This window comes from Fringilla coelebs, assembly GCF_963513975.1.
Source record: "Fringilla coelebs genome assembly, chromosome: 2".
NCBI lineage: Eukaryota > Metazoa > Chordata > Aves > Passeriformes > Fringillidae > Fringilla > Fringilla coelebs.
The window spans coordinates 7,208,847-7,353,025 of NC_140029.1; positions in this window are offsets into that span (position 1 = coordinate 7,208,847).

Genomic DNA, 144,179 nt, shown 5'->3' on the forward strand with positions numbered 1-144,179 from the left:
CATTGTCTTCAAACAAATATCTCAGAGGGTTTATAGAACTGATTACAGTCTGATTCTGTAAGGAAAGAAAGATAATTGTGCATGAGCTGATAAATGTTGCAGGGACAACTCTAAACAATCGTGCATGAATTATATCTCCAACAAATGTAATTACAAAACAATTCAGAAAATGTGAAAAAGCTGCTATATTTTTGTAGTTATATCCTTTCCTGGCCTGTGTTTTGGACAGCTTTCAAGCCTCCCTGATTAAATCTGGCCGGAAATCTTCTGGTGGAGCCAAGTCCCAGTGAGAAACGCCGATTCATCAGAATGAAACAGAGTGTGGGAACCTGTCCTCTTTGGTTCAGCACATGTTACGAGTAGAAAAGCTGTCCATTTTTTTTTAAGGTTGCAGAGTTAACAAAGTAAACCAATTGCTGCCAAGTTGGAGTTCTAACTATTTGTTGTTGATAATTTCATGTTGTAATCACCTGCTGTTAATAGTTTTTCTTTAATTACCTGTTGTTGATGGTTAGAAATCCCCCTTTGCTGAGTATCACCCTGCTACTTCCTGGAGGATGGCACCCGGGACTGTAAGGAGGAGATGGCATTGGGGCTGGTATGCAAATGAGGAAACCCCTCATCAAATCTAGCAGGAAAAACCCCTAAAACAAGGAGCCACCATGGAATGAAGAGATCCAAGTGATGTCAAGATGTGAGGAACGGAATCCAGTGTCTGCAAAGACCCTTTTTACCTTTCACCCTAACCTCAAAAGATGATGGCTAGAAAGAGCACCTCAAATGTCCAGCTGAAAAACTGGGAATCTCCTGGTGCTCTTGTGAGGATGGAAGCCCCAGCTCTGCCTGCAGACCAGCAGACACAGCTGCACTTTTCCTCTTCCTCCTTCTCCGTGCCATTCCTGGGAGCAGCAGCAGCGTGAGTGCGACCCGTCGACTCTCCCCACCTGAGCTGATTTTCAATAAAGGCATTAAAAAGTAGAAAGATCTCCTGCCCTATTTATTTCAGCTTCAAACCTGGCCTGCTGTGCAGATTGCTGGGAGAAAATTGTCAGATTTCCTCCTGTCCCATCTGCACCTCCCATGGTACCATACTGGGCAGACTGCTCAGAGGGGCCCACAGACTCCAGGCAGAGCTCTCTGCAGGCCCTCCAAGCATAAAAAAATCAGGAAGTATTGTATTTGTGGGGTTCCCAGACAAAGGAAGGAATGATGAATCTGACTCCATGTTCTCAGAAGGCTAATTTATTATTTTATGATACTATATTATATTAAAGAATGCTAAACTAAACTATAGTAAAGAATACAGAAAGGATACTTACAGAAGGCTGAAAGGATAATGATGAAAACTCGTGACTCTTTCCAGAGCCTCAACACAGCTGGACCTTGATTGGTCATTAAGGCAAAACTATTCACATGAAACCAATGAAACAATCACCTGTGGGTAAACAATCTCCAAATACATTCCAGAGCAACAAAGCACAGGAGAAGCAATGAGACAATATTGGTTTCCTTTTTCTCTTAGGCTTCTCAGCTTCCCAGGAGAAGAACCCTGGGCAAAGGGATTTTTCCAGAAAATATGATGGTGACAAGGGAGTAAAAGATAAGAGGCAAAAATCTTTATTCCTGAGGTAGTTGGAGGTAAAGTGGTCAGCTCACTTCCAGTTTCCCAACCTAAGCCCTGTATTCTTCAAGCAGACTGCAAAATCAGCATAGTATAACTTAGAAAGTGCTTGCAAGTGACCCAAAGAAAGATTAACCTTTGCTTACATCAATATGTCAGGAAATGTGTTATAAGCTCTTTAATGCAGGATATTTGATAGTGTTTTGGCCTATATTTCTGTTTGAGCATCCTGCCCTAATGCTGTGTTAATCACCAGTCTGTACTGGCACTCTTTCACTCTGAATGGAGGGACAGCAGAGCAGTGTGTGCAGCCACAGCCATTCTCCGACACTTTCTCCATGTTCACAGTGGCTGTCCTGGAGTGCTGCACATCCCAGACCTGCCTGGGACTCACCAAGAGCACTGTTCTGCCAACCTGCTGGACCTTGACTCTGGGCTGTGCCTGTGCCATGCCATCCTGCCCTCTGTAGACACCACCTAGAGCTCCCAGCTCACCTTCCCAGGGCCAGCCCAGGACACCGCAGCACCTGCCAGGGATGAGTGACAAAGTGTCCCTTGGCACAGTGCCTTGGATTCCTGCAGGAGGAGACAGGCCTTAGGGTCCTGCCAACACAAGCATCAGCCAGGAGGAGTTTCCTACCCACTGGCATGCAACAGGCACAGGAGAGGAAGGAAAAATCAGGTGAAGGGTTCCACTTAGCACTTTGCAGGGCTGGTACTGCCAGCAATGCTCCTTCCTGCAGCAAGATATTATTTCACTGCCTAAAGTGCCTTGTGTCCTGCTGAGGGCCTCCCATGTGCATCCCTGCAGGCTGCCTTCCCTCACTGCTGCTGGGGCAGCCTTGGCCCCTTCCCATGCTGCTGTTCTTGTGTGGCTTTTCTCTTGGCCATGCACCTAAAAACTCCAGTAACAAGAGAACTTCCCTTTTCCTGTCTCACATTTTGTAACCTTTGACTTTTAAAAGAGAATGAAATGAGTTTTAGCTGATTGCATGGAGCTGATAAGTATCACCCAGTAATACTACCTGCACTAGGCTTGGCTGCCCATCAGCCCACAACACTTGTACCTGATTAAAGCACTCTGCAATCAACAGTGAGAACACCAAAAGGGGAGAAAACAATAGAAACTCTGAGCTGTGAAAAACACAAAGTATTACTACATTTTTCTGGCTGACTAGGAGGAAGATGCAGTGGGGACAAAATCATCCTCATTGTTATGTTAATTTGCTGTATTGGAGGGACCAATCTCAGGAGATGCTTGTCTGGACACCCAGAAATTATTTTCTTTCCCATTTGATTCTTTTTCATTCTATACCTTGTCTTTACCAAAAGAAAACTGAGCTCTTTTTATGCCACCACCTATGGACACCAGGGGTAGAGCTTTGTGAACACAGTTTTGTCACAGATTGTCCATGTGGCAATGTTTGTAAGGACTCATCTGAGCTCATGTGAGTCCAGCAATGAACGTGCCAAATCTGCTGTCTGCTCTGAACTTTCAGCTATGTTGGGAAACACAATCTATTTTAAATTTTTTTTTTCAAGACAGTGTGCTGTTTTCTTGAGTCACAGGATGCATATCCAGGTGATCTATCTTTGAGATAAGCAGGTTTAGACAGAAGCATTTTCAGTTCGGTCCCATCGAAGATGGGATCTACAGGATGAGCTCAGATAGCTCCAAAGTAGCATTGAGCATCAAAACCCAACTTAGCTTACTTCTTAACCATGTAGGCTTGTACTTGTCCCCAGTCTGAGACTGCAGCTCACTCCTTTATCTTTGAAATCTGTAAACTCTTCCACTTGTGGTCTTAAACCTTTGTACAGATTGAAGCTCATTTGGGTGCTGATCATGTACAGCTTCATCAAAAGAAGTTAATAGTTAATTTAATTGGAAGCAGGACACATGACTTCTTTAGGATAGTAGAAACAGGCAAGGCATAATTTTTACTAATTTAGTTCATTTGTTAGAAAGCAGAAACACTGGAACTTGCAAGATACCATTAACCTCACAGTAACTAAAACATCTAACACTAGCTGGCAATCAAAATTTACATGGCTTTAAAGAGATTCACTTTCTTCTTCTGGGAGTTGATTTCAGCTGCTGGTTTCAGATTCAGAGCCATTGGAGTTAAGTGAAATTTTACTTTATTAGATCTACAGTCTGGTTCTGAATTTTGTTAGTTTCTGGACTGAAAAAAACCTTCCATGCCATGAGTCCTCCCATTGATGAAGACAGAAGCACCAGTGAGGAGGTTGATCATGTACTGTGCTCCTGCACAGACCATTTAGATTAGGACAAACAGGGACTTGGGCTATGGATAGAAGACAAATGAAACCAAGGGCTCCCCAAAAGAAGAAGAATGGAGAGAAAAGTGGGACCTGGAATGAAAAAGGTCTTTGCTAAAGATCCTGAGAGCAGGAGGAGTTCTTGGAGACCAGAGCAGAGTGAAGACAAAAGCAGTGTGATACTCAGAGACCTTGTCTGGTCATTCACTTGAGCAGCAGCAAAGCATGAATGGACATGGTTTTGACCAACCTTCCCAGACTGGGAGAGCCCAGCTGGAGAGGGAAATTGAGACATCATGAAGGTACAGCAGGGAGGGGAGTGACTGAGTGTGTTAAATAACAAGATAAGGTAAGAGCTGTTATCTTTCTGATTCTTCAGCAAAACCCAGCATCCAAATCCACTAGGAGTCACATCATGCTTTGTCTCGCTCATGAACAAGCAGAAAAGACAGGATTGACCCAATAAGGTGCTCATTATAAATGACCCCTTAAGGCTGAAATTCATCCAAATTTGGAGTTTATTGAGGCTGAAAGTCGCTCAAATGCAGGGAACAATGCAAACTCTGTGTATCGCTTCAAAACCACTGAAGTCACAGAGCTGGGAACAGAACAAGCTCTGCTCCTGTCTGGTGTAATGGCCTTGTGTTGATCTGCTGTTTGTTTGTTTCATTTTGGGTTTTTTTGCTTCGTTTTGAGTCTGGGTTTTTGTTTGTTTGTTTTTGTTCTGTTTAGTTTTGGTTTGGTTTTTTTGTTTTCCTCTAGTTATTTTGCTAAGCACCCTGAATATCCAAGTGGAAACACATTCGGGAGGCAGAAATGTTTTGGTTTTGTTTGTTTTCCTCTCGCTTGCTTGTCACATGGTTCTCCATACCACCATACATCTGCTTGCTGAAAGAGCGAGCTGTGCTCAGATCTTACCAGCAAAACAGCTTTAAACCAGCTCTTTGACCCTGTTGCTGACAATGCTTTCCCAGTATTGCTCAGAGATAACAGCTGCAATTCCAAAGATGCTGCAGTACAATCCCAGTCGCAGAGGCTGGGACTTTCTCTTAAGAAGATTGTTTTAAATTACTTGCAATACAATCAGCTCTTTTTCATAAAAAATGACATGCTGGGAAGTTGGGCTCTGTAGTCCATTGCTTAAACAGTGGCTCTTCTATATGCCAGAATTTTATGTGGTAATAAAGCCATCTCTGGACCCAGCAGGAATGGAATTTTAAAGTTTAGTGATTTTAACTGTGAGTTATGAGCAGGGAAAATAAATTACTTACAAGTTTACCTACCACAGTGTTTGGAGAAACATTTCTCCACCTGCTTCTGTGCCACTTCATCTCTTTCTGCAAGCATCATCTGGAGTGGTACCATGACATCTGATGGGAACTCAGGACAAAAAAGGTTGGTAATGCAATGTTTGCTGCAATCCTGGACATGCTTAAGCCAGTGTTTGTCACAAATTTGTTTTATTGAAGGTGATATTTCAACCTCCTGCTTGGCTGGGCAGGCTGCAGTTCTGTAGATTTTGGTGTAAGACCCCTTGCCATATTTCTAGACCAGGCTGAGGTGGCCTGTGGAGCCACTTGTATTGTGGGTGTTGAGACTATGAGTGGTGTTAGGTGTAATCCAGTGTGAAAAAAGCAAGTTTCATGTGTTTACAAAGCCAGAAAGGGAAATGTCAGTGCATGTGTTCCAAGCTATGGCTCTATATTAAAGTCATCTTTAGGTGATGCATTGCTAGATTGTCCTGAGTAGAGAGAGGAATAACCTGTGCTTAGCAAAATTGCTAAAAACTCATCTGCAGACAGGCTAACAGCATCTGCTTTCAGGTGTTGTGCATTTCAGCTGGGATATTCACCCAATGGTCTCAGGAGCAGCAGGGCTAATCCTGGGGGTATTTAAGGACAATTTGAAATGCTGAGACATTCAAGATTGATTCAAGCTGAAGAACTATTCACAGACTTGAAGGAAAAGAGGACCCTTTACTTTAAATACCCTTAAAAATCTCTTGCTTTAAAATAATTCTAGTTTTGTGAAAATAAGGCAAAATCCCATCAAGAATATGTACACAGGATTTTTAAATTATTTTGGCTATTGAACCACTGTAGCCCAAGAATGTTTAGCCTGCAGGACTTTGTACACCACAAAGAGTATATAACATTACCCTGTTAACACTAATAAACTCCAAATTGCACAACATAAACCACTTGACAGCAGTCCTGGAATTAGTTTGGCCTCTGTAAAGCAAAGTAACTCTCATAGGTATGAAGCTAAGAAATCCTGTGATGTAGAATTTACGACCTTTTTTACCCCCAATGCTACTCATAAACAAAGAGATCTTTGAAAAACCAGGCTGTAGGATTATGGTGTAATTTTAAAGGGCTCTAATATTTTTTCTTTATGCTAGTGAAGAAGGGAGATGAGGAGTGGAGAATGATATGAGACAGTCTACTACTTGGTGCTAAGGGAATCAGTTTATCCTGCATTCAGTAAAACCAGCAGGTGAGACAGACACACTTAATTCATGATTTCTTTGCCATTACACCCAACCTGTTAAGGTTCTGGCACCAACAAACACTCTGTGTCCCTTGGCCAAAAAAGAGCAGCCATAAGGAGCAAATTCTCACTCCTGTCTAATAAAAGGAAAATAACAGCTGAGAGCTTTGTAAATGTTTGCTTTAATTCTGAAACAGAATAAAATGTTAAATTCTACACACTACTTGGGCACTCCCATCCTGATCATCATCAGTGAAAATATACCTTCAGTGCAGCAGCTGTAGCTGCTCTAATAAGATATCTACATAGAGAAAATAGGCAATCAAATTTCTGCAAAGTATGAAATTTTCCATTAAATTGTCTCTTCCTTTTATATAACACAGCTGCAACAGTTCTCACTAGTTTTTCTATCTATCCCTCAGCAAACATAACTCTCACTTGCAGGACATTTTCCAAATGAGTAATTTGAGATTCAGAAGATTTCCTCTAAAGGCGTCTAGACCACGACCCCCAAAATTTTATCTTGGAACAAAAAATTGATCCTATCCAAAAAATTGATCCATCCATCTACAGACATAAGTTAGGAAATAGAGAGCATTGTAAATGAAGAACACATTCTGATAAATCTAATATTAAAGAGATGCAAAGAACATCTGTGCCATTTGCTTCTAAATGAATCTCTGGTAGTTTAGTCAATGTGTTAATCTTCAAAAGGCCTTTGATGTTGTGGTCTGTTTGGCTTTGTCTGCTGAACTTTATAGTTTTGCTTTAATAAGGCAGGGGTTTCTGTGTTTTTGAGTAACAAGTCATTACTGGTAAAGTGAATTGCTTGGAATTACTGTAAATTGCAGTGTTTGCCTGCTAATTGCTGCAGTGTCTGAAGTCCTGGATGGAAGGTGTTATTCTTCCCCAGTGTAAATGATCTATTGAGTCACGTCCTGTTGTGGTGGTTAGGATGCTGTTGCAATCTATGCCTGTAAGGCCATTTTGGTTTTTATTCAGAATTAGTCTTTGGTGGTTTAAACAACCAACATACATGTCTTAGAGAGATACAGTTGTTGAAGTAATCAAAATGCCAACCCATGCTTCCATGGGGCAGAAAATCCCTGCTGTGGAGTCTTTTTTTACCTCTCTTTGCACTGCCAGCCTGAGGAAGTAAATCTTGAGTTAGCTGGGGCACATTCAGTGCTATGGTTTAGTTGACAAGGGGTGGTCAGTCAAAGGCTGGGCTGGATGATCTTGGAGGTCTTTTCCAACCCTAATGATTCTGTGATTCTATGACATCTCAGCAGATCTATAGATCTCTGTGAGGGCCAGTAAAACACTTCTATTTCCTTTGAGGTCTACCTAACCTATGCCACAGTGATTTGGGGGATGTACTGGCTGAGAAGGGATCACTCAAAATTAATATACATTCTTGAAGAGTTTTATTTCTTGGAAATTATTTAATTTTTAAGGGTCTTGACATCTTCTGTCCAACCTGAAATAAGGTGTTCTGCTTTCTCTGGAAGTGGTGAAAACCCTTATGTCATTAGGTTAAAATAAGGAGAGTGTACACCAAAAAAAAAAAAAAAAAAGAAATATAGAAAAGGAGAAAATTGCAGAAAAGGATACAAATACTCTTCTGCCAAACCTTGTTTGCCAAGACTGCTCCTCAGCCAAACCTTGTGTCTGATGTCCTCAGGGCAGCTCCTCTTTTCAGAGAAAACACAAGCAGATTAATGAAGCTGGCCAAAAACTCCACACTTTTGGAGGTCTGGCAGTGAAACATCCAGGCCCATCTCAGCATTCCCACTTCCCTCCTCATTGCCCCCTTATTCCAATACTTACTTGTACCCATACCTGCCTATCCCTGTGCTATTGTACAGAGATATGCTTCACTCTGCACAAATTTTTCCAGAAGAAGAAGCAGCAGCTGCTCTTGGCAGGTGTGAATACTGTTTATCACATCCCCTTCTTCCCCCTCTCGAAGCACACACACAAGCACAGAGTGATATTCTTGCACATTAAATTACTGCTATTGAAATCAGATTCTGTCTTGCACGGTGCTGACAGTGCTGTGTTTTATTGCTAAATGCTACAAGTAATTCCTCACACTCTCAATGATTTATCATGTAGCTCATCTACTCAGGGATTTCCTCCATCATGTAATATCACTAGAATTTTGCCTGAGGAACAACTGCCAGGGAGGACCTGCTGTTATACCTTACTTCCTTCTTCTGGAACATATTAGCATAACATAAGTAAACGCCAAGGAGCAGTTTGACATATTGTGTAAGTACTGATTTTATGTTAAACTGATAATAGATGCTAGTTGGGAAGCTGTAAATTTTCAGAAACTGTCTTAGTCTGCTGATACATTTTAAAACAGAAAAATGTAAAAGCAGCTGGTGTGTCTGTATCCACTATAACCCATCCACATTTCTGTATCCTTGCCTCTCATTTAGCATGCACAGAAGTTCTGACTGCAGGGAGCAAGTTTTCCGTTTATACTGTTGTACTTCCAACATCTTTCCTTTGACAGCAGTGGGTCTGTAGTAGCATAAATAACATCAAACACACAGAGAACATAGTCACCCTTGCCTGCACAGCATCCATGTGTTAGAAATGCCCAGGAACAGCACACATGGCTTGCTGAATCAAGGACATATTCGTGCTCACTGGGACTGAAGTTGCTCCCAAAGGAGTGCACTAATGCTTAGTTTGTTAACATAAGAACAGAACAATGGCCAGCCTGGTCAGCCCAGGCCCAACCAGCCCCAAGACCTGTTTCCCAAAGTACCCAGCCAGAGACACATGGGAAGGTCATCATAAGCACAGGCTGATATTTAACCAAGCACTCTCTGGCAGTCAGTGCCTTGGAGAGTACCTGAGCTGAAGGTCATACAGAGACTGAGCTGTTTAATGAGCACCCATGGACCTGCCCTAATTCAGCTCATTCCTTCCAGAATACATTTGCATTTTTGCCTCTGCAGCTTCTCTCAGCAACAAATGCCTTCTCCAGTTATGAACTCTGTGAAAATACCTTCTCCGGTTTGTTTTGAATTTGCTGCTTGATGCCTCAGCATTGAAGTCCTGTTCATTTCTGTGTGATCAGCACCAGTCCTTCCTCATGCCCTTTCTCTAACCCTGTAATAACTTCATCCTTCAATAAAGCATCCTTCATGCTTTAGCATATGCCTTTCCCTCTTCCTCTTTCTGAAGCCAGTCATGGTCTGTTTGGCCTTTCCTCCTGTGCAGGCTGTTCTCTGATCAAACTTTCTCATGCCTCTTTCAACTCTGCTTTTTGTGAGATGAGGAAAGGACTAGCCCTGTGTGCAGTCTCCAGAATATGTCTGCTCCAGACACTTGTACAGATGGTTAAAAGTGTTTTCAGTCTGACTCTCAGTTCTTCTCCCTAATAATTCCTAGCAGCCTGCTTGCCCTTTTGACTGCTGCTGAGCACTGAGCTTACAGAAGCAACTCCAAGATTTACTTCTTGACTGGTAACAGCTAATTCAGAGCCAAGAACAGTATATGCATGGCTGAATTTCTTTTTTCCCCTCAGATTCACTGTACTGCACATATCAGTGCTGAATTCTGCCCAGTGTATACCAAGACTTCCTGCAGTCATTCACAGTCAGATCTACATTTGGCTATATTAAGTATTTTTGTGCCTTACCAACAAACTTTGCTACCTTGTCCCCTTTTCAAATTCCCTTCTGAGAAAATGATGACAACCCAGCATAGTTGGTATTTCCCTACTATGAAAAACTCAATCATTTGGCCTTCCTTATTTCCAATCCTCTAACCAGTTATTAATCCATATGACGCCAAATACAACTTCAAAATGACAGCAGCTCCAAATGACAACTTCATTTCTCTAAGAACCTTTGCAGATGAAACTTGCTGAAATATTCCTGGAAGCCCTCATAGACTATATCAACTGAATCACCTTTATTCATATACTTCCTTATATCTCCACAGAGTACTCATAGATCTGTAAGTCATGACTGGCCTGACTCAATCTGTGCTGACTATTCTTCAATAAATCACCTTTTTTTCCCCCTATGTCTGGTAACTCTACACTTTATATAAGTTTTTGTGAGTTTGCTTGGTAGGAAAAGCATGAGTTTGCTCACTGCAAAAGCCAGGCATAATGCCATTTATTTCTGACATGGCTCTTGTAGTCCTGGTTTAAAAAAAAAAAAAAGAGATAATTTTTCTGATATCTATAGTCTTAACTATGTTAATTCTCAGAAGAAACTAAAGCCTTTAACCTATTTACATTTCTTTGAAATTATTTTTATTTATTGATTTGTTCCACATGCTAGTCCACTGTTCTCTCCAGCTAAGACAGATGTTTTCTGGATAGGTACCCCCTAAAGAACAACAGTCTCATGTTTCTCCTTTACCTCTTTGTGGAGGACACAGGGACAAGGCAATCAGTTCTGCCTGTTGCAGGACAAGCAGAGGATTTGCTTCCCTCCAGAAGCAGCTGCTACTACTTTGTGCCCTCCTGTAGCAGAAGATGTGGTACCAGCTTTGCTGTAGCTGTTTACATTGGGATTCACCTTCCCCAACACTCACTCAGCTTTCCTGAAATGGCTTTGTCTTCCCTGTGTGATGCTTTTATTGCTTGTTCACCTCTGGATCTCCCCAAGTGTGGTAAATGTCTTACTTGTGATGCCTTTGAAGTTTTTGTTGCTGTGAAGTTTCACACATTTATCAAATTACTTCTCACAACCTTCCCTATTATGTTTCCTTGGACTGCCTCAACAGGGTTTTTCTCTTCATTGCTCAAGTTTTTGTTGCTGGTTATGGAATCATTATTCTTTTCTCTTTCTGGCTCTGGAATTGTTTAATTATTTATTATCTCACAGCACCAGCACACCCCACAGCTCAGGGACAGATTCTCCCCCTCGCTCCATGAGGATCCTGGCATCTGACCTGGCAGTGGATTCCTGCTCCTGGGAGCCCATCACCCAGAGTTAAATTTCTTCCATACTTCTCTAGCTCCATCCTTCAGGCTGTGTGTTTACATTATCCTTCTCACCAAGTGCTGACACATTACAATTACAGTACATCAGCACTAGTTAAGCTAAATACACAATCTTATGATCATGACAAAGTCAAGATTTGTCTTGTAATCTTCCTTTGTAGGGATTTGTAAGGAAATGTCCCTTTGGTGCTGCCTCCAGCATTAACATTGCAGACTGAATGCAGTCAGACAAGTCAGTTTGGTTTTTGTCCCCTTCTCTAAAACAAATGGTTTCTGAAGGATATTTGCTATGTCTATGTATTTGTTAGTGAAAATCCCCAACCCTCTGACAAATAATCAAAGTTTGCTGTTATCCTATTGAAGTGACTCTTACTGTTTTGGAACAGTGTGATTTAATATGTGAAACACAGAGGAAATTGCTTTTTCATGGGGTTTTGATGCTCTGAAATGCAGCCTTGCTGAAATTAAGCTAACAGATTAACCAAGTTAACTCAATCAACTGAATGAGTCTCACTCTCCCACAGGACTCAAAAGGAACTTAAACTTTTCTCCAATAAATCTGGCATAGCCCAAGGGATCTTTTAACAAGAGATTTGATTGAATCTTGAAGCAAATGTATTGTTATCTTCAGTTTACCATCAAAGTTGCTTAAAGATACCATCATTGTGGTCTTCTCAACAGCAGCAGCTCAACAGGTCTCTGAATTTGACAGTGTATGGTAATGAAGTGAAAAAAGAATTGAATTTTAATTGTCTGCAACTCAAAACCGATTTTCATAATGACTGTATTTATAGAGCATATTTGGGTCATCCTGTGGGGAAAGGAACAGATCAGAGTTTCTTCTGATGGAGTGCTAAGGTACCATCAAAGCCTGGCAATTGGAGGACTGGTAACAATAATGGATCCAGAGAGCCAGAATATCGTCACTCTGAATATTTATTGTGCTGTAAGTGGAAGGAAAATCGAACGAAATTCCATGAAAACAAATAAAATGAAAAAATGCTCAGCAAGGAGTTACTGTGACATTTTCAATAATGCTTGCCCTTAAGAGAGGCTTCCTAGCTGCTTCTCTCCTAGGGTGACCTGGAGTGACAATGAGATGCCACACAGGCTCTACAGCCACGCAGAAAAGCAAACTCTTCCCAAGCAGAGTCCAGACCTGCTCCCTTTGGATCTCCTCCCCAGAATGAGGAGTTTCTTGGAGCAAAGCAAGAGGAAGCGGCACCTACAGGGAACTCTCCCTCACTCCTGCCTTTTCCAGGGGCTCAGCCTTCCTGGCTGGACTCCACATTTGGGACAGTGGGTATTTTGGCAAGTCCTTTTCAATCCCTGGGTTCCTGGGTGAGTGAGGAGCAGGTCTTCTCTTTAGGCACATTTGTTGGGCAGGATGTTTTCCTCTTTCATCTGTGAATCTGATCTCTGTGGAGAAAGAAGCAAATCTCCATTTTCTCTACAGCCATGGCGACTTTAATTCCACATCTTCCTCAGGAGGCTCCAAGTCCCAGGGATGCACCTCCCTTCCCTCAAACCAGGCTCTCTCATCTGAGCCTTCAAAAGAGAGGAACCATCAGCAGAAACAGGCTGTGGTTGTGCCTATGATTCCTGTCCCCTCACAGTCACCAAAAATTACCCAGCCCCTCCTGCTGAAGTTATGGCATGGTATGATAAGAAAGAAAAGTACTTTAGGGATCAGAAAGTAAGCAAGGAACCAACAACCTAAGACTGTGGCCTCGGTATAAGACCACGAGGCCAGGCATGTGGGCTTTGGGGTTGTATTTTAGGATGTTTTCTAGGTTTGATCACAGAAATGGGAACAGAAACCAGCCCGTGGGCTTATTCTCTTCACTAATGAGGGCTCAAAATCAGTCTGGAAGGGGAGAGGGAGCAGGTGTCAGGACCTCCCTCTGGACTGGTACTCTTTATTTCTTGTAAAAATGGAAGTTGATTTTAGCCAGCAGGGAACAGGAAAACAGCATCTAAGAAATTGTTCAGTGTAAACACCAGCAAATTCATTATTCATAGTTGTTTAATGAAAGTTTTATGTTAACAAATCTTTTTTTCCCTGGATGGTTCATAAGCTATTTGCTGCCTTTTTCTCTTTTCTTTGTTTCTTCAATACATGAGGTCACATTCATTGCAGGTGAAGCTTTCAATAAACAAAAAACAAAGATCAGGAGTGAGACAGTAAATATGACTATTCTCTGGCTACAAGATGCCTTGTACTCCATCTGATTCAGCTCCATTATTCATTGCTTGAAATTTTTCAGCAGAAGTATGTTTAAAATGTCACTTACAATATGAAGATTTGTTTTAATACAATTTAGTCAGAACATTTATGGTGCTCACAGTGTTCCCATCTGTGCTTATGAAAGTTTTCCTTCCATAAATAGGTGCATTCTGTTCTTTGTCTTCAGTGAGAGTCTCACGACTTTTATTACGTCTGAGTTCCCAGAGGTCATTATGAATAACATCTTGTTGAAGCTGCAGGCAGAGATAAGAGGTTTATGCACAGCATCCCGAGGTAAGGACCAGCCATGGTGATTTTTAACAGTTTCAGGATTTTATTCTGTATTTTAAGTGAGCTGACTCTTTGTCAGAATGACTTCCCCAGGCCTGACATTGCTTAGTGTTGCTATTCGAGCAGAGTACACGCATCAACCAGGCTCGACAACCCAGGCTTCATCAACTTCCAGCTCCTTCTTTTCCCCCACAACATCATTAACAGCCTCTGCATTTTAAAGTTGGCTGAGTTGTTGATTTTCAAGACTTTGTGGACATTGAGGGATCCACCTGCTGGCTTGAAATTAACCCTAGGCAGAAGTGCTGGGGTCGTTAGCACTGCACTGGGCTGATTGGAGCTGTACACCCATGTGCCAATTAAGGGCTTCTCTCTTTTGAACACAGTAATAAAATCATTAAGAACCCATGACATGAGTGAAGAAAATTAGCTGTTTTCTTCCAAAAAGTGTAGTCCAACTGCTTTTCCCTTCCATTTAAAATAAAAATACATTCCTCTCCATGGCCTGTGTTGTATTTAATATACCTATGAAGCCCAGCATAACAAACCACTGAGATTAATAACCTTCAGCTGATAAAGAAACCCTGCTGCTGAAAGGAGGTGCTGTAATCACAGCTGGCCATGGCTCTGAAGCACTCTGCAGGCAGCCTGGAGGTCTGGAGGAACAGATCCAGGCTGAATCCCAGCTGGCAGCTCTGCCACACCAAAGAGAAGACAAGGAGGGATGAGGGACCCAGCAGGGTCTCTCCTGCCCTTCATCTGCTTCAATTTTCCCAATGCCCCACTGCTTATGTCAGATTTGCATACTTTTTTATCTAGCTAGCTAATTATTTTCATCATCAAAATTATATTCACAAAGCCAGCACACAGAGTGGGAAAAAAAGACAGTGACAGTGGGAGCACAAGGGGAGGAAGGGCTGAACCACTACAGAGCTTCTGCCAAAGCCTCAATTGCCTTCAGCTGCCTGCACAAAGAGGTTCAACCTCCACACGCCTTCACTGACACTTCAGACAGACCAGGATGGGCAAGTGAGAAAGGGTCACCCCTTTCTAGAGGGATCCCCCGGCTCTGTTGGGGGCAAGGATGGTCAGGGTTGGGCTGCTGCCACTTTCCTGTTACTGCCAAGCTTGACAGCTCCATCACTTGCCCCTTTTCAGGCTGCTGGACCAGAAGCCTGGTTTTGCCTCTCTGCAGCCAAAGTCTGATCTATTGATTTTAAATATGAGCAATAATTATTGCAGCAAACAGTGCAGAGATGCTGCTGTTCCCCCATTCAGAAAATTTCTTAACAGTCAGTAATATCTTTTTGTTCAAGCTTTTTGCAGCTCTTGTACTGGGTGCCTGCTTCCCTGTGGAGCTTTCAGGCTCAGTGAGGTCCCCTAAATAATGTGAAAGTTATAGTAAATGTTGTGACTGTCTCCAAGAAATAGCTGATTTGATAATGGCCCTCCTGCAGAACAGTTAGATAGAAAATTACCTTAGTAAAATAGAAACTTAAAGGCTTGAGCTGAGCCTGTCTGGCCACTCCCTGACCCTGTTGTCTCCTGTCTCTATTGCAACACTCTCTGTGCTTGGGGATGCTGAGACTGGACATGCAAAGCCTGGAGGCAACCTCACAGATGCATTTTGGGGTACTGAAGAAGAGCTGGTCACCACTGAATGGTGACCTCGAAATGGGCACTGTGCCTGTGCCCCTGCCATGGAGCACAGGCTAGACACGTTCACTGAGGTGCCAATACAAACCAGATTTTCAGCAGCTGCACATAGATATTTTTCTCACTCCACTGATGAGAGCTGCAGTGTAACACACCCTGAAGCTGGGTGATGAAGTTCAGCAAGAGAGGGGAAACACTGGTATTGTTCAGGAATTGATTGGTGTCTGTCAATATCCACCACCACTGGCCGGGGTTTGATGGAATAACTGAGAAAAGCTGTTGAAGATGTGACAGACAGGGAGTGTGTTCTTCCTGAGTGCTCAAACTGAGCAGAGCTTGCACAGATGGGGCACAAACCCTGACTGGCAGGAGCACTGCCCTGTGTCACTTTGCTAGGAGGGTTTTGTTATCCAAAATATGATTTTACAGTCATCAGGAGGCTCTTTGTGCTAAAGACCTGGATTTCTCCAGAGCTCTAAACCTGATTGTCTGCCTCATCAGCACAATGCCTGTGCATGCACTAAATCAACATCTCTTACCAATGGGAACGGGAGGAAATCAATGCTAACTCCCTGCAACCTCACTTAGTTGGTGCAGGAAAAGGCTCTTCAAAACTTTTCAAAATTAAAGAAACAAATGGGGTTTGGAAGGCAAGAGTGAATTCATGAATCACAGCAAGCTGCCTGAAGCCCAGGATTGAACTGGCTTCCTTCACAGGCATTACATTTTATCTGTGCCACATCAGTTTGTCTACAGGGGAAGGACTGCCTATCTGTCATGATGTTTAATGGTCTTTTGCTTGTGATAAAAGCAACACAAACTTTCTTTCTCTTAATAAGTGGGACCACTCTCCTTTAGAGCACTTAGGAGTTAAAAATAGGGTAATAAGTTAGTGGATCCATACTGCAATGTCATCAATTCTGGGCTTATATGGGTGAATTTTTGAAGAAATTATGGTAGAAAAGACAGCTATGGCCATTTAGTAATCCTCTTGCTGAATTTCCAATTGGAAATGTTTAAATTCCAAAGTACAGTTGGGCTTGTGAAGGAACTGCAGTTCATCCCTTCTGATGAAGGGCCAGGGCTGTCTTGAGCCAGGGCCAGGTGTAGGTGCAGCCCAGGCCTGGCTGCAGCTGTATTCCCAGAATAAATGTAATGTGGGAGAGATCTCCCTGCCCTGACACGAGCTAAAAAAGGAGCATTCTACCCTCATCCTGATGAAGTCATCTCTTCTGGAGTGCATAATTACCACTGAATTTTTAAACAGCTGTAACACATAACATTAATGCCTGAAGAGAACAGCAAAAGAGCATTTCCAGGGAAACAAACCACCACATTTTCCTGCTCCCTGCCACAATGGCCTGAGATAAAACTAAAGCTGCTTGAGAGCTAGCAGGGTTTAGAAACCACTCAAAACTGAGAAAAACAACATTTATGAATGGAGGAGATCATATGATGGAGTAAACCAGTAGAGAAAGTTTTAGCCTCTGTTCCTATCTCACAATCCCAGCACATCCCCACCACTTCATCACTCTAAATCTGGCATGTTGAACGAAGAAGTCAGAGCACAGTAGGCATGCAAGAATTGCCAGAGCTTTGCACACCAAAATGTGTGGTAGAAACAACCCTGGGAGTCCAGTTTTGCACACACACATCAGGGATGTTCAGGTTTAAACACTGAGCCATGTGGTGCTCCAATGGGGGCACCTCTACTTAGAATGGAAAGAATAGGAAGAAAAGGGCACCAGAGAGCAGAGACAGACCCAGCTCTGCCTCAGAGCTTTATTTATGAAGGCATTTGGAGCCCTGATGCAGAACAGATCCGCTCCCGGCACCTGTGGAGCAGTACAGGGTGATCCTGGGCAGAGGAAAAGGTTTGTGTCAAATGCTGGAGTGAGGGAATGGAGCAGCTGAGGTGCTGCACTGCCCTGCAGATCCCAAAGTCTCCAAGCCAAGGAGACCCTGCTAGAAATGTTAGTTTTTAACCAGTCCATCCTGCTGAGCCAGAAACCACAAATTCATTCTTTCCTTTGTTCAAGTCTGGCTCAGGATCAATGAAGACCTGAAAACCCCACAGTTCAAGTTCAGTTCAGTTCATGTGATGGAGGAATGCATCAGAGAGGAAGAATTTCAGACTGGTGCTTGGTTTGGTATAATTTTTGGTATAATTTTTTGAACAATTTTCTCTGAAATTCATATTGCAATAGCTCTGATGGGAAAAAGAAAAAAAAAAAGTTGGGGGAAAAACCCAAACAGAATCTGGATACTGCAACATAATGGCACACATTGCAGCTGGATGCATCCTGATCCAAGTGTGAGTGATTATAGCTGCAGTGGAGAACTTGGAGCAGGGTAGTTTGATAAACTACACAATAGGACAGTGGGTAAGGTGATGGAGCTGTTAGCAGCAAGAGATCATAAATCCTTTTTTTGAAATGGGAAGTGACTGGCAACTCTCTCTAGTGTATTACAGGTTATTTCAGCTGCTTCTCCCTACAGACATGACTGAGCAAAGAGCAAGTCAAGTAAATGAGTAAAAGTTAGCAGCTGCAAAGTGTGGCACTTCACTGCCTGGGAGCCAGGGCTGAATCTCACCCAGGCCATGGTGAGGGTGCTCCCTGCAGCACGTGGGATCAGTCACACAAGGATGGCATTTCATGGGGCTACAAAGCTTTGTGAAGCTCATTGTTCTGTTTCCAGCAGTGGCTGTAAAAGGCTGCCTAAGGAAAAACACAGGTCAGGCCCACAGAGTCCTTTGCCCTGGCAGTCTCCAGTACCAAAGCAGAGAAATATCCATTCCTCAGGAGCTCCAAACCCACAGCCTTGGCATTGCTGGTGTGTTGTTGTTCCAGCCTTCTATCTCAGGACCTGCGTGGGAAATCAGAGTCATTGCAACGAGGTCATAAGGGCTCAAGCACAGCTGTGTCCAAGTGACATCTTCTCAAAATCAGCTCAGTCAGCAGAGGTTGCATGCACAGCTTGCTGCATCTCAAATGTGCCCCCAGAATTGCAATTTCAGTAATTTGATGTGGTCTTGGGAGCAGAGATAAAGCTTTCTCCTCTACAGGTACATGCTCAAGTCATGGTATAGATCCAGACTCCTGAATGGCATTTCATCTCCTGCACCCTCAGAGGTCTGTCAGGATTTCAGGAAGGGAGAATAAACACATCTCAGTTTACTCCACACCTGAGAGATGTGCAGCATCGATCTAGGGACAGCTAATGTGCGAGGAGGACCTGAAACACATTCTTCCATTTCCTATATTGATCAGTCTAACCTGTAAAATACTGTATAAAGCAAAGACTGGGAAGTAACAACATTTTCCCACTTTCCATTTTGCAAAGAAACAGCCATAGTGGCTGTCTTTCTGAAGAACCATGGAATGGTTTGAGTTGGAAATGACCTTAAAAATCATCTTGTTCCCATCCCCTGCCATGGGCAGGGACACCTTCCACTGGAGCAGGTTGCTCAGGCTTTGTAGGAAGTCTGACAAGGGCAGCAGGTGCTGCAAGTGCCCCCACAGGGCACCACTGCCAGCAGGGCTCGGACACTGCAGTGGGCTGTTATCAGGCTTGGGCACAGAGAGGGTGTTCAAAGATTTGGTGCTGTCTGGGTCTGCTCTGGGTCACACAGAGCACCAAGTCCCAGGAACCTGAAGGTGCCTGTGCAAACTGTTCCTAGCATTTTAAGCCCACAGCTTAAGTGAGGGTTTTGGCATCTCAGTCAGGCAGCTCTGTCTTACCTCAGCCCCACTTCAGGCACCCTTAAGAGCCCTACCCTGCACTGAACTTTTTCTGTAAAAATGGCAAATGAAGAGAGAAATTGTTCACATTATGCATTTATGTAGCAGTTGTAAACAGGCTTCCATTTTGACCACAAAATATGTCCTTAATTAGACAGAAGACAGTTACTTTCCTTTTTTTTTTTTTTTTTTTTTTTGTGTGTGTGTGAGAAAACAAATTCACTACCTGCAGCAAATTCAAAGCCAGCCACAGAAGGGTAGCCTTTGTTTGAACTGCTCCATGACTGACTTGCCAATTATCTTTTTTCTGTGCTTTCTTGGAAAACATACATTTATTTTCCATACCTCCCCTTTGCACAAAGCAGCTGTGTACTTGAGGCTATGAGTTCTGGTAATGGTTTTATGAATCACAACTCACCTTTTAAGGCTGTGCCCAGCCCGCGGCTTAGGAGGGGAAGGCAGGAGATGGAGGCAGGCAGCATGGCCTTGTTAACCTGTTGTGACTGAAAGAGATGGGAAGAGTTACTGAGCTCTTACCTTTGACCCAGGGCTGCTTGAGCAGAGCTGACTTGTGCAGGCAGAGCAGAGGAGCCCTGCCTGCTCCCAGACTGGGGAGACACACTACAAAGCTGAGCTTTGAAAAGAAGGACTTAACAAAAATAGGAACTCAATGTAGTTGAAGGAAATGGAACTGAGTTTAATTGATGTCCAGAAAGGTCATTTCTGAAAGAGTCTCCTGGGGCTTCTGTGTGTGTCAGATGATTGTAGTCCCAAGTCTCTTTCAAAACTTTAAGAAACTTGGCTTATCTGAAACTGGGGGAGGGAGATTTGCTCAAGTGCCAAGATTCACAGGTTAAGAACTATGGCCTTTTGTGGAGGATGACATTTAAAAAACAATTAAGACAGGGATAGTATTTTTTTTCCCTGCTGTGCGTGGGATGGGGAAGCAAGGCATCCTCATGATATTCAAAGACCCCAGAAGTTTCACCTTTCCCTTTAAATACTAGACAAGAATCAAACTTGTTGCAAAGGTTTAGAGGAAGAGGAGAAACGTGGAAATCCATTCCTAAACAGTTGCAGTGCTGGAGACATTAACAACTCAAACATGGTAGATAAATGTGAGCAAAATGCACCAAGGAACATGGGGAGTAGAAAGCATTTACTATTATGTTTAAATGCTTGCAGAATGTCTCTTTGTTGTTCTATTTACAAGGGGCACTTTGCATACAGAACATCAATCTCTCGCAGAGCCAGCACATTACCGCGATAGAAATAGTAAATTAACAACAATACAGATCTGGCAGGGGGGCTGTCAGCAAAGGGGCTTTACCTTTATCACATAAAATGGAAGAGGAAAACCTATTTTATACCATTATGTCTTTGTCAGCCCACATGACAAGCAGGCAGTTCCCCCTGCTGCTCGATGCCTTTGACAGAGCTGTACAGAGGCAGAGCAGAGGCAGCTACCACGGTGCTTTAATAGCCTGAGTGCTGCATTTCAAAGGGGAGCTGCATTCATCTCCCCTGGCTGGCACCCCTACCCCAAAACCTCAGCAAGTGGAAGGGCTGGAGGGCAGGAAAGCTCCAGAGGTCACACTGACACTATTGTGGATCCAGGCAACAACACCTCTTTGGAAACTTTCAAACCACTGGGGCATGCTGTAGCTTGGATGACTCTGAAGGAGGATGGTGGAGCAGGTAGAAAATAAAGATCCTAGATCATGGAATCATAGAATGCCCTGGGTTTGGAAAGGACCTTAAAGCTCATCCAGTTCCAACCCCCCTGTCATGGGCAGGGACATCTTCCACCAGACCAGGTTGCTCAGAGCCACATCCAACCTGGCCTTGGTAGACAGGCAAGTCAGGGTTTTTTTCCATTTTTCAAGGGACAAAAATAAACTGTCCTAACTTTCACTGGAAATGTGGCAGGAGGTGAGGGTAACTCAGCTAAAGCTCAAGTCAGAGAGGCCAGGACACATCCAGGCTTGCCAGTCTGTGCCTCCAGTACATCTCCACGTTTGCACTGCCATGAAAACTTGTCTCATCTCCAGGCTGCAGACAAATATTGACATGTCAGCTTTGGGTGGGCTCCTGGGCTTGCAGATCTGACCTCCCACTGCTGTCCCACATGGGCTCATGACACATTGGTACCAGCCAACCTGGATGCCAGATTTGCTTTATTTTTATATCACTTAGGTTATGTATGTAGGTATTTCTGGGGTAGAAATAGTAGAAGAGCAAAGTGTGTGATCTAAATTAATCTCATATTTGATCTTTCTGAAATTGCCTCTAAGAGAGAATTTTGGTCAATAATGAAGTTTTCCTTTTCTTGTGACACAGCCTTCTTGTTTCACATAGTACAGGGTTTTTTTCCTAATTATGTTTGAGTATTTCAGATACTTAACTAAGATGTGGGAGTTCTTTTGCAGTTTCAATGTACTTCTGACAGGAGAAATTGTTACACAGCCCGTTAAATGTGATGGATTGTTAAAGTTTGTTGGAAACTGCAGACACAGTACATTGTATCCAAGTTATCCAGATGTTACTAATTTTTCCATTTCTATGGGGTTGCATTACTCCAGTTTATTTTACCAGAGGCTAGACAGTTAAAAAGAAACAAAAAAACAACTCACACACAGGTTTGAAATCCTACAGCAAGAACAGAACTAAATTTCTACTGCCTCACCAAGCTTACAGTTCACAGGTCACAAAGGGCTGCTAAGGAAGCAGAGATGAGGCTTTGTGGATAAGACAAAATGAGAATTTTCAGCTCTCACTCCTCAATTGTCTTGCTTGCCTGAAAAGAAGGAGTTGCTGCTGTAATGAGCCTTAAAAAATAATTAACTGTGCTTGGTTACTTTGAGTGCAGAGACAGTAATTAACTGTGTTTGTTCTTGGTTACTCGGAGTACAAAAAACAATGAGATGTGCTAATCCAGTACCAGTGCTTCAGAAACAGAACTGGGATGTATTCCATCTGTGACCATAGCCAGGATTCAGTGCTCCAGTGAGCAGCTCTGGAAGCCAGGCACTTACAGAGAGGGTGGGTGTAAGGGGTGGTCTTGTGCATCTGCTGATAGATGATGGCAAATTCCCCCCTCAGCATGGAGTCCTCAGGCCATGAATATTCCCTGGAAGTGGCACCAAACCCAGGGACAGTGTGTGAACAGTACCCTAAAGCTGGGATAAAATAGTCATCCATTGGAAACTCCAGGGTGGGTTTTATGCATCTCAGTAATATAAAGACCCTCCCTGCCCCACCAGACAAAATAAGCCCTACATCTGTTTTCTAAACTCATTTGTACCATTAAATGGTAAGGAATAAACATATACTTTTCCACTTCTACTGTTGAGGTTGGGACACTTTGGACATGGATTATTAAATTTATGTATGATCTGTGTCCAAGTCCAGGGCACACCATTACCACTGCCTAGAGGGCACTCATGAAATTCGTGACTTTTTTTGAAGAATGATGTGGGTTTTGAAAATAAAATTTTCCTGCTATATCTTCAAGGATATTCTCATCCATAAATTTAAATTTTGATGCTTAAAGCTCCCTGGTCATTGCTAATCAGAAAGACATTAGAACAGAAAACCTAATTTTTACAGTGAGAAAATGCACAATTGGACACGGTTTTGTTTTTCAAAGCATTCAGAGGTATTTTTGTTTATCACAGCATCAAACAAAAAATGTGAAGCTTAAAAGTAACTTCAAAATTCAGCATTGACCTTTAATATGTAACTCTACATGGCCTTTTTTTTTTTTTTTCGCCTTTCTGTAGATACAAAAATCCTCACAACAGCAAAGATTATAATGGTGAACAAAAAAAAAATCCATGAAAGTTTACTTTTTTTTCTTCTTTCTGGAAAAAAAAGTATTCATTTTGAGGTCAGGACCTCTCCATGACTGAGATAGGGGGAAAACACTATTAAGGAGCATTAAGAAAACTGTCCTACTTGACAGCCATAAAGCTGTCTCATAGCCCACTTGGGAAAGCTTTAATCTGAAGATTTCTGACTCATTAACATGCAGATTATTGATATTATAGCCTTGTTATAGCTCGCTGCAGGAGAATATCTGCTCCAGGATCCCTCTCTTGGCCAGACATTAAGTTCTCTTCTGTTCTGTCTGAGTTTTTCCAACAGACCCTTTGTGTCCAAGTGCCCTCCAGCAGCTCATTGCCAACACATCCTATACCTGCACAGTTTGTTCTCATGTCCAGGGAGGACATGTGGGTGCAGTGAAGTGTTCTGTGATGGTGGGACTCACTTGACATTTTTTAGAAAAAACCTTATAACCTTTGGTATGGTAGAGGAAAAAAAAAAAAGCAAACATTATATCATGATCTACCAAAAAACCCAGTCCACATTCTTTTGAATTGTGCAGAAAATTTTCACAGCTATTATTATTTTCCATTTCTCTTTTTTTCTTTCCTCGTACTTAAAAGAAACAGTCCTAAAGTGTGAGGTAATTTTTTGTTTAGTTGGGTTTTTTAAACACAGCTAAAACCTGTTGGGGGAAGAAACCTGGACTTCGTATTCTTATTTGCTCACAGTGCTCAGGAGAAACATTTGCAAGATAAAAAGCAGACTTCCTACCCAGAATAATATGGACAAGTGTGAAAAAGAAAGGTCATATAGCTAATTTTATATGAAAGATGGACAATCGTGGCTCTCTGTGTATAAAAGGCAATGTTTCCTTAGGATAATGGTCTTTCTTTTGTCCTCAGAATATGGGAACAAAGAGCAGCCAGGTTGTCATTCTGCTCCATTCCCAACTTTCTGTGTCCTTCCAGAGAGGACCACCAAGTGCTGGGGGAAGAATGAGCCAGGACCATGGAGCAAGGCAAGGAGCAGCAGAACAGAGGTCTGTTCATGTTTCCAGACTGTTCCAGAAATAAAACTTTTCAAGTTTGCTGCAAGTTTTCTCCTTTTTGTTTGGAGTCTGCCCTGCAGCTAAGCCCAAATGGTCGTGCTTACAAGACGGGCCTGAGCCTGCTGCTCTGCTGCATTTTTGGTTTTTAACTTTTATCAACTGTTCTGATCCTTTCCCAACTATGTTTTCTAGAGGCCTCATGTTGACTCTTAAGAGAAGCTGTTTTACTGACTTCCACAAAATGCATACACAAAATGCCAGTTAAATAGTTTCCTTCTACCTACTGGGAATAATATATTTTCAAAGAGTTGGAAATAACAAGTATTTGAACAAGTTGCATTTATTTTTCAGACTATCAGACACTGTTGAGACACAAATGCTCCCCTACTTGAAGACATCATTCCCTCCTTAAATAAGACTGGGTGCCACAGAAACAGGGTGTGTCATTAGCTCCTTGTATGTTCTCCTGCCATGAAGTGGGAGTGAGAGTTTACTGAAAGAAGTAAGTATTTGTATTTTAAATTCCCAGGAGGCAAAATATTGAACAGGAGGAATATGCAGTCAGTGAAAGGCAAAAGAAAAGATGAACAGGAGAAGATTAACTAAGAGGGAAAGTAGGAAGTCCTCAATCACATGGATTTGTTTTAGCACTCAGCACTAAATAGAGATACTGAAATCTTTATGAAACACCCTTAAAAGATGTTGAAAAGAACTCATATCATCATTGAAACATGAAGCCAGATTAATTCCTTCTGCACTCTCAAGATCTTTTCTTCCTTGTCTCTTCAGGTATCTCTCCTTCATGCTCTAGAAAACACTGTATTTGAAAAGATCACTGTTACCTGCAGCTGCTGAAAAATGGCTCCAACTCTTTCTCCAAAGTGAAAGTACTTGATTTACTTTCAAAGCAAAAGTAATTCAAACTCTGAAGAAATTCAATTCATCCTTACAAGTGCTCTGTGAAAAAATCCCATCTCCTTCTTGGGTAAGAGTGAAATGGGTAAAACATGAAGGAAGCTGCCTCAAGGATGGCCAGAGCCAAAGCAAACCAGGAGAAGTCCATGAAAGGCAGCCTGGCAGCTGAAGTGGAGGAATGCAAGGGCTGGCCCAGCACTGCCCCAAGGAGGCTCCTCCTGGGGTGTTGCCATGGCCATTTCCTGCAGCCTTCATCAATTCTCTGCACTCATCTCCTTCCACTGCCTAATTAAATTAATTACACAAGCCAGGCTGCCCCTGCTTGAGTGTGTCTGCAGCAACCTTGTGTCCTAGGCACATCTAATCTATGGCAAAGTGCCTGGGACAATTTTTGCTGTTTTTTTAAGATATGGGAGGAATCATTTGGTCAAATGAAAGCATCACTAAGGTGTGTGCTGAGGTTTCAACCACCCTTTCTAGTCTTTCTTAGTGGTTTTGGTGGGGAGAAATGTCCATGTCTCACATGAGAATTGTCTCAGACCAAATCAGATGTCTAAAACTGGCCAGAGGAATTGTTCCTTATAAAAATGACTGTTTCCCTTCCTGGCTTCTTGAGGCAGATCAGGGTGTCTGACTTCAGCAGACACCTCCACTGCAAAGGCTGAAATTTAGTTTGCACCGCCATTAGCAACCAAAACCATAAAATACCCACAAAGGGACACGAAAGACATGCAGAGGTTCAATAGAACACTAGGTGCACAATTATAATTTCAAGCACACTTAAGTAGTTGGATTTGGATTTAAAACCAAGGTTTCTGGTTGTTCACAGAACTTGGTGAGAAGTTATCAGTACTGACAGAGGCAGCTGGGCCAGCCCATAATGAGTTGCTCCCCCTCCAAAAATCAGCACTCAGTCATCCACCAAAGGCAGGCTGGCTCAGCAAGAAATGATGGAGCACCACTTTAAAGCTTGAACAAACTTGATAGGATGATCTTTGTCCTTCCCCTCACATCACCATGACAGATTTCTGTTGGTACAATTAAAAATTGATTGAAAGGGCCCCATCACTTTCTTCTTTCTTTATAATAGAGTGGAATTATTTACCCAGGCAGGTGTTTTTGTGATAGAGGTCATATCTCCAATCACTAGCTTTCCATGGCATAAAAATAATTACCATTCATGACATGGTGTGTCACAAGGATCTCTCTCCTGCCGATTCCAAGGGATAAAACAGTTTTGTAGCTTTACACTCTGATCATCTCTGTCATTCTAAGTTATTCTCACTGTGGATTGTGGTTTTATTGTTGGAAAGAAATAGCACCATAGGATAATAAGTTGTGATACTCATGCAGTAATTTTCCAGCTATTATCTCTCCAGTCCCCTTCAGTTTAAAGGGTTAATAAATTTGGTGGAAAAATTTTGCCATAATAAAACTTATCATAAAACCTGTGGAGTGAAATATCTGCACAAAAGAAATACGAAAACAGAGAGGTGGCTGGTTTGGGGACTGTTTTCCTCCCTTATTTGAATCAAACCCTTAATTTGAGTCAAAAGATTAATGGTTTAATACTTTCTGAATAAAGAATTGCTTCACCTGCTTAAGTAAATCTCAAGATACAAAGGAAAATTATACCTGCAAATATATTGGTTTTAGCTGTAACTAAACTGTAACTGTAACTGATTTGCATGTATATACATACATATATGTGCACATCTATATATATGTGCACATATATGTGCGTATATTTATATATAGATATGCATATATAGAGATATAGATTAATATAAATATATAATTATTATAATCCATCAGGAATTTAAAGCTTAAAATGGTTTATAATTTGAAAAATATTAATTTCTCAAAATTCATGCCAAACTCTTTTACTGGTTATACAGGTTACAGAGCTCCTGGAGTCCAGAGGAGTCATTACCAAATTGCTGAATAACATTAAAGGTCAACTTCAGGTTCTCAGCACTTCAAATATCACAGCCTTGTGTACACTGAGCGAAACCACATTTGCAGCAACTTTTTCTATGGATCACTGGATTGGAGTAAAACTGCTGCAAAGTTCATGCCCAGCTGCTTTTTTCTGTATCCATTTTCTCCCAGTGAGAATATGGTTTTAGCTTTCCAGACAGGTCAGCTTTTTTCTGATGGTGAACAATACTTATGGAGGTCTCTTATTGTTCCTCTATATTGGTTAAAAAACTTTAAAGAAAAAAAAATTACCAAGGAGTAGGCTGAGAAACTTCAGGTTTTTGAAATCCTTGAAGTACTTCTCTTTCCCCCAGTCTGTTTGCCTATTTAAATGAGATTTGCATTAGCTGCAGATAAGAATAACCATTCTAGTCTGTAGGATATCAGCCCTCTGATAGCACAGCTGGGTGTCAGTGGCAATGTGATGGTTTCGTGGGTAACTTGCTTGTAGATCACTCCAGGATTTCTGATTTTTCAGAGAAACCAGTTCTGCAAAACAGAAGGAAACATTAAAATTCAATTTTTCTGTCTCACACTGTCTCCTGTCCAACACACTTTCATTTGTTGCACAGTGCATGAGGCAGCATGAAACAAAAAGAAAGGATAAGGATATTTATTTTTCTAAAAGAACCGAATAGAGAACTCTTCACACCAAAAGCAAGAGAACATGGGTTCTGCTTCAGTGCCCTGTTATATGAGGGATAGAGAAAGTTATGTGATCACACTAGACCTTCAAGGTTAAAGTTTTTTGGGCTCCCTATGGTTTGTCACTGTGACCCAGGATGTTCCAACAGGTGCCTTGTCCAAAGCCCCTTTGATTCTTTCAGAAGGTCCCAGCAGACACAGCTCCATGAGATCCAAATGCTGACTGAGCCACTCTCTCCCCTTACATCTCCAAGCCATGGGAAGGACATTTCTGAGGTGGTCCTGTCTCCACAGATTGGGGCTTCACTCAGTTCCCATGAAATAAAAGATGTAAGGTAGGAAAGACTTAAGCACATCACTGATACAGAGTGAAATTCCATTATTTGGGTGGGATACCAGACACCTGGTTATTAGGGGCAGCTATTTCACTTCAGAATTGACATAAGGGCTGTCATGAAGAGCAACTGCCCATCCAGAAAGTTGAGGTAGCTGTTAAATCTTGGGAAATTCAGCAGCAGAGGTGGAACACACAGAGGTTTCTGGCCAGGGGCTGCTCTGAGACACCCTGGTGCACTGTCATTCATGTCAGTGCAGGATCTGTGGAAGAACAGGAGCAGAAGGTGAGCCTGAAGAGCTCTGAAGAACTGACTCTGCTCCTGAGATGGAGCTGGCTGATCTCTAATGTCAGCACAGTGTGAGGAAGGAAAGTGAGCAGGGAAGGAGAAGAAATAGCAAGAAGGAGTGAATGTGGAAGGAATACAAATAGATAAAAATCACAGATCACAGATCACCTCCATTTCCACAAGGTGGTAAAAAATGACTGTATGGACTGAGGGAGAACTCAGGGCTCCACTGAGACAGAGAATGTGTTTCTGAGGCTGAGCACAGAGCAAAGGGGGAGAGCCTTATTGTGCAGGTCTTGCTGTAATGTGCAGTCAGGGAGTGGAGCACTCAGTTTCCACTTTTCTGATTTTCTGTGTGTTTTGGAGAGCAGCAATGACAAGTGTCTATTAAAAGTCCTGCACTGCACCTCTCTCTTGAGCAAGTTTTCTGTGGGTTTTCCCAGAAAGGGGCTAATATCTCCTCTCAGGGACAACTCCCACCAGGATCTTCCTAACTCCATGCTGAAACATTACATTAGTCCAAAACAGGGGGAATCATTCACTGCTGAACCCACACCACTGCTCCCTGAATTATTCTGAATTCTCTAAAGAGGTTTCAGAGCCAAATATAAACTGGGCTCAGTTCAGCTTAGGCACTAAATCCAGGGAGGTCACAGCTTGGGGAAGGGTGACAGCTGGCTCCATGCTGAACCACACGTGCCGCTTGTCTCAGGGACGAATTATTGAGCATCTGCCGTGGTGTGACATCCAGGGGAAGGCACACATGGCTTTATCTGGGGGCTGGAATCCTCTCCTGCCTGCCAGGCTGCTCCAAGGCCTGAGGAGGAGCTCTGGCCAGCAAACCAAGCAGCAGCCCCTGTAGCTGATTGCAAACAAAGCTTTTATTTGCCACTTCTCTTGATGTCCTTAGCAGCAAGAACAGAGCTGGAGGTTTCAGTGATCTCTGTTCAGGGCCTAATTGGAGGAGCTGGTGGAGGATGCCAGATGAATGCACTGGGTTGCTCCTATTCCATAACTTGGGGGCCTCCATAATAACTCACCAGGCTCGAGCTCTGATGCTCTTCTGGAGATGTGGGAGCAGAAAAGGAGCCTCAGTGGCTCTTCTGTTTGTTAGGCAGGCAGCACACAGTAACTCTCAGGGAGCTTCCCACACCTTTCAACTTCAGGCTGAATTTTGTGATGCTTTTGTCAGTGTTTTCAAGGTGGAATGAAAGGTTTCAGCTATTGCATTTAAAATTCAGATAGGCATGTTTGTGTAGCCTCGGGCCAGGGACTGCAAATAATCTGTAAAGCAGTGAATAGGAGATAGGATCTGTGCTCTCTGGTAAAACAGCTCTGTTTTCTTCTTTCACTCTTTGTTTTTTATTTAACAAGGCATGAACATTGCCTCACACTGCAACTGCACACTAGAGAGCAGGGCTGCCGAGCTTTGAAACGTAAATGCTGTTTCTTCCTGCCCTCCCTGGAGTTCTCTCATTGCTATTTATTTTCATTAGTAGAAATGAAAACAAATTAAGGCGTGCAACACTCAACAGAGTAGGACTGCAGCAAGCACAACTGCTGGCACCTGGAGCATTTTATAACTCCAGTGGTGGCCCCACATTTGAACAAAGCTCTCAGAAATGTCAGAGACTGGAAATCCTTTTTTCCTCTGGTCACATTGTTGAATAAAGATCTTGATCTCACAGCTCAGTTCCTGTTTTACCCCCAAAGCCAATTCCCCTTCCAGCCCTCCCTAGAGATCTGTTTGCTTGAATGATCAGGGTTCAGCTTCTCAGCTGGTTCAGCTGGTTTGCTCCGTTGCCTTTAATTCCTTTGGGTTTGGTTTCACTCATTGCTAATACCCCCAGCTGTATTTGAGTAGTAATTCATATTATGAATTATGATAAGCACTTTGTTTCCCTCCTTTGTGTAACCTTCAAACTTACTGGTGCAAGTGAGTGCACATTCCTTAGTCTTGTTTTCCTACCAGGTTCAATTAGTCTTCCTGGCCAACCCAGTTCCATTTTTTATTTATTTAAGAGGTTCTGCAAACACAGGGCATGCTTTCTTTGGTTACACAAAAGGCCACGACTTCTCCACATGTCAGCCCAACTTTTACTGCTGTTTTGTTCCATTTTTGCTACAATATGCTGCTTCTATTTTTGTGAGTCTTCCTAATGGCCTGGAGAAGAAACTTAAAGCCCAGCAACAGCAAAGCCAAGTGTTCTGGATTTACACTTCCATCCTGAACCACGATGGCCACAGGAAAAATTAATAAGTGTGTTAGGGAAAACAAAAAAATCACAAAATTTCATTTCACAAAATGAAAGCAAGCATTAAAATATGGGCCTACAAAAATACTAAGGTTATTGGTAAATCATATTTCTTATTCTTCCTGTCAAGTAAGATGGCAAAATGTGTAGATGAATACCTGAGAAAAGGGAATAGAATGTAGGTGGTCAGGACAAAATGGGTCAATATTTTTTCTTTCAAATTGTTTTACTTCTCACCCCCCAAAAAACACAGCCTATTCTCAAAATTTAAAAAAAAAATGTTTTGAAAACTTCCAGCAATCTAGAAAGAAAATTTGGTTTTAAAACTGAGACTACAAATAACAATTATATTGTATCCTAACATTTCAGAGTGAAAAACAAAAAGCTATCTTTTGCAAATACCACTTTAAATATTGTTCAAAGCAATGCTTAAAATATTGTCCACTTTGAAAACAAAATAAAAAAGAAAGACTGAAGCAACTAATTTTTTATTACAGTAAAAGGCTCCTCAGCCAAGACTTTGAGCTGGTGTAACCCACAGCTTCTCTCAGCTGAAGTGCATTTTCTAGCAAGAAACTCAGCCCCACTCTGAAGCATTTAACACAGTAGTTTGTTTCACTGGGGTAAAACACCTGTAGCAGTTCTGCAAAGTTACAGGGTGAGACTGCAACCCCACCATTTCCCAGTGGTGGTAAACATTTTGAATATTTTTGAATATTTTGGCTGTGGCTGCCGGGTTGCTCAGGGAATTGAAGGGGTTTGTTTCCCTCTGCAGAGGGGTCCCTTGGCACAGCCCAGGTAATTTACCTACATTTTGCATCCTGCTAGCACAGGACCACACCTACAGCAGCACAGAAATGTTATCCTAGTGCCTCCACCCCCCGTGTAACTTCCTCCAGCCAGTATTTACTGATGGACCAGGCACCTGGGAGAATCCCTCCTGCCCTGTGCCAAGCTCAGGCACAGATGGTTTTCTGGAAGTAGAGGGAATTCTAAAGCATCCTGTGTAGTTCTGCATCTTTCCCCTTGCCACGCTGCCAGTTTTCATTCCTGGTTTTATTCTCTGTAGAACTTCTTCCCAATGCCTTTTCTTGTTAATTAGGATGGCACCAAGCCAAGTAAAAGGTTTTGGCTATTACTAGAGCTCCTGAGACAGCTTTTGTAGAGAGTTAATATAATTTCCTGTGCTCCCTGGGAATGCAAAGCCCTAAAATTGGATTGACTCTTCATATTCCTAAATTGATGAGGTCAGCATATTCCTCAGATTGTTTCCCTGCTTGTAAAACACACACGGGGTACCAGAGAGATTTACGTGCAGTGAAGGTGTGATTATGTGCTGACCTGACTCCTTCTGCTCCCAGACAAAAAGAAATTCCCACTCCTTGACCCATCTCTGCAAAGTGGTGAGCAGTTTTGGTGGTCTAACTTCAACAGCTCTTCCTTTACACTTCAGCTTAAATGTTACTATTTTACTGTTGCTTTCTTCTGGGATTAAAGATTGTGGCTCTGACAGGGCATTGTAGCAGTCTCCAGGTCAGTAAGGGGGCAGCCAGATGAGCATTCATGGATTCCACACGCCAACTTTGTAATAACAACACAGGATTTAGACACCAAACTATTTCTGTTTCAGACTAGGATATTTATTGATAGAAAAAGAGTATAGAATATAACCAGGTCTGCTTGCATCTTCTCAGGTGTCTTTAAGCTGTATATTTTGGTGGAGACCATTGCAGGTGAAGAACCATTTGCCAAATTTGTGACAAAAATGTAATCTGAGGCAAAAGGAGAGATGGAATGTATATTGGTTGGGTTCCCCTCTGCCCACACAGAATTTTACCATTTCTTCTATTTTGGAATTCAATTATGCAGAAAGGAAGAGAAAAAAAAGGCTACCACCTCAAGCAAAAAGCTTGAATTGATATTTCAGAGATATTTTGTTGATTTAAAACTTTTCAATCTAACTAGCAGACATTCTACAGACTACTAAAAAAAAAAAAGAAAAATAATGAAGCAAACTTATTTTGAAGCAGAAAAGTTGGAACATTCCATATTAAAGAATTGAATCAAATTGCCTGATTTCCTCAAAGTTTTCTCATTACTGTTCCAAGCAATTTTCTCTGAACTGACAAATCTCCATGAAGTGTGTTGGTTTTGACAAACCAGTAATTTTTGACAGAACCATTCAGCTGTGACATTTCCAGCCCTGTGAGTGTAATCTTGCCCTGAAATGCTGCTTCTGATAAGAAAAGCCAATACTGGTGACCAGTGGCTGGGCTCTCAGATGGCAGATAAGCCGTTTCCAGCACCCTGGCAGCAGCACTGCTGCAGCTCCTCCCTCCCCACCTGGTGCTGGGAGGCTCCTCTTCCCCCAGGCACAGCTCTGCCTTCTGCTCTTGGAAGCTGCCTCAGCTCTTCCTGGGATGCTCCTTACAAAGGGGCACACACCAGGTGGGTTCCTTTGGTCTAACTCAGCTCTGGGGTTTTTATCTGGTCCTGTGTTTGCCAGCTTAGCTCTTCCCCCTCTCCCCATGATCCCCGAGCAATTGTTAATGGGTTGTAACTGGTTTGTGTGTTCACTGCACAATTCCTACTTTTTGTTTTTCTAGGCCAGTGCTCACAGAAACACACCTTGTCCAGCTTCAGAGCTGGCCTTCTGACCTCTCAACATTCCCAAGATGTTTCAGGGATTCCTTAAGTCCCAGATTTGATAAAGCATCATTACTTCAGAAAGTCTCCCTAAAATTGGTGGCCACTTTGAGGAGGAGGTCATTGTAGCTGTGTATAGGCTCACATCCACCCAAAGAATATATACTTTATACCCAAAAGTACAAAAGGCTATTTAAAGAAGGATATTATCCAAGAGTTAAAAGTCTACCTTCATCTTGATTATGAATGGATGGGAAAAAAACTTATGACATCAGTCACAAAATTAAGTTTTCCATGACCATCCCCAAATTCACATTTTGTCTTAAAAGAGAATTTCATTCATGTTATTCCTCAACAGCTGCATGAAGCCCCACCTTCACCTCACAGCAGCGTTTTTCAAACTGTTCTGTGCAAGTGCCAGGGGGCAGATGCATGATCCCATGAAGGGATACAAAAGAAAATCCCAAAGTGATGGCTGCTGTGGGGGGGATAGAATGTAAGAAAATAAAGATAGTGCAGGAGGTAGTCTCACACCTGAGGAGTTGCAGCTGTACTAATCCCCAAAGATTAGGAACAAGCCTGCCCTTAACAGGCCACAGCTGTGTCCAATTAGATGAGTGCCACAAAAGAGTGGGTTAGCTGGGTGAGAAGGGACTTGGAGTTTGTTGGCTGTGCTGTGAGGAGCTGCCTATGAGAAATCACCAAGAATGTATGGAACTCTTGCAATAAGATGATGACAGGCCAACACATTTGCTATCGTTTCAGTGTTTTGCATCTTAACAATGAAGGCAGTAGGGTAGAATCTCCTTTCAAATTCTGTGAGTAAATTGCTTTCTTGTAATAGCTAGATTTTCCACTAACAGATGGCAGCTACAAGCTGTCAATCATTGTGAAAACCAAGGAGAGATGAAGCAGAGAAAATGTATTGTTATTGCCTGGTGGGCTGGAAGTGTGTCCAGGCTGGAGCACAGCTCCTTTGTGTTGTGCCGAGTCCATGGATTTCACAATTACAATATTTCTGCTGGGCACCCACTGGAATAAAGAAAAGGCCACATCCAATTTCTTATGGACTTCATCAGAAACACAAACATCATCACACCCAGATCCATCCAGAGGAAGATGAAGAGTCTGAGCCCACAACAAAAACAATGTTCCCTCCTGTGAAAACAGTTGTTTAAGCAGAAGGACCTTCAAAGCAAAACTTTTGTAGAAGGGACAAAAAAGAAAATTAAAATTATTCTTGCTTTGGGAAACTTCTCTGATGTCCAGGACCACAGCTACTGCCTTCCAGAGCACACAGGCCATCAGCCCTCACCACCTCCCTCCTCCCAGGGTCACAAATGCTGCTGCTGCCACTTGCTTGGACACATCACAGCTGCCCCAAGATGCTTCAGCTGTTCAGAGGAGCTGAACACAGAGCCACAAGGGCTCAGCCCCAGAAAAAAACCTGTTTAATGTTTCTTCATCCCCAGATACCTTGGAGTTTCACTGATTCATTTGCTTGTCCTGTGACAGGGTTATAAGTGCCTGCTTTTCCAACCTCCATATCATGATGTCTGGTTTAGCATAAATTATTCTGTTTCAGAATGTAGATGCAAATAAATATCTATTTGGACCTAATAATTTATCACTTCTAATCAACTCTTTTGCTCCTAAACAAGGGACTAGGTATTTTTGTCCTTTCTGGAGCTTCCTGGAAAGTGTTGTTTTTCTCCCTGAAGCATTTGGGAGCATTAATTTTTGTAATTAAGTGAGAAAAATAAGAATAGTCATCCTGAGAGCAGTATATCTGCAAGAGTGGAACAAGCAGGAGTTAGAAGCAGTGTAATTTAGGCTGAACTAACTCCAGTTAACAACAGCAGACCATACATGCTGTCCTGCTCTGGAAGCATGGGGCAGGGGACAGTGGGAGAGCATTAGAGAAGGACATGAAAACTGCATAGCATATGGAAATGTTGACTTGTCTCAGACAGGGTTGTGGTCCTGCTCTGGTAAATTTTTTTTAGCAATTCCTAATAGCTCTTTCTCCCTCTATCTTTTAAACAAACCTGGTTAGCTTCAAAGAAAAAGATGGGTTCTGTTTTATGAATAGAACTGAAAGCATTAAAAGTTCAAAATCACAGGTTTATAGTCAATTTCACAAAGCAAAAAAAAAAATTAAACTAAAATTTAATAAAATTATTGACATTTTGAGTTACAGACCTAGGAAAGCAAGGAAAGCAGTCCTTATGGCTGACAGAGTTACTACTGCTAAAGACCAGATAAACAAAATTGATAAAAATAGGGGGAATTGATATAATACCCTTCTCTACCCACGTCCTTCACAACAGTGGAAGTGTGGCAGAAAAATTCTCTTAATTGTGCATTGCTCTAGAAAAGATGATTACTGTTCTCTACAACTCCAGTGGATGGTGAAGCTGGTTAAGGCATTTTTAGTTGAGAACATTTTGTTGAGAAAACTTTGAGTTTGGCAACAGGGAGAAAAAATTCCTGATTCTGGTGACTTTAACAGACTGGGAAGCAGCAGGACAGAGGTTCAATGGCTCTCAGAGGGCAAAACCCAGCACAGCTCTTCAAGGTTCCCTTCTTTTCTCAAATGACACATCTGTCCCATCTTCTTGGCTGGAGGCAAATGTCCTGGCTTCAGCAGAGAGCCTGTGGTACATATCTTTTCTTTCCTAGAAGATCTCAGATGAAGATTTCATGACAGTTTTTAATACACAACATTGCTGTGTGAGTGGGTAAAGCCCACCAGGCTAAATGCTTGAAGACAAATGTGCCTGACTGCTCTGAATGTCACAAAAGTTTCCTGCAGTAATGACATGTGGTCAGCTGAGAGCATCAAAATGGAAATCATGCTCTACAGGAAAGAAGTGAGGCACCTGCTCTGAGAATATTTCCTGTGAAACATTTTATTTCTTTCCAATTTCCTTCTCTACCAGGTCCCTGAATCTGTCATTAGTCTGATGGGGACTTTGAACTACAGCCTGCATAAAAACTTCTGGTGGGCTTTGAATACAAGAAACCCTGTGTGGTATTTTCAGGGTTCCCCATCATGGGGAAGAAAGATGAATTTGACTTCGTGTTTTTAGAAAGCTAATTTATTATTTTATGATATTATGTTTAAGAATACTGTACTAAACTATACTAAAGAACTGAGAAAGGGTACTTACAGAAGGTTTAACATGATATTAATGGAAAACTCCTGACTCTCTCCAGAGCCTTGACACAGCTGGACCATGATTGGTCATTAAGTAAAAACAATTCACATGAAACCAATGAAACAATGACCAGCTGGTAAACCATGTCCAAACCACATTCCAAAGCAGCAAAACACAGGAGAAGCAAAGCAAATAATCATTGTTTTCATTTTTCTCTGAGATTTCTCAGCTTCCCAGGAGAAGAATTCCTGGCAAAGGGATTTTTCAGAAAATGTGACAGTGACAACCATGCATCTCAGTTTTATCAAACTACCTATTATTTTTTATTATTCCTTTCTCTACATCTTGTCTTTATGAGAGCAAATTCTCTGCCCTCTGGCAATTCAGCCCAAGAACCATCAGCCACTGAAAACAGCTTGCATCTGAAGGTTTTCCTCCCCCTTACTGAGACATGAGATGAAACAACAGGTACATCCATCACACTGATCAATAAAGATTTCTTTTATCATTATTTTCACTAAACACCAATGGAAATTTAAGCTTAGTAATTAGAGCAGACCCACACATCACTGCTGGAGCCACTTTCAATGCCAGTGATGATACTTGAAAGATATTTCTGGTTTGGGCCAATCCAGTCCTTTGGCTACTAAAGTGACCCAAAAAGGTCACTTTCAGGCTTTGACAGCAAGAGGCTCATGCAGCACTCACCCCTAATAAGGACACTAATAGAAGATGACAAAAGTAAATGGGCCCAAGTTTTTGCTTGATTGCTCCATTTCATTAGAATTCTCACAGTTTCATGCTGCTCAATGCCTTTCAGAATTAAATACCCAGCCTGCACAGAGGAGCAAGCAGTGCCCTTCCTGCATGACCCATTTTTGGAAGGGTTCTCTAAGCATATTGCAGTTCATGGGAAGGAAATTATGAGCAACAATGCAGACAAGGCACTGAATTCAAAGCAAGCCATGGAAGTCCCCCTCTACTACTGGAGCTCTGTTTTCTCACTTGCTGGACCAGTTCATCTGCAGTTTCACCCTCACCCTCAAAGTTCAGGTGCAGAGCTACAAGCAGGGCAAATGTGCTCTCCACCCTCTTGGGCAACAGTCTGACCACACAGAGGTAAACACACAAAAAAAGGATTTGTTCCATCATAGGAAAATTATCACAGGGCACAGCATTCAGGGTTTATTGAAATTCAGATAAGGCAAAATCTTTCCTTTTTGTATTTGCTGCTCTATGTGGAGAATGAAATGATTCTCTCCAGTGTTACAGATTTTTTTCCAGCCTCACTTGATCCTTATAAACCAGATGACCTTCCTGCAAGCACCAGCCAACCCCATGAATTTCCGGACTTCATTCATATTACATTCTTATAAGGCAACTGTTCTGTCACTTCTTTGTATTCTAAGATCCAAGAAACTGCCTTTTTTTGCCTTTTTTTTTTCTGTAGAGGGCTTTCTTCGTTTTTGAAATTACTGCACACTTTTAGGTAGTTTCCTAGTCAAAAGATTCTCCATATCATGAGGACATTGGATAGAATTCTGACTGCAGTGAAAAGGATGTAATTCAGGAATAAATGAAGGGAATACATAAAGTTGCACAAAAGAATTACCTGTATGAGATCAGAAACAGACCCGTAGCTGCTGCTAATTAAAGTGGCCTTTCATCACATTGTCTCCTCTTATAAGGGATGTAGTAGGCAAAGTGCCCAATTGTGCCTTTATTTGCCACAATTGCCTTCCAGGCTTTCCCCCAGTTCCTGTGGAAAGCATTAATTAAACACAAGGAAGGCAGAGTCTGCAAACAAAGGTCGGTTATGTTGATGATGTTTTGCCACTTCCATTTGAATTCAAGAATCTTTCCCATCAGTAACTCATATTGTAAATCAATTTGGCAAGCTATCAGCCTTTAAAATCAATTACACCGGATCAAGGGCCGTGTGTGCAGATAATGCATGAAGGGACACTCTTACACAGCAATGACCTTTTAAGCTGGCACAAGCCAGTTCCCACTACTTGGCAAAGTATCCTCCCACAATGCTAAGTCAATTATATTAAACCTATTTCAGTCTGTTATTGAGCAAATATAGGGAGAGGACTGCTGAGGGCAAATCTGCCTGTGATTCCCCAGAAAGGAAAACCACAACTGGCCTGGCAAAGCTCTCATTTATCCCAAATATTTGCTGAACACTTCCTCTTGAAGGAAGAGGAGCAGAAAAGAATCTGGAAATGGTATTCCAAAATATGTATCACCAGGATTTCCTTCGAGTTCTAATGTCATTAAAATCCAACTCTGCAGGTAAAAACAATGGCCCACTTTGTCATCACCAGCTGTGAACAGGAGGGGCCATTAGCAGGTGATACTTGGGACAGCAAAACCTCAGCATTGCTAAGAACTATAATCTGTACAGCCATTTGGAGCACCATTGGCTTGGTGAGAGATTATCTGATGATTCCTTGTTCTTTGCATGGCACACAGGGATTCACAGAGATCAGCAGCACCCCTAAGGAGCAGGATCTCCGTGCTGATGTGTGCAGCACAGCAAGCTCCAAGGGGAGAGGGGCAGCCAGGATGTTCAGAACCACAAAATATACAAAATACACCAAGATTGCAAGTCATGGTCTTTGCTCTGCTACGTGCAGACTGCTCAGCAATTTTACAGGGAGGTTTTCTGCTGCTCTTAAGAATTTGACATTCTCAGTGCTCGGGAAAATGGGTGTGGATGAAGGTCAGTGTTTTGTCACCACATCTGCAAGTGACCACCCCCAGAGCTGGCTGCAAGCCCCCTTGGCAAGCACCCATTTCTGAGTGCCCTGCACACATTTCTCTTGCTTGGCTCAGTGTAGGCTGCTGCACCAAGCATGCAGAGAAAAACCAAGATTTCATGGGTCAGAGATGGAGCAATAGGACAGCAAAGAAAACTGATCGAGAGAGCAGGACAGACTTACTGAAGATAGGCATGATCAATAAAGGGAATAAGAAAAGAAAGACTTCACAGCCCAGCCACTAAATCCTGCAGCTTTTTCTCTCAGCACTTTTCATTTACTTCTCAGTTTTTAGACAGAAGATCATGTTTATTTGTGTGGCTGGGATACTCCAAGCAAGAAATATGTTTGTCTGGCAACAGATTCATTGTGCACCCTGAAGACAAGGCAGGTGAATTAATAACTCCACCTTTGTCTAAAGCCATACATTCAAAGCAACTTTTTTGTGTGTTTCCACAGAGAGAAGTTAAGGAAATATTTTTTTGCTTGATATCAAACACTGTTTCTTTGCAAACTGTAGGATAAAATGCTCACAGTGCTGCTAATGCTAACAATGTTTTGGCTGTGAGAATTACTCTGTTTGGGAGGCACCTCAAAAGGGAAAAACTGAGACAAGAGTCAACGTTTGGTAGTGTACCAGGAAGCCTACATTAAAAACAAAAAACAAACAAAACCTCACCAAAAAACAGCCAACAAACCCCAAGGCAAAAACAAACCAACCAAACAAAAAAGCCCCCCAAAAAACACCACAAACCCCACCCCCACCAAAAACCCTGCATGCAATAGCCTTCAGTGCCACCAGTGAAACATTTAATGCTCTGGTGCCTCAGAAGTCCCCTTGATGGTGATGCCATTCTCAGACTCAGTCTTTTGGTCACCCCTGGGTGTCAGGAGCTCCATAAAGGTGAATTACTCAGCTGTTGCCTGGTTCATGAGTAAGCAGTAATGAACTTGAAGCATGAAATCTCATAGCAGGGCTTTAAATCCATGCAGAACACAGTGTGCTCCTAGAAAGAGTGGGTGAAAAAAATAGGCAAGAGGGGGCAGGAAGAAAAGAAGGGGGGGAGGAGGAATTTTTGAGGTTTTGTAGGCAATGTATGGTGGAAATCAACAAAAGGGATTCTAGGAAAACCTGTGAAATGGCAAGAAAAAAGAGCAAAAACCTTTTTATCGGTGACTCAACCAACTAATCATCATAGGACACAACCAGAGGTGTGTGTGAGATATCCAAAGCTGCATCCAACAATGAACATAATGCTGCAGATGTTGCTTCCAATGGAAAAGATGGAGATATCTGTCATCTCCTCACCACAGCCAAGGCCTTTCCAGCATTAGGATGGATCTGGGTCACCTTGGGGTGGGGACTTGCATTTGTTTAGTCATCCAAGGCTTCCTTTGCTTTGTGGGTTCCTGGAGCAGAGCTGAGGCATCACTGCAGTTCCTGTACCTGTCTCCCAGCCCTAAGTAGAGGAGACATTGTCAGAGGAAAGCAGACATGGCAGGGCATCCCTAGGACCAATTAATCTGAGTTCCTGACAACCTGAATTAGCACAGTTTAAGTGAGAATGTGACCAGTCTGGATTTGTAGAGCAGATCAAGCAGCAATTGTCCTGTGTAGTCAAAGTCAATGGAAGTGACAGATTAATAATTATTGCTCTAGTCCATGCTTCAGCCATAAAGCAACCCACTAAATCTTGCTAAATTATCTGATTATACAGAATATTGTGTCACAGTTCACCATATGCTTTCTTTTGTATTTTAATGATGGCAATGTGCCTAGCAGTATTCCCAGGTCTGCTGATTTTGCCCTTTCCCCTTACTGAAATCTCACTGTTCCTATTCCCCTTGTTTGATGCTTCCTTCCTTTTTTATTGTCTGAAGAAAAACACTTAAGGCTCACAACTGAATAGCCCACTGCACAGCTCCATTAGGAGTAGCACCTGACAGAAGAACTAAATATAACACACTGCTTCACGTGCTGCAGCCACTTAACTAAAAATTGAACAGGTTGGAAATTTTCTGTAAGAAAAAAGCCATTCCATCCAAACATACACATTCTGTAAATTGTCAAACTATGACAAAAACTGTGTATGGAAAGTAAACAACCAGCTTTCTTTAGTCTTCCAGTTTAAAAAATAATTTTCAGTTTGACTGTGAAAACAGGGGAGGAAGGTAGGATAAAATGGTTTTTATGCAAGTGACAATGCTTTGACAGGCCTGACTACTCATTACTTGGGGGTTTGGGTGTTTTCTTGGGATGGGTTTTTTGGTTTGATTTTTGTTGTTGTTGTTTGGTTGGTTGTTTGGTTTTGGTTTATGGGGGTGGTTTGGGTAGGAAAGGCTGGAAAGAAATAGATTATCTGCTGAGCTCTTCTCAAAGTGACTTACTTGTTCTGCTGGTGTGGTGTGTCACCTACATTTTGAGACTCTTCTTCCTTAGATAAGCACTAGAAAATCCTGACATTCCTGGGTCTTGTTCTGGCTTTGTATTATTATAACTGCAGAGCCTTGCCCTTTCTTTTTTAATATCTTAACACACAGGTGACAGAGAAAACCACAGATGATTAGTGACTTCGAGGCTAAAGAAAACACAAATGCATTCTCAGGGATCATGTTGCTCACAGTGTGCAATTCCAGGAGGATTCAGCAATATGAAGTCACATTTTTTACCCTTCTAACAGCAGAAGACCACCTGTAGCTACTTAATGTTAGGTTCACACACTCCAAAGCATCCCATGGCTGATTCCTGGGGAAAGCCTTGCTGGGCTGCATTAATCAGATCAAAGCTGTTGTTAGGATGCTGAATGACTCCAGTAACATCACACAAGGCATTAGAGAGGATCACTGTGTGCAGCTGCTGAGGGGGCAGGGAGCCACCCCCGTGGGACCTCTCCTGCAGGGAGATCTGCCAGCCCCCACCTGACCTTGGCAGGTGATCATTTAGGTCACACACAGCCTGCATTTTCCTGGCACAAACATCTGACTGGCTCCTTGCCTTCCCAGTTTAACTCTCTCCACATACTAAGAAATCACTTTAAACAATTCTCAGAGGTAAAGGAGAGGGCAGGTGAGGCAGGCTCTTCGCTCAGGGAATAAATGAAGTGCCACCACTCCTAGTCAGGCTTGATCCAAATGATCTTTACACCTTAAAAAATTCAGCAGGCAAATTCACCACCAGAACCTCTGGCAGCAGATCAGACTGGAATTACATCAGCAGCAGAGAAAATTAAGTGTGTCTTCATTTTCAGCAAGATAAAAGCATCCATCTGTTTCTGTTCCTTATTAATTTAGCCTGCAAGTAGAATACAGAGCTATACATTAATTAAATGCATATGACTGGCTAATAAATTTGTTACAAACCACTCTCATGATGCCTGTATCTTCATTAAGCAGAGATTGAGAATGTCTAAAAAGAGGACTTTTTACAATAGATTATATACAGATGACAACTAAGCCACCTAGAGTTTTCCACAGCGATACTGAAAATGCCAGGTGCATGAGAAATTCCATCAATATTTCAATTTTCTTTTATTTTTGCTATTGGCAACCGTGAAGTCCCACAGGAGGACAAATGTCTCCTCTCCCCTTATCCTGCAAATGGGACCAGCAGCATTTTTCTCCCCCCTGTCCCCAAACATGGGGAGATAATGCCAGTCAGGTTGGCCACTATTATCATCCCATGAATCATTGAGCAAAGAAATGCTGGGATGATGGAATGACCAACACACCAGGCTGCCCTGCCCCTTGGGGGTGCACACCTTGCCCATGGCCCCACACCCCTGAACCAGGACACACAGCAAGGGAGGAAAGGGCATGGAATAAGAGTGCAGGGATTTCCTGGGTCAGCCAAGCCAGCACACCAGGGATGGGGCAGTCCTGGGGATTGTGTAGTTTGTGCTGCTGCTCAGGTGCATCGATGTGCAACCCAGGTGGAAATAATCCTAAAAAGGTCAGCAGAGATTTGATAAGGGGAAAAAACCCCCACACTCCTACATTACAGGAGAATCTCTTGTTTTACAGAATCTGAATAAGACACAGTGCTTGCAATAATTTCGTAAGAACCTTTCTAACCAGGTTAGAGGGGAAAGTGTCTTTTATGAGTACTTCTTCAAGCCATTATTACCTGTCAGTACCCAGTATTAAATAAATTGCAAGAAGCTTCTGCTGGCATTGCAGACCTTAGTGATAGCTTTGCTTTACTGATATAATTATTGCAATAGTAACAATAATGGACTGCCACAGACTACTCCAAGTGACAGTGTCTGAGCACACACCTCCTCACTGCACACAGGCAAAAGCCAAGGCTAGTGCAGAGGGGAAAGAAGTGTATTTTACAGAATCTTTGGAAATGGATAACAAAAGGTAATACAGTGCAATTGATACAGCTGAATGCATTTTAATGGCATTAAATGGCTTTGAATTTTCAACAGTTTCCTGGACAGGAAGTCTGATGCTCATCTAGAACTGACATTGGCCAAGGATGCCAAGTAAAGAAGCAAGGGATCTTCACATCCATGGGCAGTAAGTGGAAGCACAGGGAAGACACAGGTCCATTGCTGATGGAACAGGGAAACATCATAATGCTGGCAAGGCAGAAGTCTCAATACATTTGTTGCCTTTGTCTTTACTAGAGGTAGGTCTTTTTTCTGTGGAGAAGTCTCAGAGAAACCCTGTCCCTGTATTTCATTATTTGAAGGGAGCTACAGAGAGACCTGAAGCTCCCTCTTCAGAAGGAGCCATGTGGAGAAGGGAAGGGGAAACAACTGCAAGACAAGAGATTTCATCTCAATGTAAGAAAGAAATTTTTTCAGCATTAGAAATCCGATCATTCACTGAAAAAACCTCCCCAGAGATGTGGACAGGGTGTTAAATAACCTTACCCAGGCTCCCATTCCCATGGAAGGTTGGGCCAGATGATCTCTCAAACTTCTTTCTTACCTGAGCTTTTCTATGATTTCTTTAGTCTAAAATATGAGGGAAAAGAAGTTATAAACAGAGCTACCAACACCAGCAACACTCTGCACTTAACCAGCTTTAAAAAACCCAACTATTCTCACCACCACAGCAAAACACCCAACACCCTCCCCCAGCTTTTCTGAATAATATTCAGAAAATAATATTCACCCTGCCCTTTTCTGAACCTCCTGAGTAACAAAAGCCATTGATATTTTGGGGGTTTATCCTTTAGGAAAAGGATAATGACCATTCTCCCTGCAGAAAGTAAGCACTCACAAAGCTGAAGCCAACTCCTTCTTCCTTAGGAAGTTCCTCTCAGGCTTTTAAGGCAGAAATGCCAAATGTTCTCACAAGTGGTAACGTGGTAGCAAAGGAGTTAAACAGATGAATGGAACTAATTAAGTAAATTACACATTTTCTTGAAGAAAAAACCAGCCTAACAGGGGTGCTCATCAGAGAGCTAATATTTAGCAAAAGTTACAACAACACTGAAGAGTAATGACTGAATAGTAAAGTAACAGCAAAATAATTAGTTGTATTCCAGCAATTACCTAGGAATTCCCCAAGAGGTAGCATTGATTAAAGTTGTTTTACAAGTATATTAGTTGGAAGTCTTTAAAAAAAGGCCATGCCAGGTTTTTGTTGATGATTTGAAGGAGCTAGAAAACTGTGGAAATCATATTTCATTAAGAAATGAAGCGAGGCAAAACATGCAAAAGAGGTGAGAGGCAGCAAACAAGAGCAAATGAAGTAACAGATTAAGGTAAATAAAATCCTAGATCATGTAGGCAATGCCAGAATATATAATATTTTTTTTTCTCTCCTGAAGAATAAATGAAAGTTTACATGGGAAATGGCATTCTTGGGACCCTGAAGCCACGCAGCACAGCTGACAGAATGGGCTCTAATAACACATTCTTCTCTGTCCTCACTTCTGCATCCCAGCCCTCTCTTGGAGGAGAAACTCTTCAGGCTCATTGCCCTGGTATTGCCATCCCTGAGAATGCAGGGGCTCAGGTTCCAAGGACATGCATCTCCTTTTCCAAGGAAAGGGAAAGGAAAGGGAAAGGAAAGGGAAAGGAAAGGGAAAGGAAAAGGAAAGGAAGCCCCAGACCATCTTTAAGCTTGCCAAGGACAAAACATCAGGCCCACATTATTCACTCCACAGGGGGCAAACAGGCCCTTAAGAGCTCCCACCTGAAAACTTTTGACTTCCTGCCTGCCACTGATCTCAGGCTAACGTTGCTGAAGCCCATAAAGTCACACTGGAGCAGCATTTGGTTCTTCAGACATCTGATATCCATAACAAATGTGTTGTTCTTCTCTCTGCCCTTTGTCCAGGAAAATTACTGCACTTCTCCCTGATTCCAAAGCTCAGAGCAGCTGTTCAGCCTCTCTGGTTTGTATTTGGGCACACCCAGGTGACAGAGAGGTGCAGGACAGCACAGGGCAGGGTTTGCATCTCCTGGACACCAGAGCCTGCCCTGCCTGCAGGAATCTGTGAGTTCTGCACGTAGGGAGCAGCTCTGGTGCCACCCAGAAGTTGCACAGCACCACCAGCCAGGGGCTGAGTAAGAGACCCAAGCAGGCAAAGAGAAACCAGCAAAAATCCAGTCTGGGACATCCAGCTTTGGGGAGCTGAAGGTGAGGATGGGCAGCGTGGCTGGTCCTGTCTGCCCACGTTGCTCTTCCCTCATCAGCACAGGGGCACAGCTAAACCTGGATGAGTTCCTGCAGGTCCAGCATAGGGTTCCTTCCTGGGAGAGCATGGCATGGTCCAGCATCCTGCTCCACTTCCACCTTGATAAGGTTTTGAAGAGTCCTGCCAGTCAGGGAGCAGGGTTATACAATCAGCTGCTCCACTGCCCTGCACGTTGTGGGGGTGTTTGGGGCCCCAGAAAACCAGAGGAGCTCACTGAGGCTCGAGGAGCTCACTGCTGATTATTTATACTCCAGACTCCCCCTGATTCCCCCCAGGACATTCTCACATGGCCCAGGGGCACCCCAAGGTGAGTCAGCATAGACAGCCAAGCAACTTGGCCTGGAAAACAGTCTGGAAGGGACAACACAAACACCACCCCGTGGGATCTGGGACAGCCCTTGCAGAGAACCGTCCACAGCTACTCTGCTGCCTCCTTCCTCCTCCTCAAATCCTCACCCTCACCTCACTGAAACAGGAGGACAATTGCACAATGAATGGCACTGCCAAAGGCTCCTCTAATTGCACAATCCCTCCCTGCCAGCCCCTGTGGAGGAGGTCTGTGCTAAATCCTGTCACGACTTTTTGCTTCCTTGAGATTTGAGATCAGATTTTCCCTTCATTTACATGCAAGTCTAAAGCCATTAACCTCCAGAAAGCAATTCCTTCGTTTGCTGGTGCAAAGAAGAATAGAATTAGGTCATATGGACCCAGTCAGTCCTTTATTTTTATATCAATGAAGGCTGGCAAGGATATTTTACTCAAAATTTAAGCAGCAGTTCTCTATACCCCTACTGCTCTTATTTAATCAAATCAATGCCATAGGGCCCTGCTGTGGAACCTGCAGCAGTGTGTAAGTTTTGTGTGTCACACTCTTTCTGTTTAAATGTCCCTGCTAGGCAGTCTGTTGTTTTTTGACTTGAATGATGAGTGCTCTTGACTTTCAAGGCTTATTTGTTGATTTTTCCCTTTCTTCTTTAAAAGAACTTCAGTTCCAAAACAACATTAGCATCCACGTACTGCAGTTTGCAGCCATGAACTGTCCCCTGACATTCTGCCTGTGTTTGTTGCTTGTCTGGATTTAAGTTCTTGAGATGGTAATTACATTTTTAGAACTCAAATGCTGACTGCCATACTGCACACTTCTACACAAAGGAGGCACTGGTAAGAGTCATGCACCCACTACCCCATTCCATTACCTTCTCCCTTGGCATACATTAAATTATCCAGTCTTAGTAACATTTGTTTCACCTAAATGTCCAGTTCTGCTTGTCTTTAAAGGAATAACACACATTTGTGTGCCTCTGCTCAGAGCCCCTGCTCTTTACTTTCAGTGGAAACACTCCCTGACAGGAAATCCAGGTTACTTGGTGGTTTTGCTCCCCATTCCTTTGCTGCAGAGCACAACACGCTTCACTTTCAGAGCTACCCTCTCTCAGCTCAGTCCTTAGCTGCCATTTCACAAGATGTCTTAAGAGAGCAGCAAATGAGGCAAAATTTAAAACATCACAAGTTGTCCATGAAAGACACAAAGACAGCACCCAAATCTTCACATCTCCTGTTGCCTTGTATACCTCAGTTTCCCCACAGACAACAGTGAAAGTTCATAAGTGATGTGTATATCCAGGGAAACTCTTCTCCCATTAGTCCCTCCACCAGCCAAAGATCACCTGGCTCCAGTACATGGTTTTCAATACTCCCACATAGTGATTCTGCTACCTAGAAAAGCAAGGGAATCCTTGACCATCCAGCCTGTTTGCCAGGCTGTCACATTCACCAGTTTGGGTGATAAAACAGTTTCTTCATCCAGCCATCAAATAACTTCATCTTTGGGCAAGAATTTGGGCTCAAAACCTGCAGATACCCAAAACAAGAGGTCACTGCACACCCAGCCCAGCGCACCCAGCAGCTCCAGCTGGCCTGGAAGGACTGAACCCCATGGAAAAGTTGTACTCATGTTGGACCAATTTGAGGAAAACTGTTGCCCATGAGATGGGACATTGCAGAATGCAGCTCTCATGGAGAGGGATTCCACACTGGAGCAGGGGAAGGACTCCTCTCCCTGAGCAGTGGCAGTGGGGGATGAACTGCCCATAACCCCATCTCCCTGTGCCACTGAGGGGGAGGAGGGAGAGCTGGGAAAGAGGGAGGGATGGGAGGAAGGTGTTTTTAAGATATATTTGATTTCTCTTGATTATTCTGGTAATAAACTCAGTTAACATCTCACAGTTCAATCTGTTTTGCCTGTGACAGTATTTAGTAAATGATCTCTCCTTATCCCAACCCATGAAGCTTTCATTGTATTTTCTCTCCCCAGCCCAGCAGAGTGGCTTTGGTGGGTGTCTGGCACCCAGCCAGGGTCAACCCCCCCCAGAACTTCTCATGTAGGCGAGTCAGGACACACACCCTGCCAAGTGAGTTAAGAAAGTCCTGATAGATTCAGCTCAGTGAGTCCAGCTGGAAGGGCTCATTCCCCTTTAACTGTAACTTTTTCAGATACCTCAAGAACTACACTAAGAACAAGACTTTGAAACCAAATGATTTTTTCACCCTTCCCACCTCTTCTTTTTTAATTTCCTTTTTTTCCCCCCCCTCTCTCTTTTTAACACTTGGCTTTTTTTCTTGTCTGGCTGGAGCTAAGGAGACCCACCTGAGCCAGCAGCTTGTGTGAGTCAGCAGAATGACTTCCCACATCCCAACAAGGTTCAAGGGCCACAAATCTGCTATAAAGGTAGGAATACTTCATCTCTCAGGTGCTCTGGGGACTAATTAGCATTTTGAAATCAAGTTTTGGGATCCTCATGTGTAAAGTGCTAGAGAAGTGGCTATTATTATTCTTGCAAACCATAATCCTGGATTAGTTAAAGCAACTAGTCAAGCAATCAACAGAATTTGTCAATGATGAGGTAAAGAGTTACAGCCAGTGACATTTCTAGGACAGAAAGAATGAATTTTCTAAACAATCAGTATGTGCTGCATAGAGTGAATAATTTGTAATGAATAATGTATGCAGTTAATTTAGCTTCTTTGCCAGCTTGCAGAAAGTCCATGCACAGAAAGATAATTTCCCGTCCTTATTTCAGGAATAGAGAAAAGGAAAAAAACGCAGTTTATTCTATGGATGTATACTCAGCTCATCTCCATTTCTGCCTGAGATGTACTGGCACAGTACAGGGATGGAGGCAGGTACAGGAAAGACACCTCCTTCCCATCTGGGATGGAAGATAGGAGGGTGATTTGGCCATAGAATTCCCCATCCCTAATGTATGCTCAGCTTGTCATGCTCAAAGCATGGCAAAATCTTTGCCCAGCAGGGTTTATGTGTTGTGCACACCCACATGCCCAGGCCACAACTCCTAAATGAAGCCATGTGTGAAAAACAGAGTCACTGTCCTATGGATATTTCAGAAAAAATATTTACATAATTTCTTGGCTGACCATATGGCTGTCTGGTTATTTCACAAGTTCTGTCGTGGCCATCAACCAGGATTGCAGAGGACAGCACAGACATCCTCTACACCTCATCAGCTGCAGGGAGGGAATTGGGGTGGCTTCTCCTCCTCCTGCTGATCCTGAATGTCAGACCTCACTTGCTCATGGTCAGAGCTGTAGTAAAGCTTGTGTTTTGGAGCAGGTAGTTAAAACAAGTGCCCTCACATGGAAAAAAATAGAAGAGGAGGTGTGAGATCCCCTTATTATCATTGATTTTCCTACAGATTTCAAAACATCAGACATGGGAGTTTCTCAGCTCTGGCTCACCAGTACCCAGGTGTGAAGACTCTTACAGGAGCTGGAGCTCTCTCACAGAGCTCACACTGCTCCCTGCATGACCTGAAGTTTCCAGACTTTGGGGGAATGTGGGACTGGACCAGCAGGCTCCCAGCCCCAGGTCAGTCACCACTTCCCACCTCTGCCTCCTCCCCAGGGACTGCTCCCCACTGCACCAGAGAGTGTCAGAGCACCTTGTGTCTTCAGCAAAGGTAGAACTGGTGAAAACAAATACAGGCTTCTCCTTTGTAGGTGGCATGGATTTGTGTCCCTGCACTAAAATGCACAGAATACAAATATTGAACGGTAAAGTAGATATTGTGCTGGCTCTCACTGACTGGGCAGGCTCAGCTTTCATGGCCCAGGGTGTTTTTGGGGGTGTCCCCATCTGCCCTTTTGTGCTGGACTCTGATTTCTTTCCAACACCCTTCCATGCTGTCATATTTGCAAAATATTTATTTAGAGCAAAACTGAAGAGGGTGCCTGAGTAAACAGCACAAGGCCAGATCGTGATGATTTCACAGGAGAAAATGAAAGTCTTTCCTTTAGGATAAGAAAAAATGAGCAAGGAGAGGGGAGGCAAAAAAGAGCAAAAAGTATTAAAAGTATTGTCCACAAAAAGGCAGATTTTGGAGGTGAGCAGGGAAATAAGGTCAGAAGAAAATTAAAGGTGTATATTTGTGAAGCAAACTAATGTATGAATGTGTAAAACTTGCCAGTCTGACATGGAGATGAATGCACATCTTTCTCTACAGCTACAGCCAGCTCATCCCTTCATCCTAAAGGGCCTTGCACTGAACACTGATGCACAAGAAATCCACTGTGTGTGTGGGCTCTCCCTGACAAGACAAATGCAACTCTGTGAGTAACAGTCAGCACATGGGAAAGGAGCTATTTAAGCCTAATTTTAAGCAGGGCCATCCCTGCTCTCTCCACACACCTGGCCCAGCAGCACAGAAGGATTTTAGCCAGCTCCTCTGTGCCTTGTGGTGATCCTTGGAGTGCAAAACCAGCACAGAGACAGCATGGTGCAGACTGGAGGGAGAGCTGTGGTTTATATGCGGAGGGAACAAGTTTCAGGGTAGAGGAAAACAATATTAATGCTCACACCTGCTGCAGATTCCTAAGAGTGTTCATAATACTGCATCCCTAAAACCCATGTCTAACTCCTTTCAACAAACTCCAGCTCTCTGACACTACAAATAGAAGCCAAATTAGCAGTCTGGGCTCCATGGAAATGTTTTTGAGAAGTTTGCAGGTGGGAGGCATTTTTATTGCTCTATAGTGTGATGTCGATGGGAATTTTCCTTTTCCTCCTTCTGTTTTTTCCCCCCTCTTTGTCTGGCACTCCAGTAATTTCATTACTTTCCTTCTTAGTAAATTATTCCAGGTGGCAATGTATCAGCCAAAAGGCAAAAAATAGCTGTCATCCACAGAACTACAGGGTCAGAGTTTTTCCTCTTCTGAGTGACTCTGCAGTGTCACTGTGCAGACTTTTCCTGGGCAAGCATGTAGAAATGCATAATTTATTTGAGTTAATTCTAGAAATCGAGGACAGAGCTACAGGCACTGAAGATGCAGGATGCTGCTGCATTTGGAGTCTCCACTCTGAGGTCTCTGCTGGCAGTAACTGTACTGGGGTGGGAACCAGCAGGAGGGGGAAAGTTAATTTTTAAATTATTCTCTGTATCAGCTTGATGGCATAAATTAGAAGAGCCTTAGGGTTGTTAAACTCACATTTCTGTGGAAAAGCCCATTGTTCACAGATGATGGTTCAAGAAAATGTATATAAAATGGCCATTACAACTTTAAGCAGCAAATTATACCTGCAGTGGACAACATTTGTCAGCATTAAAAACTCATCAGTCTCTCAGCTCCCTTTTCTTGGAAACTGCCATGGGTGTGAGAGGGAAGGGCTGGGGGTCAGCAGGACAGGGAAGTGCAGCTGGGTGCTGCTTTTTGGCAGGAATCCTACTGGGCATCCCCCAAGGCCACAGGCAGGCTGCACAGGAGCATATTCCCCATTTTTTGGTGGCTGTTGCTCCCCTCCCACAGGCAGGATTCCCTCCTGCAGTCACCAAGGTGTGGGGTGATCCCTATGGGATCAGGGTGCATCACACACCCCGCTCCACCTGGGGAATGCTCAGGTACAAATCACAGCTGTAACCTGATCCCTCAACATCTGCAGCTTTTCACTGCACCACGGTTGTTCTGAAAGAGAGGGGGAGAAAATAGAAAAGAGCCCATCCCAGCATTTTTCAAGGTTAGTTGAAAGGAGCAACGTCCAACTGAGGTAACCCAGTTTCTGGAGAGGCTGCAGTCCTTATTTCTGCGTGTTTTCAGAAATACTTTACAAACACCTTCCTCACTAATTGCAAGAAACCCTGCACTGTCCTCAAATGCCAGCTCTCATCTCCACTCAGGGACTGTCAAAGTGCCTTCGTTTCTTTATTTCTGCACTTCAGTTTTTCCAGGTGCACCTCACTGGATAATTAGGGAAGTGTTTTTATTTCTTGTTAGCAGTCAGTGGTTCTGAGTGTGCTCAGCTTAAACCTTCCCTTAGTATATCTGCAAGTCCAGAAAGTTCTGTGCTGGTATCATGCACTTGCCTTACACTTTTGTTTGTGAGGAAAAATGCCTGTAGCCAGAGGTTTTATTTAGAAATCAAAAATTCAGAACTGTACATTGTCCAGTTGCACTGCTAATTAATTGCCCATTAATATCAGCACACAGTTACTCATTAAAATCATTGCATAAGTCATTGATGTGAAGACCTTCAGGGTTTCAGCTTGTCCTTGGTTCTGATGCCATTTGAGAGAGGTGATCAGCCAAGGTCCAGAGCACTGTCCAGACTCCTTTGTAGGAAGAAATCCTACAAGCAACGTAGGAGCTGCTGCCACAAATCATCACCATTTGTGCTATTTTCTTTTCAGAACTGACAAAGGGAGGGTCATCTTATTCTTAGCCTTCCAGTCCACTTTCTTATAAGAAAAAACTGCCACTGTTTGTGCTGTGAGTGATGATGTCCTTCTCATGGCTTCCTACCTAATGGTGAGCACTTTGTCATCTATAATAATGGCACTGAGAGGAAAGAAAGTCACAGATTATTCCAACATGTGCTACATCTTCTAAACATGCCAGAATACATTTTTCCAGCCCTTATACATCTTCCAGCATGGTCCAGCAAGCCCTGCAATCCCTAAGACCTGATCACCCATTTGTTTGCAACATTCACTGGCTTTACACTGACCAAACACCGTGGATCAGCTGGGCTGACTCAGCAGGCCTTCAAATAAAACCACAGAAATGTTGGAATCATAGTAAACTCTCTGAAAGTGCCTTATGTCACCCAGAAGTTTGCTTTCTTTACCTCTGAGGTCATAGTGGCAGAGGAGAGTGCTGCACCCATCTTCAGCTCTGCAGCCTCAGAGGTCTTTTCTGTGCCTGGAGCTTCTCTTGGGGTCTCTGGCTTCAGTCCACCATTATTCCTCAGATTTTCATGGCTTCATTTTATCCAAATTCTGTAGCACCCTGGAAGATGTCAGGAGAGCTCTTCCATTGTGCATTAATTAGTGGGGTGACAGTGCAGTATTAATTAGCAGAGGGTACTTACACATACAGCCTCTATACTCTGGAGGCCCAGTGTGAATTACAGAGACATCCCTGCAGCAGAGTTTACATTTTCCTGTTGAATGGAAGTGTCTTTTCCTCAGAACCAGGCTGTTTCTCAGCTGAGCACAGAGGCACACTCTGTGAGTTACAAGCTGTTAGGAATTCAGAGAGGTACCGAGCCCTGCCTCACAGCTTTTCTTCACAGAGCATTTTTAACTGCTTCTTTTCAATCAAAACTGTCAAAATGATGTTGTAGAGCCCACAGCCCATGCAAAGGGAGTGTGTGGGGCTTCTTTACTACAGTGTCATTGAGCAGAAAGATCAATTTCTGTTTTGGCAGCCAGCTCAGCTCAGTGAAGCCAGGGGAAAAGTGTCATTGCTTTCAGCATGGATTGGATCAGGTGAGAGCTCTCTACATCTCATTATGCACTTCATTTCAGCAACAGGCCTAGGCAGGCTTTTATTGCTCTTTCACTTACTTTACACCACCAGCTGGAGGTCAGGACACCAAAAATCTCCATTTTGATTTTTTGATGAATTGTCTGGCTATTCCCAGAATACTGATCACACAGTCAGGGCAATGTCTCTTCCAGAGCTGTGGGGGGCTTCACTGCAAGGAATCATCTATTCTGTGTTGTACCCTTTGACACCGAGGTTTTCAGCTGGCTTGGGACTGAACCATGCTCTAATCTCTAATTAATGTTTGCAGATGTCCATGAGCCTGGATCCTTGTCCTAAATCAAAATGTTGAGAGTTGTTTTCCCCATTATGTTTCTTCTCACTCTTCTCCCCATCTACAGAGAACAGTGTAAATCACAGGGCTTGAGAGAGGCAGAAAGCACGAGACAGAGAGGTGGCAGATTTCAATAAGGTTAAGATGTGTAAAGACAAACTAAAAAGGTCAGAATTGCTCCTCTCTGAGAGAAAACAAGGAGAATATGCAACTGAGGTAAATAAAATCACATTGTACAGCGAAGGTCAGAAAAGAGATTTGATTGCTACCAAGGGACCAAAAGCCAGCAGACTGTTCTTTCCAAAGAATTATATTATATTATATTATATTATATTATATTATATTATATTATATTATATTATATTATATTATATTATATTATATTATATTATATTATATTATATTATATTATATTATATTATATTATATTATATTATATTATATTATATTATATTATATTATATTGTATTGTATTGTATTATGTATATTTAGCTTGTAGAACTCATTGCCCCAACAGCACTCTCCAGATACAGTAGATAGACTTTAATAGCAAACAGGAGATGTATCTTTACTCCTGGTTGGTTTGGAGGCGAAGGGAAGAAGCAGATGAAGAAAAACCCACTGTGTGTTGGTGACCTCATCCTCTGTCCTGAACTGAAAAGGAGGAGCTGACTGTTCTTCTACCTTGAAGCTAAGATTTGGTGGCTCAAAGTACAGAGATAAACAGATTCAGGGAAAATTTCAAACCACAATTTGCAAGCCTGAAGATCTCCTTTTGGCAGTGCTCATGGAGGGAAGCATAAAGAGAGGCTCAGAGCAGGACAATCTGTCAGCACATAGCATGTTTTAGCAAATACACACCCAGCAAGGCAAAATGGAGCTGGCAATAACTGCACCTGGGGGGAAAACTGAGCCCTTGCATGCGCAGATGAAATAATTGTGAGTGCAGTTTCCTTGGATCAGAGCTCCAGGCTGGCAGTGAGTGCTCACATCTTTGTGTTTGGGGTTAACCCCATCTCTGGGGTTAATTTTCAGAGGAGATCTCCTGACCTTCAGATGGGCATGCCATTTGACCCAAGAGGTCTCCTAAAACCCACGGTGTTAACTTTTATTCAAGATACTCTCCACCCCAGCTCATGGCTGGGAATTTTGGATTCTTCAAAGGATTCCTGTAATCAGTGAGTGACAGGGGCACTGTTCCTTTGTGACCTTAGGTCCCCATTGACTGTGAAAGATAACTTTAACATCCCACTGTACCAAAATTATGTTCATCCTTAATTCTTTCCAGAGAGCAATTGTCAACTTCTATGAACTCTTGAGTAGCTCAACCACTTTCACCCCTAGCAATTAATTCAAAAGTATCAAGAATTTTTAAGGAGCTGTTAAGGACTATTATCTCTTTTTTCCACCAGGGAAATGCCTCCAGAGAAAATTCAATGTTACTTGCTACTTTTTGACAGTAATTGTGATTTCCACATTAAGAAAAATGAATTGTTGCCACTATCAGTAGCCCAAGATTGTAAATCAACACAAAAGCAGAGAAGAGGCTGGGATGATATGGACATTTCAGCCTGAAGGGTTTCTGAAGGACTGTCTTCAAAGTGAAAAATGATGTCTGGAGTTACAGATGGCTGAACTGCTGAGGATGGGCAGCAAAACCCACATCAGTGTCTGATGGTTCCTCAGAAGAAGAAGATGCTCCACATCCAGGACCTTCCTCTCCCTCCTTCCAGTCACACGAGGTGCCCAAGTTTGGAGTCAGGGAGTCCCTGGGCAGGGGGGAGGACACAGCCCGTGCTGCACACTGGAATTTCCCTGTCAGACAGTGCAAATCCACACCCTTGACTCAGAGGCCATGTCAGCATGGAGGGCAAAGCCAGAATAGTGCCAGTGCTGGTTTTTCAGAGCTCACAGATCACAGACACCCCTGCCCAACACCTCTGCCTCCTGCACACACCTCCACAGGTGACAGAGACCCCTCTGCAGGGACCCTGGTGGGACACTGTGCAGTGACAGATATGCTCTCCTGTGATTGTCTGTCCCCTTCAAAATGGAGAGAGAAAGAGACTGTGCCTCTGGATAATAACCATCATCATTTTCCCACTCCTTCTCACACAAAGCAAATGAATATTATCGCAGAATTCTGCCCTGAAACTTTATCAGTTCCTCCTTTGGATGCAATTGGGAAAAAAAAAAAAAAAAGAAAATAAAAAGGACAAGGGAAAGGAGGCAATTGCAAATAAAATCCACTCTATGGTCTTGAAAATCCCAGAGGAGGAAGAAAACCAGGCTCTATATACCTTAGCTCATAAATTATCACATGCCAGTCCCATCCATGCGACAACTAAGAGAAATTTTAGAAGATTAAGCCTTTAGCCATGTCACCATCCTCCCAGTCATGTCTTCTGAAAGCACAGCTCAGAGGAACTGCAGCTCATCAGAAAACCCACAGTTCCCAGCCCCTTAACACAGGTGACTGGAAGGCACAATTCCTTAGTTTTTATTTCCATATGCATTTTTAAGTCTTTCTTGAAATACTTGACCCATAAATAAACTTTTTAAATATTATTTGCAGCCAAACCCTTATGCTGGCTCCTCTGATAAAGAACAATGCAAGTTTGTGTGCTCACTGTATTTTAAAAGTGCACACAATATATATAAATCCATGTAATTATCAGCTGCCTCTTCTTCAGCATTTGAAATAGAGAAATCAGCATGATGAATGCAGCACAACAAGAGTCATAAGAATTTATGCTAAGAATGATCTTTCTGTTTTTTCATATTCAAAAACATTGTTTTGCTTTTGGTCAAAGCTAGATATATATCAAATTTTTGTATTAATAAATTATAAAGGTGCACTACACCTGCCATAAAATATCCATTAGTTTGAAGTAAACATGGGAACATCTAGAAAATTAGGCATTGAATCACCGGTAATTCAACTGGCCAAAGATTTTCAGTTAAATATTTCCTGACATGGAATGTCAAGAAATTAAATTATAAAACCTTTTGAGAAAAACTCTTTGCTTAAATGGTTCAGGTTTGAAATGGAAAAAAAAACCAAACAGGTCATAGTGACTTTGCCTTAAAATGTAATTGAAGTAGGTGGAAAAAAATCAAATTGGTTAGACTTGGAACACAATTGTCAGTTGGTCTTAACTTCTTACTGTTTCTTCTTTCAGATGGTAAGTTACAACCTGTTTTGACTTTTCCATTTTTTCCATTATGATTCAGCATAAGAATTTTCTGTGGTTCCAGAGGATAAACAAAAATCTAGGTACCTAGGCAGCCCATAAAGTTTTGTGACTATTGGACATAAACAGATTTTGAAGAGATGTTGCAAAGCAGACTGAAGAAACTGATGAAGCACAGAAGGTTATTGATGAAGAGATAATGAAATCCTGGTCCCAAAAAATTGATTTTAAATGGGAATTTAATGGCACCGGATGGAGTATACCCAAAAGCTAACTTTAGCCTAAGGAGATAGATTAGTCTTCCTGTATTTCCTCTTCATCTGGTTGGGAAAAGCAAAATCCTACATTCAGTCATCCTGTACAAGAGCTTAGCTGGAATCTTCCTCTGTCCATTAACTCTAGCAAGTCTGGGAAGGCTGCCCTCCATCAGCACATCCCAGACCCCTGGCACCCCTCTCCCATGGGGCAAAGGAGCTTGTGCCTGCTGAGTGCAGGGCAGGCCTTCATTCAGAGCTAGGAATAAAGATCCCTCATGAATTAAACCTGGGATTCCTGCAGGTATCAGTTCTTTCACACCCAGCCTGCCAGCGTGCTGTCCCTATCTTTTTGCTCGAGCAGAGAAAGATGACTGTCTCTGGGAAAATATGTTTTATTGTGCCCTTGGCCCCAAATGTGCTTCTGCACAGATGGATGACCTTGCACTATGAGCAGAGAGGACTGATGGCTGCAGCTGCTGTAGGATTCACTCTTGGTGACAGGGTCACAGCAGGAGCTCAAAGGAGTTGCTGCTCTGGCTCCTCACATCTCTTTAATCATTTGATTAAGGCAGGTTTATTCAGATCTGCCTGCACGCCCTGTGTCTCACTAACCCAAAAGAGGAGGGATGTTGATGCCTGGGGATAAAATCCTTTGTGTTCCACAGAAGAAAACTTTGAAGGGGTCTCCAGTCTGAGCATGATTTCCTTCAACCTCAGTGGAGGGAAGCTCTGGTGAGCTGCAGTTCCTCTGAGCTGTGCTTTGAGAAGATGTAACTGGGAGGATGGTGACATGGCTAAAGACTTAATCTTCTAAAATCTCTCTTAGTAGTCACATGGATGGGACTGGCATGGGGTAATTTATGAGCTAAGGTATAGAGCCTGGTTTTCCTTCTCCTCTGGGATTTTCAAGACCATAGAGTGGATTTTATTTGCAATTGCCTGCCCTTCTCTTGTCCTTCAGTAAACTCTTTCTCTCTCCTTTTTTTTCTTTTTTTTTCTTTTTTTTTTTTTTTTCTTTTCTTTTTTTTTTGCCAATTTCATCCAAAGGAGGAACTGATAAAGTTTCAGGGCAGAATTTCTTAGGTAAGCTCCAGGCCAGCCCTAACACCACTGAGCACTCCCTGCCCAGAAGGAGCTAGCTGCATGTCTATTAACATGACAATTCACATCTGGTGTCAAAATTTAATACATAACTAGTTTGTCAGGGAGTGCAGGCAGGAAGACAAGAATTAAGAGTTTTTAAATCACATTATGTCAAGCACAGTTGCTGTCACAGTTCTGCAACTAAGAGACACAGACTTAACTGCACTTGCACCCTCTTCTGCCCTCAGTGAGCTCTGGGACATGATCACCTGTCCTAATAAGATGCCCTGCAACCTTCAAACCTTTATGGCATTTTCCAAGCCATTTCCATGTTCTTTGAGAAAGCCCAGTCTACTTGCAAAAGTACAGAATTAAAGCATGAGCATAATACCAAAATTATGTATACAGAAATGTTTTGTATTGCTCCCTGGAATCTTCAATTTTCAAACCAAATTGAAGAAGACAATCTAAAGTGGGGTTTCCATCTGAAGAATAGGGTAACACAATTTCCCCTTCAGCAAATGTATAACCCAAGGCAACAAAGCATCAGGAAGAAAGACCTGTGGCAGGGCTGACTCTGTGTGAATGAAAAGAACTTTCTCTGATTGTCCTGGATAAACTGGGAAACGACGCTGAGATTTCAGACAAAGTCCACGATGAGCCCCAACAAAACCCCTATGAAAGCCAAGACAGCTCAGCTTTTGGCCATACTCCTTCCAGGTGGTTTAAATTTGTGATTTGTGCACATAAGCACAGTGTTGCTTACATATTGAAAAGAGGCTAACAAAGAGAATAACTTTGGCCTTTCTTTTTCTTTTAATGAAATTTAGAGAGGCAGAGCTGGTCCATGGTGCTGCAGGAAGGTGCAAAGGGGCAGCTCAGTGTGTGAGTCAGTGGGTTATCAGCCCTGACTTTAATAGACCTGGACCACCTCAGATGGGCAGGCAGCCAGAGCAAATGGAGGAGCACCTGGGGAGGCACTGCAAGGCTCAGAAACTCTCAGGGCTCATTCCCTGGTGTCCCCAGGCTCCCCAGCAGGGCTGGATGTCACAGGCAGTGAGCTGAGCCCCCAAGGGGACATTGGCCCTGTTCCATGGGGGAGATGGCCAAGCCACTCTAGCAACACCAGAGGAAGATGTGTCAGAGACAAGAAGGGAATCACTGGCCAGCACTTCCCATTCCTACCCCTGAAAGGCAGTTCCTAATCCGTTCCTTGAAATTCAGATGTTAATATCTTAAAACACATGAATGCTAGCTATTGTAAGTCTGAAGAGCATCCTTACCAGGCAGAAATCCTGAGTGCTCGACCCTCCCAGCGCCTTGCAGCAGAGAATTCCATGGTTTAATTATCTCCTCTGTGAAAGGAGTTTTATTTGATCAGTCTGGAAATTGCTGCATTTCAATTTACTTGAATTTTCTCAGCCACTGCTGTTACACTAGACGACATTTATTATGTCTTTATCATACTCTCCTTTACTGGTTTCCTTTCTGAGGTGAACAGACCCAGCAGAGCCTTTTGCATAAGAAACATTTTCCCAAATAGTGCCCCAAATAATTTTCTTTGCCCCTCTATGAATGTCTTCTAGTTTTCTTTAAGATAGAGGAGCTATTACTGTACATACATTTGAGGCAAGGCTTTGTATTATTTTTCTTACTCTCCTCTTTCTATTCCTCATCCATTATGTAACATTTTCTTTGTTTTTCTGGGCTTCAATGGCATACTGAGCATGTGGGATACAAGCTCCAATCTCTAACCAACCATCCTGATTTAAAAACCTGTAAGTTGTGTAGAAAGTTGAAAACCCAAAAAAAAAAAAAAAAAAAAAAAGCATCTATGTTATCACAGTATTACAATGCTCCCTTGTGATACCAAAAATTGGACCAAATCTTTCAGCAATTCCCAAGTGAACTTTGCCATTCTGGGTAATTTATTTCCATGGCCCATAGCCCATCACTGTTGAGGTGTGTAAAACCTTTCCAGGTGGGGAACACAGAAGAGATATGGGAGAAAGGAAAGGTAATTATTGCAAGAGATGCCTTATAAAGAAGTGGTGGCTTTCCATCACAGTTAAGTTCAGACATTGGTGGTGTGGCCAGGCACACCTGCAGGCACTCAGGTCAGTAAGCAGAGCTGCCCCACTGAACAGCCACAACACGAATTAAAATAAATTCCCACCAGATAGGTAAAAAGCTAAAAATTTACTTTATTTATTGTCCCTGTCCTGTTTGTTGATCCCACAGTGCTGTGTTTGCCCCAGCTCTGTTTTACTCCCTAAAATGAGAGCCAAGGGATAGAGAGCTGCTCATGAAAGCCAGAAACTGAATTTGCTATTCTGCCCATGGCCAGAGAAGTTGAGTCTGTGGAGCCCACAGGTTTGTATTCTGGGCACTATCCCCTCCCAGATGGCACTGATGTGTTTATATGAAGACAAGAATGAAACAAAACCGTGATCTGAACTAAAAGGAAAAATATAAGGTTTGTACAAGTCCAAACAGTATCCATCAGGGAGGAGTTGAAGAGCCTTTCCTAGGAAAGCATCTCCTCTAGAATTGGTTTGACTCTCAGCTAGCTGATGTATGAGAACAAAGCTATTTATGGCTCAGTCAGAAGTGAGGTTGGAATCCACATCTGCTACCAACTTCTTGCATAAGCTGAGTACTAACAGCGTCACTGTGTTCCACAAGCTTTTGTACTTCTCCTTTTAATTACCTCCATTCCTGGGGCAACAATCATCCACAGCGGTGCTGTGAGTGACACATTCCTTCAAGACAGTAGAAAGGCAGCAATGCAGGGAGAGTTGGGGTGAACATCAAACATCACCCCTGTGGACAGCTCAGAGCAGGGACCCTGGCTCTGCAGCTGGGTCAGCCCCAGAGGGGTGGTGGCAGTGGGGAAAGGAGCAGGCACAGCTCCTGATGGCAGTCTTGGAATCATCTCCTGCCTGGGCAGCTCAAGCCACAGCAGACAGGAAAGGAGGTGCTGGTCTGTCAGATGTCTTGCTGGCAGGATTCCCTGCTTCCCACCAACCCCCTCATATTCCTTCCTCAGACAGCTTGTATCTGCAAATAGGAACCTCTTGGCAGCTGATAATGAGCTGGGCTGGAGCTTTGTGATGATGACAAGATAGAGGTGAGGCAGGAAGATCCACGCATCTCAAGTGCTGTAGAAGGGTGCTCTGCACTCACTCAAAGCCATGTTCCATGTCCCCAGACACAGGACACTGACCAGAAAAGGAGGCTGTGCTGGGGAGGGAGACTCAAAGCTCAGCAAGTCACTTGAGAGTCAAGGCAGACTATCAATTGCCACCAAAGAGATTAACTTGAACCTCATTTTCCACCCCCCTGTCAGCACTGAGGGGTGAAGGGGAATCCATTGTATCCTCCTTTGGATGCTCTCAGAGAGGAAATGTAGTGGCCCAAATATCCCAGTTCTGAGCCAGGTGCAATCCCTGCTTGGCTGTGCAGGCTCTAAAGGGAAGCCAGTCCTGGAAAACTGATCTCTCTCCCTCCCTCCTGCTAATGCTGGGGTTCAGCCAGGAGCCTGAGGGAAGGAGTAGATGGGAGTTTTGAGGTATTTTTGCTCCTGCACTCCTTAAGACTATTTTTGCCATATCCAGGTTGTCTCCTAGGGACAAAATTGGAACAGGCATCTGCCACCAGCAGGTATCAGTGTACATGCACTACCTTTGGAAGGCAGGCTGCAGGACACCAGAGGCTGTGGTCACTTTTGGCTTTCCCTACAATATTAAGATATATTCTATTCCCATCCTGAAGAACTGCTGAAACCAGGAGGGGCATTGTTTCTTCCTTATCTCCTGTTAATGGGCCCACCAATGCCTTGCCCATGACTCAGAGATAATTCCCTTTGAGATCCATTTCTGTTTAATGGACTCACCTCGTGACTCACAGAATGATAACAGCCCATTGTGAGATGCTCCACCCAGGGGGGAGGAGCTAAGAATCCCCACCTGGAAATAATCTGGGGTTTGGGACAGAAATAATCTGGGGTTTGGGACTGGATTCCCAGAGGAATGGCTGTCTTTTCCCCTGGATCTTCAGAGGAAGACTACACCCTTTCTGCAGGATCACTGCTCCAACAGAATCACATCTGACACTCCAGGAGGACTGCAGCCACCAATCCAATTGGACTGCTACCAACTCCTTGACCAACAGGGTGTCAAGTTGCATTCTGACTTTGTCAGTGGTTTTTCTTTTGTATTATTGCATGTATTTTGGTTTTCTTTTCCCTTTTCCTAATAAATTGTATTTCTGACCAGGTCTCTCACTGGTTTTGCTTTCAAACCAGAGCCCCCTTGCAGCCCTGGCTGAGTTCAGACCTCACAAGCCCCACCTGCTCTTGCAGCATGAGATACCCTGAAAGATGTCCTCACTTTTCTAGTGCAGCCCCAGGGTTTAAGCCTGTGCCTCACTAAGGAATCCTCTCAGATATTATTTTGTCCCAGAGTTTAGGAACAATATTACAGAATACATAACAGTCCTGTGCATGTTGTCCTGGGAAGGTGGCATTTCCTACTCTTCCTCACTGAAGCTACAGCCTTTCTGAGGAGCTTGCTGTGCAGAGGAAGGCGGTTGGGATGCAGGGATCACAGACTTGACATCCGAATATTTGTGTCATGTAACGTGAGGAGGAACATGTCCTCTGTGAATATCCCCCCACCCCCTTCTCCATCTCATTATTCCCCATGAAGGGTCCTTTCAGGAGGGATGCCAGAGCATGAATCAGTTCTGTGACGTCTTCACAAGGGCATTTGAAAAGGGGGGCAAGACACCAGGTCACCATTTCTCCATGTCTGGTATGAAGTTCTGGACTTACCTGTGCTGTGGAAAAGGTGCATCCTTGTGGGATCTCCTAAATGCAGCTCAGAATTATGATCTGCATACTGCTTCACTGCTCAGGTGTATCAGCCAAAGCATCTCAAAGGCAGTTGTGGGGTTCTGCCTGGAGGGAAACTCCGTCTGCAACCCTGCAACCCTCCACCCTGGAGGCTACTTCTGCACAGCACTGTGGACCTGCCAGTGTTACAGGGCCAGATGAATCTGACACCCAGGTATTCCCATTTCCAGGAGCATAAACTTACACTAAAAGCTGAAGAAAAATTTCAGAGCCTGGAACAGCAGTTTAATTTTCTACCCTATTCCTGCTTACTGTCTGAGCAGAATTCAGGATCCTCCCATACCGTGTATGAACTTCCCTGCTCTGCAAGGTTTTTACTTCACTTGCTGGAGCAGTGCTCACAGTGTTGTTGCAGCCTGTTTGGGAGGGTATCCACAAAGCTGCATCCCTCTGGCTGCCAGATGCTCATCTGCACAACCCTCAGCCTCAAAATAGTTTCTGCTACCTTCTTTGGCTCACAAGTAGCTCTCTGTTACGATCCATGACTGAATCACAGAATCATTTAGGTTGGAAAAGACCCTTAAGATCTGGATGCAACAAAGATGGGCACTGTTGCTTGTTTGAATAGACTGAAATGGGCTTTGGTTTCTTCCCAGCCCTTCACAGCCTTTGTCATTTACCTTAGCCCACCCCCACATTTTATTAGCCAAGTTGAACCACTTAGACTCAGCCATAAAGTGCCACCTATCTGATGGCTTTCAGTGCAGAATTGTCCCTGGGAGCCTGTCCTGTTGGCCTTCCATGTTGTAAAACAATTGTGTGCAATGCTATGAGGCCACAAAGAGCCATGATGGATAACTGGTTGTTAGTCTGAGTTTTCCCAGCTAATTTAGTTCCTCCAGCAACGTGAAGAAAAATGCTTTGAAGGGATGTACTCCAAACAACCAATGTCCCCTGTTGGCTTTCTTCAGTGCTGGAGAGACATTTATTATCCTTTCCTAGAACAAAATATGGTGTTAAATATAAAAGCCATGGTTCAAATGGTCATAAAATGTATTGGGACACACTATGGATTTAATTGATTTCAAAGCTTAGATTTAGGAAAAAATTTATAGTCGGGGACTTTAGTTTTCCAAAAGCTCAGCTTAGTTATTTAATATTGATTTTGGGATTATGATAAAATACATTTCTATTGATTTCTGCGAGGAAAAATTCATCACTGCAAGAATGTCTGGTTCTATCTACTGGGTGGATGAAGATGTACGCAGATCTTTCTGGCTCAGGTCTTTGCACACTGCAGTTGAGTTGGGAGGGTGAAGCAGAATCCCAGGCTTCATGTCTCAAGACAAAGCAAAATAACCCATGAAAAAAAAAAGCAGAGACCATTCTGGTACGCTGTGAATCTTGTAAATAAAATATGGTTGATTGGTCTCCCTTGTAGGAGAACAGAGCTATAATATTTGCAAATCTTTGCTTCAGTCAATTTGCCAATCTGTTTAGCAATTCTACCTTAAAATATATTCTGTTACAAAGTTAAAAATAGTTTTATAAAAGAGGTGTCACTTAATTACATTCCTCTGGGCTAGACTGTAACACTTTGAATTGTTACTTAATATAAATTGGGACAGTGAGTTTCTTCATTTCCATTTTTAATAATGCATTTCTCAAAATGTCAATTTGATCTTGATTCATAGTAGGTAACACCCAATTATGGCAATAATTCTGATTTAATCAACAGACTGTCAAATGCCACTCAACATAAGTAAAAAAACCCAAGAAACAAACTTCTGGACAAAAATGCATATAAAGTGAGTTAAACAGGGAATAAAATTCAGCAGTGGCAGGCCAAGCTAGGTCAGGAAGACATTCTGACTTTCAAAGCAAAATATATTGATGCAAAGTCAAGATGACTTTAAAAAGCTGAACTATTCAAAGGATGGAAATGCCCAGATTATGCATTCTAGCAGCTTCACCCCTTCTCTGGACTATATTTAAGGGGCATGCAGGAAAAGATAAACTATTAGGTCTTGAGCATATTGTGAAAGTACATTCTATCTAGTAGGATGTTTTTTGTCCATTCATTCCTTAAGGAAAAGATTCTACTAAAATTCACTATAAACCAAGCCAGACTAGCTGATTTATGTGATTCTAGAGCTGCTTTTCTTCACCAGGGCACAAAATAAGTAGAAACACCCATGTTTCTAACTCTAGATGTCTTTACAGAAGGACTGAGTGGTTGCTGCTCACATTAAATTCACCTGTTGCCTTTGAGGACTGCAGCCACAGCATTATTTTCTACTGTATTTGTAAGCTGGGAAATAAAATCAAGGTATCACCTTGTGACAGGCTGGCTTGGGTATATGTTTACCACAGCGCTTTTCTGCATGCCGTATATTCGGCTTGCTCACATAAAACACCATTCCCTGTGGGGGTGGGGGACTTAATGAAAAGGTTTCATTAACTTATGAAGTCTGAGTTGGAGTTTTGGGGATTTTGTTCCCCTGCTTCACAGGCCATTTGTGGCTGTTTGACAGCAAGAGCGTTCGTGCAGTACCAGATCGTTAGCGCTGGCAGGCCCTCCAAAGGTTTTTGTTTAAAATTACCTCCTGTGCAGTGCTTTGAAGCAAATATCACTGTTACTTATATTGATTCCAAATGTCATAGAAATCTAGTCTACGACTCTTTCTGATCTGAAGGTTAAACTTTATGCCAATGTCTAGAAATCTTGATGGCAGCAGCAGGAGCGTGAGCAGAATGAGTTAAGGCCACCAGGGACTGCTGAGCAGATCGTCGAGGAGGGGAAGCTCCAAGGGCACTCAGCACCTGGACAAGAAAAGGATTACAGAAGCAGTATTCTGCCACAGCATTCTCTCACCTAAAAGGTTTATTGGTCACCAGAAGGCACCACCCACAGAACTGAGGAAACTGTAAAGCTCTCGCAGTCTCTACCAGAGAAGCCTCATGGCCAAGCCTGTTGTTGCTGCTGTTCAGGAAGGAGCCCCACCAACCTTCACGAGCTCTGGCTGACACTGCAGATGACTTAAGGACTCAACAACATTAACTGCTGGGAGAAAACAGCACTCTGTTAAAGCCTGTCCTTGCAAACCCAGAAAATATCAACCAATTTACAAGTAGCTAATATCAGCATATCCTCCAAAATCCAATTAGTGGCTGTAACCTTGAGTTTTATCCTTGTCCAAAAATACATCTTGTTCCTTTTCACAGTGGGTTTGCACTCTACCCCCTTCCCAGCACACATGCTTCAGTGGCTGACTTTTCCCATCCATGCCAAACTGAAGGCTCTTTTCTGTGAGGTAATTTTGTCTGAATTGCCTGTGCACCCACCCATCCCATCCCAATTTTAGTCCATGGCATCTTGTTTTCAAATTAGTTGCTGTCTTAAACAGCTTACTGCCTTCAATCTGTTCGTTTCAGGATTTCATTTACCTCCCTGACAATCTCCCATTTTCCCTCATTTCTTCCTCAGGCTGCAGAGGCCAGCACAGGCTAATCCTTCCTTATAACCCAAAGTCCAAACCTCCAGAGTATTTAAGATTTTCCTCCATAACACCTTTTCAATTTCAAACCTCTAAGCAATTTTACCAGTGCTCAGAATAGCACATAATATTTATATTTTTCAAGTTGCACTACAGAAAAAGCACCTTTACTTATTTATGGTGTATAATACCCCTTTAATGGAAGTATGGGGTGCTTCCTCCACAGCTGTAGCTCTGTGATTCCTGTAAAAGGATAAAAGGGACCACTTTGTCACTTTTGTTTCAGTAGACCTTCTTCTTGCTGTTGCATTGGGAAAAAAAAATCCAATTCTCTGACTACTCCTTCCCCCAATCTCTTCTTCCTCGTGTTTTTCATTTTTTATGTACAAATGTCTCCAGATCCTTCCAGGATACCAATCCCTGCTTTGTCCTTTACAAGCCCCAGAGACAATAAGTGCTGATTGCAAGCAGGATATCTACATGAAATCAGTCATGTGGTCTACCCTTTAGTCCTTTTCTCTTCTTAGGTGAAAAATCAAAGTCCTCTCACATGTAATTCACAATGAATGAAATTCACTGCTGAGCAGGCCTACCCAAAGGCTGTGCAATGCAGAATTGCCTTTAAAGAACTGTTTTGAGGGTTTCTGAGAGCTTAGGGAAGTGAAATGTCACAGTGCCAGCCCTTCTGCTCAGGGATGAAATTTCACTCTTTGTGAATTTCAGAGTTTGATTTTTGTTCATGCGCTGATCGTTCAAAAGAGCTTGAAGCATGGGTCATACCTATGCATTCCAAGGGTTTGTTGCCTTATCAGTAGCAAAAAATATGCAGAGATACCATTATGCAGGGCTTGTTCCTTCAAAGGACTCAATTATTGATTTAGTCATAGATGATTAGCAGAGATAGTGGTTTAAGTTGTAAATGCTGCACTTTTCTGCTGGAGCAGTAGACATGGGTCACTCTCTTATTCCTCTTTCCTGATGAGATGAATCCCAACTCTGCTGAGACTTTTAAAGCTGAATCCTTCTAGAAAGACATGCATTGCAGAAAGGTAAGGATTCTTGACATTATTCTCATGCCTAAAGTTTTTCAAGCAATTCACTTCTGTGGAATTCTGAGAAGTGATTTAAAAGGGGCATTGACTGAAACCCAGAGCTTTGATTCACATAAATGTGTGTGCATGCATTTTCACCAGCTTTTAGCTCAACCACATATTTTACATGAACAAATAGAAGACCCTTTGCACAGATGTACTTTCAGGGATGTTAATGCTTTGCAGATTGTTCTTCCCATCCACTCCATGAATGTTTTATTGTTAAGATTACAGCTGCACGAACCTTTCAGGAATCCCAGCCAAGCTCCCAGATTTCCCTTTCAGAAAAATAAATTAATGTTTTAGGAGCAGGACTGAAAGGAAAAGATCCCAACATGTAAGGCAGGGTTGGGACTGCCACAAAGGACAGCAGTGACAGCCCTGCAGCTCCCACAGGCCCCAAGGGGAAGGAGGGAGGTTAAGGAAGATGAGCAGCCTCAGGATTTCCTTATTCTCTCCATGTGAAAGTGTGGAGAATAGCACTGTTCCTCAGGATCACACAGCTGGATAAAATCTAAATGGGAACAACTTTAGAGCTTTCCTGCTCCCAACTCCCTTATCAGTTTGCTAACTCCTCACATCCATAAGGCTGAGCTGTAAGGAGCACTGCACAGTTTGCATCATTATTATCTGTTAAGACAGCTTTCATAAATCAAGATGGACTTTAAAATTGCTCACATCTATTTAAAATTTTGCAAGGCCTTCCACAGAGAGCAGCAGTAAATGTTTTTTCTCCAGCATCCCTAAAGAAGGATTTTTACATTGGGCTGTGTGTGGGGTTTTCCCTCAGCCTTTTTTCCCCTTCTTCAAGTCAAGAACTGGTCCCAGATTGAAATTTTGCAAGGAGCTCTCATTTTTTGGGAGCCAGAGATGGTTTATTGGCATGGAGCAGGTCTGCCCCTGCCTTGGACACCCAGCTGTCCCTGCAGGATTTGTGGCTGATCCCCCTGGCACATGCTGGGCTCTGGATTCACCTCCCCTGAGGCTCTAAGGCAGAGTTCTCAACCCTGCTCATGCAGTGAATGCTTGGCCACATTTCTTGGGCTGGACAAATGCTGGAGTCTCAGATAATCTTTGCTTTTGTTGTTCCACACTTCCCAGCCCTGATGTGAGTGACTCACTCATTGAAGTGAGTCCTTCAAACAGATTTTATTTGACTTTCTGGCACCAGCAAATATGTATTTATGGACTGAGGTGCACTTTTGGCTTTAGAACATGCTGTGAAGCAAAGTTGTCCCTCCTCTAAGCCTTGTGACAGAGGAGTTGGCAACTCCTCCACCCACTGCTCCACCAGCCAGGCAGAAGTTGTGTCCTGGAGTTAAGTCTGCCTCTGGTTATTCACTTCAGTGCCTGCTCCCTTTGCCACTGGCTGTCTTAAACCTTGCTGCAGCAGGAGAGTACCAAGCACCATCCAACACAATGGAAATAGTTTATATGTGCTATATCCCCTCATCCTTAGTATCAAACTCATTGTTTCCTTCAGGAAAAAAAAAAAAAAATAAAAAAAGGCAGCAATATACCAGTGCTGCAATGGTGGCAACCAGAGTTCAGCAGATTTGAGCCCTGTAACAATATGGATTATTAATGCCTGGGAAACTCAGTTTGGAAATTTGTTTCCAACCAAAACCTTACACTGCTTTGATCAAAGCTTGTTCTGCAGGTCCCATCAGGTATTGCCAGCCAGCAGATCCTGGGCCATACTGGGGGTTCAGTTCCTGGGATGCATCAGGTCCTTGTCAGTAGTTGCAGGTAAAACTTTTGAGTAAATTCACTCATATAAAGCTAGAACTTGATCAAAACTTCTTGTAAAACCAACAAAGATTGATTTTAGACTTCAATTGGTGTTGGGTCAATTTACCACTATTCTTAGTGTTCACTTTATAGCAATATTGTATTTTTAAAAGCAGCTGGTGTGTTTTTCCTAGGTTAAATATGTATTGTTTTTGCAACATTGCAACATTTTGGAGGTTTTGATACACACTACTTTTAGACACTGTTTGGAATGGCCAGAAGAATATACTGAAATATTTGTTTGTTTGCTGTATTGATTTCGGCAATAAACAAGTCAGTAAAAGCTGATGAAGGAATTCATATATGTTATGTATGAGTTATAGACACTTCCAACATTTTTCTTTCTAACTCACACCTCAATAACATTACAGAAAATGTATTGTGTCAGTTTCATTAGTCTTTGCCTTCTCCTTCCAGAAATATGATGGAGGTATTGATTTTACCAAATTAAAATATAATCCAAATCTTTGGCTCTATGAATTTATCTATATTTTTTTTTTTTTAGAGTGCACTGGTTTTCTAACTACCATCAATTTTGTCCCCTGACATGCACTTCAAACATAAGTATATAAAAATGATCTATTGGTTTCTCATCTAAGTGGTTGTTTAGAGACATGTTATTGTCTCTGGAGTCTGTAGTAGGGCTGACTCTGATTAGGCAGGCTGGGCCTCAGCTCCATAAGTCTGATGACTGCTGCTAAAAGGGAGTTGTTCATTTTCTGGCAGTAAATAATGAAATGAAACAAATACAATCTGTAATAGAATCAAATGTGAGCACAATGAGTGCGCAATTCAATTTGGATTTAATATAGCTGCTTAATCCTGTTAAGGGGTGCCCTCATGAGAAAGATGCTTTAGCAGCCCAGAGCAGGACTCAAAATGTGAGAGGAGGCTGTTAAAAATGAGTTTGTGGTGCAGGAGGGATGAGGGGGGTCAATAAGGGGTGTGAGGGTTCAATCAGCTTTTGCACCACAGACCCAAGTCTGATGGACAGAGGGGAGGTTGCTGAAGTGAGCTCATGGGGAACATGGAAAATGTAAAAATTCCCAGTGTAGGAGAATGCTTTATGTTTCATCTCAGTTCTGAAGGTTATCTGAGAGATCCAAGGTGCCAGGAGAGGTATTGCACATACCTGGATACAATTCACTTTTTTTTTGTGCTGTTGCTGTGCTGAAAGTGTCTCATAAGAAGCCAGCCTCATCATTACATGAAGCAAAGGAAGCTTCACCTGTGGTAGAAACAAGAGAGAAACACTAGAAATGAATTGTCACTATACAGAAGTAGAAGCAGTCATTAATTTTTGTGGACCCATTGTTCCATCTGGGAATAATTAAGTCTTGAAAGAGGCAGCAAGAGACTTATGCAGTTATATAATAAATCCTATTTTTCAAGATACAGTCCTTAAACTTAAGTCACATTTTTCCTGCAGGAAATGCATTTTTTTTTTTTTTTTAACAGGCACAGAACATCTTCCACCGGAATTCACTGTGAGGAACAGGTGGTGTCTTATCACTCCAGGAAGACAAGGACACACTGTGCCCATAAAACAGACTATGGAGCTAGCTCGGAGGAAATTATCTGGGTTATTAGCATCAGGATGTGGAAAAACACACATCTCTACTTCAGAGGCTGGCACTGCAGAAAAAACTAGGTCACTGAAATCAGCCCCTTGCTGTATCATTCCTCAGTTATCCCACAAAGCCACTGTTCTTTCCTGTCTCTCCTCAGATTAACTCCTCATACAAGAGACATCAGTCAAGAAATATTTGCCACCAAGTTCTGGAAATGCAGGTTTCTTTGTGCTCTTCAACACTTGATGTATTCCCCACTTCTCCTGTTTTGAAACGACCTCTCCTGAATCATCCAGCTAGCCACATTCTTGAAAGTTTTACTAAACTTTATTTGCAGTAAAAGCACCGGCAGAACAGTCCTTGTTCAGTTTATATGTATCCAATTTGCTGGGACAGTGGTTTCCAACACTTAATATTCCTTTTAGTGAACTCTAAAACATTCTCCAGACATGTCCAGGCTCCTCCACAGTGTCCATAAATCCATCAACAATATGCTGTGTTTTACTTCTTTTCTGTATTCTTTTAAAAGAAGTCTTCATGTGTACAGTTTCTATGGACCACACACTGAAAACAACTGAACTCTACTGTTTTCCAAACCTGGGTTCCTTGATGGGACAGTGCTCAAATGGTGTGGTTGTAAGCTGAAGTTGTGAGATAAAAGTTCATCCCCTGCTCCTTGGTGTCCAAAAGGGGGGAAGTTGTCTCCTCTCCATGTGAGTATTCATGAGCAGAGCATTGGTTAGAGCGTGGGTTTGGCCCAGGAACAGACTGAGGATGTCTGTAGCTGTGCACACACCCTCTGAGCTGTCTCTCAGTGTTCCAAGTGTCTCTCTTGGTGTCCTGAGTGTTCCAAACACAATTCTTGAGTGTGGTGCAGCAGCAATCGTGATAAAACTGCCCTTTTTGCTCCATGGGCCTGCTGCTTTGAGCAGATATCCTGGCCATGGATAGAGTTGGGTTCCTGCCTTGGATGCTGTCACTGGGCACTTCCAAAGGTCCTTGACTTCTTAGCCACTCAGATGTCTGTGGGAATACTTTCCCACTTGTACTGCATGTCAGGCAAACTCTCCACCTAAGGCCATCTCTGCATTTGCACCGCCCTTAGTTTTCCCCCCAGAACAAAATCCTTTATTTTGATTTCAGGGGGAAAACTAAAAAAAACTTTTATTTTGATTTCAGTGGGTGATGGTGACATATACATAGAGTGGAGGATGACAAAACTGGTCCTCAGAATCAGGGGAAGTTACCAAGAATTCACTCAATTGCGACAGTTTTTTCTCAGTTTTGCATGGAGCAATCTGAAGGGGAATCCACTGAGGGAGCATTAACACCATATCTCAATCAGCCACTTCTGCAAACCCATTTTTCAGAACAAATTCACTTGTCAGTGCCTCTTCATTTTAAACTCAGTGTTGGTGAGGAGGTGTAGATGGAAGGAACTGCACCCTTCAGCCTGGAGAGGTCATGGTAGAGCTGCATTTTGGGACCTCGTGTCCTGATCCTCAACCAAGCTGAGAGCTCAACAGAATTACAGCTTGACATTATCATTGCACTGAGGCATTCAGATGGCACCATAAATACACATGCTGCTCCAGAGAATACAGATAGACATATTCTCTGCCCTAAAGACCTCAGAATCTGAATAATGAAGTAAAATTGCAACCAGCACTTAATCTATTGAATATCTCTCATTGCACAGCAGACCCTCAGCTACTTTAATAACAAGGTTGTATCACCTAATCTCATGCACTGAATATTTAGTGTGGAGTTAAAGAATTGTAGGTATTGAGTGGTTAATGCCATTTCCTTTCCATATCACATACCTACTGAAATAATTTCTACATGGACTGCTGGATTAAGAACCATATTTACTGTCAGACATCCAAGTACAGCTTTCATGTTTAATATTGTGAATGAAGTACAAATATTGGAAAAAACACTCAAACCATTGGTGCTCTAACCAGAGGAAGATATTTTAATGATGCCAGAAAACAGGGAACAGCTTCTTCCTGACTCTTCTGTCTTGCTGTCCAGGGGAACAAAACACAGTTCATCTCTTCAAAGCAGCAGGTCAAAGATTGTATCCCAGCCCCTGGTGTCATGTCCCCTACAGAGAACAGGAAACCCCTACAAAGAGTATTTTCCTCTGGGGTGCAAAAGTCAGTTCTGATACCAGCTCAGATATTGCCTTTAGGAAAGAAAAGAATGCTGTTCTGAATGATTCCAGATTGCTGGAATTACAAATTGTGTTCCTGTGTGCATCCATTAAAAGTGCAATTATATCCTTTAAAGAAGGAAAGGGTTAGAGTGGAAATGAAGGTGTTATACTTAGACTACCTAAAGAAAGAATATCAGACCTTAAGATGGTGTCCTTAATTGTTGTCATTAATGTAACAATAAACAAAAGCTATTGTCCCAGTCTGGACTTGTCGTAGAATGCAGCCAACAATTCTTCTGCTGGTGACTTTTATCTGTCGAATGGAATGTCTTCATAGAACAAAATACTGAGTAATGCCAGTTTCCTCAATAGTCTTTGGCAGTCTAGTGGGAAAATTTCAATATCCTAGTGTTCCCAAAAGATATCCTGAAGGACTGGTCTTTTTCACTGCTGTCAAACCCTGTTTTCTGAAGATATGCTAATCTGTGATTGTAGTGTGTGATGAATTTGTTGCTTCTCAGGGGGCCAAAGAGTAGAAAAGCTTAATAGTAAATTAAAGAAAAAGAATTAGGCTGAAATTGATGTGAAACTTCTAAATAGAAGGCTGGGGTAGAGAGGTAAAGTAACAGGAGAAATGGACAAGATTTGTGATCCCTGTAATTAAAACTGGAAGTCCTTTTTGCTGCCTGGGGAACCTTGCTAGATTTGAGAGATCAAGGATGGTTGAAGTTTTGCAGGAATACTCTTTTCCCTTTTCTCTGAGGTTTTTTAGGATGCATCTCTATGTCACTTTTCCAGCTGTTAGGACACTAAAGAGTTATCCTTCCCTAGCCAGCCATGTGGTGTAAGAGCTACATAAATGCCCTTCTGCATGGTAGCCAGCTTTTTTAGATCTTAGATATGGTACCCATATCTAAGATACTCGTTTAAATAGACCTTATTCATTCCTATTCAGCCTATTAACCTTGATTGTAGCCCATTTGAAAGTGTTCCTTACTAAATATTGAACAATGCTATATAGTGTATATAGATTATACTTGCTTTCTTTTGGGTTCATGGCTGCTGGCAAGCACAGGGGCTCTCTGGGGACCAAATATGGCACAAATTAACAAAGTGAGCACTTAGAGCTGCTTTTGGTGATACATATCCCCACAGGGATGTGGGAGAAGGCAGGACACCAAGCTATCTGTTGCTTGCTCAAGCTCTCCAGTCACACCAGACCATCCTGCATTTGGCAGGCACTTGTCTATTTCTAATTTTAAAATGTCAGAACTTATTCTTCATTCAGACAGAAGCAGAAATATAGGTCAAGTCTTCCTTTTATTTCCCAAAAGAGAATTCTTCCTTTCTGAGCAGCCCTACTCCTGATTTAGGCTTGAATTCACCTCACTTCACTTGATGACATTTCTCTGAGTCTACTGATTCATGCAGGGGATCTGGGGACACACTGAGCTGAAGGGAGACACCTCTGTCAGATGCACAAAGTTCACAAGGAGAGGGGGAATCCAAGCCTCTCTATTCAGAGCTGCCAAGAACAAGCACTGAGCAATCCAGGTTCCTCCACAGCCAGGATCCAGCTCCTCCTGGGTCCCTGTGGCAGAAGCACAGAAATACCTGTGATGAACCTGTTGGCTCCACCTCACCTCTGCAGCTTGTCCCATGGAAGGCAGACAGATTCCTAAAAAGGCCTTTATGATACCAGCTCCAGCTGGCATGACCAAAACAACCAGTCTGTCTAAGTGGAAGGGGAGGTAGAGGAGGAAGAAAGCAGAACAAATGCTCATCCATGGGATTAAGACACTAAAGGTGTGTGTGAAGGAGCATCACTGCTCCTTCTCAGCTTCACTGCTCCATCTCCCTCCAATCTGACAGGTAGGGAGGCTTGGTCCACGAGTCACAAAACTGGACAAATATTTGCAATCCCACCCAGGAAAAAGCACGAGAGTACAGCTTTTTGCCAATGCTGGAAGCGTGCCAAGCTCTGTGGTATTTAAGCAGTCATGACTTTGTCTTCATCTGCACAGATTAAATATGGATGTGTGTATTAATTATGTAAATGTGAAACTGCAGATCTCAATCAAGCAGAGCCAAGGATACACTATCCTTTGCAAGTGCTGATTGATGCCGTACACACAAGCAAAACAGAGACCATTCAGCTCATTGCTATGTATATTCTGGAGAGGGGAGGGAAGGAAGAAGGGAAATTTGGAAGTAAACAGTGTTTTGTAATGAGTGGAACCATAAATGCAATAGCTTTCTGCAACACCTAATAATCTTTACTCAGCAAAGCAGAATGCTTACTTAGCAGAAGACAGCTTTAGAAGATGGTGAAAACACATATTTAAAGTGAAATTAACTATATCAGCTTTAGTAAAGACACTCAACATTTTGAGTCGAGGTTTGAGGCTGGGCTTTGGTGTAACATGGTGGAAGCACCTGATTTTTCTGTAACTTCATGTAAATCATGAACAAGTATATGGGAATCAGTGGTACTATGTCAGTGGAAGCTTTATGTTGTGGGACAGAGGATGGATAAACTCTCCAGGTTTGGCTTTCTGATGGGTACCATCATGGATTCTGACCTGTTTGTCTGTGTGCTTATTTCTAAGCAAAAGTGTATGATGCAGGCTTTCAAGGAAGGTGAATTGGATTGTGCATGTGAAATTTCCATATTCCTGTCAATGCGTACAAAAAATGGTGAGTTAGAGAAACCTCACCCTGCAGCCAAAAACTTGTACCCATCTCCACTCAGAAGAGCTAAAAGCACTTCCATGCTTCCTGGGTATCCTTCTCTCCCCTGACCTAACTGCAGCCTTCAGCACCTGAAGGGAACCTACCAGAAAGTTGGAGAAAATCTGTTTACAAAGGCATGGAGTGATAGTGTCACGTTCATATTTTCTGAAAAATCCCTTCACCCAGGATTTTTCTCCTGGGAAGCTGAGAAGCCTCCCAGGAGGGAGAAGAAAAAGGAAAACAAATTTTTATCTCTTTTGCTTCTCCTGTGTTGTGCTCACATCTGGAATGTGTTTGGAGATTGTTTACCAACAGGTGGTTGTTTCATTGGGTTTCTGTGAATTATTTTGACTTATTGGACAATCAGTGCTAAGCTGTGTCGGGGCTCTGGAGAGAGTCACGAGTTTTCATTATTATCTTTTTAGCCTTCTGTAAGTATCCTTCCTGTATTCTTTAGTATAGTTCAGTATAGCATTCTTTAATATAATATGGTATCTTAAAATAATAAATTAGCCTTCTGAGAACATGGAGTCAGATTCATCATTCCTTCTGGCCATGAGGGTCCCTGCAAATACAATATGATAGGAAAGCTGGATTGGTTTTAAACTGAGAAGCTTTAGATTAAATATGAAGAAAAAGTTTTTCCTGTGAGGGTGGTGAGGCCCTGGCACAGATCCCCCACAGAAATTGTGGCTGCCTCATCTCTGGAAGAGTGCAAGGCCAGGTTGGATGGGGTTTTCTGGTGGTATGATTGCAAGGGGTTTTTTTTTGGTGAGGTAATTGTAATGCATATTCTGAATAGATGAGTTAGGCAGGAGAGTCACCTACAGGTTTGGCATCATTGTCCAGCCCTCTCTCTGCTGCTCTCGTGCTGCTCCTTTCCATCCAATGGATCCAGGTCTGGGATCTGGGGCTGCTCTGCCCCCACTGATGACTGTGGGAGCTGGCAGGGGATGCCCTGGCACACTGCATGTGGCTGTACAGCTGCAGTGAGAGGTGTCAGAAATCCCTGGGAAATCTAAGTAGACTGGTAGCACATAAATGCCTCTCTGATAATCACAGATCTTGGACATGCAGAAGGCTGCCTCTCTACCCTCTACATACATTCCCTTTTTCATGTCCATCTTAGCTGGCTTTGAAACTGCCTTTCTACACACATCCCCTTTTTCACTTCTATCTCAGCTGACTTGGTATCCCAGAGCTGAAAATCTATGGATAGACACAAGCCATTTTAGGAAACAGCTTTTCCTATTGAACTGGGTTGGGCATTGAAAGCCAGCACACACATTTAAAGGTCTTCTCTCCTGAGAACCTGTGAGCTTTCTCACTTTCAACTTTCAAAAACTTTTCAGGCGATGTGAGAGTAGAGCTGGAGAGAGACAGCACTGCCTAGAGAGAGAGCCAGGCAGAGGGCTGGCTCCAGATTATTTTAAGGTCCCTTCCAACCCACACCATTCTCTGATTCTATGATTCTTAAGATTCCCTTTAAGGACATTGTCCACTTATCTGAAAAACTCTACGCTGTGAAACTCGGTATTCCTGTTCTTGAAATGAACTTTCTGTTGATTTATATCTATCCTATGTATTACTTACTGAGGTCTCACTTTCTGAACTACCAAAACCTGTCCTCTATACCAGCAGTTCTAACCTCCCTGTGATTTGGTGTCACTGTCAGAGCCTGCACTGGCAACTCCCACATACATTTGTTTCTAGAAGGAGAATTTGGGTGTTCAAGTCTTGAGCTGTATGTTTCAAGAGCCTTTGCCAGGTGTTATATTTCTGTCTTCATTCTGGTAGGTTCTGTATTTGTGCACTCCCCAATTCATTCCCTTTCATGTCACCTATTCACTCACATTTTTATAAAATTAAATGGACTTAAATTAAATAAAATTGACTGGTCTTTCATTTGGCTGAAATGGAAATTAAATCCTGAGAAGCAGATAAAGCAAAGTGGGATAGAGACTACATGAATTGCTATTTAATACCTACAGCTTTAGTGTGACCATTTAGAAGTGTTTCTAAATTCTTTTTAAAATAGTCTAAACTTGACAATGAAGTTTAAATCATAGCCTTTTTGGATTTGTTAGACATAACCAAAATATGACATATAAATATAATCACACACTTTTAAGATTCACCTCCTGCTCACATGGAACACAAGCTTTAGCCTAACTTTTACTCCTGAAGTCTGTAAAACTTTATTCAAAGGTCAATTTAAAAAATCATTAGGAAACCTGATCAAGTGACAACCTTGTAACAATTTGAACAGTATATCTCTTTGACCTCTGCCCATGCTTCTTGCAAACCTTGAAACACCGTGTCAGGTTTGAGATGCAAATGTCAATGGAGTGGAGTGACAGTGATGAAGAAGTGTGTGACAGGACTCCTCACCTGTGCCTGCACTGCAGATGAGGGGCTCAGCACTCAGCTTTCCTCAGGAAGGGACAGGCTGGTTTAGTGTGTTAACCACCAGCACAGGTTTGAGCCTCAGGTCTTTTACAAAGTACCAGAACTGGATCTCTAATGATAGTTCAGTGTGTGTGAATAAATTCAGTTCTCTGGACAAAGTGGCCACCTCTGCCATGTGTTTTACACAATTAAATTCTGTCCTCTCAATCCTTTTTTTTCCAGTGTAGATGTGATATTGTCTGGAAAGGACAGGGAAAACATGGCAGCAAAACCAATTGGATTGGATGTAACCCTTAATTATTTTTTGATACCAGACTGCACCAAGAGGGTTTTGTTTGTTAAAATTTAAAATTTAAAATTTATTTTCTGCTGCCAGCCTGCAGAGTCCATGTTAGGTCAGTATCCACCTACCCTGCCCCCATATTTTATTTGCTCTCTGTTGGAATCTGTGACCTATTCCCAAATGGACAGAATCTCATTAATAAAAATCAAAGAAAAATCCCAGCCATCTATCAGATTAGAGAGACTGGGGAGCTTTTTCTCAGAGCTGACAAAGAAGCCAGAACACAAGCAGAGAAAGTGAAAATCTCCTCTTCCTGTTTTTATTATTCCAGGTCAAACTGTCTCATGGGAAAAATACTGGGAGAAGTTGTGTATCCTGCTACCTCAGGTCTCCTTCTGAGGAAATGAAACATTTCAGTCTTCTTTGCTTTCAGTGCACAAACCAGCTGAAGATTTTTGTCCTTTCAAATCCTTGCAGAAGCTGGAATGACCTTGAGATCTTTTCTCTGTGTACTTATATATATTACATGTCTGTGTGTAACAAATACAGTTTGAAGCTGTTGTATTTAATATTGTGGCATTAAGGAGTCATTGTGACATTAAGGGTTGGGTTGGGAGAAAAACTCACCCTGCCCCTCACATGCAGCTGAAATCCACACCACAAAAAGCTGAAAACATTTACCTGGGAATCCTGGAGCATAAATGAGACATTTGTGGTTTTGTCACCATGGAGATGCAATTGCTGCTAAAGCTCTTTACTTTCTCTCAGCCATCTATATAATAAGTGTGGGAAAGGTCACAGAGACACAGAAAAAGAGAGGGAAAAACCTGCAAGGAGTGTGAGGAGTGCTAAATGGTCTGAGAAACAATAATGGGGATCAAAAATGTCTCCTTTTCCTACAATAAACAGTAAAAAGGGGTAAATGGAGAGCCCCACTCCTTTTGTCCCCATTTTTTTTTCCTTAGAGAAAAAAAATTAAATTAAAAAGTTTTCCTTTAAATTAAAAATTTTCTGCTACCAGGCCATAGAAGCGAATGGCAACAGAAAGTATAAGATATAAAAAAGCTACAATATTTTTAATAGATAGATGAATAGGTGAATAAAATATAGACATAAAGGGCAAATCTTGACAAGTCCTGGCAAAGTCTCATAGGAAAGTGAGTGTTAAATCGGGGTTACCACTGCATGTGATTACTCAGTTTGACCAAGTATGTCTACAACTTCACACTTTCACTTGCACTTATATTTCTTATGTGCATCCTGGGAAGCTTAAAAGTTCCTCTCCACTGCATTTTTAAAAATCTTTATAGAGAATTAAATGAAATTGTGTTGGGGAGAATCAAAGAGTTAATAAAAGATAAGATCCAATCAAGATGTTGCTTGGAAAGTATATCAGGAACTGCCCAGTTACACTTGGAATTTTTTTTTTTTTTGTATAAGTAGCTTTTTTATTGCCAAACATGTTCCACAATACAGCCACACAACAAATGTTCTTGAACATTGTGATTGCATTTCTTCATTTGTAATAACAGAAATGAAAATAGTAAAATGGAAATAGCAGGAACACCACTTCTAAGTAATAAAATATCTTTTCCTCTATTGTGTTCAAAACCCCATTTATATCATTTGCTTCAGGTCATATATTGAAAATGAAAAATTGGCAGAAATCTCTGCAAATTTGAAAATCAACCCAAAATCTGTTAAATACAATTGCTGGTGTTTACATTAACCTGTAAATTCCAGAAAATTTAGTTTTCAGAACATGATAAAGCCTTGATCACCTGTCTGTGGCTGTTTTCTGCTATTTTCACATAGATGAAGTCCTTTTATCTCTAACAGACAAGGATTCCCCAACCTGACAAGCAAATAGTTCCAGTTTTAACAACAGATAATTATGTTCTACAGTTCTCCACACAAAGTTAGCAGATTTTAACCCTGTGCTCAAGGATTTGCCATGGTACAACTAGATGATTATTAGGTTTATTTTTTGGATTATCTTGAGGCTTATAGTTTGGATTATCTTGATAGTTTGAAGCCTTATTAGTGCTCTTCAAAATTAACACAGCGAGTATAGGACAGGCAGATGTGTTTGTTTATACAGGAACATGTGAACTTCAAGTGAAGTTGCTTCAGAAAAATCTGTCAGATGCTAACAAGTTTTACCAAAACTGAGAACTTCAAGCCTTCATATCAGGGCTTTGCATTTCTGAGTTTCACAGTTTTTGTCTGGCTGGATTTTCCTGCTCTGCCATTTCCTAACTCAGTGGAACTATCAGTTTACAACCTGGAATCCTGCATGGGACAGCTTAGCTCCATGGGGCTAAAAAATTCACATCTCTTGTCAGATAAAATGTGCTTGAAGTTCAGGCATATTATTAAAAGCAGGGCAACTTCAGCCACAATCTCATTTCTGAGTGTGCAGACACAGAAACTGCCCAAGACAGTTCTAATGTATATTAGTGACTGAAACCTCCCCATCTGCCTGTGTGCATGCTGATTAGAGTAACTGGGGCATCTGCAATAGTTTTGTTAGAAAGCAGAGGTGTTACCTGCCTTCTCTCTCTGGTTTTTGGGTTTTTTTACATCTGTTGTAAGAGCAGTTTTGTTAGGAAGCTCCACATAAACTGAGGTCTGCTATGATTGTGTCTCCTGACCTCTCCTCACTCCCTCTTGGGCCCTAAATCATTGTCCTTCCCACTGAGGCTTTTCTGTCTGATGTTAAGGTATGCTCTGTGCAAAGGTGAGAAAGTTCACCCCAATTAATATCAAATTTTAGTTTCCAATACCCTTAATGACTACTGTCTTGGACTCAATTGTTGTTAAAATTTCCTGTCTCCTGAGCAGTAACAGATTTAAAACTCTTTAGTAGAGAAGCACCTGAAGAGAAGGGCTGCAATCACTGTGTGTGCATTTGTGTGTGTATGAATAAAGTCATGACAGCTTAAGATGAGAGTTTTGCACTAAACCAGAACAATATAGGTTATTAATGTTAACAATACTAAAATGGGAGCAATATTTAATTGGGAAAGTGTGGGGAAGAACTCTTTGATGTGTGTGTAGTTAATTCACCCGTGCCAAAACTCTTGTCCTGCACTCACCAGGTGTAGATGTGGTCTGCATTCAATTTGTGTTTCTCCAGAGAGAGCTGTCACTCTGGAGTTTTCCAGCTACATGTGGGTTCATACAAGATCAATCTGGTTAAAAGCAGTCATTTCTGGATTTGCATCGTTTTGAATTCTTCTGTGACACATAGAGACAAACAATTCAATCACTGGAAGAATATCAAACTGTGTATCAAACTACCTAAGATCTGAAATAAATAATTGCAAATCAATCCCTTTTTCTACTTTAGCTAGACAATATATCCATTAAAAAGCTGACAGCTTGTTCAATGCTGAGGGGAAATAATGTTAATGATGTTTGAATGCTGCCAAGTATTGATGTGGGAAAGGCTTACTAAGCATATTCCATGATCATTTCTGAATTATTCAAATAACATTTCTTGTTTGCTTGTCTAGGAGATCTGATCTTGCTGCAGCCTGCTGTAGAGTGCCAGGCACAGTGAGCCTGACAGTCAGACAATTTACACCACTCCTTCCCACCACTGTTGCTGTTTCTTAGAGCAGGACGGTGCACAGCAGAAGGAAATGCTCATTTCTGGGGCAGGGTTCTTCCTGTGTGAGTTCATGCTACAACAAGCAGAACCCCTGGGGTAAAATTCACCACAAATTCTGTCACAGTGGAGAAGAAACCCTCCAAAAGCTGCAGGATCAGCTCTGCTCTTGCTCTTTGAGGAGCAGCCCTGCACAGAGTGGGGCCAGCTGTTCACAAGTTCCCTAGAGGCTGAGGTGCCAGATCCCAATCTACTGTTTCTGAAGAAGGAATTAAATTTCTTGCTCCTAAATTTCTTCCTCCCAACACCCAGCAAGGAGTGTGGAGAACAGAATAAATGCCCTCTCTCAGACACGACTCAGTGTCCATGCAGCAGGATGAGGAGTCAGGAGCACTGGACCCAGAAACCAACCACCCTTGCAAAACCAGAAAAGCACATCCCTTTGGCTTTTAATTGACTCCCCAATGTCTCAATGATGAGAAAATTGTGTGTCTTTTCTTTAAAAACTGAAGAGAAAGAAGAAAAGGGGAAACAAATTAACCCCAAAGCTATACACCATCAGAGAAGAAAATGTACCCAGGGAATTGACATTAACGAGGAAAATCACCATATTTACACCATCCAGTTCTATTTGCCTTTGCAATATATACATTTTCATGATGATTATGATGATCATTGCTGTCATTATTATTCTTTCCCAGCAAACTCTTTCAGCTACTGATATTCTGTGCCAGATTGAATATGCTTTTCATTGTTTTAGTATGGGGTATTTAGTAATTAAAACATCTATATTCAGTGTTACCTACACCCTCTGGAATAGATTTCTTGTTCTTCTGTAGAGTCAGACCTTCCTGCAGTGTGTTTCTACCTTTCCACTAAATAAGAGCATCAGCTCTAGCATTGCCTCTTCAGCCTAATTTCCACAGAAATCCTGTGTGGTGTAGGAAACAGTATGTGCTCTTTCTCCCTCTGTAAAAGATGGCTTGTGCTTTCTCCTCCTTAGCGTCTGTTTAGGTTTTATTGACAAAATGGAATGTCATTATGCTTTTTTACATCAGTTTCCTATTGACTGGAAGGTCTTAGCTATTTTTCTATTTTTCTATTTTTCTTTCCCTCTTTCCTCTTCTTTTATTTCTCCCTTTCTCTCTCTCTCTCCTTTCATTCATAATCTAATAGATAAAACTTTCTTACAAACAAAACAAAAAAAATACAGACTTTCATTTAGAAATACAAGAAAGCTATACTTTTGAGGGATATTTCAATGTCAGAAACAAACTTTTTCATCTAGGATGAAGATAATTCAGGGATGGGAGGAAGGAAGAGAAAGGAAAATATATGGAATAGAGGGAAGACATTTACACAGCAAAATTCATACGCTCTGGGATTTTGAAGGATCTTGGAACCTACTTTCTAACATTGATCTTTTTTGTTTTGGAGGGAGGTAACAACTGCACCAAAGAGTTTACCAAAGCTGATGAGAACTGGTCTGCTTGCATGTTCAGGCAGACAACTACATCCTAATAATTTTTTCCAGTTCTAGTTTTGGTTTTGCAGCACAGAATTTGAGTCTTCTTTATGTGTCTCCCACTACAAAAGCTGAGAATGATATATTGTTATTTCCACATCATAAAATGTAAAATAACACACTGATGTAATAATGCTAATCCAATTCACTGACATTTTTAAAAGAGTTTACATGGAATTTATTGATACACAGTGATTCCAAAGGATTTGTAGATCCTCTGCAGAAACCCACAGTTCCTGCCCACTCGGCTCAGTCATTTTTCTTGGGTCATGCAGTATGCAAGACTGTGAGCTTGATTTATTTATTATATTGAAATAATTTTTCCTATTTTCCTCTCCGCTGGACAGCTGAATTCCTAGGAAAGGCACAGCAGAGGCACATCAGTTATTTTTTCAGCTGCCAGATAAATACATCTTCACTTTAATGTGAAAATTCCAGAAGATGTATTATGTATACAAATATGTTACAAGCTGTGCCTTGACACACGAAGAATAAGATCTGTCTGTTTGCCTGAGGTTCCCCCAGCCAAAGTTGTTTACTTCCTCCCAGCTCTGTCTGGCTCTTGCAGGGAGAGAGTCTCTAATCTCCATCCAAAAGACCCGTTGTTCTGGATGTCCTCATTCCCTGGCAGAGGAGGTCTCTGCTCCCTGCTCTGAACAGCACAGAACAACAAAGCTCATGCTCCCTGTGGAATCCAGCTGTATGAGTTTATGAGTCTTGTGTGAGGCCACGTAACGAGAAATGTTTATTTAGATGTATTGCACTTTGTTTAATAGTTAGACAAGAGTAACAAAAGAACAGCCTGCCACTGGCATAACTGGGAGCAACTTGCTGCTCAACTCAAATCACCAGTACAGAAACTGCTGGACAGCTTCCCTGGCAGGCAACAACTCAACTCCTCATAGCCTGAACATCCCAGACTGAGCCCAGGAAATTGATTGAATGAGGATGAAAGACAGCAGTTAATTGTAAACCTAAAAAAAAATGCTACTATGATAAACCAGCCATCAGGACCTGTGTTTTCTTCATGCAAACAAATGTGACACTTCTACCTTGTCTATCTGAAACTTGAAAAATACCATCTTCCCAAGTTTAAGCATCTTGCAAGTCAAACCAGCTGAGAAATGTACATTCAACCTAAAAACCATCAATGAATACTAAGAATACTTTGTTAACAGTCAAGTCCATATCCTGTCAAGAGGCCACCATAAGACAGACACAAAAATAAGGACTGGTTTGACCTAAAATCCATCCCAGCTACCTATTACATACCTTTCCTATTTCCCAGGATATAGGAAAACAACAATAATTCATTTGATTAATAAGTGAGAAATAGGAGAAAAACTGGAAGCAAATAGTCAATAAAACATTTTGCAATTTTAAGAATGTAGAACTTGGATCACTGAGTCTGGAGTAAAGGAGCCTCAGGGGAGCCCTTATTTCTCCCCAGACTACCTGAAAGGAGTTTGTAGCCAGGTGGGGGTTGGTCCCTTCCAAAGCAAAAAGCAACAAGACAAGAGGAAATGGCCTCAAGTTGTGCCAGGGAAGGTTTAATTTGGTCATTGGGAAACAATTTCTTCACCAAAATGGTTGTCAGGGATTGGAACTGGTTGCCCAGGGAAGTGGTGGGATCACCATCCCTGGAGATATTTCAGTGCCACTTCAGTGTGGCACTTGGGGACATGGTTTCGTGGTGAAGGTGGCAGTGCTGGGTTAATGGTTGGACTGGGTGTTCTTAAAGGTCTTTTGCTTTAATTCTATGAAATCATCTCTTCTAGAAAACAGGATTATAGTTTTGGTTGATAAAAATGGCTGTGTTGATATGATAGGTTTGGGGTTCTTCAAGGCATTTGACTTAGCAAGAAATTAGGTTTTGGTTAAGTTCCTATTATATGGAATTAACAGAATACATGTAAGATGGCGTAAGAATTAGTCATGTCATGTCTCAAAAGGCAGTTGTTAAGGCTGAAGTATCAGCAAGTGAGATTGTTTCCTGCACTGTCCTAGGAAATCAATTTTTTATCTAATGCTGCTTAATATTGTCATCAGGGACTTAGCTGATTTATTTTTATTTTTACTTTTTCCGACCATGAACACACCACTGCATCACCCCACTCCCACAGCAAACTAAAGCTGACTGGCATTAGGACTGATTTCCTCAGTTAATCTTCCTTTGTCTCCTGAGAAGGAGTCCACAGATTGACAGGTTTAAGACCTTTGACTGGGACAACACTAAATCTTTCCTTGTAACATTTGTGAGCAACGTTGGAATGGTGTAATGTTTAATAATGAAAGCAGACTATTGGCACAGTCTGCTCCAATTTCTTTGGTTAAATACAGGAAGCACCAGAGAATATTGAATGTTAATGCATTCGCATGCAAGGAACAGCAACTGAGAACCAGAAATGATTTCTTCAGAGAGAAGGCTGTCCTGGAAAGGATACATAGGTTCATTAGCAGTGCTCTGTTGTAAGAGCTGACCTGGTATTTGATTTCATAAAGGGGTTTAGAGAGCAGCAGAAGGAGCAGAAGGAGGGAGAATTCTTGTTTGACAAGACTAAATGAATTTCTGAATGGAATGGCTGACACTCCTGAATGCAGAAAACACTGCAATGTGTCTGGCTGAGGCATTGTGCTATTGTGCTCAGGATCATTCTCACTATTGCATTTTAGAAGAACAAAAAGTTGGAGTTAAAACTGCTTTCTCATATTCTTTGTGGTTCATGTTGTTAAATAAGCCAACATCTGCTCACTGTGCTGGCTCCCAGCCACAGCTGTTCCTAGGATGATTTGCAAGTGGCAATCCCAGTTGTAAAATAACTTCTTTATAGCGAGTCTCAAAGACTGGGAAAATGGCAGCACCTTCTACAGAGGGAGTGATTTATGCAGAATCTGCTTCCTACCACAGAGAATTCATAAAGACCTCACTGAGGTAAAAAAGATGAGTAACCCCAGCCCCAGGACACAGGTTATGGCAGGAGCCTCCAGCAGAAACCCCAAAGTACAGTTACAGTTTCTCCTATCACCCAGTCTGCACTTCCAAGACCTTTTTGCTGCCAGTTTTCAGGCTGCCCTTGAAAGCTCCTCAGATGTCCCTTCTGGAGCTTGCTACAGTCCCTCCTCTCCCCTCATGCTTCCTAGACCAGTCCTGGGTCTGCTGCTCCCTCCCCAAACTGGGCAAGAAAGTGAAAGCTGGCACAGTGCAGTGAAGAACTGGCTCCCTTATAAAAATCTACTAAAACACAATCTAACATACAGCTCAGGGAAACGTGGGTACCCTGATGTGCATTGGGCTGTAGCTCCTTGAAAGAGCCAGCAATGTCCTTCCTACCCCAAGGAACCCTTTCATCCATCTCAACCAAAGCATGATAGCCAAAATTCTTTGATCTGTTTACTCATATTTAAAGCACTTCCTTTGATCTCTGAGAATCTTTCTCCACCTCTGCTCACCTAAGTCATTTCTGAAGAAAATTTGTTCAGAAAATTTGTTCAGAAATCAGTATTATGCTCATGTCATACAAAAGGCACAGACTACTTACCCAGGCTGCTGGGCTGCTCTCTGCTCACTGATTTCCCCCACTGTGTGTATTTCTGCTTGGGAAATAGATCTTGTGCACTGTAATTCCCTTTTAACAATCCTTTGTATATTAATGAGGTTAGAGTTAATCTATCATTTGCAAATGGCCTGCTGCGAATCAATAAAGTTTTCATAGGAAATAACAATCCAGCTGGGATATTATTAGAGAAAAATTCAGGGGCATTTTCAGGCAGAATAGTATGATAAAGCTGCTTCTATTGTTGCTGTCCTAGTGGTAGGGAACTGGGAGGAAATGTCCCAGCAACCATGTCCCAAAGAGCAGGGTTCCTGTAGGGTTATCACTAAAGAGTTGTGTAGTCCTACAAGTTCACTTGGCTTTTATCTCAGGTATTAAAGAAGTCTTGAAAAGGTATTGATGCCTCAGGATTTAGCTTTTATATTTTTCAGATTTACTGTACTGCTTTGGTGTGTAGTTCTGAGCTTCATATTAGGGGATGGTGAGCTCTCTTCACAGAGTAGGGAGACAAAACAATTCCTTCTCTAGCTGGGGACCAAGGACAAATGATACAAATCTCAGGCCCAAGAGCATAAACAGCATGGACTGAAGAGAGAAAAACAAGGATGGGACTTCATAACCTAAAGCTGTAATTGGACAATTAGCTCCAATATGCAAAAGCACCAGAACTTTAAAAAGTGTGACACCCCGTGACCGGTGGTGCATTTTGTGACCATTTTGGTTCATCTTGGATGCAGCCCTGGTTGGGCTCTTGTACTGCCCAAGGTGGATCCATTGAGGCCTTTTAATAAATCCCTACTTAATTCTTTAACTCCATCTAGCCTCTGTTCTAGGTCAGCCTTCACAGGGCATCAGTATTTATTTGGAAAATCAAAACATCATTCAATCTTCTGCCTCCCTTTCATTTTCCTGGCCATTTCTTCCTCAAAACAGTCCCCTTTTACTGGCAACATGACCCCCAAAGGAAGGATCCCTCTCCAGTTTCACTCAGTGCTGCAGCTGATTGGAAGGTGCAATTCAACAGAGGAGTAAGCACCACATGGACAAGCTGTAACTAGAACAGGCATCTCCAAATGCTTGATCCACGTGAGAAATTCTGAGCTCACCACATTTGGCTTTAATTTCCTGTCATTTCCTCTCATGCCCCAAGTATTAATACTGAATTGGAATTAGCTGGCTACCTCTTGTAGTGAATATTAGAGACAAAAGATTGGTCTGGAGGAGGCTGCTGGCCTTTTACCCTTGTTGCAAGGTAAACCAGCACTAAAGAAAGGCAGAGAGGGCAAGCGAAGCAGGCAGGGTTGGAACAACATCACAAAGACACGGAGGCCTGAGTTACAATTCAGTCAAATAAACAGTGGTTTCACCCAGGTTTGAAGGCACTGTTGGGAGTTCATCCTGTGGAACTGAAACCATCTGTTCCCTTTAACAAGGGTACATTCAAGAATTGAGGAGCTGGAGTTAGAGAGTGACACGCATTTTAAAAAGGAAAGTACTGCTTGAAAATTACCAGAATTGAAAATAGTCCTACTCAAGACTATGTGCCAAATGAGGCACATGTAAATTATGTCTCCTCTGCTGATGCTGATCTGAATTCTGAATTCAGGCTTGCTTCTGCATGCAGGAATTAAGGTTGAACCACTTGGAAGCCTCATGGTGTGTATACAAACAGGCAGGTCTAGACTAACCTTTTCCCTATACTCTGAGCAGCAGAGCAAAGTAAAAACCTAAAAGTTGGAAATGACAGCTTCAAGATGCCTGTGAGAGCTTCCTCTACCCCTAGGAGATGTGCATTAGGATATACTCCCTAATTACAGGGACATCTATTATTTTCCTCTAGCGCCCTTGCCTTATTCAGTAGCTGAGATCAACGTTGATTATTTAACAAGCAGCAATTCAGTATTTTACTCCTTTGCCATTCTATGCCTACTGACAGACTATACAACATAAACACTTTCCAGTCCTGTCTGGAATTTCAAAACCTTAATTTTCTCCTGAGGATTTCTATTGTGCTCCAGATTACATCATAGTGCTCCAAAAACTTCCTCACACAATTCCCCATTTATAAACCAGGAACTGAGGCAAAAATGGTTGAAAGTAAAAACTCTGCCTTTGGCTGCCCTGTTAGCTATGTCTAAAAGGTGAGGTGTGCATGTTCCACACTGAAGCCTGTCACAGGGCTTCATCCTGACCGAGCAATCCCCTGGAGATTAAATAAGATCCCACCAGATTTCTTCCCTGGGAAAACCTCTTGCCTGAGGAGACATCAAAATCCTTCTCTCAGAGAGACCCAGGGCACTGCCAGCATGCACAGCACACCCAGAGCACAGTGTTACCATGATGGTGTGGGGTTTTTATTTTTTGAATGACTGGATTTAAAACCAGCTCCAGATGTCCCAGGAAGATTCTACCAGTTTGTCTTGGAGCTGTGAGTCCAAACTTGTCCTGCAAAACAGACACCAGGACACCAGCCTGGCAGACAGCTGGGAAAACAGGAGCTCACTGTTGATGATAACCTGAAAAAAAAAAAAAAAAAAAAGTAAATAAAGAAACAACTTCACAAAGGTATTTGGGCAGCCAATATGCAGTGAAACACTGAGTGTGATTTCCAAAATCCACTTGGCAATCACTGCAAGCAGCAATCTCCTCTTTGGGACCCCCAAGTGCTCAGAAATCCGGTCCTAAGTGGTTTGTCAACATTATACACAAATTCTGAAGCAGAAGAAAAATCTTGTTCCTTGAAAAGGCCTTGACCTATCCTAGCAATAACAGACCCATACAAGAAGATATGTGACATGATTAATTCTTAAGGCATCTAATATCTGTTCTGTTAATTCCATATAGTACAAACTTTTTAACCAAAATATCATATCCTGCTAAGTTCAAATGCCTCGAATAAATTTAAATTAGGCCTGAATGGTCCTTGGTTCTTTCCCAGTTCATTCCCTTGCCTCCAGGCTCTTCTTCCTCAGGGAAGGATCAACTATTCCTGAATTATCTCTGGTAGCTATTTTTGTGACTGTTTATTAACACAGAATGATTGTAAAGCTGAGTCATTACAAAGAACAATGAAGTTAAATAAAGGTTTAAGAGCAGAAGTGAGATATATTTCAGGCCCAGTCTTCCAAACAGCTTGACTGTGAAATGCCTGAAGTTTTTTCTTTCAATCTAATGAATACCTGGAGTGTAATCTATGCACTATTCTTTCCTTTGAATGTGGTTCAGTAACCCATGTTGTTACATTGGACTTTGAGGCTGATTCACAATGGCTGAAAATTATATAATGTTTCATCCTCATCATCCTCTCCATGGATGAGCCTTAAAGGTTGCACAGCATTTAGGAAACAGATTTCAGGCACAGCACAAATCCCATGACTGGAAATTACCTCTGTTTAGTTTAAAGTTGCTAGAGCATGAAGTTTATTTTCACAACTGAAACAACAAGCAAAAGGCCTTTAAAGGAAAATCTGAATATCTGTACAGTAGGGACTGGTTAGGTTAGGAGGAAGAGAGGAGGTGAGTCCCTCTTTTAGCAATGTCCACTGTGGTGTGTGATGAGGGTCAGATAATGGGGTATAGTAAGACTGCTGAAGAGCTTTTTTTCCCCAGCTCCTCACAAGGCACCTGCCTCTATCTGTGCTGCAGCATCCATCAGTTGGACTTGCAGTGGCTTGGCTGACTGAATTCAGGGATGCACACAGGGCACCTACTTACAGGGCAGTTGCATAAAGCTGGGGATAAAAAACTGCTAGTGCAGAAATGCCAAAAAGTGGCTAAATGTTAGGATGCAAAGACAAGCACTGAAGAGTTCAGTGACACAGTAAAGAAATATGTATACATATATGGATGGATACACATACACACACCTATAGTATTGATTCTATCCTACTGTCTGCAGAAGATAAATAGTGAACAATATTTCTTCCTGCATTTTCATTCTACAAAGTGCCTTTTGTGTTTCTATAGCAACTTCTGCTGTTTGTAACTTGTGGTTCATGCTAAAAATAACCTTATTTAAAAGAAAGAAGATTCTAAAAAGTTAGAATAATTGGAAAAGATGGCAAATTTAAAATGAAATAAAGTCATAGACTATGCTTAATAAGTAGCCTGTTCACCGTAAGAAGCACTGAATGTGACATCCATTATGTGACTTATAAAATAGAAATGGGGCTTTTATTAGTATGTCTCAGGTTCTTTGTTACAACCTGAGTTACTGCCTTTTGAATGACTATGTAATGTTCTCCATCAGAAATTCAGCCACTTGGTAATGACTAGCAAAGAGTTCCACCTCTAGACATACTTGTCTTTCTAGCATGGCACCTACAGACTGCAGCACAATAAATGTCATTAACATGCTCCATTCTTGCCTGCAGGGGTTGCAGGAGGTGTCCCACATCACATGAAACCACATTTTGAGTAGAGGAGCTTTAGCAGTGAGCAGCAAGATAAACTCTGATGGATACTACTCATTTTATCTTCCTTTAAATGAAGAGAAAGTTTTTTTATGGGTCATCCTTCAGCTCCAGGTGATAAAGGTCTGAAGCAGCTCCTCCCCTTGCCATTAAAACTTTATGAATAAACATGGGTTTTGAAGGGTGATTAGCCTTCTTCTTCTGTGTTGCTGTAGTTTGGGCAGTGTATAATGTTTTATAATATTTTGTATTCACAGAGAGTCCCACATTCAATCCAAAAACCACAGCCATGAACTTTATGGCTGCAGGATTGCAGTACAAGGAGCAGAGCAGGAGGAATGTCCTTACACAGGGCTCGTGGCCTTCACTGATTTCTCTGCTCTCTTCTCCCCACCGTGCCCCAGCAGTGGCCCCACCTCTGTGAAACAGAAATGACCTAGTGTGGGACATGGACAGAGCAGCTCCATCCTCACCTCGTGTCTGTGCCTGAGGACTTCCCTCTGGAAAGGAAGAGGAGGAAGGAATTGCAAGAAAAATAGGCAAACAAGGAGGTCAAGTTTCTTAATAAGCAACTTCCTTCTTTTGTGCTATAGCCAATAAAAAACAGGGAATGCAAGAGTGAGGCACTGATCACCCTTGTTTAAATTTTTTTTTCAAGCTAAACTGACTACTTGTGAGGACACAGACTGCACTATATTTGTTCTGAACAGACTACATTGTCAGCAGCCAATAAATTAAACTGTAATAAATGGAGTCATTCTGCTGCCATGCAGCCATGAAGAGACTTTCCTGCTGGGACAGTTGCACACTGGTGTAAGCTTCTCCTTGAACCTACTTTGTTATCCACATCTTTCTCCAGGCTGATGATTTTAAATTATTTCCTTGTTGATATCTGTATTTTGCCAAGAAGATTTCAGTTCTCCCCTCCATTCCTCATTACATTCTGCAGATCACTTTTCTTTGTCCTCCCCTCTGCTGCCCCCTTTGCCTTTTAAAAGTTGGACCTTTCTAAGTTATTCATATCAGATTTCAGCCTGAACAGATTTTTCTTGAGAGGACATGGAGTTATGACAAGTGATATGCAATAGTAGGAATAATTATCAAAATGTTACAATTTTAAAGTTTTTGGCACCCAGAAACAATTTCTCTGCCTGTCCAGTGGATTTTCCAAGTAAACTTAAGTCATGTGAGTTAACTGTGGCAAACTTGCCTGTCCCTCTTGCCTTTCTTTGCTCTTTCCACAGTTTTCAGATCTCTCCATCTTTGTTGCTGTTCTTTACACCACCAGTCTTATAAGAGACACTGGGAGCTAAATGGTCTCATCAGACCCAGCTCTCATCAGCTCTAGACAGAGCAGAGTAGGTACCACACTCCAAACTTGCTTTTCTGACTCCAAGCCTTTCTGTTCCTTCTGCATTTCATTTTTTCAGTCTGCAATGCCAGAAGCAGCTGGCTCATATTAGTTTGAATTATCCCAAGAATTATTATCAAAGAACTAAAATCCCAAGAGGTACCCAAAAAGTCAAGGTACAACATTTGTCTTTCACCAGCTTTTGACCAATCCTTGTGCCACATATTCTACAACTGATGCCAGCATGTTTAGCCACTTGTATCTTAATTTCTTAGCTGAGACACGAGGGCTGGCAGCATTTTGTTTGCCCACAGACACTCTCAGCTGTTCACAGATGATGTAAATGGATATAGTTCCTAAAAAGCTGATGTGCCCTGCATAAAGTGATCAATTAGCCACCAGACAAGAGTCTCTGACTCCTTCTGATGCTGGAAGATTACTGAAAAACTCAAATTTTAATTGAGGTGGGCATGCCAATCCCTTGGTGATGCATGGAAAAGAAAGCCAGATGATTTTTACTGTCTACTTGCTCCCAATGCCACCAGATCTTTCACAGTGACAAATATTTTTAATAAAATGTATTCATATTAAAGTCACTTACTCTTTCAGGAAGGTGCTGTGCTGCCTTTACAATACTGATATTTTAATGTCTATTAAGGAAGTAAGAATTTAATTCAAAATATGACCAGCATTAATAGTAATGCAGCCATTCTTCTACTCAGGAGTATTTTTGTTGTGCTGTACAGAGCATGCTATACCTTTCTAGAGATGCCAATAATTATTCAGAAAGGTTCTTCTACCACAACAAATTCAGTGCAGCTGCTGATGTCTGAGGCTTTGGCAGAAATATGTGGTGACTTCTGCTGTGTTTATCTCTGCTGATTTCTGACTCACTAATATTCAAAGTTACCTTATAAAAAATGAGGAAGAGTGGTCTCTGATACCTCACATCCTCTACCCTAGGGAAAGCAAAGGTTCTTGAGACTTCCTCCTTGACAGAAAGCAGGAGGAATTCTCCCTGAATCTACGGAAAGACCTGAGGATGTCCCAGTTTGATGCCCAGTCCAGCCCCTGGAGGAGCCAACAAAGGCTCTCCTCTGAAAGAACTCAACCCTGGCTTGCTGTAAGCCCAGCACATGCTGAGCAAGTCTTCAGGAGCTCAAGCACCATGGGAGATCAGGCAGTGTTCACATAGGATCTCAGGGAACAGCATCAATATTTTAACTTCTGAGAGTGCTCAGAGGACATGAGCCACAATCACCTGCAGGTGAGACTCCCGACAGGCTTGTCTGGAACTTTCACTGACTCCAAAAGGGTTCCTCTTGGAGGCTTTCTCCATGGATAGGCAACTACAGCATCTAGGAATCCTTGCTTGGAAAGCCAAGAGTTACTTCTGTGTCTCCAGGACAAATGCAACCTTCAAGAAAGCCTTCTGAGTGCTGTGTGACACCTCTGCCTGTTCCTGCCCCAGGTGACATTCAGATTTCTGCACAAGGAAGCTGCACAAGCTCAGGTTATTCAGCCATGATGGAAAAGCTCAAGGTTTTATTAGGGATGCTAGATGCACACAAGCCAGACCTCAAATGTAAATCTGAGCTGGTTATATGCTGTTATGCAGGTGCTTATGCCTTGGTGCTTCCAAGGAGCAGTTGCTTGTAAAAAGCAGCTTGTTCCAGGCAGGAAAAGGAGATTGTACTCACCCACCTTCTCTGCTGCATCCTTCCCATGAGAAGTTCTACCAACACCAATAAGAAATAAAGAAAATATTCATGATGGGAACTACTCTCCTTTCTTGATTGACAGTAACATGTACATAATCATTAGTGGAGTATTTGTTGGGGAAGATTCAACTCCTTCCTTTCCCTTTTTTTCAGCAAATCTTCACTCTCTAAAGTCTGTGGCAAAGAACTGCTTTTAAAGCGCAGGTTGTAACCCACCTAAGTTTAGCCTTAATCAAGTCCACATCTGGAAGATATTAGGATGCTCTGCAATTTTTGAAGTGTGGGTGTTAGGACTCACTTGTTATTTGTAAAAGCGATGTGCGTGTCGTGTTCTAGACCACTCTCAGTGCTTTGTACTTGCATGTGTGTCTTAATTTGTGTTCCATTACGTTGCCTTTTTCTTTTGGGAATGGTTTTCTGCTGGCCTGTGATCTGTTCCATAATTCAAGTGGAAAGTTTCTGAAAATGTAAGAGGCTTTAATGCAAGACAAAAAGGGGTTGTAATTTTAAAAAATAAAAAGCATCTGTACCTTTTACTGGAGTGCAGTGATTTATAAGCTTCTTAGGGGATGAGGAAGCCTGGATATTTTAAGAGGTGGGATAGGTCTTAGAAACTGCCCTTTGGTCTTCTAATACACTTATGAGCATGTATCTAGGGGATTTGAAGGTCCTAGGTCACATTTATTTGCAGGTGAAAAATATCTGAGGACAGCTTCTGACGGATAATTTTGCCAAGGAGTCCACATGCATTTGGCTCCTGGATTGCCTGCTCTGAAATGATTGCTTCCTGAGTCAGTGGGTCCACCAGCCCTCATTCCTCCCCCAAGTCCCTGTGCTCCGAAGGATCCAGGAACTACACAACCCAAAGGAAACCTGACATGTACTCTGGACAAATCCCTGATCTGGATAACTGAGGGGCCAAGACTGTAGGGAGTTCACAAAGCACATCTACTCCACAGCCTATAGGTGGTCTCAGGCTCTTTCAGCTTCACTAAAGGTTTGAGCACATAGCAGGAGCCTAAACAACCTGATTTCCACCCTACTTTAGTTTAAAGGAAAACAATGCAGAGAGGGGGGTACAGCTGAGAGTACAGAGGGCACCAGGGCAGGAACACGGGGTGAGGGCAGTGTGAGCACTCAGTGGTTATCTCCAGGTGGACAGGAGTGTCCTCTTCTTTGAATCTGGACCCTACTGAATAGGTTTATAAAGCAAAGTTACTTAAATCCAGAAGCTTGCCTGGCACCATTTCTAACCAGATCATTATTATCATTACCATGGCTGAGGGCTGTGAGTTTGAATCCTTTAAAAGTCAGAAAACAGCTGGGAAAAGAGCTTCAGAAATCGTGTCTTCCCAGGATGAGTGTGAGTGCTGTGTTTTTAAATTGTTGAATACAGGGTGAACTTAAAAGGAAAGACCATTTCCATTCTTCCTGAGGCAAGAATCACTGCTGGTTTCCTTTGAGCACAGTCCCTTTGCACAGAGCGTGCAAAGCAGCTGAAAGTGTCTCTGCATGACCTCAGTCAGCCTCCAAACAGATTCAGCAGGATGTGAAAGCAGCAGCAGCCACTGGGTGTGTCTTGCATATGAGAAATTCATGAGGCTGGATTGGCTTGCAGCTGCCTTTGAGCCCACTGTAAGGAATTACCATGCCTTGTCTGACAGGCCCCTCATGATGAGGGAATTAAATCCCGATCCAAAGCACACTGACAGAAAGCACAACCAAATTCTCCCTACATCCCATGGCAAAACTCCTGTTGAATGGTGGATGCTAACATCCTCCAGGCCAGGGAGGGAAGAGGGAGCACCCTCCAGCTGGAACTGCAGCCTGATAGAACTAAAAGTGCAGGTTAGTGAGATATTTTCATTATAAGATACCAACTATTTCCATATTTTCTTTTTTCTTTTAAGTTGAGCAACTTACAGAGCCTTCCTTTCCTTAAAGCCTCTCCTCTCAAACAAATCCCTTCATTATCCAACATGCATACAAGTGATGGAACACTCAGACCATGATAAATTGGAAACTCATCTCTACAATTTAAACACCAGCACTTCTAATCCTCTAAAATGCACAGAGTGTTGTGAATTCAGCTTCTTCTATTTCACATTTTGCATTTGTATAGGGTAGCTTTTTTTTTTTTTTAATTCATGCTCTGCCTGAATTTTTAATTCATCCTCTATTGGCCTCAGTTTCTCACTATTGATGCACTTTACACTTTTTTTTCTGTCCAGCTGTACAGCCTTGCTTACATGTAACACAGAATCTGAGGCAGAAAGTAAAATAAAGGCTGGGTCTCCTCCTTGAAGGCAAGATGTCCTTAGTTCTGGCATGGGGACATGGTTAGTGAAGAGCTGAGCTTTGCTGCATGTCAGTAGTCCATGCAAGTCAGCCAATTTTCTCTATTTTCCTACAAGAATATAATTTCTTTCTGGATTGTTTGGAATACTTCCTCTCATATGGATGGTTTTAATGGATCATTTCTCCAGGAACAGTGCACAATACTGCAGGGCACTTGACATTTATATCAAGGCTGCAGAGCAAAATTCTATTGTACTTTTTAAATAGCTGTGACTACGCTATTAGAAACCGAGGGCCAGATAAAATCAACTGCCAGAGAATTTTGTCCCATGGTGCTACAACAGGGTGTAATTCCTGGGAGTAAAAGTGACATCTGTAGTGCTTCTAAAATCTGAGATGTGTTAATCTCCATCATAACACCATATCTGGTTTGTTGGGCTGTAAACAACAATCCATGATATCAACCATGAAAATTTCTTCCCCTCAAAGTTCCAACAAAGATCAAAAGCCGATGGCTTTGGGGCCTAGGCCATTCAATTTTCCTAAGATTTTTTCCAGTTTGCCCTTCCTGTGTTTAACAGCTTATAAATTGGATTTGGTATGATTGTCCTGGATACCAGATTCTCTTCTGTTTAGGTTCTTATCTTGCCATCCTTTTCTCCTAGAAGAGCCTAAAGCAATACAATTAATAGTCTGTTCCCAAAACCACTGATCTAAACATCTGATTATTTTAGAAAGACAAAGATAAAAATGTTTTTGGATGTGTAGTCCTGTCCTTGAAAGAGTGGAAAAAACAATACTGGAATACAGAGGCATTCTATTTTCAAGAGGGTTTTACTATTCATGTGTTGTCTGAAATGCCTCCTCTTACCAACGGTATAAGAATGATATATTCAATATATGTGGAAGACACAATATGTGTGCTCTTTAAAGTATATCTGCACCAAATGCTAATAAAGTTAATCACAGTAAAGGCTAATCACAGTTAACAGCAAATAGTGTGGGGAAAACAAACTAGAAATAAACTGCCAGGCAGTAAACTCCTCACATAGCAGAGCCCTCTTGAAGAGCTGATGCAAACATCCCTAGACTCCTAATTTATCTGACTTCTCCTATTTTATTCACTTTCATGCTTCTCATAAATATCTGTCACATATCTGCTTAGCTGCATTAAACCACTAAAGAAGGAAGGCTTTGAAACAGAGAATTTAAAATGTTGAACAGGCCAGTGATCACAGGACTATGTAATTAGCCAAAACAAGTAATTCTCTTCTATGGCATTGTATATAAAATAACTCCCCAATGGCATTAAAAAAAAAATCAACCCAGAACACCAGCAAATGAAAACAAGGCTTGAAAATCTCCATAATCTGTCAGTTTTCATTTCTCTGTGCTCTCTTGTTCAGAACAGGCATCAGAAATGAAATCTTGCCAGAGAGTTTCCTTTGAGTATAGGACTTGCAAACAATGACTACAGAAATGTCTTTAAACATGCAAGTATCTGGCTGCATATGAAAGTCTCCACATTTCTCAGTGTGGTTTCCACATTTCTCATAGGTTACAGAAGATTTTGAGTCCTTAGATCATGCCTATTACCATTATGGTTGGACTTGACATCTTTTAAGGTCTTTTCCAACCTAAATTATTCTGTGCCACCACTGCTTTGAACTCAGATGTGAAATGGAAACTCATATTATCTCAGGCAGTGTCTCTCCCCACACTCACATTAATTACTCTGTCCTTATTTCCAGCTCCCATCAAATTTCAGGTGAATAGAGCTGTCTCACAGGCTCAGTGCAGGAATCTCTTGGTAGACTTGCTGGTTATTGTTGAGCATTGGTCATTTGCCATTGCTCTGTGGCATAAATCCTCTGATCTTCTGCACAGGCCCTGTTTCCTCATGTCCATACTGCAGAGAACCAGCCCAGATGGTTCAGCTGCTCTTTTCACTTGGGGTCTCTGAGGACAGTGAGCTTTACTGGTCTAGGCAGTGAACTATAATTTGGAAAAGGGACATAATTTCAAGATTTCTGATTTCTCTTCAGTTTTCTGAAAAGATATGTTAAGCTTAATTCAGATGTTTAACAGTCCTTGCCTGGGGGGCTTGAATGCTCCTAATCTACCTCTGTAAGAACAGATTTCAGCAAAGCCACAGTATTTATCATCTGCCATCTCTGTATTTGACACAGAATCTTCATTTTCCCCTGGATCACCAAAAAGGACAAGTGAACATTTGCCTTCCTGTCTGATGCTTGGAGCCTCTGCTCCCATCCTCAGCCTAGTCCCTTTTTTAGCTCAGGCAATCTCTCATCCTGACAACAAAATCACTGAGGAGCAAGGCTAGTTAAGCCATAGGGGTGGCTCAGTGAACATGTTGGTTAAGGTGGCACTGTAGAGTGACAGTCTCTCTAGGGCTGATGTCACAGGCATTAAATAAAGATGGGAACTTTGAAGTTTTAATCTTCTTCCCGTGTCAAAGCAGAGAACAGAGTCCTACCCAGCACAGATGGAGAGGAAAGCACAAATCCCTCCTCCTATCTTATTTTGTTGAAGAGGAATTTCTCATGGAGAGAGAGATTCAACCAAGGGGCCAGAGCTTCAGATGAAGCTTTCAAGTGAAAATTCAGCTGCAGTTTTTAAGTGAAAACTTATATTTGAGAGAGGTTTCTTAGTCCTCCCAAAGTCTTTAAAAATATATTTTTCAAGGAGCTTTTTTAATCTAATATTGTCCTGGTTTAATGGTACTCTTGAAGCTGATATGATGCAGAGGAAGAAAAGGAGACCACTGACATTGCATATCAAAATATACCATATCCCATCATTGTGCTGGACTCCAAATACCCCCAGAAACAACAGGAAATTATGTCTGACAGATGTGGTGACCTCTGCCACATTTTTTACCTCAGCAATCCCCCCAGTTGGCCAGAGCTGTGGCTGTGTAGTGCTGGCACATTATTCAGTTCCATTTAGCAATGTGTCTTTTGGACCAGTGCTATTACTGAATTTATAACTGTGAAAGTTATAAATTCAAAGATCAGGAATTCTCTCACCCAAGACAGAGATATTGAAGTAACCTGAGTAGAGGGTTGAAGGCTATTCAGACACACATTAAAATGTTGATTGAGATAATGTCTCCTACCTTTCCCTTCCAAAGCATTTTACAAATCCCAAGCAATGAACCCCAACACATAGTTTTATAAAGAATAGTAAATTTTCACACAAGAGAAGAGAATTCATCCTGGCCACAGGGAAAAAAAAAAAGTCATTGTCAGAATTAGAGCCTACAAGCAGCAGTTCTAGCTTCTGAACCTGAGAGCAGCCCATTAGATTTTGCCTAATTGCCAGGCTAAATTGGGCACTAATGACTTCTCCAACTCCCATTTGCTTACTGCAGCAGGAGAAAAATCAAAATGTGAGAGGCAAGAAAATGCATGCGCTGGGACTCAAAAAGTCTGGAAAAGAAGTTATTTTCAAAAGCTGTTTTTCTTCTTAGATATGATGGAGACAGCTGCCCTCAGAAAAAGACAGAGAGCTGGATAAGGAATACCTGAATACCTTTTTTTAATGAGGAGAGCACAACATATATCTACATATGTCAGGTCTTACGTTAAGCTTCCCACAGTAAGAGAGGAGAAAGAGAACAGAAGAACATAATTAAGTAAATTTCCCCAAAATCTTCCTCTTGAGGAATGTGAAGGGAGCTACTAAAGGGGTTTCTACACCTGTCTGCTCTGTTGCTGTCAGAGGGAGGTCCCAGCCACACCAGCCTCCTCTAAAGCATCCATCAGGGTATTCCTGGGGGCACAGAGAGATGGTGCCATGAGCCAGAGGCAGAACACTGCTCCAGCACTCCCTGCCCTGCCTGCAGCTGCAGAAGGCACACAGGGCTGTGCCCCATGGAAGCCAGGAGGCTGGGGCTGGAAGCATCTACTTTCCCACAGAGGCAAATGAGAATCCAGTCAGATTTCTTCTCGACAGAGATGATATCCAGGCCTCTTGCAGACTCTCCTAAAGCCTAATTAGACTGGAAATGCTTGGCAGGCCTTCGCAGGAATTGTGCTGCTGGGACTGTTCAGTCATTTCAGAGCTTCTAATAAGGGCACTTGACATACAGTACCTGCAGAATTCTTTATGGCATTTCCCTGGATCCCTTTCCTTGCTCCCTGCCTGCATGCCAGCACCACCATTGCATGCAGCATGTATTCTGGTTTGCTGCTGCACCTGAGCACAAAGAAGGCAGCTCTGCTCCACACACCTGCTGCTTTGCAGCCCTGCCACGGGCAGGTTCAGCCTGCTAAGTTAAGGAGCAGGGCTTAGATCCTCTGTGCACACAGATGGGCCAGCAAACATAATGTGAGCTGAAACAAAATATATCAGCTCATAGTGCCAGGCAAGAGTTGCTGCAGCAGATTTTTAGGGTGACTGTTTGTATTCATGTGCAGGCTCCCAAAGCACTGCTGAAGTGACAGCCTGTTTTCTTTAAGAACTGCTGCTACAGAATGTTCCAGTACAGTGATACAAGGAAATTGTTGCAACTCCCTGCGTGTTTGATTTCTTGAACTATCAGTAGAAATGCTCCATCTGTGTCTTCCCATCTGTACTGCACGTTTTGGCAAGACAACATGCCAAAACTTCTTTCCTCTATCTCCCTCCCCCCCCTTGGGCCCTATCCCTCCTCCCCCTCTAGCTCTCCTCTTTCTTCAGAAACAGAGTGGGGAAAATCAAGTCCAATGCAGGTTCAGGTTTGCATCTTCTCTCTCTTGTTACTTCTGATTATGCTGCAGGCAGAGGATAAACCTCATCATCTTCCCACTCTGCCCTGCAACGGCTACAAGCATACAAAATCCAAAAGGGTCTGGCACTCAGTAAAACCTGGGATGGAGACTGGATGACTTCCAAAAAGAAAGATTATGCTGTGTTTTAGCTGCAGGGATTCCCAGGGAAATAAGCCAAAGTCACTGCAGGAGGAGACATGGGGCGAGAGGCCAGAGGGAGAGGAGCTGGGATGGAGCTGAGCCCAGGGAGCAGACGATGCCCTGCAGGCTCAGGCTTCCACTGCCAGGGGACAGACGGGGTCAGCACTGCTGCCCTTTGCCTGCCCCAGCGCTGCTGCTCTCCCCAGGCACCCCTGCTCTCCCAGCAGCAGCAGCAGCCTGAATTTGCATGTCTGTGCCACAGGCAGAGAAAACCCGTGGATGGCTGGATGCTCCCAAAATCTGCTGCTGGGGGCAGCTGTTTACTTTGTCTGGGTTGCTGGCTGTCCAAATGAATTGCCCTAATCTGAATATTTAAGGATTTCCCTTGTGTTTTATTCTCATACAGTCTTCTGACTACTGCATTCTAGTAGGTGTATCTGTTTATCCTAAAACTATCACTTATTTTATCACAAGAGGGGTTTTTTGTCTGGATTATTTTGGCCTGACAGGAAGAAGAGAGAATTAGACTCAGTTTTCTAAAAATTTCTGAATGCTTTTGAAAAATACTCGAAACATGCTGTGTTTGTATTTTTCATTTTTTACACTACTCAGCCACCTGGCAGAGAGCACTAAAAAAAAAGGAAAAAAAAAAAAAAGAAAAAGTGTGTTTGCCTGCCACAGACATCAAACAAATAATGAACAATCAAAGCAAAGTGATTACAAGCAACCCAGAGGCAGAAAACAATTCAAGACAGCAGCTCAGATGAACTGTCACAAGCAAAGAGAGCAGTCACAGACACAGCATTAACCCCACAAAAATGGCCCAGTGGCACACACCAGGTAATCCTGAAGGGACTCTGACCTGCAAGAGCTTTTAGAGCTCCTTCCTGTCCTAGACTGACATCCAAGAAATCTCTGGAGAATATTGGTGTTTGTGAATGGAAGTAGCTGTAATGGAAGCTCTCATATGCCTGAAGTTAGCGTGTGCTAAATGACTGCATCAGACCCACTGTGGAAATGTGAGCAAGACTTGGTGCCTGACACAAGGTAGCTGCAAACAGTAAAATGAGCAGGAGGCACAAATTCTCTTCCCTGGGATTCCTGAGGCATATATTTCTCATTCCTACTTCTCCCTCTCTCCCTCCCTCTTCCTCTGCCAGCATGAAAAATTCACACACAGAGAATCTCACAGTGTCCTGATCTGACCCCGCAACTAGAAGCAATATGGGACAGCATTTAGCTATGAAGAAGCCTATAAAGCTGTGTGAAAACAGCTGCAGCAGGCTTTTTGTGAAGAACTGTCAGAGCTCCCTCTCAGAAGGGCAAGTAACTGTGTTTAACAGAGCTCTGACAGCAGCTCCTCTGGTGGTGCACCTTGGTCCATCTCCTCACAGGGCGCCTGGATCCCAGTTCAGGGGTGGGAGCAGCCACCACCCCCTCGTGGTGGATGGATATTGCTCTCAGAAGGAGATTTTTGGGTTTTTCTCCACTACTTGGTTGCCCCTGGGGTTATTCCTCAGCAGCAGCCTGTGGAGCATAAGGTGTTGTTTGCATGCATGAGTAAGTTACAAGTCACTAGTCAGTCTTGCTACACCAGTGCTTTACAGCCTGCTGCTGCTATAAATAAGTTCCCCTCTCCCAGTTGCTCCCTGGCATGTTCACACCCTGTTAAAGATACTAGTGTCCAACAGGATTGCTTGGCTCAGCTTAAGATCTCTGAACCCAGCAATTTTTGAGGCTGGCACATCAGACTGTTCATCATCCTAAATCAGGAAAATATTATAAATGATGGTGCTTGCTTAGGGCTTGGCTGTGCTTGTCCTCAGTGTAGTGTTTTGGACATGATCCTCTTGCAGATGCCTGGCACATATTCCTACCATTCCACAGCTGCATTTTCATCACACAAACTCCCCCTTGCACAGAGCACTCGCTGGGCTTTTAAGGCAGTGCCCTTTGCTTCTAATAGTTATTGATTCCCTGAATGCCAAGGAATATGGATTCAATTAGCTGGTCATAGCCCTGTAGTTCAGGGCTACTCAGCAGTTCCAGTGGGTAAGCTTCTGTTTTCAAGCTTTATATAATATAATCATAAAAATTCAGTCTGCATTAAAGTTCTCATTGAAGGCCTTTTTGCAGGTGATTAGTTCATAACATGCACTAATTACTTTTATTATTTTACAGCTACAATTTAATGCAAACATACAGTTAGTTTCCAATGCAAGTTCCTTAAAGATGGGTGCTTCCACTCAAGGCAATGCTAGGCTGCCATACTCAGAAAGGTTTATTTTTCTGATTGGATGAAAAATTGCTCACAAAGACTTCTGCAGGCACTGCAGACTGCCATGCCAAAGCACTAAACTTCCCCATTGCACAGAATGGAAATAATCTGATAGCCTCCAAAATCAGTACGCCTTAATCAATGCCCCTTTAATATAGATCATGTCTTATCCCAATATTTTCTGATCAAGCTACTTACTGCTACATCCTTTCTCCAGTAATATCAACATCTTCAGTTTTCCTCTTTATTTCCCAATAGCAGCTGGACTAATGCTCTAGCAAAATCTTTAGTCTGTTCTTACCTACATCCTTAGCTTAGCTTCAAGGATAGGGATATCTCCCCATCTGAGGAGAGAACTCCTCTCTCCACATCACCAGGTGTGTCTGCACTGCACCCTGTGATCTCACTGACCCCTGCAGTGCCCCTGCCATCACCAGGTGTGTCTGCACTGCACCCTGTGATCTCACTAATCCCTGCAGTGCTCCTGCCATCACCAGGTGTGTCTGCACTGCACCCTGTGATCTCACTGACCCCTGCAGTGCCCCTGCCACCTGTCCCCAGCTCTGTGTTCCTGCCCCCTTTGCACCAGCAGCACTTGCAGCCAGGTCTAGAGAAGAATCAGGCTCATGGCCACTGAACTGCACTGGCTACAGCAGCGGCAGTAAAATGCACGGTCCAAAAAATCTCCTCCATGGCAATAAAACACACAGTCCAAAAATCCAGCTTGTCCAGCAGACTCTCACATTTGCAAGGCAGCTTGGAACCCAGTGGTATCTTTCCAGCAAAAGCAAGGACTTCCTAGATGGAAGTTCTTCCTGAATTAAGGCTCAGTAGAAACAGCATGATTGATGCTGGTGCTCAATATCTTATTTGGAATTCACTGGGATCTTGATTCAAGAACCTTTGGCTCTGAGAGAAGCAGAACAGTGCCAAGCAGTATTGCAGCACTGTGAGAGCCAGTCAGCCCTTGCTTTCTTGCTCCAGCTAGCTGGGAACTCAGCAGAGCCACTGCTCCTCATCATGGCAGGATAATCTCCTGCAGGAGATGCTGCTACACTGATCCTGCTGCTGTGGTCCCAGGTCAGAGCAGCCAGGATCCCCCCATCCTGCTGTGGTGGGCATTTGTCCATGTGAGAAGCCCTGCTCTTGGCTCTCAGCTCCTTTGGAGCTCAGTGGCAACCTGGTGAGTCTGAAACTGCAATCCCTGCCTTTTCCTTTCCATCTTCACAGGCTTTAATATTCACTGTTATTGATTCGGACTTGCTATCTCCTAGAAGTTGTCTAATCCTCTTAATTGGAGGAGTTTCAGCTCTAAACCTTTCTCATCTTCCCCCACCTTGCCATGACTACACCAGAGCACTGCTTCCACCCATTTTCCTGTCTTTTAGAGGCATTCCCTCACCCTGTTCCTCCTCCTGCTCTCTGACAGGCAGCTGCAGCACACTCAGTATTTCAGTGCTTGGTATTCTCAGTGCACACCATCGAGCTGCCTGGCATGGAAGGTGCAAGTTTAACATTCAGGACAGTTCAGCTTGAGATAATTTCCCATCCCTCAGCCTGCTCTGCCTGGGTGAATTCTCTCACCACACCCTGGCAAAAAGCCAGGCTGAGATGTGGGGGCGAGGTGTGGACATCATTCCCTCTATCCGTGCTATGCCCTGTTTGGCTTCCACTGGAAGAAATCCCACTGAAAGGGCAGGTAAATTCCTGCTGGTCCTGTGAGCTTGGAGACAGGCAGATGTCACCTCAGAGAATGGACCTTTAAAGGCAGCTGTAGCCTGAATACCTGCTTTTAATAGATTTTTTTTTTTTTAACTTTTCCCTGTCTGTAATCTAATACTGCTTTTCTAGCTGCAGTATGTCTCTTACTACAATTATTCTAAAACAGCTAAAATAGCACAAATGCTTATAATATATTTGCTATAAGCATGGTCTATTAAAATGTATTTACATCTCAAAAATTTTAACCTGAAGCAGACTTGATATTATCTAAATAATTTGTTTAGGCCAATGTAAAATAATCTCCTTCTCTTCTAGGGGAGATATAATATTTACAGGATCTTATCTTCACAAACAGAACTTGTATTTTAAGCTTGCAAATTGCAATTTGCATGTTAAGAGGAGTCAAGCTGAAAAGGAATTAGGAGCATGTGAACAGCAAAGGAAGAAAAAAAATTGCTGAAATGTATCACCATTAGTATGATAATATATGGCAATCTTATGACAGGTAAATGTATAAGGACTTATTTGCCAATGCAGAACACTCTCTATGGAACATTGATTTAAATATAGCTGTGTCTTCCTCTCTTCAGTGTGTCATAATGTAGTAGTAGTAGTAGCATGTCCTCTGATGTCCTCTGCTTTCACAGCTGATACAGGGACCCAGCCAGAGAGATGAGAGAAAATGGGTGGGAAGTAGAGTAGCAGGCTGCAGTCATTGCCTTGATGCATGCAGTGGTGTAGAACCAGTGCATTTCTGGAACTGGTAGGAATTGTTATTAACAGCAGGCTAGAAATGCACATCCCCTTGGTCACTCAGCTATGGATTAAGGTGACATCCATTGCAGCAGCACAAACTGACTGGGATCATTAAGACTGAGATGCCATTTCTGTGTCATGAATGGTGGCCTCTCTGCTCCTCTTGTGTGTCTGTACAGGCAGTAGCACAGTGACAACTCTGCGTTCAGACTGTCACAGTGTGAGCAGCACTAATGGCTGTTAAGGACCCCTAATGCTGTGTCAATTAAACCATATGCATTTTAGATGTGCTGAAGTCTGAAGCCACATAATAGTTGGCAATCACTCAGAAGAGATTTTAATAGCATATTACTTAAATCATTCCATGTCAGCTGTCCTCAGCCCACTGCAGGGTGAAGGTCTTTTTTGCAGTCTTCCTGGCTGGATGTGCGCAGTGCTTGGTTACTGCAGGTTGGCAAGAACAGGATGATTTCCTTCTCCAGGGCTTCCCCAAGTGCTCTTCTCTTTCCCAATTGAAATGGAGGCTCTCTCCCCCCTAACCACACTGTGACCTTCACTGGCAGTTATTACTGACAACAATTTTTAAAAGGTGTCCAGGTAAACGTAAAGGGGCTTTTAACGCTGCCAAAGCTGCAATAAATTTCCTGTAGGTTGGATAGCTTTTTAATGTATTGGAAGTCACATCCTTTTAAGTAATCTCCCACTGGTCCACCTCTTCTGCTCGTCCCAGCACTGTGGGATCAGGTCAGTTTCCATCCTAAGAGCTTGTCTTTGCCTCCACATGGCAGGACAGATGGGCTGCACTCTTCTGTCCAAGATCTCTGAGCCAGAACAGGTTCCTGGAAATAGCTGAAGGCTTTTGTCTACAGTGACACCTAAAGATTTGTCTGAGGCCTTGCCTGTGAGTGCCACAGAAAGCATTTGTGCTGTCGCTGCGGCCGGACCCACCATGGCAGCGCCACAGTCAGGAGGCCTCCTTGGCCTCACCCAGGGTCCATCCCTGCCAGAGGGACTCTGGTGCTGGTCTCAGGCTCCACCATCCCCCTCTCAGTGGATTTTGTCAAAGTTGTGTGAAGCAGGCCTGTGAAACCATTGATGCTTCACCCCTTTCAGAGGGGGGCCATGTGCACAGCCCTGGGCCTCGAGGCCACACTGCTCAGGGCAGCAGCTTCTGGCAGCAAAAGAGGCTCTGAGGGCCTTTTTGGTTCCTTTTTTTCCTGCAGTATTTCATTGAGATGATAACCAGACTTTTCTGAATGCTCAGAAAGAGCTCCTTTCTGGATCTTCTGTCTAGCCAGCCTGTCACTCCAGGGCTCTGTGCTACAGAGAGGGTGAGAAGAGGCAGCAGCAGCTGTCACATGGAGTTGATGGTGTTTTACGGGGCCAGTGGTTTCCAGCTCCTGCAAAAAAACCTAAAGCAACTGGATTTGGGCTCCTCCTCAGGCAGGACAAAGGCAGTGGCTCCATAAGTGCTTTTGCCATGCCAGGCTCACTGCTCTTCTCACAACTCCCAAAGAGCACGTTTGTCTCATACTGGAAATATTGATCAGCCCACAGCAGGGAGGGAACTGTGTTTTGGAGCATGAGGAGGCAGGCCAAGCTTGATTTTTGCTTCATGAGTTAACTTGCTGTGGTGTTTCTTCTCTCCATATCAGGCAGTATGTGCTCCACAGTTAACTTGAGAAACTCCAGGGGGGGTTTGGTGTTGGCATTGGTCAGGGTGAGCCCAAGCTGACCCACAAAACACTGGAAAGGGGCTGAAGGTAAAGCCTGCTTCCAGTCAGAGTTCATGAAGCCATAGAAAGACACAACTTCCATTTTTTAGTCAAGTGCTTGTGTTGCAGTGCATTGCATGCAAAACACTGAGGGCTGGAAAATATGTGGGCATCTCAAGTGCAGTCCAACCTCTGAGTTGCTCAATATTTTCAGCAAGTTGTAAAATTGTTTCAGGGTGAAGAATAACTGCTAGAGCCATAAAAATGCACATTTGGTTGGGTCAAAAATGGATAGCGCAAGTTTTGGACTTTTTAGATTTGAAAGTATAGGTCTGGTTCTCATTGCCCCTGGCATTGCATCTCTCCAAGACTGGGAATTCTAAAACATTGTTCCTGATTTTGGGAATTACAGAGAATAAGGAAGAGTACCAGATGAAGGTGAGTCATTGGTCACTGCCATTCCTTTCATCTAACTCATGATAATATTTTATAAACTTTTACTCATCCTACCTTTTTTTCCCTACCTTTATTTTTGTTTTCTGCTTCTCTGATTTATTTCCATGCTATGTTTTGCTCCATTTTTAGCTGTTTACTACCTTCCACGTTCCCTTTCAAAAGATTTCCCAGCATTCTTTAAATTTTCCCTTGTGAAGTTTCATCTGGCAAACCCCACCTTCCATTTTGCTTCCCCAGAGACACATTTAAATGCTGGATGGGCTCCATTCTTCTGCAGAAAATGAGAGTTGAGGCACAGAGGGATGTGACAGCCATCAGCACATGGCTCAGCTCCACGCTCTCTCCCCCAGTGTGAGCACAGAGTCATCACAGGAGTGGGATGGTGAGGGAGGGGCACTGCTGTGGGGTGTCCTCACCTTCCTCTGGTCCAGCAGCATCTGGGGGAGGACAACCCACTCAGCTGATGCACTCAGCCTCCTGCTGGCACCCCAAGCAAGGACTGGCACTGGGAGAAGCAGGATTTTCCTTCAGTAAGATGCCACCTAGATACTGTAGCATGGCAACAGAGTGCCTGGTAGCTGTGCTCGAGATGAAGCACAAACCATTTCTCTGTCTTGCTGTCTCCAAGGAGTAGTTCAATATAAGTCAGTCCTGTAACATCAGTTTGACACTAGCCTATGTCTTTGCCACATTAATTCAATTTATTACCCAGTTTGAGCCACACTTTGCATTCTATTTAGGATGCCAGGGGACCTGTTCATCCCTAATGACTGAAGAAGCATTTGTGTTTTATAAGCTATTTGGGACACACCATAAGGAACTAAAAGTGTCTGGTTTATTTCCATTGTTAAATTTACCATGTACCCAATTCAGATGCTGTTGAAATTGACAGCAAATTTGCCAGAGACCACTCCAGCTGAAATGCTTTCTGAAATTTAAGGACCCCTGCTAAAAACATTACAGATGTTCTCCCCCAAAAAAGACCTACTGGTCATAAATAATACATGACAAATGTTGTCGGGGTGGGGAGGAAATTACAAAATGATATTTTGTTTTTCTTTCTTTTATCTCTAGCTAAACTTTGATCTCTATGAAGTGTTTCTACCACCATTTGTCAGACTTTCCTTAGTCTTTTCTTGGTAGCACATTAAAATTCAGCTGACTAATTTCACTGGTTTTCTTTGATCTTTTTCCTTCAATGTGAATTACTCTAGCTGAAGAGTTTGCATTTGCCTGAACAAAATTCATCTTCCTTTTTCTGCACGTTCAGACAAGCAGGAATTTCCCTGTGCTGTATTTTCCTTACCCATCCTTGCTTTTTCCAGTGTATTGCTCCTTTTCTTTGCCTATGCTCTTCTTTCCAAGTGGTCCTTTGCTGTCTCAAATGTTCTACTTCTGCAAATGATGAGTCTCTGGAGCACTTCCCAATCCCTCACCCCAGCTGCTCCTCTGGATTACAGAGCCATACAGTGCTGTGGTGTTGTGAGGGTCGCCAGGACGAGGTGAGAGATGAGAATTGACTCCAAGTCCTCAGAAGGCTGATATATTATATTATATTATATTATATTATATTATATTATATTATATTATATTATATTATATTATATTATATTATATTATATTATATTATATTATATTATATTATATTATATTATATTATATTATATTATATTATATTATATTATATTATATTATATTATATTATATTATATTATATTATATTATATTATATTAATTATATACTAAAACTATACTAGAGAAAGAGAAAGGAGGCATCAGAGAGCTAGAAAGGAGTTAATAATAAAAACTCATGACTGACCAGAGAGTCTGACTCAGCTGGACTGGGATTGGTCATTAAGTAAAAACAATTCACATGTTGAGTAAACAATTCTCCAAATCACATTCCAGAGAAGCAAAACATGGAGAAGGTGAGGCTTCTCACCTTTCCAGGAGAAGAAATCCTGGCAAAGGGATTTTTCATAAAATATCACAGTGACAATACAGGACAGTTTCCCCATTGAGTTAGCTATCAGTACACTGCCCATCTATGCTGCTGAAGTCCATACTCCCTTTTAAAATGATGTAGTTGTTTAGGAATGAGTAGCATGGAGTTTGGAGCGTGGGATAGGGGATCAGTAGTGTCTGTAAGGGCACAATAGTAAGAGAAGTTTAGTAAAAAACCCAGAAAAATTACATCAGGTCACTGGCTTCTTGCATATTTCTAAGTCATAATTCTTAGTCTGTGCTGCTGCAATGCCTGTGATCATGGGGGTGCCTGGACCGTACACATTCCCAGCCCCACCCCAGCAGAACTGGAGCAGCCGTGGCTGGAGGTGCAGCAGGGGCACAGTGGCAGTGCAGCCCAGCACACCCAGGCTGGGCACCCAGGCAGCAGCAGAGCTCCCAGCACCTGCAGAGCCAGCAGCACGGGGCTGAGCAGAGACAGACGCGCTCCCCGTGCCTCCCTCCCACTCGCTGCTCGCTCGCTCCTCAAGGGAGCAAAGAAAGCATATTTTCCTTGTCCCTTATAAATAGACCCCACTGCTGTCAAAGCCCCAACCTATGAGCACCATGTGCATATGCTTGTGTACACACACTCAGGCTCCACCTGCTTCTCCCTACACGAGAGCTGTGTTAACCCTCTGCAGGATGAAAAAGCATTTTAAGAGCTCCTCAGAGATGTAAAAAGGATTGGTTAGAATTTTGTTTACTCGTTCCACAATTGTGAAATAAAACTACATGTAATGGCTCAGGTTTCTTTTCACTTTTGAGAGTACTGCCTGTCCTCAGGGCAGCACAGAACTTGGACACAGTGATTTATCTAGGTGGGTCCTCACCATATGGTAGTTTCACCTGTCACACATGCCAGATGATGCTTGATGCTTAGCTAGAATTATTTTTAAGAGTTGGCCATTATACTTTTACAGACAAACAGTTGTTCACGTTACATTCTAGTAATGGGGTGATTTGACATAAATCAGTGCAAATTAAAAGAGGAATGAATCTGCAGGGCTCTGTGCTGGCAAGGTGATGTGCTGGAGAAGAAAAAATAGCAGACTTTCCTTTGTGAGCAAACCTGGACACGTTGGGACAAATCTATTAAGTGATATTCTGCCACCCAAATTATTTTAATTCAATCCAGTTTTGCCTATTTTCATCAAACCCTTGATAACATATGGAGCTTGAACTGTAGAAAGGTCACCCAGTTAACCCAACTAGCTTTTTGTGACACATATATCCAAGGTGTCTGGGCAGATGAGAAGAGGGTCTCTTCTCTAAATGTGCCCACCTAGCCTTGGGCTAAGAAAGAGCCTTTTGGGGTGCAAAGGGAATTGTGTATTGCTCATTTGATGTGCCAGTTCACCATCTCTGGCCACCTCTGAGCCAGGCAGCTGTCCATGGCACCAGCCAGGGCTACCTGATCCTGACCCTGAAAGGTGTGATGTTTCACCTGCCATGACAGTTTTTCGGTTTAACTCTACACATTATAACCTCCTTTGCTCCTCTTTCTTTCCTTTTCCAGCTCAGGGCATCTCTGACCATACTGGATTCTAATTCAAGTGAGAAGAGTTTTCTCTCTCAAAATATTGTCCAGAGAAACATCTTTCAGGCAAATGCTGTGTGTGAGAGCACAGCAGCTCTCACCCACAGGGTTATTCTGAGCTCAGCAAATCAATGCTGTCTCTGCTGAGAAGCAGGAAGAGAGTCTCCACTGGCAGAGGAGGGGTGAAGCACTCACTAACTTGTCAGATCACATCATCTCATGAATGTATCATGCAAGGCAGCCCCTCTCAAAGAGCAGTTTGACTCTCTCTGCTTCACCATCATGCTGATGATGAGTTGGTAATTCTTCATTTCAGTACCTACATCCTTTCCCTATGCAAGCTCTGGGTCCTTTAGGCCAGATGTACCTGGCTGTTGGCCGGTGTCATTGCATGATTTACCACGTAGCTGACAGCCATTTAACTCTTCTGCTTTGTACTGCCTTTTCTCTTGGTACAATTTGCAATGAAACTGCAGCTCTATTGTTTTTTCCACTCACAGGCAGACACAACAATCCAGGTCACAGACTGCTCCAGGACAGATGTGGGGAGAAATGATAATTATTTTTGCCTTAACTCTCTGCATGCATGGTGGGAACCACAAGTAGAAAACATCAGCCCTCTGCTTCAAATTTACCTTCTCATTTCCATCTATCTCCTCCTGGTTCTCAGATGCATCCCCCTTCCAGCTTTGCTTCTGGATAAGAGAGCTCTGTAAAATATTGTAAAGTATTGTAAAAGTATTGACAGCTGTTTTCTCTTATTGAATGCCAAGAATGTGTGCATCCAAAATCTTATACTTACCCTGAAGCTTCCTGTTCACTTTGATAACACTGACCACATAAATCCACTGAGAACTACCAGAAAAGTGGAAGCTTGCTGGCCTCAAATTTCCTGAGTTGCTCCCAGGGCATAGAAAGCATTCTCCTTGATATTTACAGGATGCCATTAATATCTAGGGATGAAATACAAAAATAAACCAAAAATAAGCCCAAGGGGTTGCAGCCTTCTTTGGGTGCATCCACCTGCCCTGGCATGGGCTCCTCCACAGGCTGCAGGCAGATCTCTGCTCCACCATTATCGCCACATTTCTCTTCACAGAGAAAAGCAAGGCACAGTTCTTCCCAAGAATATTTCTAGGATTCACATTCTCTGAACCTTAGAGAAAAAAACACAATTCTTATTTCATTTGCTGTGCCTGTGTTGTGCCAAAGCAGAATGTAATATGGAGATTGTTTACCCAGAGTGATGGTGTTTTGTTTCCTTGGCCTGTCAGGGCCAGGTGTATGTGTGTGAGTCGGGACTGTTGGGTGACAGTCACGAGACTCTGAGCCGAGTGTGCAGAGTGGAGTGCTTGGCAGATTCAGTTTAGATGTTATGTAATATAATGTAATACAGTATAGAATAATACAGTATAATAAAGTAATTAATTAACCTCCTGATATGATGGAGTCAGATGCATAATTTCTCTCCCCTTTGTCGGGGTGAAAATACCCACTATACACCATGAACTTCCATGGGCTGCAGGGGAGTCTCAGGTTTGGCACCTCCTCCCCACTCCTGTTTCACTGACCTTGGTGTCTGCCGGGCTGCTGCTCTCCCATCTCCTCACTCCTCTCTCTGGCTGCCATTGCACAGCAGATTTTCCTCTTCTTAAACACATTATCCCAGAGGTGCTCCCACCATCACTGATGGGTTCAGCCTTGGCCAGCAGTGGATCTGTTTTCCATCCAGCTGGGATTGGCTCTATGGGACATGAGGGAACCTTCTGGCAGCCTCTCACAGAAGACACCTCTCTAGCCCCCCTCACTACCAAAACTTTGCCATGCAACCCCAATACAATTAGCTATTTACATAAATGTTGCCATGATATATGGAGGAATAAGGATCTCATCAATATTTTTGGGCTGCAGACACATAAAATCATTCACAAATCAGAAGACAGCAGCATTTCCAGTGAGTAATTTACTCCATCTATAACCTGAATAACCTTTTGGGAATACTTTTTCTTTCCATTGGTTTTAAAGGACTGTTAAACCTTATGTAGGTGCCTAATGGTAGATGGGATACAGATATATAACAAATTGATAAGAAGGTTAAAAATAAGATTAATGTAGGAGATATGAACAAGGGTATTCACGTGTTAAGACAAAGGCAACGTCCTCAGCAATTCCTCCTCATAAAAAAGTCACTCCATAAGCAGCAAATACAACTGAGCCTGCTTTCAGGTACATCATTCTACTCCATTGCCCCCAGCTCCACTCAGAGTTTTTATATTATTTCTTATTATGGTACCCTCTCAGCAGGCCATGTCACATATTTCACCTAGCTTTGCCAAGGGCCAGAGGCAGCCAGCCTTGGCATGCACAGTCACAGTGCTGCATCCATCAGCAAATGCTGCCTGGCTGAGGGGATGCCACTCTCACTGCTGGGCACAACCCACTGCCAGATCATCCCTGGAATCACCCAGTTTCCTTCCTGGGCAGTGCTTTCGCAGGAAATCAGACCTGGGTCCAAAGGAGGTATCATGAAGCTGAGGATGGAGGATGGATGACAGTAAAAGTGTATTTTTTCCTGTGTTTGCCAAATTTAATCTTGCCCAAATTAGGTTGTTTTGCCTTTTTTTTTTTCCTTGAGAAGCAGAAGAAGATTGCTTCATGCAAGGCAGTATCAAAGCTGCTCCTTTTGAAGGGCTTTTGTACTTGTGCTCTATTAGAAAAGTAGTTAGAAACTCTTCCTCCACCTGCTTCATGTAGAGTTATAAATTTTAGCAGGATGGAAAAACAGGTTGCTTTGCAAAAGCTCCAAATGAAGAGACCCTGTATGTTCCATTAACTCAAGAGGCAGCACCAAATAAGACCTGAGGAGCTTCTGACTCAAAAATTTCAGGGTAAACCACCAGAGTCACAAGTTAATTCCTACTTTAACACGTGTCTCAGGCACTAATCCCAGGTCAGAGAGGCATCCAAGAGCCATCCTGATAATACTGTGTAAGCAGTACAGAGTGTAACTTTACTGTTTCACACATAGACAAGGCTTTGAACATCTTGATTCTTCCAATCTGCTTGAATTCATGGCAAAAATGGCCTATAGCCAGACCAGCTTGACTGTGATCCCAGTGGCTCTTAAAGGTCAGGCAGGTGAGGTGCAAGGGGAGCAGAAGGGTGCAGGAGCTAAGGAAAACAGACAAATTAAAAGGGTCTTATCAGTTTACTACATGGTCGGGCTGCTTTGGATCCCACAGCTCAGCAGCCCAGCTCTGTTCTTAAGGAAAGGCTGTTCTCATGAAAAATACAAAACTTTAATAAGTACAGCCTTCAGTTCATGGGGATATCCAGACTGTTTTAAAATCCTGGAGCTGACTTGCCATGAAGGATTTAGTACTGGTGGAGGCACCAGAATTGTGCAGAAAGCAAGAACATCCTCCTCTGCTGTGCCATGAATTCTGCCTTTCTAGACAATGTGTGTCATTTTTTCCCACAAAGGCATCTGCAAGTGATTTGCAAGTGATCACTTAGCAGAATGGAAGCTTGGTCTACAACACAAGTAAAGGATAATAAATGGCAGGCTTCCAAACTCTTCCAAACCATGCACTTGTAATCCAATCTTCTAAAAATTTGGACCAGATTTTCAACTGGAATGCTCCACACTGTCTCTAACCAGTCCTTTAAATGCACATTTAAGAAGGAAAGAAAGATAATCCTGTGGTTAATCCCAAGAAATGGGTTCAAGGGGGATCTCAGGCCAGTGGCAGAGCTGGAGATTGGCTTACTGAGCCAGTTAATATGGCTTAACTTGTCAGTATCTCCATTCTCCAAAAAGGCAAACAGTAATTCACATCTCTTTGGTACTGTCCTAAAGTTTTCAGGTTTTTGAAGGGCTTTAGGACTGCAGATGGAGATTGTGTATTGCACATTATGGTGGTTTGCTCAAAGTTTAAATAGTTTCTTTGGTGAACACACACCTGCAGAAGTGCCACCTGTCAAAGACAGAGAATAATGGTTATTCCAGGAATGTGGGAACAGAGAGCAAATGTTCCTCAAAGTAAAATATTGGAGCTATATAGAATCAAAACTTTTATTTTCTGTGGATGAATACCCAGCAGTTCTGCGCTCATTTGAAAATAGCAAACTTTTATTTTTCCAGTGATTTAACTTGAATGGTTTTTTTACTGTTACTAGACAAAGACAGTGGAGCTTACATTTTCAAAAGTCTTCGAGGAAAATGGCTTTGGGCAACTCCCAGTAACATCAGGGAGAATTGCAAAGCTAAAACCTGAACCCTGGAAAGTCCTGAAAATCTAGCTTAGTTATAGGCCATAAAAAGAAGGACTCTAATGAATATCTTTTGAAATGCAGTAGCACGAATGTAGAACTAAAAATATGAGCTACAGAGAAACTACAGAAAGACAGTGTCTATCATTTTGTAGGAAAACTGTTTTCATGGTTAAACCTGTTTGGGCATGCTGGATGATAAATACCTCCTGCTTTCAAGGAGTCCTTAAAAAGAAAAAAAAGACTTTTTAAGAGATGCCTACCAACTCTGTTGCCATGGCAGCTGCAAGCATCAGTGGTAACCCAGAATTTCTAGGTTATAATGTGCATGAAAACCCATTAACAAGTTCCATATTAGTGATAGGTAAGGTCATCTGGTGTCTCAGTGTCACAGCTTGGAACTCAATCAGAGAAGATCTAGATCCAAGCAAGGTCTGCTTCTGATACACCCTGTTTCCACATGTTAATGACACACAGTGTGGAAGATTATTATACCTTCCAGACAAAAATTTTACCTGAAGTTTGCAGGCTGCCTGTGCTGCTGCAGTCTGCACTTGAAAGGTGGGAAATGGAAACATGGAGAAATCAGAAAGCTGGGCACAGAGAACTTGAGATCACATGCAAGGAATCAAGAATAAATACTGTTCTTTTGCTGTTTCTCAGCCGGGTGAACGTTGTTTTCATTACTCAAGCGTCAGCTTTTCTAAAAAAAGTCACTGCCAGATTCTTGCTTCCTTTCACTTCAAATCTGGGACATGCCCATCTTTTTTGAGGCCTCTTTGGAATCAGAGGAGACAAGGACAAAGCACAGAAGGGCAAAAGTTGGGATTTTTCCTACTGCTTAGTCTCAGATTCAGCACTGTGAGGGAATTTCCTACCAGCCATTGGTGTCTCGTGCCCTGTGTCATTGCAGGAAAGGGTGCAGTGGCTCTCTGCTTGCTGCTGCTTGTCTCTTACCAAAGCCCTGAGGAGAACCTGCAGCATCTCCAGGGGCAGCAGTGCTTCTGGAGAGGAGCCACCATCCTGCCCCAGGACACTCAGAGCGCTCCAGTCCCCCGTTACCTTGTCTCTGCGCCTCCCTTTCCTGTTTGGAAAATCGAGATGATGTTTCCTTTTCCCCCTTGCTCTGTGTGTTCCCTGTCCTTGCTCCATCAGCTGCCTCAAGCAGGAGCTGCCTGCAGTGGTAGTGATGGATCTGCTATATAAATAATTGCAGAAAGCTGCTTCATCCCCGTTCCATGAGTTTGGATCCTTGCACACCTGAATAACAGAGAGAAGGAAAATAACTCCAGGTCTGGCTCTGGAGTATGTGCAAACTTAGATTTGTTCTAATTCTGCTCTGTTTAGATGGCTTTGCTTTTCTGTTTTCTCCAGGTCCATTGCTTCCATACATTTTTTCAGACCCAAAGAAATAATTTATTGTTATGTCACAATGTGCTTAAAGTAAATGAAAAGATTAATATGCCTCACTTGTTTAAAGCATCTGGAAATAAATGTTCAGTTTGTTTGAGTGAGGAAGGAGAATTCCTACTTACTGACAACTTTACATAAATTTCAATCATCTTGAAATATATACCACTGAAATATTTTGAAACTTTCAGTGTATCTAAATACAATTTTCTCCTCTTATGATAGAGATTTCCATAAATGGACTGATCATCATTCTGACTAGACTAGAGAAATATGTTTATGCCACATATTTAATATTCCATTATTTTATTTCAGAAATTTGTAGGGGAAAATCAGTTTCTATTGCACAAATTATTCTAATTCAGATTTTATCCAACCTAAACCAGTCAGTTTTGCTTGTCATGAATCTTTCCATAAGGGATACTAAATAATTGCCATTTGTCTTTATTCGAGAGTTCTCTAATTGATATTAAGATCTGATTCATTACAATAATTATAAAGCAACACTCATGTATTTTCTGAAGCCATGGTGGCAAGCTCCCACTACCATTAATACTGGATCTTTGAACTCCTGAATTTTCCAGGATTAAAAATTGGATCCATATCAGACTTGAAGATACAGTTAAATCTCTGCCACATTAACCATGGTGCAAAGAGCTGATGCATGTAGGCCCCTTTTATACTAGCTGTGAGAATACAGATTATATCTAGTTTGTTATAAAAACTGACACTGGAATATTAATCCATAAAGGCTATGAGGGAAATGTGAACCAGGAGAGAGAGTTTTATCTGGACAAATGTTTGGTACTCTATGCCTGCATCACTTTTTAATTTGCATCAGAAGCCCTAGAGCTGGAGTTATTGAATTGTCCAACCTCAGCTCAAATCACTTCTTAAATTAACTCATAGGCTTGATAGTATATTTCTTTCCCACCATGATCTTGCTTAGGATAGCAAACAGACCTATTATAAAAACACCTCATATATGCAGAAATGTGAAGGCATGCCAGCACTTCTTGGAAATGGATGCAAGATTCCATTTTGGTTAAGATGAGAGGGGAAAATGTCAATCATCTGGTACTGCCTTAAGGCAGCATTTAAGAATAAAAAAAAAGGAAAAAGATGCTGTGTGATTGCTGAAATGCATGGGCGGGCAATGGTGATTTCAGTTCCTCAAATAGCTGCACTGTGGAACAGGGCAGGATAAAGATAGAGTGCTCTGAGATCCCCTGGTAAAAGGCATTATCAGTGGGATGAGTATTTTAATTGCTTTCATACTGTTGATTTCAAACTTGAAACCACTGAAGATGCATCACTCTTGGTATGACACAGAGTTCCTGTAAAGGAGAAGAAAAATGAAAAAATACTCTTCACATTGGCTGTCATTTTCAATTCTTTTCTTTTAGCACTCTTCCTTCCTGCTGCCATTCTCTTCCTTGCCATTATTTCCACTGCGTAAACTAAAAAAAAAACCCTAATTTAAAACTTTGTAGAGAATGAATGGAACAGGTTAAAGGCAAAATAAATACCCAGCTGGGCTTGTTTTCTTCCTACCACTAAATAATACAGCATGCAAACCATTCAAACAGTTCAAAAAACTTATTTGCCTAATTATTATTTCTATGTTAAGTTCAGTGAGGTGAAGAATAAAAAATTTCAACAGTCTGCAATACCCTTCTGGAGTACAACAACTGGTAAATTTTATGCAGGCAAACTTGAAGTGCTCTTTCCAAGGAGAAAGGATAGCTATTGCTGGAAGAGTTTTTGAATGTTTTCATTGGGTAGCTTTACTATTTTACCAGTGAAAGCTGGGAACACCTGGACCTAGAGAATCCAGGGATGTTTAGCAAACTGAACACCTTCTCCTCCCCCATCCCTCACCCAGATTAGGTAAACAAAGAAAATTTTAATTCTGTGCCAGGGAATGCATTAAACACAAGCACACCCCCTCAGATGCTGCTTGCTAAAAATCACTTATACCAGGATTAAACTTTAAATATCTCCTGTGAAGACCCTACTTAATCATCCAGCTGTACTGTGTTCAGCAGCCTGGATTTCCTTCCCTTTAGAGAACTCCTTTTGTTACTTAACCTGCATTTTCCAGGAGCAGTTTAAACCCATTGTGTCACGCTCTGCCTTTGATACCTAATGAGAATAATGGGTTTCCACTGTGCAAGGAAGACAAGCCTGGTGTTGAGCAAGGCCTAAGGGCTGCCCCTGAGAGTACAGACACAGATATTATCTTTCCTGTGAAGACATTACTGTTCCATAGCTCCAGGAAACATGCAGTAAAATGTTCAATTAAAGTGGATTACATGTTCTTAGCTGGTCAGCTATAATACCTAAGCTTGAAAATGTATTAGGGGATCCAGGAAAGAACAGTGCCTCTTTGCTAACCTCAGAATTCTGCCCTTTATGTTGCAGATGCATTTTGCTTTCATGTTCCTTTGCAAATTTTCCTGGAAGCAATCCAGTTCTACAGAATGGCTGCTTTTATTGCAAACATTACTTCCTGCACAAAGTCTGAATACCTTTGCATTGCAACAAATTAAGCTGAGAAGGGGAGGGTCATTTTCTTCTATAGTCTTCTGCATTACTTTGTTGCAATTAATAATTTTTTATTCTGTACATCCAGTTCTTTCACTGCTCTCCAGTACAGCCCCTGCAAATATCCAGCCCTCAAAACCCTTAAAGAATGAGTTATCCAGGTATCTCAGTTTTCTCTGTTCTGACCCAAGATTGGTTCAGCCCTGACATGACATGAGAGATGTAAGGTAACTGAGCACTCCTGTGGCACATGCCTTTAAATCCTGCTGTAACTACATGGCAGTTTGTAAGGGCTGCAAAAGCCATGCTTTGTTATATGGTAGGGATTGCTTTCCACTGGCTCCTGTAGCACCTATTTACAGAGGGGAAGAACATGATGAATGTTAGAGTAGAAGAAATAAAGCTCTGTTGGAGCAAGTCCCTGAGAGCCCCTCTCTTTATTCAAGTTCAGTGTTTTAGGAAGTCATTACAATGAGCCATCCCAAACACCAGCTCAGCAGAAAAATGTATTTAACTGAAAGCCATTGTGTTCAGCTCTCAGGGCAGACACAGCACACTGTGTTAATTCAAGAATTAGAGTTCTTTGTTTAATCCCCTTATTTCCTCCTTTCAGCCTGGCATTGTTCCTTCTCTCACTCCCAGACACACAGGGAGAGGCAGGTCCATTACCTTCACCCCAAGGCCAGCAGAAACCTGCCAGCACATCCCAGACTTATCCTTGCACTGCTGCAAGCTTTCTAAATGCAACAAGTGACTGACTGAAGCCCTTGTCTCTAGAGGAACTGCCTGGAAAAACAACTCCTTGCTTTACTTTATCACCATCTGGGAAGACCTCCCTGATTCACAAGCTGACATGGAAGTTCAATTGAATTTTTAGCCACTCTTCCTCTTAATCATTTTTAGCCAAAACCCCCTGAGGAATAAGTGTCCTCACACTTAAAGTAAATCTATCAGCCAGGGTTGCTGTGTCTCAGTGTGGAGTGATATACAGAGCTGTCTCCACTTCCTCCTCCTCCTTCTGACTGGAATCTCAGCTGGACACAGGAAGGCTTGAGGCCCTTTAAAATCCCCTCAGCGCCAGAGGTTCACCCTTTATATGGAACTGGCAGCTGCTCCTGTATGAAAATTTAAACACTTTAAGGTATCTTTTAAGTGGTATAAGAGGTGGAAAAAGCACCACAGATAATAAGTAGTCCAAGGCTTCTCAACACAAACACAACCTGTTGCAATGTCCATTTTTTCCAAATAGATGTATCAGTGGAATTTCACCTGATTGGCGGAAGGAATGATGAGGAGGACTGCTCTATACTATATTACACTATATTACACTACATCTAAACTGAAACTGAATAAGAATTCAACTGCACAAAATCTCGTCCAAAAGTCAGGACACAGCTTGCAGAGATCTGTCAAGAAAACAAAACACTCACACCAGAATCCAATCATCAAATTCCTTCAGTAAATAATCTTCCAATACATTCCACATGTTCACAAAACAGGAGCAGCAAATGAGATAAGAATTGTTTTCTCAGTGTTTCACCAGTAAAAAACCTGAGAGAGAGAATTGTCTCTCTCTGTTCAGAGAATGTGAATCCCACATAGATGCAACCACTTTCCATTACAAACCTGCAGCTTAAGGTTGGAGGATGCAGCTTAATAGACCAGGAAACAATATGTAACTGCTTATGGCTTCACTTAATGTACATGTGGTTACACAGAGTTCTTTGCTTTTTAAGTCAGTGCCAGAAACACAAATTTAGCAAATAAACTTGTGTTAATATGTCTGTGTGTATGTGTAGGAAGGTAAAGGGATTCATGTCATAGCAGACAAATGGTAAGTGTCATGTTCTTTTTTAAGTATTTTTTTCCTGTGGGAAACATTTCTCATATGTTTTAGAATTATTTTACTAAAACCTAATTTAGAATAATTAAAGAAAATATCTTGCATTTACAGTGTTTCTTACACTGGAGTACATTTCACTCCTACTCTGCCAGACCAATCTTTCTGCATACGCCAAAGTAGCAAATAACTGAACTGTGTAGCAGTCAATAGTTGATATTTTCTATTCCAAATGGCAGGAGAATATGTTGGTTCCCAGGACTTATGGGCTAGCTCCTCAAAATGTGTGAATTGTAAAGATGAATGGCCTGATCCATAAAATCAGAAAATGTTATTGCACTCGGGAAAAGAAACAGTAACTGCTGCAAAGGATTTCTGCTTTTTTTCTTCTGTAACAGTGAGCTTGTCAGATCTGTAAGTGTTTGCAGTGATGTAACTATGGGGGTGAAGTCACACAGCCAGCAAAACTGTGGTAAAGATAAGGCTGAGCACTCTTTTCAATGCTGGGATTTCTAATGAGCTTATGGAAGGCAGGTATCCCCCTCAGATTTGGAAATGGGAAGGAATTATGCTACCTTCATCACATTGCTAATGAAATGTCTGAGAAATCCTACAGAGTTCCAGAAAGATTTATCAGGCTCCAAAGTCACTATTTTGCTAGAGAACAATGCAGTGTTGTCATTCCTGACCTTAATACAACAGGAAAACTGCACAACCACAAGCCACAGTGCCAGGGTCAGTTCCCATGGGAGACAAGCCAGATTTTCCAAGGGAAAGGGCAGCTGAAGCTCAGGGTGCACATATCCAGAACAGACTACATTTGCATAAACTGTGCTGGCATTTAGTTCAGGACAGAGTTCTTTATAACACTACAGTGAGATGTTATTGTAGCTTTAGTTAAACGCTGCATTTTCTCTTAGCATGAGTTATCACAACATCAAGCCATTACCCTTAGTTAATGGAAACCAAGCACTATAGCACTACAAGCTATTGTAACATTTCCTGGAAAACACATATGATATTTCCAGAAGGCATCCTAAACTACTTTTTTTAACTGCTTTGCATTCCAGGAAAGAAACACCACAAGCAATAAACCCTTATAAACATTTTTTTAATAGCTAACATTTCAGAATAAGGAGGAGAAAAAAGAAAAATAAAGAAAAGAGTCTCAGTAGTTTTCTCTTAAGCTGAGATTTGCTGGAGTGCATAGTGTCTCAGAGCTCTCTAAGAATATTTAGAACTTTTCTCTTTGCAAGAAATGTAGCTGAAAGGGGGAAGACAGGAGAGGTGTGGAAGAGGTTTTCACTGGACAGTCTGCAGTTCCATCATCTTTGTGAATTGCTTACTTACAAAAGAGCCATTTTAGCTGTATAAACCCAGAGTGATTGGAAGCTGTTACCCAGCATGTGATATTTGCAATCTGCTGTCTAAAGACCCACAGCCAGGAGAGAGGCTGAGTAACAGGTGAAGAAAGTGACTTCTAAGAGCAGAGTGAACAGGTGGCAGAACAGACCTCTCACACTTTCACAGGAGAGGTTCTCTAGACCTCTGATCATCTTCCTGGCCTCCTCTGGACCTGCTCCAACAGATCCATGTCTCTCTTGTGCTGGGGACCCCAGAGCTGGATGCAGCACTGCAGGTGGGGGATAAGGAGGGCAGAGCAGAGCACAGGGACAGAATCCCCTCCCTTGCCCTGATGCCTGTGGTGCTGTTTGCACATATTTGGATTCTGGGCTGTGAATGCACATTGCTGCCTCATATGTCCAGCTTCTCATCCATGAGAACCCCCAGGTCCTTCTCCTCCGGGCTGCTCTCAAAGGCTTCTCCCAGTCTGTGCTCATGTCTGGGAGGCCTTGAGGGACTCCAGTGAGCTTAAGGCAGCCTCAGGTTACATGCACTATTAAAGTGCTACTTACTGAAAGCATCAACATTATTATTGTGAAGCATCTGGCTCAGGCTTCCTGGATAGGTTGCTGAGAAAAGGAGACTTAGCCCTGAGAAATATTTCTGTATACCAGGGACTCCTGAGGAAAGGATCAAGAGAAACCAGCAGTGGTTGATTCCCCTGCTGTAGTTATTGCTTTTTGAAGCTGTGGAGGAATAGATGTGTCTACTCTGAGAATGGTAAATCCTAACAGTCATGAAGACTGGTCAAAAAATAAGAATAAGAGAGAAAATAATTCAGGGGGTTGTGAGCTAACTGGCAAACCAGCAACCTGCACTCATAAAATGTTAGCTATTCAAAAGGATATTCAAAAAGGTTGCTGCACAGTCACTGTGACACAGCCCTATCTGGAGTGGCAGGAAGAATTCCAATTTCTGTTAATGACCAGCAAGTGCAGCTGGCATTGAAACAACCAAAGATACCCCTGGAATGTTGGCAGGCTGACCTAAAGCAGCTGGGACCTCAAGGTTCAAAAAATACTCTGCTGTCCTCAGCACTGGGTTTGAAAGAGATGGTGTCACACGAGTGGCACCAAAGGCCAACACAGCCACTTCCCAAAGGGGAAATATGATGTGATGGCAGTCTTTGGTCCTCACCAGCCAGGAAATGATTGCAAAATGATCCAACACCAATAGAAATGGTTAAAGACAGGATTCAACAACCTGGGTCGACTTTTGAGATGGTTTGCAAAACCAGTGTTTAGAGAAGACACTGGGAAAGGAGCTCATGTGGTCACAGAAATTCAATAAAGACTCTGCTTCCTCTCAAAATGGAGTGATTTCATCAGTCTGTGAGTTGGTTTTCTGGAGCTCTGTGCCAAATCTCTGATGCAACCCTGAACAAGCTCCTTTCCTTCCACAGGGATCTCCTTCCCCTAGCACATTTTGTCCATCTTTCCTGCACAGCTTGCAAAGTCTTTGGGCCAGGATTGTCTGTTGCTGCATGACCAGTGATGTCCTTGTCAAAACTGTTTTCCAGGCACCAGCCTCCCACAGATAATGGAGCACAGAACTGCACAGTGACAAAGCTGCTCTCTGTGCAAAGAGCTTATGCTAAGCTCTGTAATTAAGACATATGGGGCCTTATCCACAGCTTAGGGAAGTCAGTGGAAACACTGTCTCGTAGGCTGGATGACAAGATGGTGATGAAGCAGATTTTATTTTAAGGAATCTTTTTATTTTTTTTTCTATTTGAGGATATTCTGAGGCTTTAAGAAGAACTGTGCTGCTAAAATGCATGAAAATAAAGAGGTAAAATTAATAAACTTTTAAAAATATATCAAGTTATAAATGGGCTTAAACTGAGATACAGAAAAAATGTCACTAACAACAAATGAGATTTATGTTAGTGGGTCACTTCTTTGGGGGTTTTTTATGGCTTTTTTAAGGGTAAGTTTTACTCAAAATATAAATAAATCCTTTTCTTTGCATGTGGACATTAATTATCTTATGGAATAGAAGGTACCAATGGATGTAAGAAAAAGGGAACCTGACCCCAGATGATTTAATTTTAAGGGAATTATTAGACATTATTATAATATTGAATGGGCCATAAGGTAAGCATTTTTCAACAGTAAAGAAAAATGCCAATCCCTGTGGAGAGAGTACCTGGTTGGACCACTACATGCCGATATTTAGTAATTTCCTTATGTGACAGTTTGCCTGTAAAGAGGAAAGTATTGATTCCTCTTTGGCTTTGCAAATCAGTGCCCTTAAGTGCTCTGGCCAGAAACTCATAACACAGCAATACAAAAATTAAGTTCGAGGAATGAGTCTGGCCCTAAACGTTCATGAGGCAGAGGGAAGCATTTTTCTTGCTCACAAAAAGATATTTAGGCTCCCAGTTTCCTGTCTTGCAAGGTATATTGTAGAGACTCTGAAAATAAAACATACTGTAAGCATGGTCTGCTGTAACCCAAACAATTACAGTCATCACAACAATAAATTTTTAAACAGTTAGGTAATATATAATAAATAAAAGATGAACAGGAAAGCACTCACAGCTACTACCCTAATGCATCTGGAAAGTAATTAACTTTTTTCCTCTGTTAGGAATGTAATGTATTATACCCTGGCAAAGGAGGAGCCTGGCCATGCATCCCTGATGAGGATTTATCTGAGGTTGGGCTCAGAGGCAGCAGACCTGCCATCCATCCTGCCAGAGGATCTCACAGCATCTCCCTGTCCCTGCTCGAGCACTGCCCTTCCCCTCCCAGCAGCAGGTGCTGGATCAGGGATGGCAGAGCTGCAGGGGGGACACTGGAACAGGTCCCAGGATGTCCCTGCCCTGTCAGGGACACACCGGGCCCCTGCTTTGAGAATGTGGCTCAAGGCAATGCTCCTGCCAAGGACTAATGAGAAAATAATCACAGCAGGAAGGGAATTACAGACACCCTTGGAGGCCAGCAGGCTTCTCTGGGGTTCCTGGTGTGGGGCAAAACATAAATCTTCTTACTGCAGGGTCTGGCAGGGCTGCCCAGGCTCTGGAACACGGGACTGGCATCACCTCAGGGCCTTCCTTGTCTCTGTGTGATGGTTCCACCCCCCAAGCCCCAGGCAGCCTCACCCACTCAGCCCCTCACCAGCAGGACCAGGGAGGGAAATGGAAAAGTGAAAGACAGAGAACTCATGGATTGGGATAAAGACAGTTTAATGGGGAAAGCAAAAGCCATGCACACGAGCAAAGCAAAACAAGGAATTCATTCACTACTTCCCATGGTTGGGCAGGTCTTCAGCCATCTCCAGGAGAGATCCCCATCCCACTTATTGGTGACTTGGGGAGACAAACAACATCACTCTAAATGTTCCCCCCCTTCTCCCCCAACTTTATACTCTGATCCACGATGTCACATGGTCTGGAATACCCCTTTGGTCAGTTTGGGTCACCTGTCCTGGCTGTGTCTCCTCACCAGCGTGGCGGTAGGAGAAGCAGGAAAGGTCTTGGATCTATGTAAGCCCTGCTCAGAAATAACAAAAATATCTCTATCATCTATCTCAATATTATCATCACTGCATTCAACACAAATCCAAAACACTGCCCCATAAGAGCCACAGTGAAAAAAATTATCTGCAGCCCAGCCAAAACCAGCACACTGACATTTTCAACCATCCTGAGGGTACAGCCAGGCTGGCAGCTCCCTGGGAACGGGAGTATTGTATTTGCTGGGACCTGTGTGGCAGGGAGGAATGATGAATCTAACTCCATGTTCTCAGAAGGCTAATTTATTACTTTATGATACTATATTATATTAAAGAATACTATACCATACTAAAGAATACAGACAGGATACTTAAAGAATGCTAAAAAGCTAATAATGAAAACTGGTGACTCTTTCCAGAGTCCTGACACAGCTTGGCCCCAACTGGTCAAAGAGTGAAAACAACTCACAGCAGAATCCAATCAGACAATCACCTGTGGGTAAACAATCTCCAAACACATTCCACATGAGCACAACACAGGAGAAGCCAATGAGATAAGAATTGTTTTCCTTTCCTCTGAAGCTTCTCAGCTTCCCAGGAGAAAAATCCTGGGCAAAGGGATTTTTTCAGAGAATGTGAATGCCACATGGGAGCACTGGGGGACCCCTATGACAGGGACAGCAGATCTGTCACCTTCTCAGCCAGGAATAGCCAGGGGCATTGGGCACCTCCCTGGGTGAGGGCAGGACCAAGGCTAGGCTGGGATGTGAGCTCCTGGCTGGGCAGGGCTCAGCTGAGCAGGGCTGCTGCAGCATCAGTGGGTGCTGACCTGGGCTCCAGGGCCACGGGCGGTGCAGAGGCTCTGGGGAGCTACCAAAGGACAGTCAGGGCTGCCATAAGCTTTGTCCGGGTCATCAGAGCTCCGGGCTGCCTCAGCTTTTGGCCCCACTGAGTAATGGAGCGTGAGCCTGGCCGAGGTCTTGTGAGGAGAAGCAGACGTGAAGCACTGAGCCACTGTGTGTTTTCCCCGGTGGGAATGGCAAGAACTCCTCAAGTGTGTTGCCAGAGCCAAGTTCAATGGAAACTCCCACAGCTGGTTTAAAAAGAGGGAGGTTGCCAACATGGGTAATGCATCAACTTTGGCATTTACAACAAATAGCACGAAATTGATGTGCTCTGAGGTGTATTGCAAAATCAATTACTGCTGGAAACTTTTAGAGAATGGAGATGTTGCTGAGGGGGAACTTTTAGAACAGTCAGAAACCGAAACTCATTTGTATTTTTCTTAGATGATCTCATTGACTACTCCTTTTTAAAGATTAATGATGCTTTTAATCCATTGTCAAAGATACTGGTGGTAAAGGTGGGCGATTGGAATTAATTTAGATAAAAAATGCATCACACTAAATGCAAATTAAAGCACAGGCTGAGAAAGACTCTAGGTAATGTTTTTAGTAGACAGTTTTTCAAAGGTAGCTACAAAGGAGCAGACAATCTGATGAGTGGTTTTCCATGTCTGATTTGTGTGGTGAAGACAGAGGGAACTGCTCCATGGCTACCCACTTCCTGGTCTAACCCAGCTCCCCTTGCATGTCATTTAATTTATACTTAGAGAAATCAAGTCGCAACCAAACACTTGAGGGCTGATTAATTCCTGGAACATCTGTTGGAGGCAGGCTATTATTAGACATGAACTTCTGACACAATCTGCAGACATAATCATACACAGAGATTAACCTCTCCTCAATAAGCGCAGTCCTGCGCTGCATCCGGAGCAAGACACCATGACCCAGATTCCCAGCTGTGGCTGAGCAGCAGCACAGCCCAGCCCCAAAAGGCAGAAAAGGCCTGACCTCAGCTCTCTGTGTGCTGGTCCAGTCCCATGGCAGAAGTTGGAGCAACCTGTGCCAGCTGCCAGTGGAGACCGAGGTCTCCAGGGGACACAAATGCCACAGCCATGACCCCTCCATTTAGTCATGCAACAAAAGGACTCAGCAGGAAAAAAAAGAGTGTGAGAGGGCTAAATCAGCTCTGAGCTCCTGGGATGGCTACAGCAGCACCACACTCTCACCACATCTGCCTTACATAGAGGAAGCTACAGATTCTCTTTTAATAATGCAGATGGACCAAAGATGTTTTGCTGCATAGACGTGACCTTTGCCAAATATGACGTCTGAGAATTCCTGCGCCTATACATGAACTACACCTGTTCTGACTCTGATGGGTTTTTTTCTGGCCCTAACTCTAATTCTAATGTCCTCTAAGGTCCCCAGCAGCACACGTGGCCCATGCCCCCCTGAAGACACCTTTTACAGCCCCAGTGTTCCTGGCGCTGTCAGCTGTGTGGTGCTCTGAACCCAGCCCTAACCCTAAAGAACCCTAATGAGCCCTCATGGGAACTTGGGACAGAGGCTGAGATCCTCATCACCACTGGAAGATCCATGGCTTGTTTTGCTACCAAACCTAATCCACACAAGTTGACTGCCTTACCTTCAAACTCTGTGTGATTCACCTTGAATGCTCCACATGATTTCATCTGTGTATAACTCAGTGACATCTGTCTGAGGCTGTCTCTGCATATCCATCCTACACATAAACAGCTCCTTTAAATAAACACTGATAACATCACAAAATTCACCCTGAAAAGGTAAACAATCCTTAGACACATCCTCCCACTTCTCTGTACACATATTTTAAGGAATGGTCTGTGCTCAGCCAGCTGCATAATTCAGCTCAAAGGGGAATGGCCTAATTCAGTCCCACAAAGCCAGAGTTGTCCTGGGACTCCTTTGCTCATGGATGTGGCTCTGTCCCAGACTCCTCTGCCTGAGTGTTTCAGGCATATCACACTCAGCATGACTGACAGTGGAAAGCCTAACTGGGCCACTTAATATAAGGGTTGAGGCACAAGGACGTTTCCAATGTCTGATTTCTCAAATTACTCAGTACCCATTTATGCTGCTTACTATTGCATTTGAAAATCAATCCCCAGCCATGCCTAAGTGACACAGAGGAAATCTGTGGTCGTGGAGTCTCCAGTGTCTTTCCCACAAAGCCTGCCTCCTGCTTCCTCCCCTTCTGCCTCTCAGACCCTCCATTGTATGAAACTGTTGTTCTGTCTCTGATTTTCCTCCCTCTGAGCAGGGCAGTTGCAGTGCTCTAGGAAATGAAAAGCAGATGAATTTCATTGTGTGTTGCATTAAGATGTTTGACCCTTTAACAAAATAACCCCTCCACAAATAACTTTTGTTTGATTATATTTTTTTTTCCTTTAAAATTCTTTGCTGATTTACACTGTATCCAACGTAGTGGTTGTAACTGGGTATTAAATAATTAGCATGCAGTGGCTATCTTCTCTTCCCTATTGTCACAATATCCCCTGGCACTAGTGAGAGCACCAGCAATGAGGCTTGACATTCTAAAAGCCTTTTTATTTCCCAATGAAAAATGGTATTTAGGCTATAATTAAATTTAAACATACCCTCAGTGGACTCCAGAGTCCACATGCACTTTTCTCTACATAGGTCCACTCCCATTGACTAAAATCTGCAGTTGGATTCTGCACAGATTCATTGATTTGCAGCCCTGGTCTGGGCCTCCTGTGCCTTTTATTTCCTTTATTAGGAGGTAGCATATTTTCAATAAAATTCTTTACTCCAGCCCTTGCAAATACTTTCCCATTTGAAGCCACTCACAGCAATAATGGTATGATCATTTTCTGAAGATATGTCAATTATTATCTCTGTCTTCAAAGCTCTTGAAACATTCAACTCCATCCTAGCTCTTAGGCAACCTGGTATAAAGAAAATTGTTTCCTGAGTTCCAAGAACATTTTCTTAACTGCATATTTTCCAATCAATTCTCTAGAGGATTAAGAGGAATTTAAATTTTTCAGTGGCCTCGGAGCACTATTAGCAGTTCCCTTCCCCGTTGCACCAGATGATTCCCTCCTGAGATGTCTACCAAAATTCAGAAGTGATGCACAAGGCTGTGGTAAATTCTGTTTGATCTGTCTGTACTCATACATATTTCTCAAAGGCCAGGCTCCCATCCAAATACTCTCAGACTGTCCTGGAGGTATTTAACTGCAGTGTACAAACCGGTGAAGAATGAGAGCAGGTCTTGCAGAATAGTGAAATACAGAAATAAAACAAAAAAGCTGCATGTCAGTGACTTAAGAAAATAAGACTTTTTGAGTTCTAATTTCACTTCTCATGGCCATATCAAAAGTGACTTTGATTATCTCTCCTCCTGTTTCTCTGAGTTGCAATTAAGCCCATTAGGGAGGTTCTCAGGCCAAACCAGAAGTTCATCCATCCCTGAATCCCATGTCTGGTGTCAAGCTGGAACAGCAGCTTGAGAACAAAATAGCAGAGCAGAGCAAATGTGAAACAGGGACTTTTTAGGCCTGACGTGGATTAGCATCTTGATGTTTAGCAGCTAGGGATGGAGTTTTCATCTGTGAGCTTGTCTAATTGCTTTGTTAATTTATACTCTTGGCTTGCTCAACACCCTGTGGCAGTAAGCTCTGCTGTTTAATTATGCACTGGGTGGAAAACTCTGCCTCTTCTTTCTTTTCAAACCTTAGTTTGATGGTTTAATTTGAAATCCATTCCTTTTGGGGTACAAGAAATAATTTCTCTTTTCAGCATTACCTATGTTTTATGAAACCACTATGTACCTCATCTTTTTTCTTTATGGACAGTAACTACTGCATTTAGTTTCTCATCGTACAGAAACTATTCCATAACAGCAGTATTTTTTTTTGTTGTTGTTGTTATGTTTTGGTACCAAAGAATACAAGACTGGAACTGTAAAATTTAGATGCATCACTGCTTTACTTGCTGACTTACAGATATGCTTTGCTTTCCTTTCATGTTTGGGTTTGTTTTTTTTTTTTTCCCTGTTTTTTCCTTCTTTTCTTTTTTTTTATTAAAAATTTGTGGCACTCTGTAGAACTGCCCTGGAAGAGTGAGCCATATTCACAGAGCAGCTTACACTGATCTGAATATCTAATCCTTGAATAACAGTATCTCATGTGGGACTTGTCACTCCTTATGTATAGGTGGGGTTATTTTTCTCCATGTGTATCAGGTTTTCAGCTGATCGAAAGATAATTTCACCTGCTGCTTTATTGCCCATCACTCAGCCATCCTCCTGCAAGTCTTCACAGTCAATTTTAGTTTTTATTACTCCTCAGCAAAGGCTTCTCTTTTCCTCTTTGTTCTTCTTTCCAGATCATTTACTAATACACTGGAGAGCACAAGCTCCAGCACAGATCTCAGTGGTCACTTCTTGCAGCATTTTCTCTGCTGTGATAACAGTTTTATACTCAGATTTATTTCCTGTCTTTTAATCAGATATCAGTCCATGAGATGAACTTGACCCTTCTACCTCACTACTTAAATATCTTCACTTACTTTTGGGGAGGGAACTTTCAAGTGTGCTTTATCAAAGGGCTCATCACAGTCATTCACTTCAGTTCTTTTAATACTTGCCTGCATCACAATGAGCTTATCATAAGGAAGCTGCTTAAGACACAAGAAACCTAAAATTTGTCAGTGTTCACACAGATGTTTGATATCTCCAGAAGTGTTGACTTATACAGAATGTGGTGCCTCTGAGATGTGTTATCCTTGTTTCATGCTGCATATGTTTGGATGTGAATGCCTTTAGGAATGTGTGTCTGGCACTCAGATTGTTGCCTATGCCAAACTATTTCTTGTTTTTAAATATTGGATTATTTCAACCAAATTTAACATAGATATAAAAGTCTGAAAAAAATACAAAAACAAACCTTCCAGAACTGTGAAGAAAGGAGGGCTGATAAGAGTTAAATTCTCCTAGTGCTGCCATGAGAGTGGGTATGTATAAAACCATCACATGTTGGAGCACATTGTTACACATCAGAGTGAGAGAAATGGAGGGAGAAGAATTGAAGGAGCAGATGGTTTGAAATCTTCAGCTGTAGGGATAAACTTCAGTCAGATGTTATGACAAATTAGATACCATGGGACACAACCATCAGTCACAAGAGGCTTCAAAACAAGGTTTTGGTCACTCATAGACCATCTTATCTGCTGGTATCCTTGGTGTAGACAGGCCAGCTCTATATCCTAACTGCACAGAAAGATGGCAGTCTGTACTCCTGATTTAGCAATTTGGAAGACACCTATCAATTAAAAAAAAGAAAAGTGAGAGTGGGAGAAGAAGTGCCAGGGAAAATGTGTCAGGTTTTTTACATTTTGCTGTGTGAAAGAGATTGATGTATGAAAATAACACTGCCTGCAAAACCAAGCCAGAGTTATAGGAAGGTGAATAATAAGAGAACCGAGAAAAACTGAACAGTTCAGTGTTTCAGCAGATCAACAGCTGTTTTATTTGAGGAAAGCTGAGCCACATAAACTGAATTACTTCAATAAGTTATTGATGCAATTGTGATGATGTCTGTAAACAAACTAGCCATAATTAAAATCGGTAGTGTCTTCACTCTGCTGTATTCCCTTACCTGGTGTACCTATGGAGATCATGCAGCTTAAAAAAGAGGCTACAGTGCACCACTGGTCTTTTATAACCCATGTTTAGAAATCACTACAAAACCATAAACTGATATTATATTGCAAATTCCATATTTATGTACACAAATAATTAGCTTGCTTTACTAAACATCTATCAGTCACATCCAATGGAAGCTGAAAGGAACTTGGCAAAGCTAATACTTGAAATTTCATTTCCATGAAAAAATACAGATTCTGGGACACTGAAATGTTTGCTCATTCATCTCAGTTCCAGTAAAATATTGCACTCCATAACAAGGTCCACTTTAGTATTTTAAAACAAAACATTTTACTTTTCATATTATAAGCAACTTCTCATTTGGAAAGAAATGCAAATTTTATTGGCGTTTTGTAACAGGTTTTGACTGCAAAATTGCTGGTTTCATTTTCACCCCCCAAAAAATCGTATTTGCTAAAAATATCATCAGCTGGAGATGATGTTTTACACTTGCCAAGGAATTGGAAAAAAGTAATTTGCATACCTCTAGAATTCAGAGCGCTTCGAAACCATGTCATTTTTGAAGTACTCTGTTTGAATTCAGAAATTTTCCCTCAGACTTCTCTAACTAAAATAAGATGTGGTGTCATTAAAATGCTCAGAATTTCCCACACACCTGTGCAACCCAGAGGGATCCTCCTGAGATAATTTTTAACTTATGACTAGAAATAGAAGCAGCGCACGGCGAGGGCGTTTTCTTTATCAGCGAACACTCCGTTCATGCGGCAGCACAAAGGACTGAACGTGTTTCTGAGCACAGAAAAACAGCAACACTGCTCTTGTGTGTTTGTTGCATTCTGTCTTCATAACCTCCCAAAACATTTTCTGCAGCCCTGCACAGGCTGTGAAGGAGCTCATCCCACAACAGAAGTGTTCTTGGAAGGAATTGGTCCTTGTCAGATTTTCCGCCGTCCGGTTTTGCCCTCGTGTGACACCTCCTGCTGCACATACAGCTCCCAGGCTCCCTGCCATTCATGTTCCCAGCTTTGTGCCCTGGCACACATTGCCAACAGACTGTTTTGTGTTTTCTTACTTCTGATTAGTGTGGAGGATGTGCCTTTTTTCTCTATTTATCATCCTGCTCATTCTTTTTCTGCTGAATTTTCAGTTCTCCTGCCTCGATCCCTCTTGGGCTGGTTTTTTCTTGATGCTGAGAAATGAGGGGTGCACACATATTTTTTCATTGCTGGGTCTCAACAGTTCTAAAGAAGGCTCAGGCAAGCTGCCACCTTCTCCTTCTGGCACTCATTGTCCCCACAGCCAGTGACTTACACATGGGCATCTGGCTTTTCACACTGTGAGCACAATCTCCTCACCAGAGTGGGAAGGAAGATCCTCAGCGTACCCTCACTGTGTGCTCTGCCCTTTTCAGGGTCTTTGGATGACCACAAATGGAATTTTGAAAAGGTCTGGATGAATAATGCATTTTTGGTTCAGTTCCCAATTTGAGACACTGTGGGTGGGGAATGAGAAAGAAAATTTTAGATAAATGTGGAAATGTTTTATTTGATGCGTAAGGAAGTGCTGAGTCGTGATTAGTGTTTAGAGCACCTTTAAATAACCAGGACAATTTTTTAAGAGAAAAAAAATTACATCCTGAAATGAAAGAATATCAAAATACTGTGTTTTAAAGGCCAGATAAAATATATTTCTATCTTTAATAGCATCCTCCTCTTTTTTCTTACAGAAACCATTCATCATATTTATCTAAGTATTCACAGACAGCCTGTCCACCCAAAAAGGGCTTTCATTTTTGATTAATTTCCTTTTTACCTGCTTAAAAGCAGATATCTCACTGTGAGTCAACATTGGCATATTCAAATCACTAAGGCACTTAAAAAATCCCACTCTTCACCAGCAGAATTCACAAGGCTCCAACCACATTTGCCTGTGGTACAGCAGCAAACACACTGAGGGTTTGCAATCAGCAAAAAGAGCTGTGCTGATGACATTGATTGTGTCTGGGCAATTGCAACCATGATTTTCAGTCTACCCAATACACAAAACCCAATTAGGAATTCACGCCCCTTTTTCTTGTTTAATTTATCACTCCCTAGGTCATGGTGTTGCTAAAGTGTTCATCTATTATTTTATTCAGAAAAAGTTGATTAAGGAAGTCAGTAGTTGAAAATGACCAGCGGAGTCCCTCCTCTTTTCCATCCTCTGCCAGCTATAGACACTGAAAATCTTCATAAAGCTCCAGATGCTCTGTCCTCCTCACTGTTATTTCTCTGTATTTTGAAAGTGAAAAGAAAGAATTTTCAGGCATCCCTGTGACTCTAAAAAAGGCAGAAGAAGAAGCTGGATACAAGGAATTAAATAAATTGCCACATATCTAAACCAAACTGGGAGGACCAGCTTTGTGTGGTGGTCACTTATGGATTGCTGGTAACAAAGAGCTCCTAAGAGCCTTCCTGCCAATACTCAGTGTGAACAAAACATCAGGTTGATGCTGACTCTGAAAAGAAAAGACCAAAGTCTCTCTCCTGTAACATCTTAAATACATTTAGCAGCTTCATGCACAAAGTGACTGAACTCTTCTGGTTCACAGCACACTTTTCTATCTCCCACTCTTACAGACTGGTAGGATTCAGCCTTGACACCCTGCCAGGCGCAATATGAAGAATTCTATAATTATCAATCTAGTGATGGCATTTAAAAGCAAATGCATTATCATGCACAGAAATCATCTCATGTCCCCTACAGCGTGTTCCACAACAAGGGCTGTCGCTTTCACCATAACTCTGGCTTTATTACATTTAAAACTCTTCCATCAACAGACTTCCCCAGAAAAAATAAAAATTCTTTTATTCAGAAAATAGCATGTAGTCTGGAGTGGCTGTCAATGTACCTAAAGGTCATATAATGTCAGAGTCATTATTTTCAAATCATCCACACTCATGAGCCATACTTTGCAAGGCTGGCTATCTAAACAATAATAAACGTAGAGTGTGCATGGTGCAGCATGAAAATTTGTGTGTTATCATTTAAGAAGTATGGAATAGAAGCAGAAAGATTCCTCCCAACTCCTCCTCCTCTCATCATTGTGCAACCACTGTATTCAGCAGACCATTATATTAAATGTAATTAATAGCCTGAGTCCCTCTTAACCAACACCTTTTTCTCCCTGGCCCATTTGGTAATCCAAGGCCATGCATTTACAAACCAGATTATTCATTGCAGAGCTGCCAGCTCTGACACACCCTGATATTTTACCCTGTCATGGATCAAAAAGATTAAAAGCAACTTTAAAAAGCACAAGTTATGATACTAAATCCAGAAACTGTAGCCTGTCTGCTACAGCTCAGATTTGGAAACTAAGTAAAGATTAATGTTTTGAATGGTATCTGAATTAATGTTCTGTCAACCAGCTGCAGAGACAGGGGTTGATGTTTTCCCATTTGTTTGGTTGGTTTTAGTTTCCTTAATCCAGATAATTTTCAATCACTGTTTGCAGGAAGTCTGTGCTCCATCTGCAGTCCTGGGCACTGTTAGAAGTGTTATTTCCAGGCACACTCCAGGTGGGAGCCACAGGTCATTGGTTCAACAGGTTAACGTGGCTGACACAGATCTCACTAACTCTCAGAATGATTACATTTATTTGCTGACCTGGTTCCCCTACAGATTAAGACATACTCCTACCTTCACCTTTCCTACCCTCCCATTTCCTCTACCTTAAAAAAATAAATTGGTTAACAGATGTAGGCAACTGGACGGTTTCACATTTCACTTCTCTGCCTTTTCTCGGTGACAAAAGCAGTGAAGGAGGAAAGGGGCTGAGATGAAAACAATAACCATTCTCTGTTTACCTCAGCCAGCTGTACCATCCATTACCCCACTCTGGGTCAATGCCTGGCACTAGATTTCATACAGCCTGTATAACACCAGACAAGGTTGAAACAGGAGACAGACAGACTTTAAATGTGTGTATCCAGAGCTAACCATGTTTATCTGGGCTGAGCTGCATGCAATGCCCTGCATGAGCTGCAGTCAACAGAAAGCAATTTCTCCTCATATTACTGTGAATTATTTACTACAACATTTTGAACTGACATCCAGATTTTCACCCCTCTGTTCAGTTTTATTGCAATGAAAAGAAGAGAAGTAAATGAATAACAGGAGAGGGGAAATAAATTCCACAGAAATGCACTGGCTGATAAAATAAGTGTCTTTGAAACACTGCTGTATGCAGGAATAATTGTATCATTTGTTACAGTGCCATGCTGATGTACTTAGGACCATTTCTGTCTATGGCAGAGGTGCTGGAAATAAAGCTCCAGTTTAAAAGCATCCACAGAGCTGTGGGATTTTGTTTTCAGGATGTCAGTGAAGATACAGGCAAGTGGCTAGCCCTTAAGATAGGGAGTTTGAGTGTTTCCAATGAACTGTGGAGGGGTTTAGAGCTAAAGTATTGGGGACACAGACACAGACCAGAGGGGAAAATCTTCCTCATTTGCCAAGTGGCTGAGGACATCCTGTCTTTGGCAGAGAGGACAGAGCAGACACTCTGCATCTTGTTTTCTGCCCCAAACACAGAAGCAGGCAGGGCTCAGAACAGGTCCCTGTGTGTCTCTTCCCCTGAAGCATTAGCAGGGAGAGTGAGCTTAGTCCTGCAAATAAAAGCCAACCATTACTGACTGCCTCAGCATCAGAGGTGACTGAGGAAGAAGTGCATGTGAACCTCCCTGTTCAGGAAAAGGCTCTGCTCCACAGGTTTTGTCTGGCTCCAGTTCTGGATTGCAGATGTGAATCTTCCTCCTTGAGTCCACATCTCAGGAGCTTCCAGACCTGTCATGGATTTATCTGTTATTTTAAGCAGTGCCAAATGAAATCCAGAGGCTGAGGACTATCCTGGAGGTGTGATGTTTGGACCGGCTAATCCTTTCTCTTCCAAAACTTGCATTTGCTTCCAATCCAAAATCCAGTATTTTCCTCATGAAAGATTGAATTGGTTCTAAAGACTTTTTCCACAGCCTCTGATTCTTGCCATTAATGCCATTGCTGTATCTAACATGAGTGGGGGTTGAGTTTCACCTTCATTTCTAGGGAAGGTAGGACTTAGTTCCACTGCTGTCACTCAGAGGTTTCACTGTGCAGCAAAAGTAGTTAAGGAAAACAGCTGCTCTGAATGATATTGCATAAGATCCTGCCTCAGCAAATTATCAAATTAACAGAGTATCCATGCATTTTTGACAGGATAAAAACCTCTTTGGACAAGCCAGCTGAGTGATCACCACAGGCAACCCCGTGAGACAGGGGAGCAGCCAGAGACACAAAGCTGGAGAGGCTGACAGGAATGAGAGGCCAGGCAGAGGCTGAACTGCTGAGCTCTGTGCCCATGCAGTCAGAGGTGGGCACAGGACAAGCTGGTAGTGCCACACTGGCCAAGAGCAATTCCGATGGAAGCAGGGAGCAAGTTCTGGGACCACCCTTTCCTCAGCTGTTTTGCTTGCCCACACAGCCTGAGACACAGGCACCCACAAAGCAGGCAGTGGCTGAAAGCATCAGTGCCACCAAGTTTTCCCACTGGTAGCCCTGACTACTCACAAAGATGGCCAGGGTGGCAGCAAAACGTGATGGGACAGCCTCTCACATCTTCAGCTCTCCTTCCTTTGGAAACAGCAGAAGCAAAAGCCTGATCCTCTGTGGCTCTCCCCTGAACTCTGTTCCTTTTCTCAGAGGTAGCAGCTTCACCTCTAAGTGACAAAACTCTACACCCACTGTGGGCCAAGCACTTTTTCCAAGGTGGAATCAGGAAGTCTGAGTTGGAGCCCTCCTGTTTCAGATTGGCTCTGACTGGCTGCAGTGATCCTACTACTGGAAAAATAAACACACACACACTTGTCTTCTAGCCAAACACTTCTCTTGAGAAAAATTCTTTAATGAAGCATTTTCTCATGGAAATGGGGAAAGGCAAGAGAAGCCACTCAGGGAATAAAATATTTGTGTGAGATGTGGATATAGATGGTGCAACCAAGGGATTTGGGGGCAGGGATGGGTAAGTGGGGAGAGAAGTAGGAAACTCTGCTCATCTCTGTGTATGAAGGGACAAATCCAGCCTTCTAGCTAAATTGGTTTTATCCTTCAGGATAAGAAAAGGCTGAGGCTCTGCTGCACTGCTCTCTGTGCTGCTCACCTGCACCTCTGCAGTTCAGCCCCATGACACTGGTGTAGTGAAGGGGGAGTGGTGGGAGCAGGAGCAACACCATGGCAGGGTGAGATAAAGGGCAGTCACAGCCCAAAAAGTCCACTCTGGTGACTGGGCTGCTCCTGGGCACCAGCCCCAGGCATTTTTGACCAGAATTATCCACATGCAGAGACTGAAACTGGGCCCTCTCAGCTGCCCCTGCTCTCCAGCGCCAGACTTGTTTCTGGATGCTCCAGTATTCACTGGATTTACCCTTGAGTGTGGAGCAATGAACAGAACTACTGGAGAGTCTGTATGCTACAGATGCAGGCATGTCCAATCTGCCTCTTTGCTCTGACTGCCAAACACCAGAGGAAGGAATGAGCCTCTGTCAGCTCACAGAGGCCATGAAAACCTTGAGCCATCCATTCATTCCTCCTGTGAGCAGACATGTGAGCTGCCTCTGGCAACTCAGATAAGTTGAAAATCCAGTGAAAATGAAAGAGAGAACTGTCAAACTTATAATTAATGTGCAGTTAAAAATCATGCCTTGTTGATTTTGTCCTGGTTAGAGGAACAGGGCTGGGAAGAGGCTCTGGACTAGCTTGTTCTCTCATTCTGTGAATTTCCATGTGTGTTGTGGTGGACATTGTGCCAGTAGTCTTTTAGCCAGTTCAAACTGAGACAGAATAGTGCTTTTTTTTTTTTCTTTTTGTCTTTTTTTTTTTTTCATCCTGAGACTGCAGACTCTCTTACTTTGTTGGGTGTCTCCTACCTGAATGAAAGCAACCTCTTTCTTTCCTTACAGAGAGAGACACAGGATGAAAAAGGCACTCACTATCATTTGCCTGCTGGTTTTACCAGCTTTGCTGGCATTCTTTTTTCCAGGACTTTCTAATGTTTTCCTAAGAGAGATAAAAAACATTATCTGATACCCTCACCTCATTCAATGGGAGGTGCAGGAGGTCTCAAGGAGGAAACAGAGTAATTCCAGGACTTAAAGAAGCCAAACACATAAATCTGGACTGGCATCAGAAGGCAACCGCTCTCCTTCCCCGCCCTTTCCAGCAAATTGTTCCTGTTCTCAAAAATCCAGAAGGAAAGTTCACAGAACTGTCTTCACAGGCAATAAACCAAAGTTAATGACCTGATGTAAAGCCACTGGAGTAAGAATATTTTCATATGGTTGGAAGACAGAGGCAGAGTAGGCAGAAATACAGCCTTGTGGGTGCCATATGACTTCCTACATTACAGAGTATCTGAATCCTTCTTCCAGCCTTTAAAAACAACACAGCTGAAATTTATAGGCTGTAGAACAAAGAAGTTTAATGAATTAATGCAGAGGTGCTCTGGAGCAGAGCCACCCCGATGAGCAACACAAACAGGCTCGCTATGCCATTGAAACTAAAAGCACACAACAAATTGACCTGTGTTCAGCAGGGTGTGTGCTCACCTCCTCAGGCTCTGCACATGCAGGGAAAGGAGCCCACACTCCTTTTTTGTCAGGGAACACTGGGAGCCAGTTCCCTCCTGAAAGAAACGTGGCTGCACAGCTCCAGATACGTTCCTGCTACATCAAAAAGAATGAACATCCTGCCTCCACTCCCACAAAGAGAGGGGTCCTGTTTGGTGCCAAGTGGCCATGTGCACTGATACAGAAATAATGTCTTGGCAGTCAGCAGGAGGGAAGGGAAGCCAAATTACATCATTCACTCTCCTTTCAGTGGGGATGAAAGACTCTATTTACTACTTTGGCAGCAGCCAGCACCACAGCTGCCGCTGGTCACATGTAAGGGCAGCAGAGGGAAGGCAACAAAAAAATAATTGAATCCTCAGAGCTTAGGGATCCTCTCCATAAAACACCCCACACTTGGTGCAACAGGGGCTATCCTAGGGCTGAGGAAACCTCTGTTCTGGTCCCACTGCTCTCACAGGCTTCTGCTGCATGACCTTGACCTGTCACTTCACCTCTTCTTTGCTCCTGCTCTTGGTCCTGCTTATTTGGCTCCCAAGTTTTGAGGGCAGGGACTGTCATATTATGTAAACCCTGTGCTTAGCTCAGCACTCTGCCAGCCTTGCCTGGGTCCTATAGGCACTCCTGCTCACAATGAAATCAGCTCTAATTCTAATACAAATACATTGAAAGAGCCAAAGAGGGATAGATTTTCACACTGATACACGTGTGACATGGATGTGATCAGATGGGAGGTTCTGCCACTCCAGAGCACCTTCAGCTCTGCAAATGCCTGATGGAATATGTGCACAATGGTAAGAAGTAAATGGTGTGGCCAGAACAAGCAGCAGAAGCAGTTAAGTAGATAAAATAATTTTTTAAGCTGAAACTCAGGAAGAGGAGCTGAACTCATATGAGAAAGCAAGGATAAATGCCTCTGTGAATGATTGTCAGATTTGTCTTTATAGGAAGAGCCATACTGCATAGAAGATACACCTACAGGGCATAAACAAAAAGAACAAGTGTTAAATTGCATGGCCTAATAAGTTTTAAGATTTGTGCAATTTTCATCACCAGAAATCTCAAACCTACCTGTCTGAACACATCTTCTTGTATGCTTCAAGCAACTGATGATTATAAAACACAGGAGAGGATGACCCCATCTTAATTTGAAATGCATGCTCAAGTGACACAACTCAATTCTGACTGCTCAAGCAAACCCCTGCAGAATAGTAATGTGATAAATGAAGACTAAAAAAATCTCCCAAAAAACCAAAGCCCTTCTCTCAGGACAGAATGTAGGGCCAGTTTGTGGCACTGCATTAGAAAAATTTATATAATTCAACAAAACCAGCTAAAAAACTGAAGGAGTTGGTGCCTCAGAGAATTTCTGTACTTTTAAAACAAACCATAATTGTCCTACTGAGAGAAGCTGAGGAGACCCTCATCTGCAGAGCACATCCACATCTTCATTAAGAGAATCAGTGTATTTTGTAACTAAATGAGATTCTGTCTCGCTGGCAGGCATATTCTGCTCACAGAACAAAGAAACCACACACACAAATATTCCAAAGGGAGATGTCCTTAAAAAAAAGTCATTGTAGCACCATCAGACTGCAGAGTATGCCAGAAACTATGACTTAGTGGAAGAAAAATAATAGACTGGCGAGAATTAGGAAGCAAGCTAGATGTGTGTGACAAAAATGTCTTGAGCATTTTATTTCTCAGTTAATTCCTGTGAGTTTCTGCTTGTTATCAAGCAAATTCTGTGATGTCTTTTTTCCTCCAGCTGTGTTGTTTTTTTCCCTCCAGCTTTCAAAAATCACACTGCTGCCCACCAGCCTCAGAGATCCGGGTGGAGGGACAGAGCAGCACCGTCAGACTTGTTGTTGTTGGTTTTTTAGAGCATCTCCCCAGCACTCAGAGCCCTGGAGGACAAAGCCTGGAAGGTTTTCTCACACAGGCAACAGGCTCATCTCCTGTCCTGTCCTCAGCTCTATGCCTGCCTGGGCACATTAGCCCTGAGATGAGGAACTGCCTGAAAGACAAATGGGAAAAATCACAGCACTAAACTGCTGGGAAATCCAAACTTCTCCATGCATGGGAGCCAGCAAGGCTGCTGGGCTATGAGGAAATATTCAGACACTGATCCATGCTCTGTGTTCCTGCTTGGAGTCTGGCTAGGGGAGAAAAAGGATAATAAGATAGCAGATCTGGCAAGTAATGATGACAGAAGGCAAGAAAGGGGGAAAGGGGAAGAACACCAGTGAGCTAAGGGTGCAGATGGTGGTCTGAGATGTGGAGTATTTCTGTCTGTCATGTTTTACTTCTCTCCTTTAAGATACACAAAAAAAAAAAAACCAAAAAGGGGACCTGGAGGTAAAACCCAAAATTCAATTTTTA